Consider the following 144,179-nt stretch of genomic DNA (forward strand, 5'->3'; position numbering starts at 1 on the left):
AGACTGGGATGCCATTAAATTTCATGTACGTTTGAAGGCAGGCCGACCAATACGTTTGGCAATATATATACAGTATATAATTTCCCTTTAGTACTATTTGTCCCCTTCTTTACAACAGATCAATGCACTTTTTTGAAAGATTTCTGGTTTCCATGGGTGATCCCCTGTGTTGATTGCCACATTGTCTGCAAAATGTGCTGTTAACGTATTACTATTGACAGTCCACTGTGTAGGTCACAAAAACCTTCAGAAAAAAATCTGTGCATGCATTTTATTTTTATCACATTAAAGGTCATCAGCTAAACCTAAGGTTAATATACATGTTTTAGCACAACTTCAGGAAATGCTGGATACCATTAGCACCTTGTGGATTCGTTTTACTTAAAAAAAACATTTGAAATGTGTGTTAAAATTTCAATGACAAGCCTGTGTGACAGGATGATAAATGCGGGAGCATAATTAAGAAGGAAGGACAGAGAGCTGTCACCCTACAACAGAAATCACATTAACGTATCTATGTGATGTTAATGATTGGGTTTACATTGACTTTAAGTACCTGTGTATTTAGCTGCTCGCCACGACTTCAGCTTTAATGATTATAGGCAGAATAAAGGATGCTTTCATGAAACCAATTAAATATAAGATTTTAAGGGGTGCCACTCCATGTTATTTATGCAGTATTGTGTCTACAATGATTAGAAGGATAAGGATATAATTGCAGTCATTTATGAATGACAAATAGACGCCTTATGCTGCCATACTTATTTCTGCACATTCAATTAACATTCCTTTGTAATCCAGCGTGAATATACATATGGGTGATTTCCAGTAACTGAACACACAGCTGCTGCGGCGAGGAGATGACTTGATAAGACAGGTTGAGCCTCTGGCTGAGGTTTATTGAGCTCCTCTCTGTTCAGTCATTGATATCTACATCCAGGCTTGTGGTCTGGGTAACCATGGTAGGGTGCATGTGCATGTACCACTTGGTTCTCTGTTACTCTCCTGTAAAAAAAAAAAAAAAAAAAAGAGAGAGAATGAAAAGAGAGAGACAAAGAGAAGGAAAACACAGATTTTATTTCCAAAGGTTATCATCTGGACGGATGCAACTTGCAACATGCTGGAAGAATCAGAGAAAACCACAATGAGGCCTATTTATAAAGGTTGTAGTACTACTCTAATGATGTTTTAAAAGTAAAGTACAGTAGAAAGGGACTGGAATAATGAAAGACCGGGACAGGGAAATGGAACATTGCAATTGTCTGTACACAGCAGGATAGTATGGGGGGGGTGCAGAAAATACTGTAGATTTTCAGCGACCTTTTTTTTAGAAAATTGGTATTAAGTGGACTTCATGCTGCGTGTGGTTACTTCATCTTCAATGCTCTTAACTGATCATCATTTTACCAGGGGAGGGGGAACACTACACTTACTACCATTGTAAATGGGTGAACTACACTGACCACCAATGTAATTAAGGGTATTACGTTGTCAATGTAATGACTGATACCACACTGACTGGTAATGTGTTTGGGCACACTATGCTGACCACCAACAGTATGTAATAGGGGCACTACACTGACTACCGATGTATTAGGGGCACTACACTGAATGTCTATGTAATAGGGGCACTACACTGACCACCTATGTAACTGGGACACTATAACCGCCATCTTTATAATACTATACTACATTGAATGCCAGTGTAAGGGAGCACTACACTGAATGTCTATGTAATAGGGACACTATACTGACCACCTATGTAACTGGGACACTATAATCGCCATCTTTATAATACTATACTATATTGAATGCCAGTGTAAGGGGGCACTACACTGAATGTCTATGTAATAGGGGCTCTACACTGAATGTCTATGTAATAGGGGCTCTACACTGAATGTCTATGTAATAGGGGCACTACATTGAATGTCTGTGTAATAGGGGCACTACACTGAATGTCTATGTAATAGGGGCACTACACTGAATGTCTATGTAATAGGGGCACTACACTGAATGTCTATGTAATAGGGGCACTACACTGAATGTCTATGTAATAGGGGCACTACACTGAATGTCTATGTAATAGGAGCTCTACACTGAATGTCTATGTAATAGGGGCACTACACTGAATGTCTATGTAATTTGGGCTCTACACTGACTACCTACGGAACTGGGACACTATAATGGCCATCTTTATAATACTATACTATATCAAATGCCAGTGTAATGGGCACTACACTGAATGTCAATGTAATAGGGGCTCTACACTGACTATCAGTGTGATAGGGGCACTACACTGGCTGCCAATTTAAAGTGCACTACACTGACTACCAGTGTAAGGGGGCACTACAATGACCACAGGTGTAATGGGGCACTATACTGACCACCACAGTGAGGATGGGCACTACACTGACTACCAGTGTTACAGGGGCAGCTATAATGGGATTGTGAAGAGAGGCACTATCCTGACCAACAACATGACGGTGAACACTACACTGACTGCCAGTGTGATGGGGGCACTACATTGACCGCCAGTGTGATGGGGGCACTACACTGACTGCCAGCGTGATAGGGTGACTAAACTGCCAGTGTGACTAGGGGCACTACACTAGCAACCAGTGTGACAGAAAGCACTAAACTGATCACCAATATGATGGACACTACACTGCCAATGTAAAGATGTACTCCAGTTTTCACTGTCTGAATTGCTTTTCTGCACATTATTATTTTAACTTTATAATTATAAATTAAAATATTATTGTGTTGTATAGAGGAGGAGGGTGCTAAAGAAATGATCCACCCTGGAAACTTTAGATATGTCTCCTATTATTATTATACAGGATTTATATAGCACCAACAGTTTGCGCAGCGCCTCTAATCTCTGCGCAGAACAATGGAAGTAAAGGGATAAAGGAAAACATACAAGAATGAACCTAAAGCTCCACCTGTTGGCTGAATGAAATAGTACAAAACTACTATATTTTCTTTTTATGATCTTTCCAGTTAGCAAGGACCATTGTTCTTGCCATTTATTGCATTCAAGAGAAAATGTATGTGCAATGTGACTCTGTCCATGGTGCTGAAATAATGGTACGGCTTGTGAAGCCACACAGAATCTTTCCATTAAAAAACAACATTAGATAGAGATGCATCAATTGTGTCAATTGTCTTGGGAAGACACCCAGGAATCAAATAAGGCTGCAGCTGGAAAAGGAAATGTAAAGGGCCACAGGTTCACAGTTTTGTGCTTATACTGTAAAAAGGAGGGCAAAATACCCTGTGGTTTTCAATGTACCAGCATCAAAGCATCCTAGGGTGACACCAAGAACTGTGTTACATGTAAAGGCACCCATATTTCAGCATGTAGGTGTTGGGGCGCACCATTGAACATCTCCCTTCCTTTCCTGGACAGGCCAGAAGCAGTAAAATATGTGGAAATGCAAAGCAGCAAAGAATCCCTGAAGGAAAAAAGTTACAAAGGAAAATACCTGTATGAGAAACCTCCGATAGAAACTTCCATTCTGTCATTCTACATTGCATTCTAGGTGCAGGGCACTGGGATCCCTTACAGGTACTCCAGCTCTGCCGTTTACTCTTTGCTTTAAGAGGAACCCAGTAACAGCAATTGCACTCTGGCTGTGTGTATTTTGTTCAGCTGAACTTCAAAGCAGATATAAAGGACACACATCGGAGCCGTTCTTTATATGTAATACATTATTGCATGTGGGTTTTTTTAACTGGTAACTAAATCTAACTTAGCATTAGCCTCTTGCAGAACTTGTACAGCAGAGCTCAGAGTGGAAGAAGAAAAATCAGCACAAGAATCCAGGCAGTTGTGTTGATAAGTGGGGAAGCACAGTGGCTAAATGGTTAGCACTTCCGCCTGGCAGTACTAGGGTTCAGAGGCATAGCTAGGGGGGGCAGGGGGGTACATATGTACCCGGGCGCCAGGGTACAGGGGTGCCAAATGAGGCTTACAACCAGGGGCGTATTTGCCACGAGGCAAACAAGGCGTCCTTGTCCCCAACGGAAGGGACACTTAGTACAGGGGCTGGCAGCGGGCTGCTGTGTCTTACCTGGCTCCGTGTCCCAGTCCCACGACGATCCAGTCCAGGAGGCGCTGCTGGAGGATGGGTAGAGAGGTCCGCAGGTCCGGTGCCTTCTTTTCCCTGAACACGATGTGTGGGCGGGATGACATGCCACCCCTGTCATCCGGCCACACCCTTGGAATCACTGGACAGCCTATGGCACTTTGTACCTCCCTCTGCAAGCTCCGTCTCCTCACTGGTGATTGGGCGCCAGAACTGTAGCTCAGGAAAGGCACACAGGCAGCCAATCACCTGTGAGGAGGCGGAGCTTGGAGAGGAGGAGCCGAGCGGCAGCACGAAGATCAAGTGAGGGAGCGGCTGGAGCAAGTGAAGAAGACAGCTGACCGGTAAGTGTGCCGTGCAGATGGTGCTGCCGCAACCAGGTATACTGGCTGTGGATGGGAGAGGGAAGGAGCCTAGGCTGGAGCAGGGGTCAGCAAGGTAAGTGTCATTGGTGTCAGTGGGAGGAATGGTGCCCCATCATTGGTGTCACTGATGTGATTAAATGGGGAGTGGGGCTGGGGCGCCAATTTTATAGTTCATCCCTGGGCGCAAAATATCCTAGCTACGCCTCTGCTAGGGCTGTTGGTTCAAGTCCCAACCACAGCACCACCTGCCTGGAGTTTGCATGTTCTCTCTGTGCCTGCATGGGTTTCCTCCAGGTACTAGGGCTTCCTCCCACACTCCAGAGACATCCTGGGAGGTAAATTGGATCCAGTCTAAATTGGCCCTAGTAGGTATATGTATGAATGTGAGTTAGGGACCTTAGATTGTACGCCCCTTGAGGGTTAGGGACTGATGTGAATGTACAATATATATGTAAAGCACTGCATAAACCGATGGCACAATATAGGTACCTGTAATAAATAAGGAACATACAGATATGAAAGCAGAGTGACAGAGAGATAAACTCATCACTACACTGCTTCTCTTTCACTGTCCAATCAGAGTGGAGGTGGCTGGGCTCAGAGGAAGGTTGAATGATATTGACCATCACTCAGCCTGGAAGACTGAGGACATCTTGTGACAGAAAAGAAGTACTGCTGGGGACAGGTTAGCACTATAGCAAAAGTTCTATTTATCTCTTCAAAGGCTCTTGTTTTTCTTTTTTTTTTTTACAGCTTTAAGAGTCTTTTGTGGGTATTTATAATATTTGTTACAAGAGTTTATGATATTTGTTACAAATGTTACAATGTGTCATAAATGTAATTGTGTGAATGGCGGCTGCAGTTTGTAGTCACTTTCAGCAGCTGATTTAATCCTTACCTGTGTTATGTTGTAGTCCTTACCTGTGTTCCAGTTTAAGCTGGCACCATGACCACTGCCCCAGGTTTTCTCTTTCAGGGTGGCTCCTTTCTCCCACAGTGCTCTATGGAGTCACCCTTACATGCAGGGACAATAGTCATGTCTATCTGCACTGCGTGTATTATTATTATTATTATACAGTATTTATAAAGCGCCAATAGTTCACTCAGCGCTGTACATTAGAAAGGGGGACATAACATGTGACAGAACAATACCAATACAATGCAAAACATGAGGGGATTGAGGGCCCTGCTCTTTCGAGCTTACAATCTAGGAGGGAGGGGATGGTGGCACAGGAGGAGATAGCTGTGGGGGATGGAGTGGTAGGTAGAGTGGAGGAGGTTAGCAGGTTAGCAGGGGGTGGGGTAGGCTTCCCTGAAGAGATGGGTTTTCACGGTGCGCCTAAAGGAGAGGAGAGTAGGTGATAATCTGATGGGTTGGGGCAGGGAGTTCCAGAGGATGGGTGACACCCTGGAGAAGTCCTGGAGGCGGGCATGGGAGGAGGAGACCAGGGAACTAGAGAGAAGGAGGTCTTGTGAGGAGCGGAGTGTGCGTGATGGGCGGTACTTGGATATTAGGTCAGTGATGTAGTTCGGGGCAGTATGGTGGACAGCTTTGTACGTCAGCGTTAGGATTTTGAATTTGATCCGTTGCGCAATCGGAAGCCAGTGGAGGGATTGGCAGAGGGGGGTGGCAGAAATAGAGCGGTTGGAAAGGTGAATGAGTCTGGCAGCCGTATTCAGGATCGACTGAAGCGGGGATAGCCAGCGGCGAGGCAGGCCAGTGAGGAGGGAGTTGCAGTAGTCGAGTCGTGATATGATGAGGGAGTGGATGAGGTGCTTAGTGGTTTCTGGGGTTAGGAACGTGCGTATTTTGGCGATGTTGCGGAGGTAGAGTCTGCACGAGTTTGTTAACACAAAGCTCCATAGCCTAGGATGGCAAGGCACTCCCCTGCTCCTCCCTCCTCCTTCCTTCTCCAAACTAACAGACTGAGATTGCCCTGTCCTCTGCTAAAGACAGGAAGTTCAGGGAAGCAGCTCTGAAGGTGCAAACGCAGCAGCACTGAAAGCTGTAAACTGCAATTGCCGGGTGATAATTATACCACATAGCTTACTGGGGAATGTTAATTTTATTGTGCTCAATGCGTAAAACAAAAAAAAAACACTGACAGTTTAATAGTACTTTAACAGCTAGAATACATAATAAGTAAACTCTAATCCAGACGTTTCCTTGATAGAAAATGCAAGAAATACAGGATGTAAATAATATATTAAGGACAACCTTGCACACTTCTAAATATAATTGACACAGGGTTGAGGATAGGAAAGATCCAGTTTAGCTGTTCTTGCTGATGGCTGTAAGTGATACGGATGACCTTTCCTACTAAGAGACTATAAGTCCCAGCACTGTATCCTTGCTGAGTTGTGGCTGGAAGTGTCTGCATTTGTTCCCTGACAGCTGATCCTAGACATGATAGAAATATTGAAAGGTGGAATATTTCAATCTGTCCCGGCATGTCACTGTATACATCGGAGTGTCACTTTTGTGTGATATCCATGGATAATACAATGTTACTGCAGCCTATTAGACAGCTCTATGTAGACATACAACCAAGGTTGTTCTGTGCGTTGTGCAGCCCAGCATGGATAGTATTGCCTTTTTCAGCTGAAATCTTTATCTTCCTCTGTTCTCGCAGGGAGCTCAAACGATGTGTTTTCAGCCCAAAATAACTTGCATCAAAATGCCACTAAATTACCAGCAGCCTCAGAGGGAGATAATCAATTCAGGATAATCAGAGCCATGTAACCCCTTCCCTCCCTCCCCCCTTCCTTGTCACTAGCGTCCTTTCCCAGACCCCCCCTTCCCCCAGGCTTTTATACCATTCACATGGCGACTCCTGCATTTAACACTCAGCTAGCTGCACTTTTTCTGCTTTTTCTGAAAAGAGAGGTCTTTAACCTTTACTGATTTCACCAAGCACAGTGCAGAGATTCAGCCTGGAATTCTAGACTTACCTCAATGTTTTACAGCTCCAGGCATTTATTAAAGGCTCTGTATTCATTTATACATTATTAAATGCATTTTTAAAGTGTTACTAAACCCACAACAGTACAATCAGTCTGTATATGCAGTAAAGCATGCTTGTTATACTCACTGTGGAACCTAAGGGGTTAATCCTGTGTATTATGTAAAAAGGCTGTTTGATCCTGTCTTCTCTGATTCTCCCCTTCTTCCAGTGTCCCCCTCTCATCTCCTGATAAGACATATCATGTGGAGTCACTCTGCACAGGCTCAGTTTGGTGTGTTTTGCTAGAGAGGTTTTTTTTGGGGGGAGAGTGCAAGTGATCAGCACGGGGCCAATCAGCATCTTCCCCTTCTTTCAGTGTCTCCCTCTTATCTCCTGATCCTGTCTTCTCTGTCCCTCCTCTTGTTCAAATGTCAAATGATGTGAAGGGAAGGCTGAAGACACTGATAGATGGGGGTGCTGTGACGTAAAGAGGGGCTGTGATGTGTTTTAGTGCAAATATAATATGCAGACAGCAGCACCCAGCAGCAATCTCAGGGCTTTTTCATGTCTACACACGGTAGACCGTTCCAGGTAAATAGCATGCAGAGAATATGTAAATGCACATATAACCTCCCGAGAAGTTTTCTTTTTTTTAATTAATGGTCTGGTGACAGGTTCTCTTTAGTACAATCCTGCATTCTATTAAAGGTGAACTCCAGCCTAACAGCAAAATGCACCGATGATACATAGAAGCTGTTTTGCCTATCAAAGGTTTTGAATTTCTGTCCATTAATCCTGAGTTTTACACAGCCCTGCCAGACTGCACAGTCTGGTCTATTAGGGGGAAAGGACTGGATCTTTCTTTGCTGCAGTTTCCCTTTCACTTAGAGGATAGGACTGGAGAGCAAAAAGGAGAAGGAGCGCAGTGATGAGCTTATCAGTATGTCACTCTCCTGTCTCTTGCATTGTATTGATTGGTTCTTTGTGCTGCTTCTCCCTCCCCTCTGTGAGCTCTGCTGTACAGGGACTGTAAGAGACTGATACCAGGTCCCATTCAGGTACTGCTTGCATTTTATAAATACATTTAATGATATGTTAATGAATTCATACCTGCATTGATCTGTGTATTGTATATGTGCTTGGATTATACCTTAAAAACTATTGAAGCAGTGCTGAAGGATGGAAGTGGTTAATACATGAAGGAGTGAGATTCAGATCTGCAGCTTTTTAATTCTCTAGGTGCTGCTGGAGATTGATGGTGGCTGTCATTCTCAACCAACTGGCAGCAAGCAAGGAGCCTCATGTAATACTGGATGTCCTATTCCACGGAGTCATCTAACAAGGTTTACTGCAAGCAATCATTGGGGGAGGATGCTTGCTGAACTGGGGTGGTTATAGGCAGTTTTATATTAATGATGAGCTGAATGTATCTGGGTTCAGTTTGGCAAACATTACTGAAGTTCGGATGTCGAATCTGAACCCCAATCAAGCCAAATGTTAAGAAACAAGAGTGACCATTTTCTAGGCCAATATGTTATGGCTTGTCAAACAAATGGCATGGGGTGGGTAGGGGGCTGGGCACTGCATTAGACAACATGTACCAAAACAGGGAGCAGCAATTTAAACAATTCTTCAAGTGAAACATTAAAATTGAAAAAAACAGAACCCCAGATTCTGCTCCTTAAACCGAAAACCAAAAAATAACTTGTTGTAGCTTATCAGTCCTAAGATGTGGTGGCTGCATTAGTTTTCTTTTTTAAGGCTTTTTTCCCCCTCTGTTTTCACCTGGTGATCTGGCCAGTAACACACCTCCTGTATTTCAGTGCCTACACCCTGGATGAAGGAGCAACAGAGACACCCTCGGGCAGTAGCAGTGTTGCACTAGAAGATTTAGATAAATTGAAGCCAAGCTCCAGTTCACACTATTTAAGAGTTTTTGGATTAAAAAAAAATAAATAAAAGCTGACCATTGTAAGCATCCCCACCAGTGTTAAATGGTTTTACTCAACCCTCTAACTACTACAGCTACAGAAGCCTGCCCCGCACTCACCTAACAGCCGATCTCCTCCACTCTTCCTACCACTCCATCCCCCACAGCCATATCCTCCTGTACCACTCTCCCCTCCCTCCTAGATTGTAAGCTCCAAGGAGCAGGGCCCTCGAACCCCTTGTGTATTGTATTGTTACTGTATTGTCTCATGTACGCTCCCCCACTATAATGTACAGCACTGAGCAAACTTTTTGGCGCTATATAAATACTGTATGATAATAACTTGTTCTTTTGAAAAACAACAGACTTACTGGCAGGATCACCAGGTGAAAATTAAAGAAAGAAAGGCTAAAAGGAAAACTAATACAGTTATCACATCTAAGAATTGGTAAGCTGCAATATATTAAATGTTTGCTTTTGGGTTTAATACTGCTTCAAAAGAAATCAGTGATACCATGTTGTTATTTTTATTGTTTCACTTTAGCCACTTCCTGTCCGGCCCATGTACATAAACAGCCGGACGGGAGCAGTGCAGGAGCGAGTGGCTGTCTATAAACGGCCTCCACATTCACTGCCTGTGCGCACTCCTCCGGACACAGTGGAACACTGATCGCTGTACGGGACCTCTGTACGGGACCTCTGTGTGAGGTCCTGATCATGTGATCACTGATTGGCCAATCAGTGATCACATGAATAGAAGTAAGATGTCACTTCCTGACATCATTGCTTACTACTTGTGAAATCTGTGAATGATCACATGGTACAGAGCTATTCACAACAGCCTTGTACCATGTGACAAGCTGTGACCAATCACAGCTCTCACAGTATTTCTCAATGGCTGCAAAAATGCAGCCAGAGAGAAGAAAACATTATTGCTTCTACAGCCTTTATGGGTGTAAAAGCAATCAGTGTAAAAAAAAGAAAAAAAAATCTTCATCACCCCCCCACAAGTAGTACAGTGTCACTATGGTACTGTACTGCTAGGGTGACAGTATGTTTAAAAAAAAAAAACATAAATAATAATTTGAAAAAAAAATAAAACTGTTAAAACATTTTTTTAAAAATTTTAATTTTTGGTTAGAAACTAATTTGGGTTATTTTTTTTTTTTTAAATATAGATGAATACATTTTGGTCAAGATTTATGAAGAAAGATTATTTATTTGCAAAATTTATTAAAAAATTTTTTTTTCAAAATGTTTGGTCGTTTTCATTTATATAGCAAAAAAAATAAAAATCCTAGTGGTGAATAAATACCACCAACATAAAGTTTTATCGGTCTGAAAAAAATGCTAAACAATTCATACGGGTACAGTGTTGCAAGACCGCGCAATTGTCAAAGTGTGATAGCGCTGAAAGCTGAAAATTGTCCTGGGCAGGAAGGGGGTGAGGTGAAGGTATGCAGACTTGAAGTGGTTATATGTAGTATCTGTCTTTTGGTATGGACATGCCAGTGCTTAGCATGTGTTCAGAGTAGTTCTGCTAATATGCTATTATTTCCCAGCAGTGGCTAGTTAGTAGTGTGGCTGGCTACCAACTCTGCCGGCTCCGTGGTAGTTCAGATACATGCATAAGCCATCTGCAGGCGAAGTCTACAAAAAAGTTTTAATTCTACACACGCATTAATTTGTGTAAATAAATACTAATGAACTGCAAGCAGCTTCAGGGATTCATTCGTCTAATGAGCAGACAGAAAAATGAGCGATGCTTCTGTTGAAGAGAATATTAAACAGTTCAGAGACAGGCCCTGCAGTGAGTAGGCAGGTAACGTTTCTGAAGTCTATGGGACATATAACAAAGATGGAAGGATGCAGAGAAAGCAAAGACATAATACACATCAACACACTGGACATGAAAGCAGGAGAAGACAAACTCGCATTATGTAAAGTCTGAGGAAGAGATATAAAATATAAAGGTTATCAGAAGCCTCTTGCAAAGTTAGCAGCATTTAAAAATTACTTCTAAGGACACTTAGAAACTGGGTCGGAGTATTTTAAACATTTATGTAGAACAAGTGCTACATCTCTGAGTACATAGGCCATTCACGTTGGTACCCGCCCCTGAGGAGCGTTACAATCTACAATGCTCTGCCACAATCCTGTATGCACAAGATTGCTTGTTGGGACAAGAGAAGAAAACTTTAAAAGGGTTTACTCATTCTCGGTGTAAGAAGGACGAGTGGCAGCCGGGAGCCTGGACAAAGGCGTGGAGGAATGTCAGGTCCCCGTTGTGGCAAACTTGCTCATCAGAATTGGAGCGGAGTTCCCCCTCAACCCTTGTTTTCATGTTCTGTCTGTGTATTTGAGGTCTTCCTGGAATCCTCACATCCCCCCTGCATTCCTGTGAGGCAGACTTTATCTCCTGGCAAATGGTGTGGAACAACCTAAGACATGAGAAGTGGAGCCGGCCAGTCTGCAAAGGTGTCACTTTTATCACCCAAAACTATGTAAGCCCACTCATTATCAAACCGACCAAAATAAGTGCACAGTCCTGAGGTCAACTGTATGGTTCATATCACGGGATATGAAGCTAGTAATTTAGTGTAGAGTTTCCCAATGACCACTCCCAAGTCAGAGCCCCCCTCCCCTTTTGAGAGGGACCTTTTAAGAGAGTAAGTGAGTTAGACTCACACACAGGGATCTCCCAGCAACATCGTAACAAGGGGAGATCAAAGAACCTTTCTACTCTGCATCTTGAATTTGCTAAAACCAGGCAAGGCAAGTAACTTACCCTGTAATTTCCTCGCTATTCTAGGTTTGCTGTGTCTTTATATACATATATATATATATATATATTTTTGTGACATCTTTGTAACTATTTATTTTGCATCCAACGCTTTTAGCAATAAATCTTTCTTTCTGAAAGTGTTAAACTGTTTCTAAGTGCTTACTTGCAATTCACGAATCCCTGCCTTTGAAGAGACGCTACTGTGGTTATATTTCTGTATAGTAGGTCCGCGGGCCGTGCTATATAGATCAATATTTCGATCATTACAGTGTATATTTGGTAACGGGAGTTTCCCAGTCTCCGACAAAAGTGGTGGTGGCAGTAGAGGGTTAGTTGCGTAACTAACCCGACCCAGTAACAAGCGCATTCAGGCTGCAGGCACCGATTGTAGTCCATTAGCTGGGCAATCGCTGTGTAGGGTGCAGCTGGGTGGGGCCTTGTTACGCGCGTCACACCGCGGTTTTGGATCGGCCAGCCCTTCGGTCACGAGTTTGGTGAGAAGGTCTGGGGTCTGACGCCGTGGGCGTGACGTATTACTGTTAGTCGCGGCTGTGCGATTGTCGCCTGTTGGTGGTGGCGACCGCGGGTCGTGACGCCCGTAGCTGCTATCTGTCAGTCTTTGGGGGCATGGCTTCTCTTTCTGATCTTTCACATCCGTAGATTTTTGTAAGATCAGATTTTTTAAAAAAGGCTGCATGCATGGGATAAATGTTTAATTGTTTCTTAGCCTGAGGGTGTGTTTAGGTCAGGGGCGGACTTACAACTCATGGGGCCCCAGGCAATAGGGGATCATGGGGCCCCTGTGTCCTTGCCCAAATTCAAAAAAGCCTATGAAAAAGGTACCAGAGGCATCTCATGGGGCCCCCTACTGACCCCAGACCCTCGGGCAGTGCCCAAGTTTTCAAATGGTCAGTCCACCCCTGGTTTAGATGAAGGTCGGGCTTGCTGAGATACATCATAAAGATAATAATAATATTAATGGTTCCAGGGGAGTCCCCAGGGTTAGTGTCACCCCCTCTGACAATCCCCGCAGAATGGATCGGATCTGCGGATTGAGCATAATGGATCAGACTCCGATCCATTATGCTCAATCCGCAGATCCGATCCATCCTGCGGGGATCGTCGGCTTTCTTTACAACTTACCTTTTCGTGGAGCGGGTCCGGTGTCACCACATATAGGTTGCAAGCCGACGATCCCCGCAGGATGGTTTGGATCTGCGGATTGAGCATAATGGATCAGCGTGCTATAAGAGGTATGGTGACTATAGCTTTTGGAACCCTGAATGTTAAGGGTTAAGAAATCCCAGATGTTTTACCAAATGCACAAGCTCAAAACACAACAGCTTTTGCTGCAAGAAATCAAATTTAGAACTTCCTCTTCTCCTTTCTAACAAATATTAAAAAACCTGGAAAACTGGTATATATATATATATATATATATATATATATATATATATATATATATATATATATGAAAAATATTTTTAAAAATAAAATTTAAATTATACTGTATGTCTTTAAAAATACAAATCTACATTTTTGGAATGCATTTACAAATATATGTAAAAATATGTTACAATGACATTTTTGATATGTTAAAAAAATCTGAATATATTTAAAAAAATATATTTTAAAAAATAGATATTTTTTAAATATTTACTTCAGAAGTAATTTTAACATATTTTTACATATACCTGTAAATGCATTCCAAAAATTTAGATTTGTATTTTTAAAAGACATACAGTATATTTGCAATGTATATTTAAAAATATTTTTCATATATTTTGTAATAAAAAACACATTTCAACATACAGTGTGTGTGTATATATCTGTGTATACGTTTATTGAAATATATTGCATACAGCCAAAATTGTAGCATTTCAAATATATGTCAATATATTTGGGAAGAATATTTTTAAAATACAGTCAGGTCCATAAATATTGGGACATTGACACAATTCTAACATTTTTGGCTCTATACACCACCACAATGGATTTGAAATTAAATGAACAAGATGTGCTTTAACTGCAGACTGTCAGCTTTAATTTGAGGGTATTTACATCCAAATCAAGTGAATGGTGTAGGAATTACAACAGTTTGCATACTGTATATGCATCCCACTTGTTAAGGGACCAAAAGTAATGGGACAGAATAATAATCATAAATCAAACTTTCATTGTTTAATACTTGGTTGCAAATCCTTTGCAGTCAATTACAGCCTGAAGTGTGGAACGCATAGAAATCACCAGACGCTGGGTTTCATCCCTGGTGATGCTCTGCCAGGCCTCTACTGCAACTGTCTTCAGTTCCTGCTTGTTCTTGGGGCATTTTCCCTTCAGTTTTGTCTTCAGCAAGTGAAATGCATGCTCAATCGGATTCAGGTCAGGTGATTGACTTGGCCATTGCATAACATTCCACTTCTTTCCCTTAAAAAACTCTTTCGTTGCTTTTGCAGTCTGCTTTGGGTCATTGTCCATCTGCACTGTGAAGCGGCGTCCAATGAGTTCTGAAGCATTTGGCTGAATATGAGCAGATAATATTCCCGAAACACTTCAGAATTCATCCGGCTGCTTCTGTCAGCAGTCACATCATCAATAAATACAAGAGAACCAGTTCCATTGGCAGCCATACATGCCCACGCCATGACACTACCACCACCATGCTTCACTGATGAGGTGGTATGCTTAGGATCATGAGCAGTTCCTTTCCTTCTCCATACTCTTCTCTTCCCATCACTCTGGTACAAGTTGATGTTGGTCTCATCTGTCCATAGGATGTTGTTCCAGAACTGTGAAGGCTTTTTTAGATGTCGTTTGGCAAACTCTAATCTGGCCTTCCTGTTTGTGAGGCTCACCAATGGTTTCCATCTTGTGGTGAACCCTCTGTATTCACCCTGGTGAAGTCTTCTCTTGATTGTTGACTTTGACACACATACACCTACCTCCTGCAGAGTGTTCTTGATCTGGCCAACTGTTGTGAAGGGTGTTTTCTTCACCATGGAAAGAATTCTTCGGTAATCCACCATAGTTGTTTTCCGTGGTCTTCCGGGTCTTTTGGTGTTGCTGGGCTCACTGGTGCGTTCCTTCTTTTTAAGAATGTTCCAAACAGTTGTTTTGGCTACGCCTAATGTTTTTTCTATCTCTCTGATGGGTTTGTTTTGTTTTTTAAGCCTAATGATGGCTTGCTTCACTGATAGTGACAGCTCTTTGGATCTCATCTTGAGAGTTGACAGCAACAGATTCCAAATGCAAATAGCACACTTAAAATGAACTCTGGACCTTTTATCTGCTCATTGTAATTGGGATAATGAGGGAATAACACACACCTGGCCATGGAACAGCAGAGAAGCCAATTGTCCCATTACTTTTGGTCCCTTAACAAGTGGGAGGCACATATGCAAACTGTTGTAATTCCTACACCGTTCACCTGATTTGGATGGAAATACCCTCAAATTAAAGCTGACAGTCTGCAGTTAAAGCACATTTTGTTAATTTCATTTCAAATCCATTGTGGTGGTGTATAGAGCCAAAAATGTTAGAATTGTGTCAATGTCCCAATATTTATGGACCTGACTGTACATTCTTCTCCCACATGGGAATACAGAGAGCAAAATACACAGTATATATACACTATATATATATATATATATATAATTTATTTTTTTGTAATGTACAGCGCTGAGCGAACTTTTGGCGCTTTATAAATACTGTATAATAATATATATATATATATATATATATATTTTGTTTGTTTTTTTTATTTTGTTTTTTTAAAATATATTCAATATGGCCAAAATTGTAGCATTTCAAATATATGTCAATATAGTTGGGAAGAATATTTGTAAAATATATTTCAAATATATTTTTCTTCCATGTGGGTTATCAACAATATTTAGCAGACTTTGGGCTGCATTTTGTTATATTAGGTTGTCTTTGCATTTTTTTTTCTTTTTCTCTATTTTATGTACTGTCAAATTCCAATAAAAATATCTTTAAAAGAAAAGAAATATTCATTGTACTATACATTCCTTGTACCGGATTTGGATGTAGTGTTTCCCCTCTTGACTCACTGTATCCTGTACTACTTGATTTCTTGTCTTTTCTACTATAAAACTTTAATAAAGAGTATTATTTTTATATTTCTTTTTAAAAGAAGTTCCTAAAAAAAGCAACCATGACAGTAAAAATGGCTAAAATGTACGGGAGTAAAATTATATATACTGTGTGTAGTATAAGGATAAGTTATGTGAGTCTTAGTAAGTGCCAATACATTTAAGCCAAGTGAAGGTAGAAAAGCCATTAAAGCCAGTCTTGTATAAATAAATGATAGTAATATTGGTTGTACATGGAACAAGGAATTGAAGGATGATTTTGTTTGTTGTGTTTATTTGTCCACCCCCATCCTGCAGCACTGTGCTGACCCTCCCTATGAATAATGTACGGCTCCCATTACTGTTTCCCTAGCCCCCTTTTCCTTGTATATGGGGCTGGGAAGGGGACAATTTCATGGTGATGATAAATTCCATCTTGCAGTTGTTGGCTGCCGGACACCTTATTGCAGTGTTCTGTAATACATTATGGTTCCAAGGACACGTTTTAGTGTTTGACTAATGAGATACGCGATCTTAATATTTGTTCCCCTGAAAATACAAACAGCAGCTCTTCACACACTGAATTACAAGTAACAGAGTATTGCCCATTACCAGGTAACTATATCCTTTCTGGAATCTTCGATGTGTTGGTTTATGGTGTTTGCAGTATATGATTAATATCACAATTCAATATTCATAACGTGTTTTTACTTTACACAAACGCTTGGTATTGCCAGCATCAACAATAGCGGGGCCCCATATTGCCACTGCTGATCTGTGCACTGAATGACCCTTTTCACTGTCAACATTAATAAGGATCCGCTGCAACCCCTGAGCTGGATACCTCCCATCCCTATACATACTGTACAATCCAATGAGACTGCCAAGCAAACGTCCAAAAGTCTAAGGGAATTTAATAATAAAATTGATTCATAGCAGAATAAATCCAAAGTGTTTTGGGGGGCCAAATTCACTCCCCCTTCTTCAGTGCTACAAAGCAAGTAGAAATACTGAGGTCTAAAATCTAAAAGTAAAAAAAGGTCATGAATATAAATATAATATATAAATAATGGATATAGTCAAAGGGTATATACCCAATTGTATATACTATTCGATTCCAGGAAATAGCAGGCTAAAAGAGGTGTCGGTGACCTATCCAGTCTGGTTGTCATTGGGGAGACAGCTGAAGCAATATGTACATAAATGTACACTTAATTTAGCCATTACTTCATCGGTCCTACTATAGATACTCTCATAGATTAGATTAAGACCACTTTACAGAGGCATTTAAAGCACAGGAAAAAATGTACTCTGGTTTTATTTATACATTAGGCTCGGGTTTAATGAGGTTTCTTTGGCTTGTTGGGAGGAGATGAGTATTGTGGAATTATTATTTGTTTGTTTACAAGGAAAAGCCCAAAATTCCCCCTATCCTTTCCATGTGTGGTGCAGATATTCCAGTACAAGTTTATTTAAATCAGCAAAAATGTCACTGATACATAACAATAAATGGCACATTAAAGCCCATCTCACAGCAAGTCTATTTTTTGGTTAAAGGGTCCCCAACCACCTTTGCACCCCCCTGTTTTTTTTATTTTATACTTCTTTGTTAATTTTTTTCCTACTTGTACTGCCTGTAGAAATCCTTTGTTGAGGTCCAGGTAATGTCCATGGGTGTATTTACCACAAGGCAAATAAGGCGTTTGCCTAGGGCGGCATTTTTCAGGGGGGCAGCAGTGCCCCCTGGAAGACGAGACAGAAGAAGGGACACACGCGGCATGGGGACCGGGTAGGATCCAAGAGAGGCTGCGGGCTGGTGTATGCAGAGCCTGACTCTCAATCCAGGGGATGTCTGGAGCTGTGAAGGTGAGTGTCTTTCTCTATCTCGCTGGGAGGTAGGTGGGACTGGTGTATGGAGGGTGGTGGTAGTGGAATACTCTTGGGCGTCTGTGGGGGGGGAGGGGTGTTGGTTATTGTCAGGCTCTCTCTGTGGGGGGGGGGGTTTCCGATTTTTGTGTTGCATAGGGCAGCACAAAACCTAAATACACCACTGGTAATGTCATCTCTTGGCACCTCAATCCTTGGCTTGTAGTGGTTCAGGGAGGATCAGTCCCCAGGTAACCCTACGTGACATAGGAAAGCCATACACAACTACTGGAAGTAGTGACTGGACTGGTGATCCAGCGCACAGCTTGCCATCTTGGGTGACCGGTCCCAACAGGACATACTGCCATTAAAATAGTTAGCTGGCACTATTTCCTGATGAATTATAACTAAGGCCCACTTCACACTAGTGCAGGCTGTGTGGCCCGCGTTTGCTCAGGCATGGCTTTTTCAAAAATGCATCCACAGGGGAACCGCATGGTCTTTTTGACCAGTTTCCCTGAGGTTCCCGCACCCGCAATCGCACTGCTGGTTGAGAGGTGTGGGGGTGCCATTTAGAATGAATGGCAGCCACGCACGTCTTGCTAGAGAAGTGCAATTTGGCTGTGGGTGTGGGAACAGGTGCAATTCCTGCACCTGCAACCAGCCCACAGCTTGTGGACTAGTGTGAATCCAGGGTAAAAGGAGCCATTGACCCAACAATAAAGTTGCTTGCTTCATTTATTTCAGTACAGCAGAATTCTAAGCACTAGTTTATATATTCTACTATATTTTATCATGACAGTATCATCAGGGAAAGAATATCAGGGAATTAAGAATCAGGAATCAGGGAATCAGGAAATCAGATATTCAGCAATTAGGAATCAGGGATCAGGAAATCAGGGAAATGGGAATCAGGAAATCAGGGAAACAAGAATCAGGAATTCAGGGTATCAAGGATTAGGAAATCAGGGAATTAGGAAATATTTAAAAATAGAATATATTCAGCTAAAAAGAGTCTGACCTTTCTTCAACTTTTCTGTTCCACATACTTATTCCAAGTGAATGACTCAGAATACTGAAGCTGATGGGTCAGCAAAACAGCTGCTAAAACTGGTACGATTTCCTGATGAATTATAACTAAAAGGAGCCAGTGGCCCTACAATAAAGTTGCTTGCTTCATTTTTCCAATGCAGCAGTATTCTAAGCAGTAGTATCTGTGTCATACTATAATGTTTGTCACAATAGTATCATAAGGGAGAAGATATCAGGGAATCGGGAATTAAATATCAGGGATTAGGTATCAGGGAATAAGAAATAAGGGAAACAGGGTTGGGAATCACTGAATCAGGAAATAGGAGTCAGGAGTCAGAAAATAAGGGTATAGGAATCAGGGAATTGGGAGTCAGGAAATCGGGATAGGAATCAGGAAATCAGGGGATAGGAATCAGGAGTCGGAAAATCAGGGGATGGGAATAAGGGAATGGGGAGTCAGAAAATCAGGGGATAGGAATCAGGGAATCTGGAGTCAGGAAATCAGGGGATAGGAGTCAGGATTCAGGAAATTAGGGGATAGGTATCAGGAGTCAGGAAATCAGGGGATAGGAATCAGGAATTCAGGAAATTAGGGGAAAGGTATCAGGAGTCAGGAAATCAGGGGATAGGCATCAGGAATTCAGGGAATAGGAATCAGGAGTCAGGAAATCAGGGAATAGGAATCAGGAAATCAGGGGATAGGAATCAGGAGTCAAGAAATCAGGGGTTTAGTAATCAGGGAATCGGGAAAACAGGGAATCAGGGAAACATGGATAGGTCACTAACCCAGAAGACATGCAGATAAGAGATTTTTCTGTTCTGCATTCTTATTCCAGGCCAGTGACTCCAAATATTGAAGCTGATGGGTCACCAAAACAGCCAGGCCACCAATATTTGCAAAAGCAGGTCAGCAGTGGCAGCCCGCAAATTACAATAAAGTGGGGTTTACGTTAAATACCAGCCCTTGATGGATGGGGGGCATTGCTGATCACTGCTATGCCATTGTAAAGAATTTCACAAGTGACATGTCACACTGAGCCCTGGAACTCCCTCCCATGTCGGTGAGATATTCAGCCGACAAATCTCAGTATTAAACACCAGTCTCACACCATGTTCTGTCATATCCTCATACCAGAAAGCAGACAAAGTGTCACTAGAGCCGACACTATCTTTCATTATCCGACAGCGGCTGCTGCTCAGACACATAGATTCTCTTGTATTTTAATCAGACAACCTCCAGAATCTATGCTTGCCGCAGGGAGAATGCAGAATACGGGTGCAAAGCTTGTCTCTCCATACTGCTATAATGTACATACCAGGGGTGGACTGACAACTCATGGGGCCCCTGGGCAATAGGGGATCATGGGGCCCGTGTCCTTGCCCAAACTCAAAAAAGCCTATGAAAAAGGTACCCGGGGCATCTCATGGGGCCCCCTACTGACCCCGGGCCCATGGGCAGTGCCCGAGTTTCCAAATGCTTTATAGTGACCCTGCAGTTTTGTGCAGGTTAGCAGGAGGAACCACTGAGTGCTGCAGGGAACAAAATATTTCAATGCTTTTAAAAGTGTCCGTTTCCCAGAAAATTTGGAAGGAGAATTTCTCTTTAACAGAAAGATGGATCGGGCAGCTCTCTGACCATTATTTTTTTTCCTGACAGGATCACTTTAAAATGGTGTTTCTGTTTTCATGTTTTAAGATTTGGGAACTCACCTCGTCTTTGGTGGCTTCTACAATGGAGATCTTATAAGCCAGTGATCTAACATGTTAAATGTGTCCATAAAATATTTGGGAAATACCAGGTGTGAGGTATATTGAACAATAGAGGATCAAAGGCAGACTGATAAGGTCATCTCACTGCTCTCTCCTCCTGTCAACGTGTTCCCTGTCAACAAATATGCACTGCAGCAGAATCTGAATGGATCCTTGTTCTGCCCCTTTTCTTACTCTGTAAAGCAAGGGTCTCCAAACTATGGCCCTCCAGCTGTTCAAGTACTACAAGTCCCATCATGCCTCTGTCTCTGGGAGTCTTGCCTATGGCTGTCAGAGTCTTGCAAGGCCTCATGGGACTTGCAGTTTCTCAACACCTAGAGGGCCATAGTTTGGAGACCCCTGCTGTAAAGGATCACAGAAGGCTGATATCCAGACTAATTCAGGTCCTCACATTTAAAACGTATTTCATGAATTTACTGAATACATAACTGTATGAATTTGTTTTTTTTGTAAATCAGCCTGGAGTTCAGCTTTAAGCAAAATACCAAATGCATATACAAATTAACTGTGTAAGGCAGACATAATCCCCCCTATCACCATGCAGCAAGCTGAATGATATGATGGAATATTCATTTTACAATGGGAACTAATCACTGTCCTTGGCATTTTAGGACACAGTCAGTACCAGCATGAGTTGTCTGATTAAGGTTTGTGCTCCATCAAAAAAGCTGATCAGTAATCAAGCAATTTCTGATCAAGGTTGTAATTATTAATGCTAAAAATTACAAGGGACGGGAATAGGTATGTAAAAATCTGTCTTGAAATCTGAAAATGAAAATATTAAACCCCTCGCTTCTTAATGTAAAAGCATCTTTGTTAGATATTAAAAGTACTGGCGTGCCTCGGTTTATGCATTTAATGCGTTCTGCAGGACTTTTCGTATTGTGAAAAATTTGTAAACGGAAACGCGGTTTCCCATAGGAGTGCTTTGAAAACCAATTAATCAATTCCAGGGGTCAGAAAAAAGTTTAAAAAAGTCTTTTATCTGTTCAAAACTCTTTATAAAGTGCACTTTAAAGGCATAAATACTGTACAGGGACATGATTAAAAAATAATTTGTAAATGCATTGAAAACCAATTAATCCATTTCGGAGGTCAGAAAAAAGTAAAAAAAAGTCTTCTGTTCAAAACTCTTTATAAAAGTGCACTTTAATTTTTAATCATGTCCCTGTACAGTATTTATGCCTTTAAAGTGCACTTTATAAAGAGTTTTGAACAGATAAGACTTTTTTTTACTTTTTTCTGACCTCCGGGACGGATTAATTGGGTTTCAATGCATTTACTAATTAATTGTTAATCATGTCCCTGTACAGTATTTATGCCTTTAATTTGTAAATGCATTGAAAATCAATTAATCCATTCCGAAGGTCAGAAAAAAGTAAAAAAAAGTCTCATCTGTTCAAAACTCTTTATAAAGTGCACTTTAAAGGCATAAATACTGTACAGGGACAGTATTTTTTGTAAATCAGCCTGGAGTTCAGCTTTAAGCAAAATACCAAATGCATATACAAATTAACTGTGTAAGGCAGACATAATCCCCCCTATCACCATGCAGCAAGCTGAATGATATGATGGAATATTCATTTTACAATGGGAACTAATCACTGTCCTTGGCATTTTAGGACACAGTCAGTACCAGCATGAGTTGTCTGATTAAGGTTTGTGCTCCATCAAAAAAGCTGATCAGTAATCAAGCAATTTCTGATCAAGGTTGTAATTATTAATGCTAAAAATTACAAGGGACGGGAATAGGTATGTAAAAATCTGTCTTGAAATCTGTCTTGAATCTTGTCCCTTGTACAGGGACAAGATTAAAAATTAATTCGTAAATGCATTGAAAACCAATTAATTAGTTTGTATTGTGAAAAAAATTAATAAACCGAGGCATTATTTTCATTGGATTTTCATTCGTAAACCAAAAATTACGTTAACCGATGTACGCCTGTATATGGAATAATTTTGATGGGGAAGGTTTCTCTTGATGCATATAGAACTTCCTGGGGAGAAGCAGAGAATGGATGCAGAGATAATATTTGTTGGGCTGGTGGCCCCAAGTGGATACTCTTCAGAATTCAGATCTCGTTAAGAATAGGAATAATAGCCAGTCATATATGGTGAACATTAGAGATCTCTCTGTTCCCTGTTCAGACCCATGCTTCAGGCAGAGGGAAGTCTTCCACAACCAGCTTCCTTTGCAGCTCTGAATGACAAAAAGTATGAATCTGCAACAAATTTTGTTAAAATCCCTGCATTGTACATAGATCACCCAGAGGGGAATGTTTTTCCCCTCAACAAAAGTGGAGTTATTCTATAATATAACCTCACCGTATTCCTGTGCAAATCACATGCGATTTGTGTGCGGTGTGATCGGAGCCATATATTTTGTATGTCACTATCTGCACCGCACCCGCACCAAAAATGTGCAGGACCCTTTTTTGGGTCCGCACTAGAATCGGATCGCATGGGTATTCACTCCTATGTTATCTGATTCTGCACATCGCACCGCATTTTGCGGACCGCTTTTAACTTAACATACACACCCGCAGCAGGTTCGCATGAATGGGGTGTGATTGTGAAAACGCTGTGAATTCCACACCGCATCAGTGTGAACCAGGGCTAAAGGAAAAGCCTTGAAGCAAAAAAGCAGTTTGCCAAGGATGGGATACCAGGTACAGTGACCAATGCCCATAAGTCAACCACAAAATTAAAGTCAATAATAGGAACCAAAAAAAAAGAACAAGAGGCAATTGCCTAAAGAGCTAGCAATCAGAAGTAAAACATTGTTTCATAACTGACCCTAATCTCTCTGCAGTCTGTCATCTCTCCCTACAGCAGTTCCCAGTACACTACTATGGCTGCTCAGTTTATTTTATAGTAAGGGGGCTGGCTTATGTAAAAGACCCTTTCTGGCCCTTGCAACCCTTATGGCCAGGCTTCACAGGGTATGCATTGTATTACATAAAAGGTGAATTCACTGGGATCGAGAATTGCTATATCCCTAACAATCCGCTATCTCATCCCTACCTTTAAACCCCAGCATACTGAGAAAGACATCTTACACTGCTTGAAATTCATTGCAGGTGAACTTCTACAAAAAGATTATGGATGCCTTGTAGATGCATAAAGTTTTATCATAACCTCGGGCTTTTCTGAGCTCATATCCTGATATGATTCTCTACAATTTTCTCTGATAATTGTAATATGGGGGCCAGATATATAAAACAACTTGCGTTACACTCTGACGTTCTGTTCGTGACCTACAGTGAAAAGCAGGCTGGTGTATTCAGCTTTGGTACTCAGATATTTCATGGCAATAAGTAGCATTTGAAGGATTTGGAGGAACCAGAAAAATAAAAAAAGGAGGGAATGAAGGCTAACAGAATGCCATCGTTATCATGAACCCAGAGGAAGTGATAAAGTCCTGGCAGAAGAGCCTAGACCCTAGGGCCCTGGAGAGGTTGGAAATGCCAAATTGCGGAGCCCTTAATTTAGGGATCCAAAGAGGTACATGGATATGTTTAAAATGATGTGGAGACACCACTGGGGGTCTGCTTCTTTTTTTTAATGTCATCTTCAATAAAGGAAGTAGCTTAAGAGATGGAAGCCCACTACCATTTACAGAAGAGTTTAACGTGAGATTGCAATCTAATCCAATACTTGGGTGTCAGTAACAACATTTTGGGATGGTTCTAGAACTGGGAAAATGTTTTTTGTCAGGAAAACTCAAGTAGGAGCCTTTGTTCTGGGAATCTATTAAAACCCATGTAGTGCTATATGTCCAGATTTAGAAGAGTTCTACCAACCCTACGAAATGGCCCTTGGTCCTAAGGTGACCTCTTAAAGTAGTGCAGTTCTTGGCGAAGTTCAAAAATGTTTGACAGGGATCAGCCCCTGCTCATCACTGTGTGAGAGGAAATGTTCCCATTATTTCAACCCAAGCAGTATATATATATACACTATAATATATTAAAGCAGTAATATGCTACATATCTTGCAAATATGACTGGAACTTTATAAAGATGGAAAAGGACATCAAAACAGGACATCACGAGATTCCCGAACTTTCCACTTCTTAATAGGTGATTTAACAGTACTGATTGGCATATTCAAGGCTTTGGACATCTTTTTATGTCCTTTTCCATCTTTATAAAGTTCCATTACCTTGTTACGCAGGACTTTTAACAGTTCTTTTCTGGCTCAATATCTAACCTAGTCAGTGCTTCTACGTAAGAGCTAACTCATTGACTATTTATACACTGACACTAATTGCAATTTAAAAAGCCACATATGTGGGACATTAACCTCTAATTGGCATTTTACCTGTGTGTTTCACCTTGTGTGTCTGTACCAAGGCCAAACATTCCAGGGGAGGGAAACTTTTCAACATGGTCATTTGGGTGATTTCTGTTATCATTATGATTTAAAAAGGAGCCAATCAACTATTTGATAATAAATGGCTTCATATGATCATCATCCTTCTATGAATGTGCATTTTTTGGCATGATCAGTCATATTTTCAATATCAATGCCAAAATTTCACAATTTCTGCCAGGGTATGCAAACTTTTGAGCACAACTGTATATATATATATATATTTTTTTTTTAATTTAATTTTTTTCAACCTAAGCAGTATATACTGTATATCTATATACAGTGTTACTATATCTTGCAACATTTCAGAAATGTACAGTATATCTGCACCTGTTAAGCTACTGAAAAGTCCACTTTAATTCTTAATTTTGACAGGAGTGTACCTTTTATTAGCAATAGAATAGGAAAGCAAGGGCTTTGAATTCTTTATTACATTTTCAAGGTTACTGTCTCAAGGACTTACTACCTGTCCCATTTTAAGACCTAAATGAAATAACATGACAGATTTGAAGAATAGATTGTTTTTAAGTGTTGCAAAGAACTTTCTAAAAAGCGATAACAGCATGTCTATTGTCACCCCACAGATGATCTATTGCTTAAAAAGTAGAAATAAAAATAAGAGTTTTGTGTTTAATTCTCAGATAGCAGCAACGGCTGGGAGGAAATTCATTCGGGATCACTGGCTCATTACAGATCAATCGGGGAAATTTTCTTACAGAGATGAAAAATGCGTTAAAGAACCCCTGTCTCTATATTTATATATATAAATATAACAGTGATTTACATATTTGTGCTTTGTACATATTATTGTCATCTTTGGGTGTTGATTGTATTTATAAACTGCAATGTTATGTAAACGGGAAAAATTTACAGAATCCAACACTGCCGAGTGTGTCAGATCCTTGTCTTTCTGGTTGCCCTCAGGATATGTAAACAAACAGCGCTGAGGGATATGTTCAGGATCCCGGCTTCAGGGCCCACCCTCAGTACATGTAAACAAACAGCGCTGAGGGATATGTTCAGGATCCCGGCTTCAGGGCCCACCCTCAGGACATGTAAACAAACAGCGCTGAGGGATATGTTCAGGATCCCGGCTTCAGGGCCCACCCTCAGGACATGTAAACAAACAGCGGAGAGGGATATGTTCAGGATCCCGGCTTCAGGGCCCACGCACAGGACATGTAAACAAACAGCACTGAGGAATATGTTCAGGATCCCGGCTTCAGGGCCCACCCTTAGGACATGTAAACAAACAGCGCTGAGGGATATGTTCAGGATCCCGGCTTCAGGGCCCACCCTCAGGACATGTAAACAAACAGCGCAGAGGGATATGTTCAGGATCCCGGCTTCAGGGCCCACCCTCAGGACATGTAAACAAACAGCGCTGAGGGATATGTTCAGGATCCCGGCTTCAGGGCCCACCCTCAGTACATGTAAACAAACAGCGCTGAGGGATATGTTCAGGATCCCGGCTTCAGGGCCCACCCTCAAAATATGTAAACAACAGTGCTGAGGGATATGTTCAGGATCCCGGCTTCAGGGCCCACCCTCAGTACATGTAAACAAACAGCGCAGAGGGATATGTTCAGGATCCCGGCTTCAGGGCCCACCCTCAGGACATGTAAACAAACAGCGCTGAGGGATATGTTCAGGATCCCGGCTTCAGGGCCCACCCTCAGGACATGTAAACAAACAGCGCTGAGGGATATGTTCAGGATCCCGGCTTCAGGGCCCACCCTCAGTACATGTAAACAAACAGCGCTGAGGGATATGTTCAGGATCCCGGCTTCAGGGCCCACCCTCAAAATATGTAAACAACAGTGCTGAGGGATATGTTCAGGATCCCGGCTTCAGGGCCCACCCTCAGGATATGTAAACAAACAGCGCTGAGGGATCTGTTCAGGATCCCGGCTTCAGGGCCCACCCTCAGGATATGTAAACAAACAGCGCTGAGGGATGTGTTCAGGATCCCGGCTTCAGGCCCCACCCTCAGGATATGTAAACAAACAGCGCTGAGGGATCTGTTCAGGATCCCGGCTTCAGGGCCCACCCTCAGGATATGTAAACAAACAGTGCTGAGGGATCTGTTCAGGATCCCGGCTTCAGGGCCCACCCTCAGGACATGTAAACAAACAGCGCTGAGGGATGTGTTCAGGATCCCAGCTTCAGGGCCCACCCTCAGGATATGTAAACAAACAGCGCAGAGGGATATGTTCAGGATCCCAGCTTCAGGGCCCACCCTCAGGACATGTAAACAAACAGCGCAGAGGGATATGTTTTTACTAGTAATGACGACGATCAGCGACTTATAGTGGGACTGCGGCGGACATTCTGGCACTGGGGGGGAGCTGACTTGGTGTCACTGACATCCCCAGTGACACCAATACAGTGATCAGTGCTAATAAAAAGCACTGACACTGTACTAATGACACTGGGCAGGAAGGGGTTAACATGAGGGGCGATCAAAGGGTTAGTGTGCTGGAAATGTTTTACTAGGGGGCTGTGTAAGTGTGCTTCACTGTAAGCACACTGCTTACAGAGCAGTGTGCCTGAGCTGATAGGGAAGAGGACTGTTAGTAAACGAAACAGTGCTCCTCCGCATCGAAGATCCTTGGAAATCACCGGGCCCCAGAGAGTAATTAATGTCCAGGACCTGGTGATTGACAGCCGCGGCCGCAAATGGTGGCGTGGGTAGGGCGCGCGCCCCCTACCCATAAATGCAAAATCACATATTTCATTTTGCGCACCTGTGCTGCCCTGTAGCAGTATTTCTTAGGGATCCGTTCTTCCAAACACATCCTCAGGATATGTAAAAAACAGTGCTGAGGCATATGTTCAGGATCCAATCTCCTGAACATAACCTCAGGATACGTAAACCAACAACGCCAAGGGATTATGTATGTTCAGGATCCAGTCTCCTGAACACACCCTCAGGATACGTAAACCAACAACGCCAAGGGATTATGTATGTTCAGGATCCAGTCTCCTGAACACAACCTCAGGATACGTAAACCAACAACGCCAAGGGATTATGTATGTTCAGGATCCAGTCTCCTGAACACAACCTCAGGATACGTAAACCAACAACGCCAAGGGATTATGTATGTTCAGGATCCAGTCTCCTGAACACAACCTCAGGATACGTAAACCAACAACGCCAAGGGATTATGTATGTTCAGGTTCCAGTCTCCTGAACAAACCCTTACAGAAATAATGGATACTGTATGTTCTCCATGCCCTCCTGCAGTGTTCTGCAAGCAGTCTGTGGTGGGTGAGGTTGTTGGGCTCCTCCGACATTTCTGTTCTCTGCACAGTCTACGTACATGATCAGGGGACTAGAGATGGCTTGATCCAGTCCCACTGAACCAATACCTACCCCCCCCCCATCCTTAACCTAAGTAACCACACTGACAACAGTTAATGGCCCAAAAATGGCCTTTTATTAATAAATAACATTTAAATAACAGAAACAGTATAACATACATTTTTCAAGGTCCCAATAGGAATCAAGAAAACGAATACCTGCGTCCTGCTTAACCGCTTCCATACCGGGCACTTTTCCCCCCTTCCCTCCCAGGCCAATTTTCAGGTTTCAGCGGTCTCACACTTTGAATAACAATTGCGTGGTCATACAACATTGTACCCAAACTAAAATTTTATTATTTCCTTCACACAACTTGAGTTCTCTTTTGGTGGTATTTAATCAACACTGGGGTTTTTATTTTTTGCTTAATTAACAAAAAAAAGACAGAAAATTTTAAAGAAAAATTGTTCTTCATAAATTTAGGCCGAGATGTATTCTGCTACATGTCTTTGGTGAAAATAACCCAAATTAGGATGTATTTTTTAGTTTGTAGGAAAGTTATAGAGTTCACAAACTATGGAATAGATCTGAATATTGATCAATCCTGAAGTACTGACAGCCAATCTAATTTCTTGAGGTCCAAGAATGTCAGAATAGTACAGATATCTCCCAAATGACCCCTTTTTGCAAAGTAGACAGTCCGACGTACTTCATAAGAGGCATGGCGAGTTTTTTGAAGTTGTATATTTTTTGTCATAATTTTTCAGAAAATGAAAAATTTTAAAAAAGTATTTTCACTATTTCTTTTTTTACATACAGTCACCAGTGCAGTACAGCGTCATCATATAACTGGCATGGCAGTGATCAGGGACACTGACTGGTGACAGTATGAAAAAAATATATATAATTTTTTTAATTTTATTATTTTAAATTTTTTACTACATTTTTTTTTTCAAGTTTTTTTTTCATATTTCACTATGACCAAAGTAGTACAATGTTACCATAGTAACATTGTACTACTTTGGGGAAGTGATCAGTTTTTTTGTTTTTTTTTTATACACAATTTGCTTATAGCAAAGAATTACTTTGCTATAAGCAAGCATTTACCTGAATGACATCGATTCATTCAGAGTTTTTTTTTTTTGTGCTTAGCTGTGATTTGGCCACGGCTAATCACATGACACAGCTGGGCTGTGATTGGTCCAGCTTGTGCATGTGATCGCTGTGACCATTCACAGCTAGACACACCAGTATACAATGGATGGCATGAATGAAGCTATCCATTGTCATGTGACCTGCTGTGATTGGTCACAGCAGGTCACATGGTACCGGCAACGGGGCCGGTACTTAGATCTGTCATTGGCCGTGTCCTAGGTACACGGCCGGTGACAGATCGCGCCGCTGCGCTTCTTTGCAGGTGCGCAAACTGCACATGCCTGAAAGGACGCCATATGGCATCCACCCGGAACGGTGAGGGTTTTCCCGGCCGTCATTCAGCCATAGGCCGGGCAGGAACCGGTTAACTAGGCCTTCAGCCGCAACACCACCAACTCGGAGACACCACCGCAGATACCCCCACCAGAACAACTGGAAGCCGTACCTCAGACGGGTTCCTACAAAGTGCCTTTCTTGTGCCCACATTAACCAAAGAGGACCTTGCACCCCACCGCTCGTCCCCCAGCACCAAATGGCACAACCACCACCAAAACAAACCATAAAACAACGGGCGGGCAGTTTGCCTTGTGAAAACTCTTCAGACTGAAGACCCCCTACCACACCCTGTCAGACCACCCCTCGTAGCTCCCCCCACTCCCTCCTTAAAACCATTTAGACTCCCCCTTTCACTAATGGGACTCCTCTCCCAACCCCCTTTAACCCCTGTCATGCCGGCCCTTCGTTCAGGTCTTCTTTCTTTTTACTCCGGGCCTTCCTGGACAGTGATGATGTCACTTTTTCTTTAACAAGTTAATATCTGTGTTCGCCAAGGAATTTTTTGCACAAAGGTGATTTATATCCATTGTGTCTATTGAAGAACATGTCTACGTAAACATTTTTGTGCCCGGAGTTCAGCTTTAAATGTCTGAACATGTACCTAGCAGTTAGCTGATGAAAGCAAGTCCCATAAATGTGTTTGCTTTAGGCTGAATTATGGCTTGGTAACATTTGTCTTGGATGAGGTAAGTCCCTCCCACATCAGGGTGACAAGAGACAAAAAAAATGCTGCCACGGCAAAATGGGTGATAGAGAAGATGTTGGACAAGTATTGCGACTCTCTCCTGAGATAGATCAAATCCCACACTTGCTTTCATATATAAATCACTTTAAGTCATTAGCTTCACAGCAAATTGAATAATTAAATCCTACTTGTTATGTTCCCACGCTGTCCCACAGCTTGAATTTTTATGAGCGAGACTTTTAGCACATGGTTTTTTTTTTTTCTACAGGGAACTTAAGATATCAGTGTTACTAAATATAGAGCAAGGTACGGCAATTCCGCCATATCTGGAACCTAATCCCACATGAGGGGACTGCATATGATCCAGGAATATCTTAAGACTCAGCAATTTACTTCTATTGTTCCCTTTTTGTCTAAACATAGCTGGCAAGAAATTCCAGGTAACAGTAAATAGGACAAATATAAAAAGGGTGATGGGGGTTAGTTATATTTTTAAAATGGTATTAAACCCAAAATCAAATATATAATATATTGCAGCTTACTTTAGATGTGGTGGCTGCATTAGTTTTCTTTTTTTTCAGGCTTTTCCCCTCTGTTTTTACCTGGTGATCTGGCCAGCAACCCACCTCCTGTATCAGAACACCCCCACTCTGGATGAAGGAGCACAGGGGGCACTTCTGGACAGCAGCATTGTCAGTCTGGGGGGGGGGTTAGATGTACTAGTAGAGTTAAATACACTAACAAGTTGAAGTCAAACTCCAGCTCACACTTTATAATCAGTTACAGCACATAGTTTTTCCTTTGGAATCTGATTGTTTGATTGCTCCTGTGGACAGGTGTCTTTTATACAGGTAATAAAATGAGATTAGCAGCACTCCCTTTAAGAGACTGCTTCTAATCTCAGCTTGTTACCTGTATGAAAGACACCTGGTAGCCAGAAATCCTGCTGAATGATAGGGGATCAAATACTTATTTCCCTCATGAACATGCAGATCAGTCATCATTTGTTAGACATGCATTTCTGCTGAATTTTTTGTTGCTATTCTGTCTCTCAGTGTTGCAATACACCGAACATTCGATTTTTAGACTGATCATTTCTTTGTAAGTGGGCAAACATTCAAAATCAGCCGGGGATCGAATACTTATTTCCTCCACTGTATATAAATATATAAGCTGATCCTTGTACGCACCCCTATCAGTGTTGAATGGTTTGTTTATTTTCAAAAGAACAAGCTCTCTTGTAGATGTATCAGTTACAGGAATGAAACAGACTCAATGGCCAGATTACCAAATTAAAATCGAAGAAAGAAAAAACAAGAAAACTAATGAAGCCATCACATGTAAGAATTAGTAAACTGCAGTATAATAAATGTTTGCTTTGTTATTACTGTCCCCAACTCAGGATTTTTCTAAACTTTCTTTCTGGGTGATATCACCAAAAACAGGGAGTGAGTCATAATCTCACCAATCAGACCTCAGGCAGCGATAAAAGCCTAACAAAGGTTCTAACCCTACTTTACTCAATTGAAAACTAAAATAAAGATTGTTTTGGTCAAATCCTCATCAAGCCCACTTCCTTCCCACATGGAAGAAAAATATATTTTAAATATATTTTAAAAATATTCTTCCCAAATATATTGACATATATTTGAAATACTACAATTTTGGCCATATTCAATATATTTTAATAAATATATATACACAGTAATACCTCGGTTTAGGAATGCCTCCGTTACGAATGAAAATCCATTGAAAATAATGCCTTGGTTTACAAATTTTTTACCAATTTTTTTCATAATACAAAGTGTATGTCAGTGCTGATTTTTAAATGCAATTGCCGTCTTTTTTTTTTCTTCACTATAGCTCACAACATTAGCTGTCACTTTCCCCAGAGCTAAAGGATACTTTGTATCTTTTAAGAAACTGAAAGGAATCATTGTTTCTTTTACACTCAGCTGTCAGTGGGGAACCCCGAAGACAGCTGAAACTTTAACACATGGTTTTCACTACTAAAATACTGCACAAGTTAATAAAATAAATCATGCGGTATTTTAGTAGCGTTTACTGTTTTTCTGACCTTTGGAACAGATTCATTGGTTTTCAATGCATTACTATGGGAAACAGTGTTTTGATTTACTAATTTTTCGCTATATGAAATGTCCTGCAGAACGAATTAAATTCCTAAAACGAGGTATTAATATAAATATACACAGATACTGTATGTTGAAATGCGTTTTTAATACAAAAAATATTTTTAAAAATACCGTATGTCTTTAAAAATACAGTTAATCTACATTTTTGGAATGCATTTACAAATATATGTAAAAATAAATGACTATTTGATATGTTAAATAAAATCTGAAGAATATATGTTATATGAAAAATATTTTTACAAATATATTTTTCTATTTTGTAATATATAAAAAAACGCATTTCAACATGCAATAAATATATATATATATATATATATACACACACACACACACACACACACACACACACATATATATATATATATTTGTTTTGAAATATATTGAATACGGCCAAAATTGTAGTATTTCAAATATATGTCAATATATTTGGGAACAATATTTTTTAAATATATTCCAAATATATATTTCCTTCCATGTGGGTTGGTTATGAGGATCCAATAGTGTGGACGTGCTATGAGGTCAAAACAATTGGGGATATAGTACATCATAGGATCTTGTGGCCCTTTGATGAGTTGAACTCCTGCACTTCCAAATACTATTATTATTATTATACAGGATTTATATAGCGCCAACAGTTTGCTCAGCGCTGTACATTATAGTGGGAGACAATACAGCAACAATACATGAGGGAATTGAGGGCCCTGCTCCTTGGAGCTCATATTCTAATTTGTTTATGTTCCTACAACTTAGACATGCATATTAACAGTTTGGGGAGAGCCCCTGTCTCCTTTACTCCCTCGGATATAGAAACTATGTTGGGAGATGAAGATCTACTTAAACCCCTGTCTACTATATAGAAGTCCCTGTTCCCTCCCACTCATAGCTTACTTATCAAATGTGTGACCATATGGGGAGCAGTGGTCCCTGATCTATATATCAAAGACTGGGAGGATATTTGGGATGCCCCATGTTTTAGGCTCATTTCTGCTTGGGATCAGCTCATACATTATAAATTTGTTCACTGTATTTATCTGACCCCTGATAGGCTAGCTAAAATATTTGGTAACAATTCATCCTCCTGTTGGCGTTGCTCAGCCTCTGGGTCGGATTTTAAGCAGGTTTCCTGGGACTGCCCTGCCATCCAGTGATACTGGTCTGGAGTGCTTCAGTGTGCGCAGTCTGTCACTACTATACCCCTTGGACTTTGTGTGAAAAGAGACAACCTACGCTACACCCAACAGATAATAAAAAGGTGAAAAAATATAATAAAATGCAATGAATAAATGAGTAAATAAATACAGTGAACTTCCGCTACTCTCATCCTGAATACCAGAAAAATGAGTGCGCTGAACACTAAACAAATCTGACACAAAAACTAAACACAATAGACCAAAAATGGACCATAAATGAGCATGTGCATATGCAAGATGTACAAATAATACATGTAAAGTCTCCAACAGAGCTATGGTGTTCACAAGTGCTTGCCACACCAAACATATCAGCCTCTTACCAGACACATTGATCTCCAATCAAGAGATCAAACAAGTAGATGGTGTCCAGATTCCTCACTGACACCCGAGCTAGCAATATCAAAGGAGATGGATGGACGGCTGTGGGCTCACCCAAACAAATTCCTCACATCGAACCACTCTCCATACAATGTGGAGAAGGATTAAAACAGAAGAGATTTCATAGTGCAACCCGATAAAACTCAAAAATGTATTCAGTGAAATATTGCACTTACATGGATAAAGTGCATAAAGGTAGTATACAAGTTCAGCTCCCTATACCCCTTGGACTGTCTGTCAGTGGTGTATTTAAGTTTTGTGCTGCCCTAGGCAACACAAAAATTGGCGCCCCCCACAGAGAGAGCCTGACATTGACCAACAACACCCCTGACTTCCACCCGAAAGAGCCCTCCACTACCACTGCCCCCCATACACCAGCCATAATCCCCCATGGCGAGAGAGAGAAAGACACTCACCTTCACAGATCCAGACATCCACGGGAACGAGAGTCGGGCTGTGCATACACTATCATGAAACCCGCTACCTCTCTCAGAACCCACCAGGTCCCCATGCTGTGTGTGTTCCTTCATCCATCCCTTCTTCCAAGAGGCAGTGCTGCCCCCCCTGAAAAATTACGCCCTAGGCAAATGCCTTGTGGTAAATACACCCCCGCTGTCTGTATGGCATTGCCTCTTGGGTTTAGTGGATGACTTGGCCCCCACTAAGGCCATACGTACTTTCTTACCCTTTATTATGCATGTAAACCTATCATACTGCCTTGGAAGACACCTGAGGCCCCGACTGCTGCTGCTTGAAAAGCGCTTATAAATAAGGCCCCCACATTATATAAAGCCACTTCGGCTAATAGAGGGGTACCCCTTAAATTTGATAAGGTCTGGGGTGGCTAGGTTGCTTCCCCCCCATTCGGTGGAAGACTGAGGACTATCAAATTTTGGTTCCCACAGCAATTTCATTAGACTTTTCCTGCCTACTACTTAGCTGCCTCTCTGGCCTGTGAGTTCATGTTCTGGACTTTGTGCCCTTATTTGAGGAACTGGTGCGGTGGATGTTCTTTGTCACCTGAAGGATGTATGTTCTCCTGCGTGGGGGCGTCTTTTAGCTCCTGAATGTCTATGTATAGTGACATTCACTGTACAACACGGGCACAGTTTCCTCTCTTTTTTTGGATGACTGCCTGGTCGTACTCACAGATCGTTATTTCTTTTGTGTCATTTTTGTATGTTCTATGTAAAATACCAATAAAAATAATTTTACAAAAAATAAATAAAAAAAGATTGATTTGGTCTTTATTCTCTCTGTAGGGTCACTGAGGCCAAATACTCATCTTTCATCTTGAAATTTGCAATCCGCCTTGACCCGGTATAATTACTTGTTTCTGAAATGTTTGTCCTGGTGTACTTTTGTTTGTGGTGGTTAATAACACTGCAATTTTCATAAGTATTGATGAGTCAAATGATGAGTGAAATTATCTGACTGAATAGAAGGAAATGTAGATAGTCATCGACTTACATGAGGTTACATCCTTGGCTTTTTCCTCTAAGCTGAGCTGTCTCATTGCATGTATCCCTGAGACTCGATTCACGAAGCCGAACCACCAGGACAAAAATACTTCTCCAAAAAGTGACCGTTATTTTCAGTCCAATGTGGTTTTAAAATGAAAGTCACACAGCCCAAAATAGAGCTACTTATCCCTTTGTGAATTGAGCTTATGGTCAATTATGAACATTGATCTGGCAGTGTATGCGCAGCTGGTGAACTGTGGGAGGAATGTAGACATGTCTTACTATGGATTAATAAGAAGGTTATTGACACGCACGTGTCTGCACTCTTCTATACCGGAGATGCTGTGTGCATTCATTTAAGTAGAGGTACAGATGCCCCACTGTGATGGCATGGCCTTAAAGCGGTTAGGGCTTTAAATCAGGACAATTTACTAAAGGAAAGATGACACACTAGACCATGGGTGTCAAACTGGCAGCCCACCAGCTGTTGCTAAACTACAAGTCCCATGAGGCATTGCAAGGCTGACAGTTACAAGCATGACTCTCAAAGGCAGAGGCATGATGGGACTTGTAGTTTCACAACAGCTGGAGGACCGCCAGTTAGACACCCCTGCACTACACTTAAACAGTAGCACAGGGTACAGAATAACCTTTGCCACCTTTGATTGTCTTACATAGTTAGTCTGGCTGAAAAAAGACAAAAGTCCATTCAGTTTAACCATTAATAAAAAAAAAAGTTATAATCCTATACCCACAGTTGATCCAGAGGAAGGCAAAAAACCCAGCAAAGCATGACCCAATTGGCTCCTGCAGGGAAAAAAAATTCCTTCCTGATCCCCCGAGAGGCAATCAGATATTGCCTGGATCAACTTTACCTATAAATGTTAGTATCCAGTTATATTCTGTGCATCTAGGAAAGAATTCAGGACTTTTTAAAAGCAATCCACTGAGCTGGCCAGAATCAACTCTTGAGGGAGTCTACTCCACATTCTCACAGCTCTTACTATGAAGAAACCTTTCCATGTTTGAAGATTAAATTTCTTTTCCTCCAGACGTAAAGAGCGCCCCCTTGTCCTCCGTGATGACGTCAGGGTGAATAACTCCACACCGAGTTCACTGACATGACGGGGAATGATTTGTGCCGCACATATGTATACCCCCATACGGCTGTCCTTGCATCTCAGGGGGGCGATTGGGAGGCAGTAGAAACACAGAACAGACGCGTTTGTACACTTAAATGTAAGCAAAGCCTTAGGGTTGATAGAGGGCAAAAAAAACAAAACCTTCCTCTGGATCAACTGTGGGTACAGGAATATAACTTTTTTTTTTTATAGTTGAACTGGATGGACTTTTGTCTTTTTTCAGCCAGACTAACTATGTAACTATGTAAAAATAGTTGAACTGCATTTTTACTGCCCCCCAACCACGCATCTTAACAAGAAGATGCAGCTGCTCAGGATTGTATAGATACCATAGCCTGAGATTTTGCTTCACAGCCATGGCAAAAATTAAATGGAATGGGAGCACACTGCACTTTCATACAATGCACACCGCTGTATTTCAAGGGGACAGTGGGCTAAAACAGGCAGCAAGGAGGTGATATATGGCCTCCTCCCCACCTGTCAAAACCCTACTGAAAAGTGATCTGCCATAGATCACTTTCCAGAGGGGCAGCATGCATGTCTGAATGAGCCCCTTTCCTCCTGCAGACTCCCCCCCGCCCCTTTTCTGATCTCTTTAGTTCTCTACATCCCTCAGAGCCCAGCCCCCTTCCCTCTCTTGTCCACACTGACAGTCCTCCTCAAAACGACATCAATGATGTAGCGTCATTCTTTCCCCACAAACACGGATGCAGCGCCATTTTTCTTCTTAGCAACACCACTGACACCGGGATATTTTTACCTTCCGATGACACCACTTATGCAGGGACATTTTTTTCCCCACTGTTAGTTCCATATCTACTAATTTTAAACTCTTTAGTCCGCTGCAGTGTACCACAAACATTGGTGCTATTTCAGCACATGCCATAAACATTACATACATGCAGGTGTCGTGTGAGCCACATCCCCCCCTCCTCCTCCTCCGGGGGAGAGGGGACGCTCTTTGCCATCTTTGCCCTGGATGACCCTGTCCTTGCACTGGACGACTTTGTCCCGGCACGGGATGCTGCAAAATTTGAGTGCGTTGCCATTTTTAGCAATACCACTGACACCGAGATATGTTTAGCTTCCAGTGACACCACTTATGCAGGGCCATAGTTTCCCAACTGTTAGTTCCATATTTGTGCACCAATATTAAACTCTCCAGCAGGGGCGGACTGACAACTCATGGGGCCCCCGGGCAATAGGGGATCATGGGGCCCCTGTGTCCTTGTCAAAACTCAAAAAAGCCTATGAAAAAAAAAAAAAAAAAAAAAAAAAAAAAAAAAAGGTACCAGGGGCATTTCATGGGGCACAAAAATAGAACAGAAAAGGGCCACCTATAATGGCACAAATACCATGTGTCATACTCCTATATCCGACTCACTTATCATGTAAGTGTGGATCCATAAACCCAAGAAATGCATACTAAACAATATGGTAGTGTGACAAGAGCACACCTACCCAGAAAAAAGAGGTTACTAAGAAATCCACGCGGAGTAATATGGGTTCAAAAATTACAAACAGTACTTTATTTGATCACATAGATCATAAGGAGGTTAAACATGAGCACGGTGAACATATCAGACAAATAAAATCATTTTAAAAGCACTAGGCGTCTTCATTTCTGGGTCATTTTGGCATATAGAGTACCATATAAGGCAATATAAGGTAATGGTGTGGTTTGATCCTAGGTTTCCATAGATTTCCGACTTGTATTTGAATAAACCATGTATTCATCAGGCATGTTCTTAATATGAGCCAGAGTATGTAGAATAGCTTCCTGGTATGTGGAAACTGGAACAAAAAGATATATATATATGATGATGTAGGAGCTAAAATCGCACCTAAACCACACCAAGCCACCCTATACAGTAATCAGTAAACACTTTCATTACCTTCTCAGTAGTTAGACTGTCATACCAGCTTGATAAATGTAGAGACTTCCTGGGTAACCACCCCAAGTGAAACAAAGTCCACAGTACCAAGTGATTCTGGGGATATATATAGAAATTATTAAGTGGATCACGAGCATCAAGTAAAGAACCTGAAAACAACAAAATATGGGTATATTACCATCAGTGAAGATCAAGAAGACTCCCGTCGACTTGAAATAAGATCAGGTCCTTGATGCTTGTTCAAAGATGCATGTGTGGGTGGGAAGCCAGGTAGTCTCAATACATAAATTTCAAAAACTTATATTCTGTATATAGCAGGCAATGAATACCTGAATCTGTATACCCAGTGAAGGGTTTCCAAAAATTACTCAATCTGAGAAAGTGAAGCGGTTCCTATAGTTGATCTTCACTGATGGTAATATACCCATATTTTGTTGTTGTTTTCAGGGTCTTTACTTGATGCTCGTGATCCACTTAATAATTTCTATATATATCCCCAGAATCACTTGGTACTGTGGACTTTGTTTCACTTGGGGTGGTTACCCAGGAAGTCTCTACATTTATCAAGCTGGTATGACAGTCTAACTCAGTGGTTCTCAACCTGTGGGTTGTGACCCCTTTGGGGGTAGAAGGACCCTTTCACAGGGGTCACCTAAGACCATCGGAAAACACATATTTCCGATTTGTAAAGAGCAGCTACTGTGTAGAAAGTAGCTGCTGTGTAGAAAGCAGCTGCTGTGTTGAAAGCAGCTACTGTGTTGAAAGCAGCTGTATTGGAGGCAAAACGACACTCATGAATTATAATTACTGAGTAAATAATTTTATGGTTGGGGGTCACCACAACATGAAGAACTGTATTAAAGGCTCACGGCATTAGGATGGTTGAGAACCACTGGTCTAACTACTGAGAAGGTAATGAAAGTGTTTACTGATTACTGTATAGGGTGGCTTGGTGTGGTTTAGGTGCGATTTTAGCTCCTACATCATCATATATATATATATCTTTTTGTTCCAGTTTCCACATACCAGGAAGCTATTCTACATACTCTGGCTCATATTAAGAACATGCCTGATGAATACATGGTTTAATCAAATACAAGTCGGAAATCTATGGAAACCTAGGATCAAACCACACCATTACCTTATATTGCTTATATGGTACTCTATATGCCAAAATGACCCAGAAATGAAGACGCCTAGTGCTTTTAAAATGATTTTATTTGTCTGACATGTTCACCGTGCTCATGTTTAACCTCCTTATGATCTATGTGATCAAATAAAGTACTGTTTGTAATTTTTGAACCCATATTACTCCGCGTGGATTTCTTAGTAACCTCTTTTTTCTGGGTAGGGGTGCTCTTGTCACACTACCATATTGTTTAGTATGCATTTCATGGGGCCCCCTACTGACCTCAGGCAGTGCCCGAGTTTGCAAATGGTCAGTCCGCCCCTGCTCTCCAGTTCGCTGCAGTGTACCACAAACATTGGTGCTATTTCAGCACATGCCATAAACATTACATATATTCAGGTGGTTCTATGAGCCACATCTCCTCCTCCTCTGGACGGGCACTGGATGACCCTGTCTCACCACTGGACGACCCTGTCCCGCCACTGGACGACCCTTGTCCCGCCACTGGACGACCCTTGTCCCGCCACTGATTGCTGGAAAATGTGACCTAGACACTCATACATTAATGACCTCCAGAAATGAAAAGTTAATTGGCAGCATATAAAGGAATGGGTAAGCAGACAGCTGATCACAGTATGGCACATCACAAATGTTTGACAAACACAAGAGTAATATATGCGCCTGTGATAATTGTGTGGATTGCTGTAGTGCAGATGTTCTCCTCTGAGCCCAGTTTAGGGAATGTCTGCAGACTTATTTCTAGGATGCTGCTGGCACCTTGTGGTTATTTATGGGAACTGCAGTGCTGATTTTCTCATCTGAGCGGTGAATAGTAATTGAGCGCCCAAAGTGGCTCCCAACAGTATAATGCAGTCAACTACCGCAGTAAAACTACAGCAGGCACAACATTGTCATACAAATCAATTAGGCCTGGTTATAGCTGTGTTGTGGTTTAAAGCCCTATAGAAAATGCATGCCTGCATGCATCTTGGCCCTCCTATCCCTCTTGTATTGAACTGTATTGTCTCAATCAGGGGCAGACTGACCATTTGGAAACTCATGCACTGCCCGAGGTCCCGGGATCAGTAAGGGGCCCCATGGGATGCCCCTGGTACCTTTTTCATAGGCTTTGAGTTTGGGCAAGGACACAGGGGCCCCATGATCCCCTATTGCCCGGGGGCCCCATGAGTTGTCAGTCCGCCCCTGCTCCCGTTATATTGTAAAGCGCTGAGCAAACTGTTGGCGCTATATAAATCCTGTATAATAATCTTACAGCACCAACATAAGGTAACACAACAAAACACAATTTTTTTATAATTGTTCAAGTATGAATATGTAAACTAACACAGGGGAAAACAGCAGAATGATGATGCACATTACAATGTCCAACAAAACGCACAAAACTGCATGTACACAACACAACAGGCTGAATTCACAAAGCTAAAACACCAGGATAAGGATTCCTGTTTTCACAACAGTTACAGCTATTTTCAGCTAAGGCCCCTTTCACACTTTCAGACCATTTGTCCAGTTTTCATCCATCTGTTGATGAATGAAAATCAGACATCAATACATCTCTATGGAAAAACGCATGTAATCGGATCATCATTCGTCAACATCAGTTTTTTTAAATGGATCAAAGCCCTATTTTTGTTCCATTAGAATAATGAAACAGAATAGATGCAATGGACAAACGGACCATTTTTGTATTCATTTTTGCATTGGTATTGGATGTACAAAACTGATGAAAACCAATGGAAAAGTGATGGAAACTGATGAACAATTGATGGAAACCAAAGGAATAGTGATGTAAACATTATCATTCCTCAAAATGTGACTGAACTGATGAAAGGAATGGTCCGCATGTGTGAAAGGGGCCAGCGTCTAAGGCCCCTTTCACATGGGGCAGACCCGTCAGTAGATCCGCTTACTCAGCAGGGATCAGTGGAGAGATGACAGGTCTGTGTCCGCTCCACTGCTGCAGAGAGGACCCAAACACAGCCTGCTGTCCTCTATGGACGGTCAGATGGAAACGGACTGCCTGTCCCTTTCCATCTGACTGCCATCTTATACAATCCAATGGATGGAAGGGTAATGGACTCCCTTCCATCTTTTTTTGGCGGATCAGATTGGATGTCTGTGGGTGTCAACGGACACATGTCCATTTACACCCACCACTCCATAGATTAGTGTATTATAATTTTGTGAACTAAATCTAAAGTGTTAATAAATCTAAAGCAGTACATGGCCAGTTCCCATTTCACATTCCCCTAATGAGTCTTGGATAAGACGACATGTGTCAGGTAAAGGACTGCTTCTAACTTTTCATTGGTTTTATGAATTTGATCTGGATCACATGCTATTTGCTATTTATTTCTGCATTTGGCCATTTTTAGCTTTGTCACATGAACCTTAAGCCCTGGTTCACACTGATGCGGTGCAGAATTCACAGCGTTTTCAGTGCAAATTCCACACCGCATCAGAATTGCACCCCATTCATGTGAACCGATGCGGGTGTTTGTTAAGTTAACAACACCCCGACATTGGTCCGCAAAACGCAGTGCGATGTGCAGAATCGGATCACATACCGTAGGTGTGAATACCCATGCAATCCGATTCTAGTGTGGACCAAAAAAGGGACATGCGCGTTTTTGGTGCGGGTGCAGGTGCGGTGCGAATAGAGTCATACAAAATATATGGCTCTAATCACCCCGCATACAAATCGCATGTGATTTGTACAGGTATGCGGTGCGAATCACATGGGATTTACCTCACCGCTGTAGTGTGAACCTAGGCTGAGAGCTGGTTTCAGGTCTTGATAAAAAGGACAGGCCAGGGTGATGAGAGCAGTTCAGAGCCAGAAGACAAGGCACAGAAAGATCTAAACACTGGCTGAGAGGCACCAACATGTGTGTATAGAGACTTTAGGCCTCTTTCACATGAGCGGTGAAAGCCGAGCCCACCTGAACACTGCCGAGCCCACATTCCCCGCCTGAACACTGCCTCCCCCTGTCCAAGCACTGCCGAGCCTGCCTGAGCCCTGCCTTCTGCCTGAGCCCTGCCAAGCCCTGGTCCCTTGTCCCTTCTGCCTGGGGGCAGCGCTGCCCCCCTGCAAAGTGCCGCCCAAGGCAAACGCTTTGTTTGCCTTGCAGCAGATATGCCCCTGGATGTACCTTGCTTCACATGAAGGATTTATAGAAGTTATCTGGATCTGTTATTAGACTCAATTTTTTTAAGACTGATAATTATAATTTTAATGTTTTATGTGCCCTTCTGTAATGAATAAAGATTGTTTTTGAACATTTAAACTATATGTTTGCAGCAACTATGGTTAAATAACTTTTTAAGAAAGGTTGTGGTATTACCATATATAGGCATGATATATTGTTTTACTAGATGCATGCTTGTTCCATCTCAATGACTTCAGAGGAAGAGAAGATGAGAAGTCAAGATTATGGCAACAGGTCCTGCATGTTCAAAACCAGGTAATTAATGGTGAGTTGGCCCCGCCCTTTGCAGCTTTAACAGCTTCAACTCTTCTGGGAAGGCCGTCCACAAGGTTTAGGAGGGTGTCTATGGGAATGTTGGACCATTCTTCCAGAAGCACATTTGTGAGGTCAGGCACTGCAGTCTCTGCTCTAATGCATTCCAAAGTTGTTCTATCGGGTTGAGGTCAGAACTCTGTGCAGGTCAGTCAAGTTCCTCCACCCCAAACTGGCTCCTCCATGTCTTTATGGACCTTGTTTTGTGCACTGGTGCGCAGTCATGTTTGGAACACCACTACCTCCAATGCCATCCCCAAACTGTCCCGCAAAGTTGGGAGCATGAAATTGTCCAAAATGTCTTGGTATGCTGACGCCCTAAAAGTTCCCTTCACTGGAGCTAAGGGGCCAAACCCAACCCCTAAAAAACAACCCCACACCAGAATCCCCCTTCCACCAAACTTTACACTTGGCACAATGCAGTCAGGCAAGTACCGTTCTCCTGGCAACCGCCAAACCCAGACACATCCATCGGATTGCCAGACAGAGAAGTGTGATTGTTGACTCCAGAGAACATGTCTCCACTGCTCTAGAGTCCAGTGGTGGCGTGCTTTACACCACGGCATCCGGCGCTTTGCACTGCACTTGGTGATGCAAGGCTTGGATGCAGCTGCTCGGCAATGGAAACCCATTCCATGAAGCTCTCTATGCACTGTTGTTGTGCTAATCTGAAGGCCACATGAAGTTTGGAGGTCTTTAGCTATTGACTTTGCAGACAGTTGGTGACTTCTGTGCACTGTGCGCTTCAGCATGCACTGACCCCGCTCTGTCATGTGACGTGGCCTACCACTTGGTGGCTGAGTTGCTGTTGTTCCCAGTTGCTTCCACTTTGTTATAATCCCACTAACAGTTGAGCGTGGAATATTTAGTAGCCAGGAAATGTCACGGATGGACTTATTGCACAGGTGGCCACCCATCACGGGACCACGCTTGGAGTCACTGAGCTCCTGAGAGCGACCCATTCTGTCACAAATGTTTGTAGAAGCAGTCTGCATGCCTAGGTCCTTGATTGTATACACCTGTGTCCATGGAGGGGATTGGAGCACCTGAATCCAATGATTTGGAGGGCGGGCCCCATACTTTTGACAATATAGTGTACATTCCAGGTGCATCAAAACAAAAGCTGCTCAAAGAATTGCATTTTTTTTTCTTTATAAAGCAGTCATGGCCGAAGTAATTAAGCTGTTCCCCTGCCTTCAGCTTGCTCTCTGTGTGGAAACAGTGGTCTCTCTGCAGAGGTCCATTAAAACCCCTGCGGAGTCAAACCTAGATCTCTGCAATCCACAAAGGCTGTGTCTTATTTCTAATGAAAAAGCCTTTGCACACCTTTTGCATTTAGCCGATTTCAATTGGACTTTATAAACTCCCCTCACTTTGTGGAACTTTTCTGTATCATTTACACTCATGTAACAGTAACATAACAGTTTTCTTTAACACGAAGGAATGTAAAGTATTTCATATTATAATGGCGTCCTGTCATAGTAGCTCAGTTTTGATCATGAATATGTAGTGCTTAGTGTGTTTCTTATGGGCTGAGGTGGGTTGAATGAGTAAACCATATGCATATGTCTGAAGATTAGTTAACCACCATTTTAGCACTCTCTTGAAATGTGAAGAATGGCGTAAAATAGCAAAACACATAAATATTCATTGTAGCCACCAACATCATGAGGCTGTCTGTCTATATAGCACAAGCTGCAGATGAGCAAGTCAAGAGAACTGCTGCTTTGCTGCCCCCTAGTGACAAAGAACTATTCTAACATGAACAAAACTCACTGCAGAAACATCTGTTCCAGAAGCATCAAGACTGTTTTGTAATGGTAATCCACAAATCACAATGAGGGATTATGATTATGCATCCAAGTAAAAGGTTTAAAAAGACTAGATCCTCTGTGTCTGTAACTCTCGCTAACAAGATTTGATAAAAAAAATCCCATATTTAGAGCTGTCCTTGGACGCTCTTTTGCCTCTACCCCACACTGTGTGATACTAAGATGGGGGAAAAGGGAGATTTTATACAAACACTCTCCCTGGATTGAACATGATCATTTCTACATTTTAAAATGTATAGATCGGCAAAATAGAAACATTGCAGTACATCTCTGCAACACATGCACATTTCTTTAAGTTTTATCACTTTAAAACTGCTGTAGGTACAGAACAATACCTGATAATCCTGCCAGAACTCCAATGAGCTACTAACTTCCTGTAGTGAGCTGACAACACTGACTCAGCTGCACTGACATTCCGAACAGGGTTGTCAGCCCAGTACATTTCCCCTCCCCTCCTCCAATCTCCATAACATATGGGGGAGGCTTTTTGTAGTCCAGGTGGGGAGAACTTCAGCAGAACTGACAACACTGCTTGGGATTTCAGTGCAGTAGAAGCAGTGTTGTCTGCTCACTACAGAAGGATAGAAGCAATTTGGATTTCTGGCAATAACAAGTAATTTTCTGTACTTGCTGCACTTTTATTAAAGTGTTACTAAACCCCAGACCCTGCATTCACTATATCTGGTCTCCCCGGACCCTGCATTCACTACATCTGGTCTCCCCGGACCCTGCACTCACTATATCCGGTCTCCCCGGACCCTGCACTCACTATATCTGGTCTCCCCGGACCCTGCATTCACTATATCTGGTCTCCCCGGACCCTGCATTCACTACATCTGGTCTCCCCGGACCCTGCATTCACTACATCTGGTCTCCCCGGACCCTGAATTCACTACATCTGGTCTCCCCGGACCCTGAATTCACTACATCTGGTCTCCCCGGACCCTGAATTCACTACATCTGGTCTCCCCGGACCCTGAATTCACTACATCTGGTCTCCCCGGACCCTGAATTCACTACCTCTGGTCTCCCCGGACCCTGAATTCACTACATCTGGTCTCCCTGGACCCTGAATTCACTACATCTGGTCTCCCCCGGACCCTGCATCCACTCTCCCCGGACCCCGCATCCATTATATCCACTCTCCCCGGACCCCGCATCCATTATATCTGGTCTCTCTGGACCCCGCATTCATTATATCTGCTCTCCCCGGACCCTGCATCCATTATATCTGGTCTCTCCGGACCCCGCATCCATTATATCTGGTCTCTCCGGACCCTGCATCCATTATATCCGGTCTCTCTGGACCCCGCATCCATTATATCCGGTCTCTCTGGACCCCGCATCCATTATATCCGGTCTCTCTGGACCCCGCATCCATTATATCCGGTCTCCCCAGACCCTGCATTCACTATATCTGGTCTCCCACAGTACACACAACATGGAAATGCAATTATTTTAGTAAATATAAACTGCTAAATACCTTTTCTTATCAGCAGTTAGAGCAGTCTTGTGACTTCTATCAGTGTCCAGCAGAGCACTGATTAAAGCTTGTAGGAGGAGTTTTCTTTCTGCTCTAGGAGGATGTGAGACCCCTGACCTATGTCTGGACAGTGCTGATTGGTCCTGTGGTGATCACATGCAACTTCTCAAAAAAATGTGCAGATTGTCCCCAAGGCTGTTTCTCAGCAGATGGATTGGGGACTGTAGAAGGGGAGGAACAGAGAAGGCAGGATCAAACAGCCTTTTTACACAATACAGAGGATTAACCCCTTAGGTTCCACAGTGATTATAACAAGCATGCTTTACTGTATATACAGACTGATTGTACTGTTGTGGGTTTAGTAACACTTTAAGGTGAAACATGAAGAAATTATTTTTATTAATATCATACAGGATTTATATAGTGCCAACAGTTTACACCGCGCTTTGCATGAGGGCAGACAGTACAATTACTATACAAATGAATACAGGAGGATTCAGAGGGCCCTGCTTATTAGAGCTTACATGTGCATGTATTGATTATTAATTGTAGTATTATTATAGGTTATTTTTTTGAAGGGGTCCCATAGCAACCAGTCTAACAAAAGAGTAAGCGACTGTGTCTCTGGAATACAGATTTCTTACGGCTGCATTTGCATTGCGTTTGGGTATGCTTGATCCAGGCTAATGAAGAGATAACTGATCTCAGCTGTGAGCAGGTGCTAAGCATAGTTCTGCATTCAACTGAATCCTCCTGACTACAATCTGCATTGGTCTGGGGCAGTTAGTGCAAGGATACAGCAACTATATGCACCCCACCAGGGATGAAGAGGGGAAGGTATTTTGTAGTACAGCATAGAAGAACTGGTTTAACAAGTATATTTCTGGATTGCTACTCTTTTGTTTTTGCATATAAAAGCAGCTTTTTTAATAAGTAAGAAAAAATACCAGTATAAATGTAATCTGAATACACAACAAAAAACAAAATCAGACCTCTATATTGGAGACAATTTTGAGCAGGACGTATGTTATTCACAAAGTATATAAGTAGAAGCTGTACACTGCTTGAAGGCATGTCTTTCTCATGTAGCCCCACTCTAAGAGCGGATTCACACTAGGTGTGATGCGGTTTCAAGTGTTACTAAACCCACAACTCTACAATCAGTCTGTATATGCAGTAAAGCATGCTTGTTATACTCACTGTGGAACCTAAGGGGTTAATCCTCTGCATTGTATAAAAAGGCTGTTTGATCCTGTCTTCTCTGATCCTCCCCTTCTTCTAATGTCCCCCCTCTTATCTCCTGATAAAACAGGTCATGTAGAGTCACTCTGCACATGCTCAGTTTGGTGTGTATTGCTAGAGAGGGTTGTGTTTTTTTTTTTTTCTTAGGAGAGTGCATGTGATCAGCACAGGGCCAATCAGCATCCTCCCCTTCTTCCAGTCTCTCTTATCTCCTGATCAGATATATCATGTGGAGATAGTCTGCACATGCTTAGTTTGGTGTATATTGCTAGAAAGGTTTTTTTTTTCCTTTCTTGGGAGAGTGCATGTGATCAGCACAGGGCCAATCAGCACTATCCAGATAGAGGTCAAGAGTTCTGCATCCTCCTAGAGCAAAATAAAAACTCCTCTAACAAGCTTTAACCAGTGCTCTGCTGGACACTAATAGAAGTCACAAGACTGCTATATCAGAAAAGGTATTTAGCAGTTTATATTTACTAAAATGATTGCATTTCCATGTTGTGTGTACTGTGGGAGACCACACAGAGTGAGTGCGGGGTCCGGGGAGAGCAGATATAGTGAATGCGGGGTCCGGGGAGACCACATAGAGTGAGTGCGGGCTCCGGGGAGACCACAGAGTGAGTGCGGGCTCCGGGGAGACCACAGAGTGAGTGCGGGCTCCGGGGAGACCACAGAGTGAGTGCGGGCTCCGGGGAGACCACAGAGTGAGTGCGGGCTCCGGGGAGACCACAGAGTGAGTGCGGGCTCCGGGGAGACCAGATATAGTGAATGCAGGGTCCGGGGAGACCAGATATAGTGAGTGCAGGGTCCGGGGAGACCAGATATAGTGAGTGCGGGGTCCGGGGAGACCACATATAGTGAGTGCGGGGTCCGGGGAGACCACATATAGTGAGTGCGGGGTCCGGGGAGACCACATATAGTGAGTGCGGGGTCCGGGGAGACCACATATAGTGAGTGCGGGGTCCGGGGAGACCACATATAGTGAGTGCGGGGTCCGGGGAGACCACATATAGTGAGTGCGGGGTCCGGGGAGACCACATATAGTGAGTGCGGGGTCCGGGGAGACCACATATAGTGAGTGCGGGGTCCGGGGAGACCACATATAGTGAGTGCGGGGTCCGGGGAGACCACATATAGTGAGTGCGGGGTCCGGGGAGACCACATATAGTGAGTGCGGGGTCCGGGGAGACCACATATAGTGAGTGCGGGGTCCGGGGAGACCACATATAGTGAGTGCGGGGTCCGGGGAGATCAGATATAGTGAGTGCGGGGTCCGGGGAGACCAGATATAGTGAGTGCAGGGTCCGGGGAGACCAGATATAGTGAGTGCAGGGTCCTGGGTTTAGTAACAATTTCAATGCAAATTTAAAGTAGTTCTTCAGTGGTTCAGGGCCGGTTCAAGACAGGATCTGAAGAGAGAAAACTGCGCTGAAATTGTGTTTGCAAACTAATGACGTGTGTGGTTTAGAAGCGGTTCCCATAGAAGTCAATGAGCCTGAATTCTCACCTGGCCAGATCACACTGGTCAGAAAACATACAGAAACCTTTTAGAATTTGCACTGAATACACACTCCAGCTTCAACACATTTGTGTGAACCACCACAATAGAAAGCAATGTCATTTCACATGCCATGCAAAGATCCACATATATGTGAACTGGCTCTAATCTGTGGGAACAGCATTGGCACATGGATTGATTATAGCATAGACGTTGTTACAGATGTTTTTAAACAAGTGCTTTACCCCCTGGAGCACGGGTGTCCAACTGGCAGCTCTCCAGCTGTTGCCAAACTACAAGTCCCATCAGGCATTGCAAGACTGATAGTTACAAGCATGACTCCTAAGGACAGAGGCATGCTGGGACTTGTAGTTTTGCAACAGCTGGAGGGCAGCCAGTTTGACATCCCTGTCCTGGAGTTTATGAAAGAAAAGAGTTACATTTTTGATACAATAAAACAGTAAATGGATACTTCAGTATATTTACCTTGTATGGATGTTTGTCTATTATGTTTTCTATAGACTGCTAAACAATCGCTCCAGCCTGGAAAAATCAATTCACAGGTTACTTGTTTAGACACGCTTTGTTGATTAACAAGAACCTTATTAGCATACTCCAGGACACAGACAAGAAACTCCTTGCCATATGGACCCCATGGTTCCAATATGTGCACACCCACACCTTCTTCTCTACTAATGCAGGCCATAGATCAGTCGAAAACCGGCCGTTTAAAAAAAAAAAAAAAAAAAATTGGCCGATTTTCGTCCCATCTACAGCCAGCATTTAATTACTTCTGTCCCTGCAGAGAGCTCCGCTATTATATTTGACATGAAAAAGTATAGCGGTTGCAACGTTGTATCCATTTCGGATACAGATGTTTTTATTCAGATACAAATAGATACATTGTTGCAACCGCAATACTTTTTCATGTCAAATATAATAGCGGACTGGAATTCTTCTTCTTCTTGCAGGTCATGGCTCATGCGCAGATTTTTTATCAGTAAAAAGATCGGCCGATTTGCCCATCATTGCTGCAAAAAAAAAAAAAAAAAAAAAAAAAAATCGGCCGATCGGCAAAATCGGCCAATTTTTTTCCATCTTTACCGATAAAAAAAAATGTGCCAAAATCCAGAAAAACAGCCGACGAATTAACCTATTAGCGGTGCGAAAATCGGCCGATTTTTGACCCATCTATGACCTGCATTAGGCTAGGTTCACATCTCCGCGTTCCTGCGGGCCGCGTTTTGTGCGGGCACAAGAGCCTATTCATTTGAATGGGCTCTCGTGTCCTGGGACACACAGGGAAGAAGTCCCTGCACTTCTTCGGAAAATGCAGCCTCCACAGGAACCTTGGTTCCCAGTACGGTTGCGATTTCCAGTGCAGGCGGCATGCCACTACAATTAATGGTCCTCGCCCACAGGTCCACATTCCTCTGTGTGGGTGGTGCGGCTGTACAGATTTTTGTGTGGATCCGCAGCGGCAATACCCACACAGACGTGAATCTAGTGTCTAACCATCTTATAGAGCAAACATCCTCATTTTGGGGGATTCCAGTGACCCCCTCATCCCCCTTTTCCCAGTCCAAGCACGGTCAACTCCGTCTACATCATACTTTCAAAGCGTATTTTAAATTGACACTAAATGATATTCTCTAAAAATAATCCATATAAATCTACTACTTAATAGCCCTCTAATTTATTTTTAATACAATTGTTGCCTCCTTGTAACATCTTCTGTGAGCTCTTGAACCTATCTTTTTCCCCTCACTTCTGTTTTTTTTGGAACAAGCAGAGCATGTTAGCTGCGGTTATGTGTACAGCTCTAAGCACACATCCCATGGACCATAGGCCATCTCAAGAATGGGCAATTGAGGGTGGCTACGGTCCTGCATACTGTGGGACCATGGAGAATGAATGTAGCCACCGTCTAAAAGGATTTAAAATCCAGTGTTTATTGTTACCCAGTTCTGTGCCGCCCTATAACAGAAATACTGCACGGGTGCACAAAATCCTGTATATATACACACACGTGATTTTGCAGTTCCGGGTAGTTTCTTTTGCGGCCTCGGCTGTCAGTCAAGGGGTCCCGGATGGTGATTACTCACTAGCACCCGGATATTGCCGAGTATCTCCGACGGGGGAGAGACCTGTGTATAAACAATACAGATCTCTCCTCTATCAGCTCCTGCACACTGCTATACAGAGCAGTGTGCTTACAGTGTAAAGCACACACACAACCCACACAGTAAAACAGCACAAAACCCTTTGATCACCCCAGATGTAACCCCTTCCTGCCTAGTGCCATTAGTACAATGTCAGTGCTTTTTATTAACGCTGGTCATTGTATTGGTGTCACTGGGGATGTCAGTGACATCAATTCAGTTTCCCCCCATTGTCATAATGCCCGCCTCAGTCCCACTATAAGTCGCTGATCACCGCCATTACTAGTAAAAAAAAAAAAAAATTCCAGTATCTATACCACCACTTGTAGACACTATAACTTTCACATAAACCAATTAATGTACACATTTTGGGATTTTTTTTTTTTTAGCAAAGACATGGAGCAGAATACATTTTGGCCTAAATTTATGCCAAAATTAGATTTTTTAAATTTTTTTACTGGACGCGTTTAATAGCAAAAAGTCAAATATATTGTTTTTTTCTCAAAATTCTTGGTCTTTTTTGTTTATAGCGCAAAAAATAAAAATCGCAAAGGTGAAAAAATACCACCAAAAGAAAGCTCTATTTGTGGGAAAAAAAGGAAATAAATTTAATTTGTATGCAGCGTTGCATGACCGCGCAATTATCAGTTAAAGTAACACAGCGCCATATAGCAAAAATGGCCTGGTCAGGAAGGGGGGGGGGGGGGTAAATCCTCTGGAGGGCAAATGTCACTAAACCTAAAACAGTAAAATCAGTCTGTATATGCAGTAAAGCATGTTTTGTTACTGTAGAACCTAAGGGGTTAATCCACTGCATTGTGTAAAAATGCTGTTTGATCCTGTCTTCTCTGATCCTCCCTTTCTACCAGCGTTTCCCACTTATTTCCTGATATGGAGATTGTGTCACTCTGCACATGCTGAGTTTGGTGTGCATTGCTAGAGAGGTTTTTTTTTTTTTTTTCTTGGGAGAGTGCATGTGATCAGCACAGGGCCAATCAGCACTGCCCAGACAGAGGTCAGGGGTTCTGCATCCTCCTAGAGAAAATGAAAACTACTCCTACAAGCTTTAACCAGTGCTCTGCTGGACACTGATAGAAGTCACAAGACTGCTCCAACTGCTGATGAGAAAAGGTATTTAGCAGTTTATATTTACTAAAATAACTGCATTTCCATGTTCTGTGTACTGTAGGAGACCAGATAGAGTGAACGCAGGGTATGGGGAGATTAGATAGAGTGAACGCAGAGTCCGGGGTTTAGTAACACTTTAGGTAAGAGAGTCAAGCCAGAGGATGTAATCCAAGAAAGTTCTCTTTGACCGCCCTTTACATCAGTGTCCTCAGTCCCCCCTCTTAACAACAAACATTCACATCTCAGCTTCCATCACCCCCCCGTAGATCATGGCCCCAATTTACATAAGTGTCTTCATTCATAGCCCCCCTTTACATCACACCCTCCCCCCATTACCTCGGTCTCCTCAATCCTCCTTTCACATCACAGTTCCTCCTTCATATTGGTGTCCTCAAAAAAGTTGGGACAGGGCAACAAAAAGCTGGCAAAGTGGTACTAATAAGGAAGAGCTGGTAAAACATTTTGCAACTAATTAAGTTAATTGGCAACAGGTCAGTAACATGATTGTCTAAAAAGCATCTTAGAGAGTCAGAGAGAGCGTGTCAGCAGTAAAGATGGGCAGAGGTTCACCAATCTGTGAAGGGCTGCATCTAAAAACTGTCAGGATAAAAAAACAACTGCTGCAAAAGGGACTGCAGAGCTCAATCTCAGTCTTTCAAAGCCCATGTCCCCAAAAACTGTGCAAAGGGAATTCCATAAGCAAAACACTCACAGGTGAGCTGCAGTTGCCAAATCACTAGTGACCGATATGAATGCTCAGAAGAGGAGAGAGTGGTGCAACACTCATAAATAGTGAACTATCGATCAATGGAAGACTGTAATATGGTCCCATCAATTGAGCTTCACACTGTTCCCAACCACCAGATGAACACTGTTCCCACTTCCAACACCAGAACATCATAAACAATGCAAGTGATAAACGTGACAATGAACAACCCCAAACTAAATACATAATGGAGGGACCGCACAAGGACAAGTGGGGAGCAGGGCTCCGGCTGGGACACGGCTTGCAGGAAGAATACTGAAGCAATGAACTTCAGTCAAGGGTTGGATTATATACCTCCCAGCAGCCCACGTCAAGTGCAGCCTAACTACTCGGACAGCCAAGTTGCGGCACCAACGGGGAAGGCACCCACTGGTGATCACTGGAACTGCGCCCTTTGACTCTGGAACTAACAGTGCCACCAGCAGGTGACCCAGATAATGACACAAGTCTTGACACTACCAAGGCTGACTTGTGCCAACAGTGAAGCATGGTGGCGGCGCCTTGAAAGATAGAGTCACTGCCAGCGACTATGTACAAATTTTGGTCGACCATGTGCACCCCATGGTGCAGACATTGTTTCCCAAAGACAGTGCCAATTATCAAGATGATAATGCTTCCATTCACACAGCTGGTGTTGTCAAATTGCGGGAACTGCCGAACCTCAATATCATAGAGCTAAGGTTCGGGCTCTCTTTCTGCCTCTGGCATCTCTGCAAGAACTGGAACGATTTTCGCATGAAGAGTGGTGTCAGATCCCATTATCCACCATCCCAGACTTTGTCAATTCCCAGAGAATTCCGGCCATCTTGGATACACTGTATTAGGTAACGATCTAGTCAGGGGTGGACTGACAACTCATGGGGCCCCTGGGCAATAGGGGATCATGGGGCCCCTGTATCCTTGCCCAAACTCAAAAAAGCCTATGAAAAAGGTACCAGGGGCATCTCATGGGGCCCCCTACTGACCCCGGGCCCTCGGGCATTGCCCGAGTTTCCAAATGGTCAGTCCGCCCCTGCATATATATATACATACACACACACAGTATATACACATATATATCTCAATCACACTATATAAATATTTTTCTTTTTTTAACAATGACACTTACTGATATTCTTTTTTTTCACATTAAAATGATTTCCTTGTGATATTCCAGCATTTGCAGTGCAGGTCTTGGTCAGCCCCGCAGTCCTCTTTCAAAGCATTGCTAGCTATGACCGCTAGGTGGGGCTGCACCGTATAGAACCTGTTTTACTTCCGGACGTAGCGCGGCGCACTTCGGCTCTTTCCGGACGCTGCACACATCTTCGGCCACCTCCGGCCGGCGCTCGTCCTTTTCCGTCACCGCTCGGCTTTCCCCCCGCCCCCCTCCTTCCCGACAGCTCTTCGGCCCCGTCCGGCAAAACTCGGCTATCTCCGGCGGCCTCCCCGGTAACGGTCGCTGTGAGTTTAAATGAGCCGGAGCCGCCCGTGTGACGTCCTGAGAGCAGCCGACAGGCAGAGAGGTCCCCGGAGCGGACGAGGGAGGCCGGAGGATGACGGTGCTGCAGGAACCCGTCCAGGTAACCGGCCGGCCCGGCACAGCCGCATAATGCAGAGCCAGGCTTTGGGCCTAGTGATAGGGGGCAGGTGACAGGGGGCCGCTGTGCGGACACCAGGGGGAGCTACAGGGGGCCTTCAGGGACAGGGAGGCTGGGGACCAGACTGGAGGGGGAGTGACAGCAAAGGGGGCCCTCCATGGAGAGCCACTGAGAGGGGGGCCCTATGAGAGGAAGGGGTTGTATGGGGAGAAGAGGGCCCTATAAAATGAAGGGGGCCCTATGGCATGAAGTGTCTTCTGTGGGATGGGGGCCCCTATGGGAAGAAGGAGGGCCCTATGGAATACAGGGCTCCAATGGGAAGAGGGGACCTTCTGGAATGAGGGAGCCCTATTGGAAGAGGGAGCCCCCATGGAATGAAGGCGCTCCTGTGGGACCCCATGGGAAGAAGGGGTTGTATGGGAAGAAATGTGGGGCCATGTGGAATGAATGGCTCCTGTGAGAAGGAGGGCCCTATGGAATAAAGTGGTCCAATGAGAAGAGGAGGCCCTATGGTTATGGGGTCCTCTGGGGGCCCTGTTGGAAGAGGGAGCCCCCCCATGGAATGAAGGGGCTCATATGGGATGAAGGGGTTGTATGGTAAGGTGGGCCCTATGGAATAAAGTGGTCCAGTGGGTAGAGGGGGCCCTATGGTTATGTGGGTTCTGTTGGAAGAGGGAGCCCCCATGGAACGAAGGGGCTCCTGTGGGATGGGGGGGCTCTACGGGATGAAGGGGTTGTATGATAAGAATGTGGACCCTATGCAGTAAAGTGGTCCAGTGGGAAGAGGGGGCCCTATGGTTATGGGGTCCTATAGGAAGAACAGGGGTCCTGTTGGAAGAGGGAATGAAGCGGCCCGTAGTAGATGAGCTGTGCAATTGAGGGAGCCATTCAATCCCTCCTCTCCCGGGAGAAGTCATGGTGATTCATCTTACACTCCATTGTCCGGGGTGATCGGACATTACTGGGGAGTATTCCCCCCCTCCCAAATAGCCAGCTGTACACACCATGTTCTATGTGACGGTCACCCCTGAAGGAGGGGATGGATTTTACACCTTTCAATGGACGATCTGACCTACAGATCGCAGACCCAACCACCACCAACATGCATGCTGCAGGATACCTCAATACGATGGTGAGGGTCTCCTCCACACTCCTCCTATAAGTCGTCTTTCACATGATGTGTTCTCCTCTTCCCATGCTCCAGCATTCTAAGGTCCTCTGATATCATCAAGACCGATGTTAGGACCATAGCCCTGCAGTGGAAGGAATGACGCCGAGGGACAGTCCGCTGTCAGAGAACTGGGGGAGTGCCATCTGCTGTGGGAGCAGAGGATCAGGTAAGTTAAATTCTTTTACTCTCTCCTAGACCTAAATGAGGCATTAACCCTTGCATTGCAGGCACAGCCCTACTGCCAGGAGGAATTTTCAGATTTCCAGGAGTTGGGCTTTAAAGTAAAGCTTATTATTTAGTTTTCTTTTATTAAAGTAATAAACATGTCATACATACCTGCTTTGTGCAATGGCATTGCACAGAGTGGCCCCTAACCTCCTCCTCTGAGGTCCCCCATCAGTTTTGTGGGCTCATCCTGGTTTTGGTGCACCACCATAGTAAGCTGCAAGCTTGCTTCCAAGCCAGGTTGTGTGCATCCATTGGTTCACACAGCGTGGCTCAGCACGCCCTTTCAAACACAGGAATTGATTGACAGAAATAGTGCCAATGGCTCCAGTTGCTGCCTCTGTGACAGAGAAAGAGGGGAGGGTTGTTGCAGATGGGCACAGCGCCAGATCGAGATCAGGCTCAGGTAAGTATACATGGGGGAGGGCTGTTACAAATACAGGGACATTTTTTACCTTAAGTCTTAAGAACCACTTTAAAGTGTAAGTTCACTTTTTCATAAAAAATAAAAAGGTGAACTAACATCCTCCCCACCCCCCGGACTTCTACAAAGGCCACATGGGAACTGACAGCTCATCACCCACGAAGGTAGGTACATTGAAGACTGGGAGGGGGTTTGGGTGTACGGTGTTCACCTTTTTTACATTTTTTCTGAAAAAACGAACTTGCATTTTAAAGCCCAACTCTGGGAAATCTAAATATTCCTCCTGGTAATGGGGCTTTGCCTGCACTGCAAGAGTTTAGAACTAGGGGAGAGTAAAAGCACTTTTACTTGCCCGATTCTCTGCTCCCCATGCTCTGGCAGTGGACTGTTCCTCAACATCATCGCATCCAGTGTAGAGCTATGATCTGTGCGGCGGACTTGATGATGTCAAAGGACCTTAAAGCACCAGAGCATGGGGGTTGGGGGGGGTTTAAGGACTGGTCTAGCAGGGCAGAGGGTACGCCAGTCTTCATTTCCTTGCTGCCTAGACCTAAACAATTGGTTGACCCTTGCACTGAAAGCACAGTTTCATTGTTTTTTTTTTTTTTATGGTGGCATGGATTTAATAGATACATTGCATTAATGTAGCCAGTTTTATTAAGGGGCGTGTCTGTTTTAAGTCAAGACTGGCACTCTCTTGTTGTGTGGCTTTAAGCAGAGACTAGCAATGCATTGAGCAAGCTTTCCTGAAGGTTCTCCACTTTCAACAACCACATTCCTGTCTTTCAGGCCCCAGCCTAGGCCTATTCCCAATCCCTGGGACTTCTTCTCTGGGTGGCAGGCCTTAGAGGTAAAGGACTCCTGGACTTCTTCATCCTCCCCAGGTAGCAGACCTGGGAGGCCACAGCTGGATCCCTCACATTGGAATCTACTCCAGGCAAAGCCTGGAAGGAAGAAAAATTCTGAAAGGGCTCCCTGAATATTGATCTCCTTCCCCAGCCCACATCAGTGGAAATATACCTCCCCGTGTTTGGCCAGGATGAAATTAATATTCACGACCCATAAGATGGTTTCTTTTTGTTCTGTTCTTGAGGACACTCCTCAAAAGCAGTCCATACACAATGTCCTAGACTTATAGAGATTAACTGATGTTTAGCAATTCTGGAAGGATTTGGTGGAAGATGAACATGGTTGTGGTGTCTGTGACGGCTATGGCTCGGCTGACAGATCACTGGTTGGTCTAGTTGGATAATTTTTTGGTGAATCGCTTTTTCTTTTTATTTCCCTCAGAGGAGCTGTCTGGTTGCCCCTCCACTTGCTGTAAAGATGTATGAATGATTGAACAATGTGAATGTATAAGTTTTATGAACCTTTTTATGCTTTGTGGTGGATGTAGATGTGGGATGGTCATTGGCCAATCTGGAAGGGTTTGGTGGGAACTGGAGATGGTTGATACGTTTGTGACCATGTTCGGGGCATGACTGCCAGATTTCTAATTGGTCTTGTTGGATAATTCTGGACAATCTCTATTGTTTTTGTTATTTTTAAGTATAGAAGATTCATGCTTGGCTTGGGCAATGCAAAACTACGTGTTTGACCAAAACAAATCTTCAGGTGATGAGGTGGTCTTCATGTGTGTTCACAGCCCAGTGCTGTAGGTATCTGTTGGTATTGTAGATAAGTGATAGTCAATCATTATCTGTAATGTCTGCTAGGTTGGATGGCTGTAGCCAGTCTTTAGGACACAGAAAAGTACAGTAAACTTAGGATGTAATTGGACACATTTTGACCAGCTTGCTTGGAATTTTTTTTCTCTTACTGTAATTCTGTGCAGGGCCACAATGCTTTCCCTGAACTCACTTGTAAGTAGAACTGTAAACATAACTGCATGATTGTTTTCTGACAAATGATCACCTTCTGGGTAATTCATTGAATAAGAGATTGTATCACATCATGGGAAGAGTATGATCATTACATGTGGATAGAGATATCAGCTAGTTTGGAATCCATAGGTCTAACAATGTGTATGGATGAGGAGACCTTAATGGAGGAGTCAGAGTGGGATATATAGTGGCAATGGGGAAATGGAAGTATTGGATAGATGACCGTAGTAAAAAACAAACGGGTACCATTGGTTTTGTCACCAGAGAAGCAGGCAAATCTGGCAGTTTGACAAGTGTGGCAGGTTAGATGTAAGGTTTGGTGATGGATGAGAAGTGTTGGGATACGAATGGAGAGAAGCTAAAATTATGTTAGAGGGCTTAGGTTGGTGAGCCAAAGGGCTGGTATTGGAGGCAGAGGTGGGTAAGAGGGCTGGTGTTGGTGGTAGAGGTGGGATGGAGCGCTGGCGTTGATGGCAAAGGTGGACCATAGGGTTGGCATTGGCATTATATTAGAGGGCTTAGGTTGGTGTCAGAGGTGAGCCAAAGGGCTGGTGTTGGAGGCAGAGGTGGGTAAGAGGGCTGGCGTTGGTGGTAGAGGTGGGCTGGAGCGCTGGTGTTGATGGCAAAGGTGGACCATAGGGTTGGCATTGGCAGCAAAGGTAGAAACTTTTGCATTGGCAGATGGGTGGAACGTTGGGAAAGAAGGTTGAACAGGTGGATGAGGTTCTTCAATTGAAATATGTTGGTTAGTATAGTTACCAGCACAGGTTGAGATGGCTGGTTGAAAGGTGAAGAATTAATAAGGAGTTTTGGTGGATGACCGAGAAGGAAGAAATTATTTGATTGGGGAGGTTTGATAGTGGAAATGGGAGATCCATGGTTGTGTGGAGAGGAGACACAGAAGGGACAATTGGAGATGATGATGCAGATGTATAATGTATAGTGTGCTGTAAATGGCATGACTGATACCAGATGAAACTGTGGACTTTATGGAGCACCACTGAAACCAATTGGACAAAACATTAATGCAACCATTTTTGTTCATGATAAATGAATAGATTAATAATAAAATTACCTAAAAATAATTGGTTTGAATGGGGACAGGTGTTTGGGGGTGGGGTTGTCGGGTTTGCTCCAAGTGTAGAGGCAAAGGCTTTTACAAAGGCACTAATTAAAGGAAGGAGAATGAATAAGAAGGTTTTTTTGAACAAAGTAGACAAGGACAAGAGCAGCTGGGAAGATTGAAATTGGAACCTCTCTGAAGTATTCCAATGATTTTCCCTCCTGAACATCACTCATTGGAAATAACTGGACAATTTCACTTCTGTTTACATTTTCTTTCTGTATATAGGTGACCAATAACAATGCTTGCAAAGAGCCATTTTACCATGATGGCTAGGCAAAAGCAATATGTAAGCGTGCTGGACTTGAAGGAATCTTTTACAAGGAATGTGGAGATATCCATTTGTGTAATTAATGTGCATGAATGGTATACCACTTTTCCAGCCTAAGAACAAATAAGAGTCCTTGCATGGATAGGTTGAGAAGAAATGGAGAAATCCAAGTGTCAAGCATGGCGTTTGGTTCTTTCCACTTCACATTTTACTGAAACGGTCAGGTTACAATACCAGTACTTACAGTGGGACTATGGGCCAATTGAAATATGCAACTTCCATCCATGTTTCTGTACAGAGGAGCCTCCAAGAGAGGTTCCTATAGCTGGTCATACACAAGTAGAATTTTTGTTCTAAGAAAGTTTGATTTGTTTTCTAATCATTAGAGGGGTCCTATTGATGGTTTTCGATGACAGCGATGAGGAACTTCAAAGGAGCAGGAAATTAAGTTCTAAAGGTGAATGTGGTGTTGGGAAATTCCACTCAATCCAAAAGTGAATGCTAAAAGCAAACGAAGCATTGAAGTACTTTCTATTGACATTCATTGAGTCATTGAATGTACTAATTAGAATTTTAATGTGAGCAATCCCCCCTCCCCTCCTTTCTTCTGTATCAGGAAAAGAAAATAGTCTGCACCTACCCTCCCCAGGTTCCAACCCTGCCTATGACTTAGTCCTTAGTCCAGTACCAATGGTCCTTTTTAGGACAGAAGAACACTCTGTTTTTTGCCCATTTTCTGTGAGTTCAGCCAATCTTTTACAACCTACCCCATCTGGGGAGAATGTGATCATACAGGCTGTGCTCACCTTACACCAGGACTCTGCAGCATTCATTTCATCATGTATGTACTGTTTAGTCCTGAAGAAACCTCCTGTGACATCGCAGGGCAAGCTAGAAGGCTTAAAGAAGAAAAGGTATGTAAAGGGTTAAAAAACAATTGATCAGGAGTGGACTTTGGACCATGGCAGGTTAGAGGTTTAATGCCTGGGGTCTGCTTAAAATAGTTCTTAAAGGTTAGATAAGAGACGCTCCTACTGGTTGCAATAGAGACTGATATAGCGACATTCCTGTGTGAATACACGTTCTGCAAAGTTTCATTATTCATTTCAGAAAGGTTCTTCATTCGTGAAAAGCCACTTCCAACCCCCAAAGAGTACACCTTTCACATCACCCGGAAAGGGAAGGGGTTGCTCTAAACTAGGTGAAAAATAAAGGTCACTTTAGGTTGGGCTACTGCTCACAGGTCCTACTACCTGGGATGCTCCAGCAGAAAAAGCGGGCTATGCACACATCTGGTGTACAGGTTCATTGGCCGACATATAACATGGCTGCTCTTACTTCTGATACAAAGGTGAATGGTGGTACTAGATGGGTCCTTCTCTTCAGATGATGTACTGGTGCAGGAGCTAAACCTAACCTTGATGATTAACTTCTTCAATTAATCTGAAATGAGCCATTTTATAAAGTGGGGGTTGGTTATATCACTAAAATTTGGTGACATAGTGATTTTAGTCCTGGCTCACACTGAAAAGAACAAAACAGGGCGCACTCTCCTCGTGCTTTAATGTAATAATGTGAAATGTATTTTAAAAAAGCAAAAACATACTCAAGCCAAAAAGGTCATAAAAACTGAGACAAGAAGTTAAAGGATGCCAGTCGTGGACAGCATGGGGTTTATTTACTAAAGCTGGAGAGTCCAAAATCAGACTCCCTTCTGCATAGAAACCAATCAGCTTCCAGGTTTCATTGCCAAAGCTTCATTGAACAAGCTGAGGTTAGAAGCTGATTGGTTTATATGCAGAAGGGAGTCTGATTTTGGACTCTCCAGCTTTAGTAAATAAACCCCCATGCGTCCTCTGGTTTACCCGAGGACCCATGGATTTACCCGAAGACCCATGCTGTCCACGACTGGCATCCTTTAACTTCTTCTCTCAGTTTTTATGACCTTTTTGGCTTGTGAGTATGTTAATGTGAAATGTATTTAAAAAAGCAGAAACATACTCACAAGCCAAAAAGGTCATAAAAACTGAGACGAGAAATCAAAGAATGCCAGTCTTGGTCAGCACGGGTCCCCTGGTTTACCCGAGGACCCATGGATTTACCCGAGGACCCATGCTGTTTACGACTGGCATCCTTTGACTTCTTGTCTCAGTTTTTATGACCTTTTTGGCTTGTGAGTATGTTTTTGCTTTTTTAAATACATTTCACATTATTACGGTAATGCATGAGGAGAGTGCGCCCGGTTTTATTCTTTTCTGCTAGCGTCGAGATTCCCCGATCTACCAACGACGGCACCTCGGCAAGTGCAAGATTCCATTTTAGGTGCAGCAAGAGAGATTTCTGGTTATGCTTGGTTCACACTGATTGCAACTTTGAAACCGCGCTACTTCACTTGATTTCACATCACCCGGAAAGGGAAGGAGTTGCTCTAAACTGGGTGAAAAATAAAGGTCACTTTAGGTTGGGCTACTGCTCACAGGTCCTACTACCTGGTGATTTGACTATTGTAACTCCCTCCTCATTGGCCTATCTCATCGCAGTCTATCATGAATGCTGCTGCCAGAATCATCCACCTTACTAACCGTTCCATATCTGCTACCCCTCTCTGCCAATCCCTCCACTGGCTTCCCGTTGCCCAACGGATAAAATTCAAAACATTAACAATAACATATAAATCCATTTATAACTCTGCCCCAAATTACATCAACGATCTTGTCTCCAAATCTCACCCAAACCGTCCTCTCCACTCCTCGCAAGACCTCCTGCTCTCTAGCTCCCTTGTCTCCTCCTCCCATGCTCGTTTCCAGGACTTCTCCAGAGCTTCCCCCATCCTCTGGAACTCTCTACCCCAATTTATCAGACTATCGGCTACTCTGCTCACTTTTAGGCGATGTCTGAAAACCTATCTCTACAGGGAAGCCTATCCTGCCCTCAGCTAATATTGGAATCTTCTACTTTTCCAACCAGTCCATCCCCCACAGTTACTACCTTTTTGTACCACTAGCCCCTCCCTCCTAAATTGTAAGCTCCCAGGATCAGGGCCCTCCTATCCATCTTGTATTGAACTGTATTGTTGCTGTCTCCCGTTATATTGTAAAGCGCTGAGCAAACTGTTGGCGCTATATAAATCCTGTATAGTAATAATAATTTCAAATCCACAGATCAGTGCAATTTGTATCTCTGATTTCACTGTGGCTTTCAACTTCATTAACAGACGTCAACAAAATCGGAAAAACGTGCAGGAAGTCTGGAACAGATTTTTTTTTTTTTTTTTTTTTTATTCCACGATCAACATTTTTTTTAAATCCACACCGATTAGGACAGTGCCATAGAAATACATGAGATGCGACGTCAGGTGCGATTTGTAAATCGCATGTTGCACCCGAAGTGGCATCAGTGTGAACCAGGGCTCAGAGATCTGTCACACTGCAGTCCTCATCAGTACAAGAGATGTGGATAGTCAACAGCAGACAGCTGCAAGGGCCTTCAGTGGAGGGCCAGTAATGACAGCAGATGAATGTATTCAGGAAATAACAGCCTTCCCCGGTATTTACATTGCTGAACTCATTCCTGACACATCTATAAGTAAGCAATCATTTCTCCCTATCTTTTAACTTGATGTTAAATGTCTGCCATGTTTGTATATTTGGTCATGTTTAAAGCTGAACTTCCCTTCAGTTTTACACGGTGGTACCGACTCCTCTCCTGTTCTGCATTTGCTTGCTCTGATTACACTGCACACTGTGAGCTTCTCACATCGTACTTTAGAAGTCAGAGTGTGCCTCATTTCTTGGCTGGAGATTGCCCAGCATCATCTAGCCATTTCCTCCCCAGTCTGATTGTCCCTGGCCTGCCCCATTTACCAACTGGATTTCAGGTCTTATTGTCGTGGAAGCTCAGCATCACATGCCTGCCTAGGAATGCTCACTCCTCCAAACTGACAGTGACCCATCAAGGCATTTTGATATTTGCATAACTCTTCCCAAGAGTCAGCCCACTGCTTGTATCAGTGCTGAGGTCTGCATGAGAATGCATGTGATCAGCACTGTCCAGACAGAGGTCAGGGGTTCTGCATCCTCCTAAAGCAGAAAGAAATTTCCTACTACAAGCTTTAACCAGTGCTCTGCTGGACACTGATATAAGTCACAAGACTGCTCTAACTGCTGATGAGAAAAGGTATTTAACAGTTTATATTTACTAAAATAATTGCATTTCCATGTTGTGTGTACTGTGGGAGACCGGATATAGTGAATGCGGGGTCCGGGGAGACCAGATATAGTGAATGCGGGGTCCGGGGGAGAGCAGATATAGTGAATGCAGGGTCCGGGGAGACCAGATATAGTGAATGCGGGGTCCGGGGAGACCGGATATAGTGAATGCAGGGTCCGGGGAGACCGGATATAGTGAATGCGGGGTCCGGGGAGACCGGATATAGTGAATGCGGGGTCCGGGGAGACCGGATATAGTGAATGCGGGGTCCGGGGAGACCGGATATAGTGAATGCGGGGTCCGGGGAGACCAGATATAGTGAATGCGGGGTCTGGGGTTTAGTAACCCTTTAAGACCTCATACACATGGAAGCTTAAATGCCGAAACATCTTCTAGTGTATCTTCGGTACTGTCCCCCACCTGGAGAGCCACAAGTGCCGTGTCCAGCCATACTTGTGTAAACGCCGGTCTCTTCTGTGTCGGTAAATGTCAATGCAGATTCCTGCCAGTGTCCACCTGTGTAAATGGGTCCTTATTGGTTAGATTATGTCTTTGCATCTGACCATATTCTGATGTCTGTGGTTGGCATCAATTCTGAAGTCAGAAGTCCCTCGTACTATTTAAGAGATGATGATCATTTGCTAAGTGCACCACCTGCTTGGAGTTTGCATGTTCTCCCTGTGCCTGCATGGGTTTTCTTCCAGGTACTCCGGTTTCCTCAAACACTCCAAAGACATGCTGGGAGGTGAATTGGCTCCTGTCTAAATTGTCCCTAGTATGTATGAATGTGAGTCAGGGACCTTAGATTGTACGCCCCTTGAGGGTTAGGGACTGATGTGAATGTACAATGTATGTATAGCGCTGCGTAAATTGACGGTGCTATATAAGTACCTGAAATATAATATATTTCCAGTTTTTCTCGAATCCTTTCACTTTTGCTTCACAGCTTGGCTGGCATGTACGTGTGAGGGGAAAATAATGGCAAGTAGGGTGGAAAACAGGGAATTCATATACTGAATACTATCATTATGAGTGCTAACCATGTATAGTGGCCAAAGACTGTAATCTAAGACTTCGATCACTAACCCTTCCTTCACGTTGATACTTCTCATTGCAACTTACCCCCAAATAAATGTAAAACTCGGCTGTACTTCCAGAAATATGAATCATTTAAATTCAGGGTTTTAAAAGGATTGCAGCAATCACTGTAGTAGCACAGACTACTACAGTGATTGTCCCCTTCCACAGCAGTCCCTCAATTGTGAGATATGCAATGGTTCAAGCCGGACCAAGGGGACAATGCAGTAAAGGACATGGTAGTGACCACCTGGATTTTCTTGTGTTAACTGAACTGACTTTCAATTTCTTTTGTTTCCCCAGGCTGCTATATGGCAAGCGCTGAATCACTACGCTTACCGAGATGCCGTATTTTTGGCAGAAAGACTTTATGCAGAAGGTATGTGATTTAATCCTTGTAGACTTGCAGACATTGGTTCAAGTGGAAGAGTAAATGTGTGTCCATTCCTGATGGCTGAATGTTTGAAATTCTTTATTGGGCTCTTTTTAGGCTCCATGCACACTGGGGGGGGGGGGGGGGGTGTTTTAATAACGCTGCTAATGTTAGCTGTGTAGTCACGTTAAAAATGTGACTTTTTTTAGCTTTTTTGCATTATCTGTGTTTTTCCGCATTTGTGATTCTAGCGTTTATTTTTTTTTTTAACGATATAAGTCCAAAAACTATGGTTTACCACGTTTTTAAGCATTAGAGCGCTTTTTACAGCTAAAAAAGGAATCCATGTTGGCACTTCCTATACTTTTCCTGATGGATCCTTTTTATTGGTATGCTCCAACGCTTTTCCTTTTCTCTTTTACTAGGCGGTTGTTGGGTCATGGCTGCATCTCTGTTTTAATATCTGCGGGAAGATTGAGGGACTAAAAATGCTGAAAGTGTTACTTTATGAAAGAAAAGGGGAATTTAATGGTCAGGCTGCCACCAGTCATATGACTAATGCCATGACGTTTGATGTGTGGTCTGTGCTGATGATGGATGTGGAAATTGATTATGCTATAATTCAGGGCTTGAAAAAGCTGCTCGCCGGCTCGAGCAGCGAGCACAGATGGAGCATGGAGCGACTGAACCTGCGCTCCAAGCCTCATTGTAAAGCCGAGTTCCGGTTTACAACTTCCGGTTTCCGGCTTCTTCAGCTCCGCTGAGAGGAGACACCCTCTCCACTGCCGCGGGGGACTCGGAGGGACTAGGAGTAAGTACTGTATACAACATGTCCTATCACTATAATGGAGTACAGGGGAGCTGGGATATACATTACTGTGTACAGTTTTATATTTTGGACTCTTCTAAAGAAAAATTTAATTTCTTAAGCTTTAAGGGGGCGGGGTTTGGGGTGGGCCAGGGGTGGGGTTTGGGGCCGACCTTGGCAAGGTTGGGTGGGGCAACTGGTGGAGAGTAAGTTTTGTGACTGGCTAGTAGGTCTGGACTCGAAATTTTAACCCCTGCTATAATTGATGTTTCTTTTTGCAGTACATTCAGAAGAGGCACTGTTTCTACTAGCTACGTGTTACTACCGCTCAGGAAAAGCTTACAAGGCTTACCGGCTCCTGAAAACCCATAGCTGTGCCACCCCACAATGTAAATATCTTCTTGCTAAATGCTGCGTGGACCTTAGCAAGTAAGTAGGATTTTCTGTCCAGCTGAGTGCCTTGCTGGCCATACACAAAGCAATATTTTATCAGGTTTTCAAAGAATAATAAATGCAATTGATTCAGGATAACCACTACCAAACTTGCCTTGTAGGTGTTGCTATAAATAAACTGTTGGTGTAATAGCGGAGCTCCACCCAAAAGGGGAAGTTCCGCTTTAAGTCTTTGACCCCCACTCCCCATTAAGGATTGGCACCTTTGGGGAGTGGGTACCTGAATTTGACAGGTACCTGCTCCCACTTCCACTGCAACCGCCTAAGGTGATCGGAAGCAGAAGTTGTCCTCTTCCCTCCCTCCCCGTAGTCTTCTGGGACACGTGACAGGTCCCAGAAGACTATGGGGCCTTTCACAAAGCGCAGCGCTTCTTGCTCATGGGAAGTGGGCACCCGGCTGTGAAGCCGCAAGCTGTCACAGCCGGGTGCCCACACTGAAGATGCCGGGGAGAGAAGACGCCAGTGAAACCGCTGGACCAAGGGACAGGTAAGTGGCTCTCATGTATGTGTACAGGAGCCAACATTGCAGCACAGCTCACTCTGCATTCAGGGCACACTTGCTGTGCCCTGAAAGTAGAGCATACTACGCATGCACCAGTGATGTCATTGGCTGGAGCTGATGCGAATATCTACTTAATAGCGCAAGTTTAGAAGATATTACCGATACCTACAGGTAAGATTTAAAAGCTTACCTGTACGTACAAATGTAAACAGAGTTTACTACCGCTCTAAAGCAGAACTTCCTTGAAAAGTTAACTGAACTGAAATAGTATTTAAAAATTAGTTAAACGTAATAGATTATTCACACCATATCTGTTGAACTGCATTTTTTTTCTGTGACATCATCACACATGAATTAGTGTGAACAGGACACAACAGAAAACATTATTTGTGTCTTGTTCACGCCATAAATGTTTGGTGGTGTTCAGAATCACAGCACAGGGTAACTTGCATAAACAAGTCCTACATTTTTACAAAAATAATAATTGTCCCCGGCCTCTGATACTTCTGGGAGGGGCAGGTGACTTTAGTGCTCCTCCCAGGAAAGCTGATGGCTCGAAATTGGAATTATGAACCCCAGCTTTCCCAGGAAGCACTGGTGACATCATCCACACCTCCATGGAAGCATCAGAAGCTGGGATGAGGTAGGTAATTTTCTTCTTTTTGTTTTTTCTCTCTTGGGGACATCATATTATTTCTGTCCGTTTTCGGTTAGTATATAGTCTGTGTTTTTTTTTTTTTTAATTTATTTCAGGTACATATATAGCGCCGTCAATTTACGCAGCGCTTTACATACATATATTGTACATTCACATCAGTCCCTAACCCTCAAGGGGCGTACAGTCTAAAGTCCCTAACTTACATTTATACATATATACATCCTAGGGCCAATTTAGACAGGAGCCAATTAACCTACCAGCATGTCTTTGGAGTGTGGGAGGAAATTGGAGTACCCGGAGCAAACCCACGCAGGCACAGGGAGAACATGCAAACTCCAGGCAGGTTGTGCTGTGGTTGTGATTCGAACCAGCGACCCTAGTACTGCCAGGCCGAAGTGCTAACCATTTAGGCACTGTTTTGTGTTTTTTTTTTTTTTTTTTTTTTTTTTTTTTTTTTTTTCCTCCTCTGTACACCCTTATGTCCTTGCGGAATCACTGTCACTGATTGTGTGTTTTTAGTTTTTTGTTTTTTTCCATCTTTATACCTTCTCCCATTCACTATAGTGTCCCTTTTGGGTCCACTTGTCTTGTTAGCGTGTTAATCGTCTCCTCTCCACTTGTAGGCTGGCAGAGGGTGAACAGATCCTGTCAGGCGGTGTGCTGAATAAACAAAAGAGCCAGGAGGAGATAGTTACAGAGTTTGGAGACTCGGCCTGCTTTACACTGTCGCTGCTCGGCCATGTATATTGGTAAGCTAGGACCTTTTTATATTGTGGCTTTCTTCTTGCTCAGCCACGGCGCTTCCTTGTTCTGATAACTGTGTGGTATGTGAAATATTCCAATACCCATTTGTGAAATTCTGCAGTTGGCTCTTCCCTCTTGACCACTTAAACTTGAGGGATATTGTATGCTGTTATTGTAAATGATTAAAATTTGACTGTATAAAGGGATGAAACTGCAAGGTGAGTACAGTTATACAGTCACAAAACCCGGAGGTAAATCCTTTAAAGAGAGTCTGTCGCGTTGGCCATCCAGAGCAAAATGATAGTTTCTTTCTGATTAAAAAAAGTTTCTTTACACATCCCTGACTTGTATACACCTTCCTGGAACGGTGTTGCAGCTGCCTTACAATGCTCTATAAGCTTCATAGTAAATGGTTTGGAGCTTACTTTGGGTTGATGATGTCATCCCCTCTCCCAGTTGAGTGTTCTGACCTGACAATTGACCACTCAGGCCCGAACATGGCATCATGGAAAGAGGTCACATTGGTGGATTTTGCAACTTCAGGGTAAAAATCAACAGTCTCTTCAAAGTAACAGTCTTTAAGTATTAGAGGAGAGTGTTCTTCCTGATAATTACCCACGCCTTACATCTAGGTCTTCCTTACTACCACAAACAGGGAGATATCTGTCCGTCCTTGGATGATTTACACAAGAATGAAACTTGCACACATACTGTATACATGAATGCACTTTATGTTTTTACTGTTCTTCCTCTCCAGCAAAACAGACCGTTTGGCCAAAGCATCAGAATGTTACCAAAAGAGCCTTAGTTTAAATCCCTTTCTGTGGTCCCCTTTTGAATCATTATGTGAAATAGGTGAGTCTTACTTGCACATATCACATAAGTAGAAGGATTGTATTGTATGTGTATGTTGTATGTTGAAATATTGACATCCTAATCTGGTAAATACAAAAAAAAAAAATATTACAATTGAAATATTTTATCATGAGCACTTGCAGCAAGCATTGGGCAGGCTGCAAACGAAAGTAGCTGCCCTCTCCAGCTAAATATACAGCTGTGTATTGAAAGTCTTGGAGGGAAGAGGCACACAGCTCCTACGAGCCTCTAGCAGAGCTATATGACTAAAGCTGGGCATAGACTGATCAAAATTTTGCTGGTTCTCAAGGGACTGGCTGATTTTCAATCAGTGTGTGACCGTTTCCGCTCGACAGAAGTCAATCGTTTGCTCGAACTTCTGTTGAAGGGACAAGCTAGAAAATGTCTGTTGATCAGCAGCTGCTGATCATTGAATTCTGACAGTTCCGGATCCCGCTGTCAGAATACAGTCTCCTGATAGGAGCCATTCCTCCATCCACCATGAGACATTGGGAAAAACCAGAGAGAGGTTTCAGCATTCCACACTTTAACCAAAAAAAAATATGTAATATGTTGGCTTTAGATAAATTACCTGTGACTTTTATATTTTATTTTTTTGAAGGGTTCACTTTATCTCCACTTATTGTATGATGTAGGTGAAAAGCCAGACCCTGAGCAGACCTTCAAACTGACCTCCCTCCAGAACTTCAGTAGCTGCCTGAATAACTCTTGCACAGTAATGGTGAACAATCACAGTGTCGTATCTCACAGGCAACCTGACACAGTATTAATGGAGACTCCCCAAGACACTATAGTAAGTAGGCCAACGGTGTGTAGTTTATTTGCTGTTGGGAATACTGTAATTGCTGGCATTCTGTGATTATGAACACTAGGAATCACTGCTGTTTAAGAGGTTCTCCTGGTAAAATTAGTTCAATTAATTTCATCACATGGTTTGCACATGTACATATAGTGCCACCATCACCCAGCTCATGACTTTCAAAGTGTAACTCCAGGAAATCTTTCCCACATTTTGGCTAGAGTGGGGTTAGAATTTAAGTAAGGAGAAAATCTCCAGACATACAAACATATAGAAATTTTTTCTATTTCTTTTTGGCACTTTTGTCTCTGTTAGAGAAACTTACCCTTTTTGTCCCTGTTGGAGACAATATTATCAATGATAGGAACTGAGGGGATATCTCCCAAACAATGGGGCTTAACACTAAACATCCCAACAGACATTCTACTCGTTCCCTACTACCGTATTTTTCGCCGTATAAGACGCACCTGACCATAAGACGCACCTAGGTTTTAGAGGCAGAAAACAGGAAAAAAAAAATTCTGAACTAATGGACTGCAGACACAGCACAGGGATGACCAGAGACTGCGGACAGCACAGGGATGACCAGAGACTGCGGACAGCACAGGGATGACCAGAGACTGCGGACAGCACAGGGATGACCAGAGACTGCGGACAGCACAGGGATGACCAGAGACTGCGGACAGCACAGGGATGACCAGAGACTGCGGACAGCACAGGGATGACCAGAGACTGCGGACAGCACAGGGATGACCAGAGACTGCGGACAGCACAGGGATGACCAGAGACTGCGGACAGCACAGGGATGACCAGAGACTGCGGACAGCACAGGGATGACCAGAGACTGCGGACAGCACAGATGACTGCTGACCTGTGGGGAGCGGGTACCTGAATTTGACAGGTACCCGCTCTTACTTCCGCAGAGTTTTTGTTTGATCTTACCTGTTCCTCGATCCAGCCGCGCGCTGTCTTCCCGGCTTCTGTAATGGCGCTCGGCATGACAGCCGGGTGCCCAGTGCGCATGAGCGAGAAGCACTTGCGCTTTGTGATTGGTCCGGCGGCTTCTGGGATCTGTCATGTGTCCCAGGTACCGCCTTACCATTCACAAAAAGCACCGCTTCTTGCGCATGCGCACTTGGCACCCGGCTGTCATGCCCAGTGCCCACACTACAGAAGCCGGGAAGACAGCACGCCGCTGGATAGAGGAACAGGTAAGGTCCCGCTGCAGAGCTGAGCGGCCGGCCCGGTATTCTGACACGGCCGTGGTGGAAATACCGGACCGGCCGCTCCATATTCGCTCTATAAGACGCACTGACATTTCCCCCCCAGTTTTGGGGAAGAAAAAGTGCGTCTTATACGGCGAAAAATACGGTATTTCAGAAACAAAGTTTTACTTGGAGACCCACTTTAACTTGTTCCTAGGGGCTCTCTTCTGCCTGTTGAACTCTGTGGGGTTTGTTGAAGTCAAGCTCATGGCTAAGATCCCATCTATAAGCGTTATAACTATAGGCAAACTCTTTAAGTATTATTATTGTACAGGATTTATATAGCGCCAACAGTTTGAGCAGCACTTTACAAAATGAAGGTTGACATAACAGTTACAATACAATTTGGTACAAGAGGAATCAGAGGGCCCTGCTCATTAGAGCTTACAATCTAGGAGGGAAGGGTTGAGTGATACAAAAGGTAATAGCTGTGGGGGGATGAGCTGATGGAGGAAATAAAAAGGCAGTTTATTAGTTAGAAGCAGGATAGGCTTCTTTAAAGAGAGAGGTTTTCAAGGATTGCCTGCCTAAAGGTGGATAGATTAGGAGATAGCCGGACAGATTGGGGTAGGGAGTTCCATAGGATGGGAGAAACTTGAGAGAAGTCCTGGAGCTGAGCATGGGAGGAGGTGACACGGGAACTAGAGAGCACGAGGACCGAAGAGAACGGCTCACTTGATATTTTGAGACCTGTATGTGAAAAGAGCAGCAACAGTAAATAAAATTGCCAGCCTTTATTTTCTCAAAGCAAGTTCCTTAATAAAATGAATATATTGTGATGCTGTGACTCCACATACTTTTTCGCACAGAGTAGAAATGCTGTTTCATCTTCAGTGTTGGCACACCTTCTTGCCAATCAGAGCAGGACACGTTTGCATATGCATTGGAGCTGAGAGGCAATATCCAAGAGGGTTCCATGCATTGCTTCCTCCTAGTGCATAGCTTCCCCCTGGGTTTCGCCTTTGGCAGACTGATGACCTTGGTGACCACTGAGAGCCTCAGAGTGACCTTAAACACAATCTCCCTTATTTTTATATATTTTGGCAGGAATTAAATAGATTGAACCTGGAATCCTCCAATATAAAGTACTCCTTGAACACGGACTCCTCCATGTCCTACATAGACCCAGCAGTGATCTCTCCTGATGCTTTGCCTTTGGGAACCGGCCCCTCTATTTTGTCCAAACAGACTCAGAACAAACCAAAAAGTGGGCGCAGTTTATTGGGGGGTCCGGCAGCACTGAGCCCGCTCACACCCAGGTAAGATGATCTTAACTTTGCAATGGTTGGCCCGGAGCGGTAGTAGTTCTTGGCTTTCAGGAATGATTAATGGAGTCTGGTGGACAGTCGTTTACTGACTATTTAGATTTGTTGGCCACTTCTCGGAAGAGCTCTTTTGCCATAGTTCCCAATTCTGTTTGTCTGTTTTGAGTGTGCTCGCTCACCTGGACATTCCCACTGTTCAATATATAAATTAAAAATCCATCATTGAGGATAGGCTTTGAAGGTGTGCATATTTGGTAACCTAAGTACAGAGAGCTTGTGGCTAGAGTCCTAGAGAAATATTGAGTGTTTTCATATCTTCAGGATCACACAAAAACTGGAACATCCATTTTAGGTAGACTAGGTGAACTTGGTGAAGCGTAGAGGTGCAGACCCTGGGGAGAGGAGCAGAGGATCTGGTAGGTAAATCTTTCCCCTAGGCATAAACAAGCAATTTAACCCTTGCAGTGTGGACACAGCCCTATTGCAAAGGATAGTATATTTGCCCGGAGTTTCAGTGGTGTTGTCTTCCTACCCCAGCTTGATGACTAGGGAATGAAGGAGCAGCAGCAACCTGTTGAGGTCATCTTTGTGCTCTGCCCTACTGTATGAAGGTTCACAGCAGTGGAGGTTGATTGTCTGACTGCTGACACTCCTTTCAGTCTGGGTTCTTCTGTTCAGGGGATTAAAGAGGTAGCAAACACAACTTGGTCAGTTGTATCCAGGGGCGAACTGACCATTTGGAAACTCGGGCACTGCTCGAGGGCCCTGGATCAGTAGGGGACCCCATGAGATGCTCCTGGTACCTTTTTCGTAGGCTTTTTTGAGTTTGGGCATGGACACAGGGGCCCCATGATCCCCTAATGCCGGGGGCCCTATGAGTTGTCAGTCCGCCCCTAGTTGTATCTATAGGTACGCCTACAATAAAGCTTACTTGTAGGTACAATGAAGATCTCCTAAACGTACACCATTTAGAAGATATTCACAGCTTAAGCAGCAGTTGACGTCACCGCCGCATGCGCGGGTGTGACGTCATGGCAGCTCTGCCCTTTAAACAGCTGTAGCCCGCGAACTCGGAAGGAAGACCTGGTGAAGATGGAATTCCTGTCAGTGGTGACGGCGCCGCTGGAGAGATCTGTTTTTCGTAGGTAAGTCTTTCATAATGTGCTAGTAATAGCACATTATGTCATTATCTTGCAGGGAGAACTTTTTTTTTTTTTTTCTTTTTTTCCTTTAGGACTTAACTACCGCTTTAAGGAAAGCTTATTATAAATGCAAATTTGGGAACCTATGCTGGTTGTAGAGAAATATACATTCATTTTGTTGCCTGACTAGTTCTGTTCTGTTCATTTTATATTTTCTGTCAGTTTTGGGATTTTGCCACTAGAAACACCCAGCCCGGGAGATGGTTCGTATTTACAGACATACAACTCCTCCTGTGTCCTTGATGTGCCATCCTCTGGTACCCCTGCTAAAAAGGTTTGCAATTCCCTCGAACATTTTTCTGCAGCACATATCATGTGAATTGCGTGATTCAATACTCACTGTGACCCTTTGATGTTCTCTCTCTAGTCTGTGGCCAGAATCAGCCAAGCAGGAACAAAGTCAGTGTTCTCACAGAGTGGCAACAGCCGGGACATAACCCCAGTGCTGCTACAGACTCAGGGTTCTGGACCTCAGACCAGGTATATAGAAATTGCTGCTCTAACTCGGTTTTTGTTAAGGGGAAGCCTCCCTGTAAATCGCATAATCGCGGCCTGGCATTTCCCTCGTCCTAGAGCAAGGGTGTCAAACTGGCGGCCCTCCAGCTGTTGCCAAACTACAAGTCCCATGAGGCATCGCAAGACTGACAGTTACAAGCATGACTCCCAAAGGAAGAGGCATGATGGGACTTGTAGTTTCGCAACAGCTGGAGGGCCGCCAGTTTGACACCCCTGTCCTAGAGGCATGCTACATTTCTTCTTATCATGGAACAGAGAGAGGCCTAGCCTAGTAAAATCGTACAGGTAATAAGCAGTGTTTGTTAATGCAAAAACAGAAAGCCAGTTTATCAGGATAATTGTAACTAACTGAAACTGCAATATGTTCTTTGGTTATGGTTGTTGAAAGTTGGACATACTGGATAAAATAATTTGTTGCCTATTGATCTTGAGTTCCCCTTTGTTATCCATAAAAAATAGAAAAATTCGTACTGTAGCTGGGCTCTTAAATGTATCTACAGCCAAACAGAGTTAAAACACCCACCAGGATTTTGTTACCATCTGTGTTCTTGCTGGAGAGATTCCTCCTGTTTGTTTGTCCTGGTATCCGTTGTTTTTCAGAATTGAAAATGATGGGGAAATACTAAATTTTTACAGTTGCCACCAAACAGGAGGTGAAGGGAAATCTTCCAACGGGGATACCTGTTCCAGTGACAACTGTCTAAGAGAGGGATTTACCCTTCTTTTGAATAGGTTTCCTCACTTCCTGTAGTGTGTTCAGGACAGGAAGTAATGTGAAATGTCTACAATGGGAGCAACACGTGTTTTATCTGAAATATTCAAAAGAGAGCCTGTAAGTTTTGAAAGGAAAATATAATCCTATAGGTAGCGTTAGCTTTTGAGTTATTATTTTTCTCATTTGCCCATAATTCCCTTGTACAGAAAAAGGTGTGACCTGCAGTTTCCTCCGCAAGAGATCAGCTAATATATATTTTACCTGCTGGAGAAAACTGGTTTTGCAGCCAGAGAAGGAGAAACCAAGAAAGGCAGATTTTAAAGCCAAAACTGTTTTAGAAGCTCCGCTGGGTTTAATTTCTGTCCTCTCTGAAGAGAATTACTTTTTGACCCGGTGACCAATGTCGCCAAGACTAAAAGTGAAGGAAAATCCAAAGTTGTCACCAGACCTGGAAAAGAGGAGAAATCTTCCAATGAGGGTATTTTTAGTGACAGCATTTCTTTCTCTTGGAGAGATTTCCTCCCAATTCTTTTGTCTGCAAGACTAGAAGTGAAGGGAAATCTCCCCACTAGAAATATGAAAAAAAAGGCTTTAACCATACTCTTTGCTGTCATACCCTTTAAATTTTCAAAATATGACTGGAAAGTGATGTACAATGTAGTTTTAGTATATATTTGGAAGTTTTCCTTGTGTTTTTTTTAGCTTTTTTGTTTGTTTTTTTTTCTTCTCAGTACTACGCCTCAGGTACTGAGCCCGACAATAGCTGCCCCTCCTAATGCTTTACCTCGGCGTAGTTCCCGCCTCTTCACCAGCGACAGCTCTACCACCAAGGTAAGGCATGAGCTACACTGCTTGCTATTTTATTTTCTGGCCAAACTAAAATGATATGTAGGGTATTCAAGACATTAATTTTTAGATATGGGTGGACCCATCCAAATACATTTTATGATTCTTGTGTAATTAAAAAAAAAAATTCTGGGCTGTTTCCACAATATGATTCCTCCACCCTCTGGTGTCTGCTCAGCTCTAAATTGTCAGGTTTGTTGAATGACCCTTGCAGATCAGTGATTTGAAAGGTGAATTATTATGGCTCATTGAATAAACTGCATTCTTCTATGCTTTGCTACTCTTTCAGGAAAACAGTAAAAAGCTGAAAATGAAATTTCCTCCAAAAATCCCAAATCGGAAAACCAAAAGCAAAACTAACAAAGGTGGGGTCACACAAGCCAATCTAAATGAGAGTTTGGAAATAAGCAAGCTAGATGCATCTATTATCTCAGAGGGAAAGATCTCCATTGTGGGGCCTCAAATTCAGGCCCTGTCAATACAGAAAGCAGCAGCAGGTAATAAGTCTTCCTTTCCACAGTGTTTTGTTTTTTTTCATGGGGATGATACTTCTAAAACAGAAATCCAAAGAGTAGATGAACAATGGACACATGCATTCAGATGGAACAGAGGGGTTCTGGGGTTAAGATGTTGGTGTTTGGACAGGATGATCAGCATATAGTGAGGAGTGTAGGATTTGTTGAATAGAATAGTCCTGTAAATTGAGGGACCTGATGTATCGAGAAAGGAATGGGAGAAGAGCATTTACAGGGATATATCTAGAATGGAAGAGAGGTCTGTGAAGTAGAGATGGACTTGCTGTATAAAGAATGGAAGAGAACCTTGTGAAGTACCAAGAGACCTAGGGTATCTAGAATGGAAGAGCGACCTGTCAAGTAGAGGGGCCTGGAGTATATAGAATGGAAGAGATTCCTGTGAATTAGAGAGATTAACCTGGAGTATATGTAGAATGAAAGGGGCCTGTGCATAGAAATAGACCTGGAGTACCTCTGGAATAGAAGCGTGGCCGATGAAGTAGAGGAACTGGTAAACCCTGAATGTCAGAGATGCTTGTGAAGTATTGAGTCACTTGGGGTATATCTAAAATGCAAGAGAAGTCTGTCATATAGAGCAGTTCCCGAGGTATATCTAGAATAAAAGAGTGGCCTATGAAGTAGAGAGGGACGTGGGGTGTTTAGAGAGGGCCCAGGGGTATATCTAAAATGGAAATGAGGCCTGTAATGTAGAGGGGGACCTGAAATATATCTAGAATAGAAGAAAGGCCTGTTAAGAGTAGCTTGGTTCTTGGGTATATCTAGAATGGGAAGAGTGGTTCATGAAGTAGAAAGGGACCTGGGGTGTATTGAAAATGGAAGAGTGGCCTCTAATGTAGAGAAGGACCTGAAGTGTATATATACAGTGGAAGAGAAAAGCAGCCTGTGAAGTAGGGAGGTACCTGGGGTATATTTAGTATGGCAGAAAGGCCCATGAAGTAGAGAGGGATCTGGGGTATCCATAATGGAGGAAGAAGTCTGTGAAGTAGGTGGGGAGGGAGCTGGGGTATATCTAACAGGGAGAGAAGAGAAGCCTCTAAAATGTTAGAGCCTATGGAAGGAAAAGGAATGGTGGGGTGGTTATGGAGGCTGCAACCAAGGTTCATATTCAAGTGGTAACCCTGAAGTTCTTGACTCATTTTAGGCGCTTGACTGCTGATGTTGTAATCCACCAAATTGAATCAGCACTAGAAAGCTGAAATTACACCTGGAGCTTAGCTGCTGAAATGATTTTGTTATTCCAGCAGGTAAGTGTACCATACACCACAACTTGACCTAGGGATTAGGTGTTGTGAAACTTAGTTATGTGGTACACTTGGTTCATGTAAGACACGTGAATAATTCTGCTGAAATCAGAGTAACATATTTTAGGTAATGCTAAATGTTTATGTTCATTCCTTTTTCTTTCCAGAAGGTTTAATGAGCCTATTGAGGGACATGGGGAAGGGTTATTTGGCCTTGTGTTCCTATAATTGTAAAGAGGCCATCAATATCTTGAGCCACCTCCCCTCTCATCACTACAACACTGGTTGGGTTCTGTGTCAGATCGGCAGAGCATATTTTGAGATGGCAGAGTATTTACAGGTAAATATCGAGGCCTCTTTGTAATACGTATTAGGAATTTCACATATCGTGATCTACACATTGCTAGCAACATTGAATGTGAGAAATATATTGAAATTATGTGGAAATTATTCTAATAGTTAATTGTACACACATAGTGTATATAGTATATTTTTTCCAGATTGTCCAGTACACTATAGATAAATTACAAATGCTGTTTTGATAAACTGCTTTATTGAAGGATAAGTACACTTTTTTATTGCTCTTATCTTTGGCCATAACACCCCCCCCCCCCCCCAGCACTTTTAGTATAGGTTATACTTACTACAATCATTCCCCTCGAAAAATGTCCCCATATGTCTGCCTCAGACTGTTTGATTTAATGAATCATCTTGTGTTCTAAATTAGTCTCCTCTCTTTTGCAGGCAGAACGCGTGTTCTCAGAGGTGCGCAGGATTGAAAGCTATCGAGTAGAAGGCATGGAGATCTACTCAACCACACTCTGGCATCTGCAGAAGGATGTCGCCCTGTCAGTTCTCTCAAAGGACCTCACTGACATGGACAAGAACTCCCCAGAGGTACAGACTTTGTAAAGGGGTGAGGGGCTGCAGTCAATCATCAGCAGGCAGGTTTCTCATCCCTTGGGATGTTGCTATCTGCTCTCTGATGGACTTTAATGGTATATTACACAGACAAATAAAGGAGCAAATATGAGAAGTTCATGGTTCGGTTTTTCTCATCTGCCTGCAAAGTTGCCTATTAAGACTATATGACAGGTGTCTAGTATCTTTGGCCAGTTATTCTGTAAACCTAACTGGGTCAGGTGCTGATGGGAATATGTTACTGTATACAGAGGCGTGCCATAAGAGGGGGAGAGGATTACAGAGTAATTTAGAGTTTGTGTAATTTCAGGCTTGGTGTGCTGCTGGGAACTGCTTCAGTCTGCAGAGAGAACATGACATTGCCATTAAGTTTTTCCAGCGGGCTATTCAGGTAGATCCTGGTTATGCATATGCCTTCACTCTCCTCGGCCATGAATTCGTACTAACAGAGGAGCTAGATAAAGCCCTTGCTTGTTTCCGGAACGCTATCCGTGTCAACCCTAGACACTACAATGCATGGTGAGTGACACCTTTTGGAATAAGTATATGCTTTATCTTTTGGACTGTTCATTTCTCTTTTGTGTGTGTGTGTGTGTGTGTATATGTGTGTGTATGTATGTGTATGTATATATATATATATATATATATATGTGTGTATGTGTATGTATGTGTGTATATATATATATATATATATATATATATATATATATATATATGTATGTATATATAAATTTATTTTTTAAATTAATGTTACTGAAAAATTTGAGAACAGTGATGTGGGTTGTGTTTTTGTTTTTTTTTTGTATTTGTTGTTTTTTTTGTTTTTTTAACATCACTGCCTTACTGAGGGGTTAAAGCGGAATTTCACTCTCTCAGTCAACAGTAACTATTTGTAATCCTTATGCTGTGATCATTAGTAAATAGGAAAGTATAATATATTTACTTGTTGTTGGGGGGTTGTTTGGTTTTTTGTTTTTTTTTCCAGTTACTTCTTGGTTTCCATGCCTAGGAAAATTATATCATCATATTATGATCTATTATCATAACATCCCAGGAGTCTTCAGGTGGGCAGGAGGGGGTTTCTCAGCTAAGGCAGATGGATTGCAGGTTCCAGGAAGTAAACTCATCTGCTCTTAAGATGGCTGCGGCCAGAAATGCTAGAGGGAGGTTTTTCAAAGTGATTTCTACGCAAAATGGAGAGATGATTGGTTGGGTGTGTTTTGCTTTGAATAATAAAAATTAATTAAATAGTGTTTTTGATTTGTGCTGCTTAGATGCAGTGTAGTTCCCTTTTTAAGTTGCTGTACAATCATACATTTGTCCATCTTGAGATTATAATTGTTATCCTTGTTGTTTTGCTGTTGAAGGTATGGTCTTGGAATGATATATTATAAGCAGGAGAAGTTCAGCCTGGCGGAAATGCATTTCCAGAAAGCACTAGATATCAACCCTCAAAGTTCAGTATTGCTTTGTCACATAGGAGTGGTGAGTATGTATGTGTATATCTCCAAATCTCATAAGGTACAAAGGTGCTAAATACATTCAAGTGTATACCAACCAACAAGTAAAGCTAACATCTAGATACATACTAAAAATAGTCAAAGTCCTTTAGTGTGAATAAAGTGCAAATGCCTGTAATACAAGCCATGCATGTGTCATTTTTTTTTTTTGTTTTGTTTTTTTGTGCTACGTCCACACGTACCTCATTTGTGTAAAATATAAAGTGCCGCATCCTTCATAAAGTGCAGCAACAAATATGTCTGAAGGGATCTTCTATCATTTTTTTATTTTGTCTCTATCTTGTACTATATCTCTAAGATATACATACAGTAGCTGAGAGGGTTAGGTCGTAGGGAAGAGGAGTTGAAATCCTATTCTGATGTTTTAAGCAGAGCAGACTCTCGAGCTTGGCAATCTAAGTGGTAATATTCAACCCATTTTTAACCACTTTTGAGCTGATGGGTTATTGCTAGAAACTAAGCATTCTGCCACCTATGAATTTATTGCCACCAGAATTTGCTCAGAACTGGGCAATACATTTTATAGCTTCAATGAAAGTTTTTGAAGATTCATATTGAAATGGGATGGAAACTGGGGGCCTGCAGCAATCCAAAAGTTCTGTCAGGTCAGTTTTATTCACACCTCACTGTGGTCCAATCAAAACCACCATTTCTTCAATTGCTTTGTGATTTGGACAAAATGGAGTTCAGCCCTATGTCATGTGGTCTGTCACATCCCCAGATTCTTTCTATTGGATTGTAGAATTTTCTGTTTCCTTTCTTCTGTCAATTCACCAACCGTTATTTTAATCTATGTGTGAAAGAACAGTTGTACTGTACATTTAGCAGCTTGCTGTATGATTTATAGCACAACACATCTACTGTTTTTTGGAGTCCATTGAACACTTTCACACACAATAGGCAAAAAAAAGATGTATTTAAAAATATATTTAGGACGTGTGCAGACTTTGCTCCCTAGCATGCCAAACCTGAGCGGTGCTGAACTAAAAAGCTCAATTCCTGTGTAAACAGTGTTGTCTGTCAGTCAAAGGTACTGGAGGGGTGGAAACAGACACCATTTCCCAGGGAATTAGAGCTTTATTACTGGTTATATTTAGGGAATCCAGCTAGTGCTTTATTTGAAAACATTCTGTTCCTCCAGAAGACTAGATTTGTTTTTTTTCTTTTTTTTTTTATGCATATTTTTATATAACCACTAAAATGATTACAAGAAAATTGCTTAACTGTTTTGTATTTGTTAATAGGTTCAGCATGCACTTAAAAAATCAGATAAGGCTTTGGATACTCTTAACAAAGCCATTTCTATTGACCCCAAAAACCCGCTATGCAAGTTCCACCGAGCCTCCATCCTGTTTGCCAATGAAAAATATAAGGTACAGAATTCTGATCTTTTTATGGTTAGCAATGCGTCTGGTGCTTTTTATATTGTTGCAAATGTTTTTACTTTTTTATCTTTTTTTTTATTCTAGTCTGCATTGCAGGAGTTGGAGGAGTTGAAACAGATTGTCCCTAAAGAATCCCTAGTGTATTTTTTGATAGGAAAGGTAAGTGAAGTGTGTGTGTGTGTGTGTTGTTCACATGCAAAAATGGTATTCTGGACATCCCCAAAGCTGTGGCATTTATACTATGTATCAGTAAGTTTATGTAAAGTGCAATAATCTATAACAAAATGTATTTATTTTCTGAACTGGCTTCAACAAAGTATGATTTGGTTTTTGTTCTTTTCACTTTGCACAAGGTACCTGCACTCTGTAAGTTAAAGTGGAACTTGGTCCAAAATATGGCTAGAACTCTGTTTAACGTTCCTGTATTTGATTATTACAGTGTGGACTATTTTTAATGTTTATCTGTTTTAGAGAGTGGGGGCACCAGAGATTGAAGATGCTGGTTGTGCTATATGCACATTGTGTTCACTGATCTTTTGGGTTCCCATTTTCTAATCCAGTAGTAGTCCTATTAATGTACAGTTCAGGAGCTAGTCCTTTTTGGTTTAGGAAATGTGGCCTTTGCACTTCCATTGCCAACAATACTCATTGTTTGAACACAGCCATCTTTTTTTCAGTGCATCATCTACCTGGGATATGTTTGAATCTTTCCGAGAACATTAACACTTTAACATACAGTATGTTGGTTGCAATGTCTAACATATTAAAGTCTAGTGTTACCTTGTACATACCCTCCTTAGTCCCCAAGTTGTGCTGTACTAATATACAGGAGCAAGCATAACCTAAAGCTGCAGCTTTCATCTGATTTTCTGACTTTTCTAGTGGCACAAAATTCTGATTTAAAAAAAAAAAAAGACTCTGGAAATTTGGAGAAGGCTGAGAGTGACAGGAGGTCTTTTTTGTTTGTTTTTTTGTTTTTTGTGCTACGTCCCACATGCACCTCATTTGTGTAGAATATAAAGTGCCGCATCCTTCATAAAGTGCAACAACAATTACGTCTGAAGGGATCTTCTATCATTTTATTTTGGATCTATGAATCTACTGGAAATTTTTTTTTTTTTTGCGCCAATTATCTTAATTACTGTAAGAGGGTGACTGTTTTGTTCTCTATGGTTCCACTGTATGTAGGGGTGAGGCTACCCTCTTTTGCTCACTCCTGAGATAGACTCTGAGTTCGTAGTGTACACAGAGCTGTGCACGTGATCATAAGACAATTGCACTGCTCGTTCCAAAAAAAAGTGTGAACAGGAAAATGAGAGATTTTGGAGCTCATGGCAGACTTCAAAATAAGGCAGAAAAACACGGAAATAGTTTGAGATATTCAGGCCATTACGTAGTGGATTTATATGAATAATTTTGGAGAATAAGGATATTGGTTAGTGTCATTTTAAGTCCTTTTACTGTGTTGATGGTGTGCCTGTCGGTATGCTCAAAAAGCACTGGTGTCACTGGTTCTCTGTGGAGGACTTAATTGGCTAAGACACAACGTAAAGGTAAGCTTCTTTGACACACCGGCATCTTCAGTTAACATCCTTAATCTCTTATCCATATTTCTATCAGGTGTACAAGAAACTGGGTCAGACACATCTGGCCCTGATGAACTTTTCCTGGGCCATGGACCTTGATCCCAAAGGAGCCAACAACCAGATTAAAGAGGCCATAGACAAGCGCTACCTGCCAGACGATGAGGAAGCTGTGACTCAAGAAGAACAAATCAGTGAGGGCTACCCTTATGAAACCGGTGAGAAACCTCTATGGTAGTCTCCAAAAACTATCAATCTGCCAGAGATAGGCTGTGTGTGTGTGTAAACAGTACACTGATTGTCTCAGTACGTGTGGAGAGAGTGGGAGCTCTTCTTGAGATCGTGTTCAGGTAAGTATAATGGGGGCTGGGGGGGAGAAGCTTACTGAAGGCTTTTTACCTTAATGAACTACTTTAATTACAATTGCTAGTTATATAGTAGGGAAAATGGCCCCAAATAATTATTACATCGACGAGTATCTAAACTGACGATCTCCCAAAATATGAATCACTGCAACCTGGATTCGTGATTTGCATGTTTTACCCTTCTTTTGTGCAGTTCAGCACTTAGACATTGGGGTTCACAATTGTCTTTGAATATCAGGTACCTAATTTCCTGCGAATGGTTGATCAATTATACCAGCTCTTATACGCTGCAGTATAAATGTGAAATGTCACAAGCTAAAGGATAAATATGACATAGAACAGTCTATTATTTGCAGCAGTTATCAGTGGCCTGCAGAGGGAGCCAGGCTGAAAGCTAATTAGCTTTTTTGTTTTTTATCTTGATGGCCAGGCTATTTGAGGAAAGGCATGTAGGGCTCTGATATCCTTTCTGTAAGAGCGTGCTGACAGTGTTCTCACATCTGACGCGGTCAGCTTGAACAGAATGATTAACACACGTTTCTGTTTTGTTTTTGTCAAGTGGGGACGGATGAATCGCAAGAAAGCAGCATGACAGATGCAGATGACACACAGTTGCACGCGGCTGAGAGTAGTGACGAATTTTAACTCTGTCCTTGCTCCCCACCGGACATGTGGCGCTGGGGTGTCTGACTGTTATTTTACTCCACACTCCCAGCCTCTCACCCTTGCCTTCTCAGATGCCTGTCGCAGGCCGGCACTTTGTATCATCATTCTCCATCATCATCATTGCCTCTGACATCATTATCAGCCATTCCTCTCCCCTCTTCCTTCTGATTTTAAAGTCCTGCAGAAAATTAAAGACTGTGCAATATGTGGGTCGCACTCGGTTGGCTTCCTTTTTTTTTTTTTTTTTTTTTTTTAATTCTTGGCCTTTTGAGGTGCCTGGGGTTGCCAAGGGGTGTGCAGTGCAAGAGTTGAACCCTGAGTGTGGCCTGGTCAGGCTGAAGAAGAAGCTGAACCAAGTCGGGATGCAAGACTTTTTACTTGATCAAGCTCCCATTATCTGTGGATGGATACATAATTGCCACATCTTCAGATCCATTGGACCCACCCTCCGTTTTTAGATGAGAATTTTTTTTTTTTTTTTTTTTTTTGCCTGGATAATATTTATTCAGCCAATGGTTCTAAAATATAAGCAAATGGTAGGCAGTCTGAGCTTATAACCAAGAGTCTCTTATTAACTTCAACCCCCATACAGTGAACCCCAGAGTCCTTCTTACATGGAACCTTAAAGGGGATCTGTCATAAAACAATGTACTAGTTCCAAAGACATGAATTTGAACTTGTGAGAGTCCTGAAGTTTCCCTTCTTTGTGACAGATCCCCTTTAACGTTAGTTGCTTTGATTATATATGTCCTATTCATTTTATATGCCCCTTCCCCTGAGACCAGACCTCCAGTTCTGTATGCTTTGTGCAAGGTCCATTCTTATTTATAGTCAAATTCCACCTGTCCGCTGCATACTTGCAGGTATTTGTATTCTGCATCAGGGACTGTTCTTATTGGCCATGAACACCAATCCGCTTGTCATTTTGCAGTCTTGGTTGAGGAGAAGAAGATGTGAATCTGGTTGGTGTGGGAAAATAAGAACCATTCCTAATTTTTGGATACATTGGGTATTTTGTGAGTTACATTAATTCGGTCCACTATGAATCAGAAATGTATGAATATATGGTTTGCTTTACTAATGTATCAAGGCTTTTGTGCATATAGGCCAAGCAATTTAATTTACCCTGAAAGGATGAATACATTTCCTGAAGGAAGGTACATGCAGTAGACGAGGTGTTCTACTCCCAAACTTGTATCTCCTTCCTTTCCTCCATTCCAGTGTTGCATCTTCCACCAGTATCTTTGGCATTTAACACTCCCGAGAGTGTTGCATGACTTTGTTCTCCACAGCACCCTGTGTTCCTGTCCATTATGTCATTGCGGTCTTCTGTAGTGACCTAGGTATTAGAGGATGGAACCACAGGGCAAAGTGCAAGACACAGGCATCTGACAATCTCTCGAATTTGTTGAATGCTGAACAGACTAGAAGATGCTGCATTCCTGGAACAAGGGAAGATAGACACATACTGTTGGAGAGGTGAGTATAATTGCATCTTCTACTGTAGATACCTTCCTTTTTGTAATAAAACATTTTTTTTTCCCAGACAGGATTGCTTTAAGTCACTGTAACAGTACATCTTAGGCCACAATTTTTAGCTGCATAAAATTATTTACTTTTTTGTATGTGTAGATGACAGGTTGACTCCAAATGTGAAAATATTTTAATCTTTTATAAGTAAGGTGCCTGCATACTCTTACAAAGCCCCTTCTGTACACCTCTCTGAAATTGGTTTTACTGTGTTGTGGCAGGCATGGTTTCCCTGTCTTTGGAACAAAGTACCAGCTACTTACTACCTCCTTAGCCAGTAAACACTTCAGTGGCGTGTAAGGGTGTCCTCATATGACAGGTCACGTTGGGTGAGTGGGTTTTAGCCCTTAAGTCACTAACATTTAGGTTTTAGTAAGAAAGTGACATTTTTTTCAGAGGTGCACAGATCAAACCATAGCAGACAGTTTTTGGTGTCTACGCTGCAATGCATCATTTTACATTTAAAAGTTTAAAATAACAAAATTGTCTCCTAAGTAAAACTGTCTTTTTTGCAGCTGTGGACAGCCTCCATCTATGTTTACCATAGGAAGACACAGAGGTGCATTTCTCACAAGTGTGAGGAGTATTCAGGATGCTGAGTGTTGCACTACTTCAGTTTGTTTGACATAGGACAGTGGGATCCCATCATCACAGGTGGTGTCCAGGGAAAGCGTGCCCTTTTGGTAAAGTCATATGAAGTGCTAAAAAGTGCCATCTCACATCAGCCCAGATTTGGTCCATTACAGGATGGACCTGAATCTCTTGCCAGAGTGATACCCTGGAAGCTGTTACTGAGCTGAAAATGCTTGCGCCCTGGCTTTTAGTTTTTCAGCCACTCACCCAGGTAGGCCTGTTGGTAGTTCTGAGATCAGTGCATACGTTCTTGTTTTGGGCCCGTGGCTCAGAATGTTTGAAGCCAAAGGATTAGGATGACAACCAGGTAGTTAGCATTTTCACAGAAATCCGCGTTGGCAGCCTCCTTTTTCTGTCATAATACGTTCCCTTAGTTATGACAGACTGTTTAGACAGATGTGATGTAATTACAGCATTCCCACAATGTACCACTGTAGAGCAGAACTGTTTGTAATCCATCAGTGGGCCCCTATCTATCATTCTGTTTCAGTTTTCTGTTCTTAGAATGTTGAGAGCAATTCTATGAAATATTTTAATATTTTAGTTATATTATTCCTTTTCTAGCAGGAGCCCTGGTAAGGGCAGAGGGCTTATCATATTACAGCTCTATTTATTACTTGGAATATATGATCATGTTCATGTAAATATTCACTTGGACATCATCTGGGCAAACACACGCAATCTTTTGCTGGAAATGAAAGTTTGAACGTAGTTGCCATACAGTGATACAAACTGTTCTTATTTCACACTTCCATAAAGAACACCTTATCTTTGCTGCTCATACAGATGTCATATTGAAACTTTCTATTTACTGCCAACATGAAAGAGAAGGTGGTTGGTATAGGCTGCAGTTTTATTTTTGCCCCTATTGCTGTTATGGTTCCATTTTGGCGTTTCCATCACTCTTTCCTTGTGATAGTGGGCACCAGGGATACAGACAGCAATACAAAAACTGACAGGTGGTCCCTAACCCTTGCTTAAAGTAGAACTAACCCTTCCTATCCTTTTCAGCCAAGGGAGCTGCCATCTTATCCTCTGTTTGATCTGCAACTGCCGTGGTGCTGCACATGTGTTCAGCTATGACACCAACCATTTGATGTTTTGACAGTTTGGTTGAGGGCACAAGCAAATATGACCGCATTCCTGGCATGCAAGGACTGAAACATTTTTTTTTGAACTGTTAAATCTATTGGCTTTAAATAATGTTTTGGCTTTAATCATAGTAACTAATCATCTGGTGGGCTAGAAGCGCTGATGTATGTAAGGGTTAAGATCCTTAATTTATCATTACTAAAGATCTATAAGGCCTCCACCTTAACACTGGTGGTTGTCCTAATTAACATTGCTGTATGAAAAGTCCCTGAGAATCCTACAGAAGGAACTAGCAGATCCAATGCATTGCACCAAAGTTAAGGCAGCACATCTAAGGATGTTAAAACGTTTTGCATATCTGGCTAAGCCACTGTGGTATTGCAGTGAGAAAAGGATGTCTTACATCATTGGCCATGTAGGAACTAACAGATGGTAGGCTTGCCAGGTCATGCATGCAGCCTGGGTGGTTGAGACAGGTCCCCCTTAAAGTGAGCCTCTAGTAAGGAGCCCAGCTGACCTTGAAGTGGAAAAATTGATCAGAGAGGCTTAATGAGTGGTGAATGGGTGGAAGATTGACCTGGTAGAGTTCTCACTGTGGACCTGAACCTCCTTAAAGTTGCTTAGGAAAATTCCTTCTTTCCATATGTTAGATCAGGTTTACCATGCTGTCTACACTCCAGCCTTACTTTCAGAACCATATAAATTGTTTCACCCCCTTCTAATAAATCAAGCCAAGTTCCTTCCCGGATATGTTTTGTACACCTTGTCTAGGACAATGTAGTACTGCATAGACCTAAACATTCAGTTACTTATAGTTTTTCTGGAAAGGGAATGTTACAAAGCAAAATACCTTTGTTAAAGCCTGAATTGGTAGCTGCCAAGGTTTAAATTTTGGATTGCAAACTAGTGTTGGGATTTTTTTTTTTTTTTAGCACTTGAAATAATGCAGAGTAAGCTTGCCTTCATTGCAGCTGAGCTTGTATTTGAATGGCAGTCAGAGAATGGAAGTGTCCTTGTAAGGACTTTCCCACAGCTATGTTTTGTGATCTAGTCTCTCAAAGGTAAACCTGGGGGACCATTTAAATGTGTGTACATTTGAAACAAGTTTCACTTTGTTAATATGGGCCTGAATACCCTGGCTTTGGGATTAAGCTCTGTCTAACTCCCACCCTCCTGGCTAGTGAGTGTACCCTCTAAGGATGCTAAGGTAGTTGCAGTACCCCCAGCGTGGGTTTAGAATCCAAACCCTTAGTATCTGAGGGGAGCACAAAGGAGCATTCTCTGATGAAATGTCTTGTTTTAGGCAGAACATTTAGATGAAGCCTGTTTTAGAAGAAACAGAGACTGCCATACATGGATTGAAATGTGGCCAGTGGAATTTTAATCCATGTATGGTCCGGGACGTTTTATAGAAAATCGACTTCTATACAACTGCCTTGTTGGATTTTCCCACTCGATCAGCTCCGCTGGCTATAACCCACCGTAAGTGTGTGGATGGGGGAATTGAGTCAGTTTTACAGATCCATCTATGGGCTGCCTTACTGACCTCCTCTGTTCTCAATATTTTGAGTCACTGATCAGGAACAAGTATGCAGAGGACTAAAGAGCAGAAACATACTGTAATATAAATCAAAAGATGCAGTGCTGGACAAGAAGTACTATAAGTGTATAAATAAATGAATAAATAATTGTAAAACAAGCAGTTCATATAATAATATCAAGGTGACTTCAGGTGCTCTCATCTATTCCTATCCTCCAGGTAACAAGGTGCTGTGCGATATAGTGCAGAAGAAATGCACACTCACCAGAACGCACAGTTTAATGAGCGTTTATATATATATTTTTTCCTTGAGATCATCGGCTGGTCAAGGCAGGGTCTGGAATCCAATGGTCTCCCTCCAGTGCTACTGGGTGTTATTGCTAGGACATCAGGATGATCCCTCGGATGTTAGCCTGTGGACTACTCCTCAAGTGGTAAGAACGCTCCTTCACCAGCAGTGAGATGGATGGCTGTGAATTGATACTCCCCAGGGGAGTCAAAGCAGAGACATCTCCATAGTGTAGTAAGTACGTATTTTATTGAGATAAAACGAGGATAGAGATCGGTATTATACAGGAGAAATCATGGACTAACCGTCCAATGTTAAAGATGGCCGCCGGAGCTCCACGATGCTCCGGCGGCGTGACGTCACGGCGTTCCTGGCTCCTCCTACGCGTTTCGTGCACACGCACGTCGTCTGGGGGGATTTGCACTTGAGGAGTAGTCCACAGGCTAACATCCGAGGGATCATCCTGATGTCCTAGCAATAACACCCAGTAGCACTGGAGGGAGACCATTGGATTCCAGACCCTGCCTTAACCAGCCGATGATCTCAAGGAAAAAATATATATATAAACGCTCATTAAACTGTGCATTCGGGTGAGTGTGCATTTCTTCTGCACTATATCGCACAGCACCTTGTTACCTGGAGGATAGGAATAGATGAGAGCACCTGAAGTCACCTTGATATTATTATATGAACTGCTTGTTTTACAATTATTTATACACTTATAGTACTTCTTGTCCAGCGCTGCATCTTTTGATTTATATTATTGTTTTATTAGGTTTATGGTTACCTGGTGCACAGCTGCTACATTGCATTTGTAGGTGCGCTCGTATACATGATCTCTATTACTTGTTTTAGAAACATACTGTGTCTGGGTCAGTAGTTCAGTAAGTATTCAAGTCAAAGTCAGCACCTGTCAGCCACCAAACATTTTTAGACATAGACAAGCTGAGCCATTTCTTTCTTTTTCATTGAAGGGGACAGAATCTGGAAGCTGTTTGGTTACACAGATGGATTTGGGCTTGAACATAGGAAAAAAAAAAAAAAAAAATGGGGGCCAGCATGAGCCTTCCTGTTCCACTATTTTTCGGTGGCTCAGACAAACCATCATACAACTGTTCTTAAGGATTAGCTTTTATCCTTTTCTGCCAAGGCTCACTCTACTCCATCTGTCAATGTTGCAAGGCAGTCACCTGGTCATCTGTGCCCCAAGGTGCTGGATACTGCCTAGTTGTCATTCTGATCTAGCCAAACAACTTGCTTTCCAGTGAGATCTGCTATGGCCGCTTATCTCTCTCACAGCAGGTGTAGGCCTCTGAGGTCTGATCTCTATCCTCTCTTAAGTTACATTTCCAATCATGTTTAGGTATTAGCTAACCCTTGTGACCTTTTAAATCAGAAGGACAAACTGCCTTCATTTCTGGTATGATGCTTAATTGATTACATGCCCGCGGTAGCAGCTGGGCCAGCTCCACTGTGTTGAACATGTACGAAGTTGGTGCTGGTCTTTCTGCTGGGGGTGAGACTCACTATTCTTGTGTGGTTGTGTTTTATTTTTTTATTTTTATTTTGGGAAATGTACAGTGTTCCATTATGTGGGTCGGGAAGTTCCTGTTTAATATATTTTGTGAAAACATTTAAGGATGTGAAAAATCCAAATAAAAACGTCTTTTAAAAATGTCCCTTGGGAACTTCCTGGCTTCACACATATAGCAGACTGCAGTTCATGCTGGTAAGTGCATTGACCGATGATATGAAACTGCTTGGAGGAAAGGACACGATGGATTTGCTGAAGACTTCTCTCCTACAGAAAGATCTATCACTAATAAACCACTATGCTGGCTGGATTGAGGCACTGTTAATGCAGAATCCCCCCACATCACGTTTGTTTTTACTTGGTCCCTCTCTGCTAAAATCTCCAATGAATTTTGGAGGCCAATGCCAAAAGATGGCTTCCAAATTGACAGATCTGAACTGTGAATTGATATGTTTGTTTTAACAAATATGCCACCCTAAAGTCATTTCAGACTTCTTAAAAACGGTAGTGGCCTGGCTGTTTCTGATGCAAATTATGGCTAAAAGTTTGAACATCTGGCCATCTTGTTGGATATCCTATTTCAAAACCATTGGCATTATTAATATGAGGTTGTCATCTCCTATTTGCAACTGTAAGATTCCTCTGCTGCGAAAGCTTTCCATAAGCAGTTGGAAGGAGGCTATGAAAATTTGTGCCCCATCAACCAAAAGAGTGTGGTCAGTTCCTGATGTTGAATAAAACCTTGGCTCACAAGCTGTGTTCCAGTTCATCCCAGAAGTGTTCAGTAGGGTTTAGACCAGTGCTTAGAGCAGACCACTCCAGTTCCTCAATACTAAACTACTCAAACCTTGTCTTTTCACAGCTGGCTTTGTCCACAGTGGCATGGCCATTCAGGAATCCTTCTCTGAGTAGAAGTCATTATGACAGCAAAGGGGGGTTCACCTTTATACACTGCTCAAAAAACTAAAGGAACACTTTTTAATCAGAGTCTAGCATCAAGTCAGTGAAACTCCTGGGATATTGATCTGGTCAGTTAAGTAGCAGAGGGGTTTGTTGATCAGTTTCAGATGCTTTGGTGTTAATAAAATTTAACAACAGGTGCACTAGATGGGCAACAATGCGGGCAATCCAAAACAGGAATGGTTTTACAGGTGGAGGCCACTGACATTTTTTTTCCTACTTGTCTTTTCTGGCTGTTTTTCACTAGTTTTGCATTTGGCTAGGGTCAGTGTCACTATGGTTAGCATGAGGCGATACCTGGACCCTACAGAGGTTGCACAGGCAGTCCAACTCCTCCAGGATGGCACATCAATACATGCCATTGCCAGAAGGTTTACTGGCTCCCAGCACAATCTCAAGAGCATAGAGGAGATTCCAGGAGACAGGCAGTTACTCTAGGAGAGCTGAACAGGGCTGTAGAAGGTCCTTAACCCATCAGCAGGACGGGTATCTGCTCCTTTGTGTGAGGAGGAACAGGATGAGCACTGCCAGAGCCCTACAAAATTACCACCAGCAGGCCACTGGTGTGAATGTCTCTGAGCAAACAATCAGAAACAGACTTCATGAGGGTGGTCTGAGGGCCTGACATCCTCTAGTGGGCCCTGTGCTCACTGCCCGGCACCATAGAGCTTGATTGATATTTGCCATTGAACACCAGAATTGGCAGGTCCACCACTGGCGCCCTGTGCTTTTCACAGATGAGAGCAGGTTGACCCTGAGAATATGTGAAAGGGTCTGGAGAAGCCATGGAAATCATTCTGCTGCCTGTAGCATCGTTCAGCATGACCGTTTTGGTGGTGGGTCAGTGATGGTCTGGGGAGGCATAGCCATGGAGGGACGCACAGATCTCTACAGGCTAGACAATGGCACCCTGACTGCCATTAGGTATCGAGATGAAATCCTTGGACCCATTGTCAGACCCTATGCTGGTGCAGTAGGTCCTGGGTTCCTCCTGGAGCATGACCATGACCGGCCTCACGTGGTGAGAGTATGCTGGCAGTTCCTGGAGGATGAAGGAATTGATACCATTGAATGGCCCCCACGCTCACCTGACCTAAATCCAACAGAATACCTCTGAGATATCATGTTTCTGTCCATCTGACGCTGCCAGGTTGAACCTCAGACTGTCCAGGAGCTCAGTGATGCCCTGGTCCAGATCTGGGAGGAATTACCCCAGGACACCATCCGTCGTCGCATTAGGAGCATTCCCCGATGTTGTCAGGCATGCATAGGAGCACGTGGGGGCCATACATACTACTGAAGACCATTTTGAGTTGCTGCAACGAAATTTCAGAAAAACAGACTAGCCTGCTGCAGCATTTTTTCCTTTTGATTTTTGGAGTGTCTTTGAATTCAGTCTTCTGTAGGTCGATCATTTTCATTTCCATAAAACGATGGGGCATCCTCCCATTCTTAACACATTACCCAGTCCATATCAGTAGAGCTATCCAGCAGGAGATTTTTTTCACCGTTGAGATCTGATGTGTTTTCAAAGTGTTCCTTTTAATTTTTTTTTTTTGAGCAGTGTATTAATGGCCATAATTTTGGAATGGGATGTCCAACATGCTCATACTTCGTAACTAAAGAAAAACATCTTGTGATTGTACAATTAGATTGTAACAATTGTGCTGTATATGTCATCCTGATCTTATAACAACACTTTAAAACCTTTTTACCTTGGGTTACTTTAATTTCATCACAGCAACCTGGAAAGAGTTTAATTATATTGAAAACAAAAAACATTTGTCACAAAATGCCTGCATTGTTCTGATACTGTTTGCATAGGGACAGTCCTGCGCTCCTGCTTCTGCTGCTCACACTAATTATATTGTTTCTCTCCTACAACTGATATTTTTCTTGGTTGCTACTATATGTGTTCTTGCCTGAGCAAAGAAAACAAAATATAAAGCTACAGTTAGAAACACTGCTGTCACAATAGAGACAAGCTTGTAGCCTGGATTGTTGCAGCCCAGCACAGTCCACTATCAATGGGTCCTAAATCCCGGACCCTGCGTTCACTATATCTGGTCTCCCCGGACCCTGCGTCCACTATATCTGGTCTCCCCGGACCCTGCGTCCACTATATCTGGTCTCCCCGGACCCTGCGTCCACTATATCTGGTCTCCCCGGACCCTGCGTCCACTATATCTGGTCTCCCAGGACCCTGCGTCCACTATATCTGGTCTCCCAGGACCCTGCGTTCACTATATCTGGTCTCCCAGGATCCTGCGTTCACTAGATCAGGTCTCCCCGGACCCTGCGTCCACTATATCTGGTCTCCCCGGACCCTGCGTCCACTATATCTGGTCTCCCCGGACCCCGCGTTCACTATATCTGGTCTCCCCGGACCCCGCGTTCACTATATCTGGTCTCCCCGGACCCCGCGTTCACTATATCTGGTCTCCCCGGACCCCGCGTTCACTATATCTGGTCTCCCGGACCCCGCGTTCACTATATCCGGTCTCCCCGGACCCTGCGTTCACTATATCCGGTCTCCCCGGACCCTGCGTTCACTATATCCGGTCTCCCCGCACCCTGTATTCACTATATCCGCTCTCCCCAGACCCTGCAGTCACTATATCCGGTCTCCCCGGACCCTGCGTTCACTATATCCGGTCTCCCCGCACCCTGCGTTCACTATATCCGCTCTCCCCGGACCCTGCGTTCACTATATCCGGTCTCCCCGGACCCCGCACTCACTAAATCTCGTCTCCCTGGACCCTGCACTCACTATATCTGGTCTCCCCGGACCCCGCATTCATTATATCTGGTCTCCTCGGACCCCGCATTCACTATATCTGGTCTCTCCGGACCCCGCACTCACTAAATCTTGTCTCCCCGGACCCTGCATTCACTATATCTGGTCTCAGACCCCGCATTCACTATATCCGGTCTCCCTGGACCCTGCATTCAGTATATCCGGTCTCCCAGAACCCCGCATTCACTATATCTGGTTTCCCCGGACCCTGCATTCACTATATCTGGTCTCACTCAGTGCGCCCAACATGGAATTACAATTAATTTAGTAAATATAAAGTGCTAAATACCTTTTCTCATCAGCAATTAGAGCAGTCTTGTGACTTCTATCAGTGTCCAGCAGAGCACTGGTTAAAGCTTGTAGGGGGGGAGTTTTCATTTTGCTTTAGGAGGATGCAGATTCCTTGACCTCTGGATAGTGCTGATTGGCCCTGTGCTGATCACATGCATGCTCCTAATAAAAAAACAAAACAAAAAACCTCTCTAGCAATACACACTAAACTGAGCATGTGCAGAATGACTCCACGATATGTTTTATCAGGAGATAAGAGTGGGGCACTGGAAGAAGAGGAGGATCAGAGAAGTCAGGATCAAACAGCGTTTTTACACAATGCAGAGGATTAACCCCTTAGGTTCCACAGTGAGTATAACAAGCATGCTTTACTGCAAATACAGACTGATTGTACTGTTGTGGGTTTAGTAACACTTTAAAGTGGAAATAAATCTAGGAATAAATATGTATAATGTTGCAGCATGCTAGTTCTTAGATATGGTGGTGGCTTTCCCTACACCTCCGGCCCCTGGATCTGGAGGAAAAAAGATTTAATTTCCCAATAAAGAAAGGTTTCTTCACAGTAAGAGCTGTGAAAATGTGGAATAGACTCCCTCAAGAGTTGGTTCTGGCCAGCTCAGTGGATTGCTTTAAAAAAGTCCTGGATTCTTTCCAGGATACACAGAATATAACTGGATACTAATATTTATAGGGAAAGTTGATCCAGGGAATATCTGATTGCCTATCCGGAGATCAGGAAGGAATTTTTTCCCTGCAGGAGCAAATTGGATCGTGCTTTGCTGGGTTTTTTTGCCTTCCTCTGGATCAACTGTGGGTGTAGGAATATAACATTTATTTATTTTATTTTTTATGGTTGAACTGGATGGACTTTTGTCTATTTTCAGCCAGACTAACTATGTAACTATGCCCCGCTTCCCTTAGAGTCGGTGACGGTATAACAGGACATAGGGTGCCTATGGTAGGTCCTGACCAGATAACAGTCCGGGTAAAGCTGAGATACTCTGGATGCAGGACTGGAACTCTTGCAGAATGCTGTCACGCAGATGGAGCACAGGAATTTGCATGTGTGGGAGTCAGAACTGTAGTCAACGGGCCAAAGTCGGCAACAACCAGGCAGGGGGGGTTCAGATCCAGAAGTCAGCCTGAGGTCCGTATCAAATGGGCAGAGGAAGTACAAAATCAGCAGGCAGAGAACAGAGTTGGATCACAAGTTAGACAGAGTCAGGAGCCTAGCCAGATCAAAGCACAGAAGAAACGGGTCTGGTCACTGAAGAGGACAAACCACTCAGCAACTCTCCTGATTTCTGTATTGCCTTAGGCTGGCCATTAGAGATGAGCGAATCGAACTTGGCGAAGTGGAATTCGTTTCGAACATTAGGAAAATTTAGATTCGCGACGAATCCGAAAATTAGCAGACTTCGGATGCGCGAATCGAAATTTTTCCTAAAATGGCGGCGACATGTGCGGCGACGGAGCGGGGATCTCTGGGAAGGCGCGCAGACAAGGCGCGCTGACCCATTATGCAGTCATTCATGACATGTGATCACATTAGCCAATCAGCAGCCAGCCAGCACTGTGTAATGGTCGAGCTATAAATTGCGACCATTTTAGAATTCTGCATTAGCCTCCAGTCATTCAAGAGAGGCAGAGCTGTCTGTATTCAGGGAGAGAGTTAGGGCCACAGAATCGTTACTTAGGGACACAGAACCGTTACTTAGGGACACAGAACCGTTACTTAGGGCCACAGAACCGTTACTTAGGGCCACAGAAACGCTACTTAGGGACACAGAACCGTTACTTAGGGCCACAGAATCGTTACTTAGGGCCACAGAAACGCTACTTAGGGCCACAGAACCGTTACTTAGGGACACAGAACCGTTACTAAGGGCCACAGAACCGTTACTTAGGGCCACAGAACCGTTACTTAGGGACACAGAATTATTACTTAGGGACACAGAACCGTTACTTAGGGCCACAGAACCGTTACTTAGGGCCACAGAACCGTTACTTAGGGACACAGAATTGTTACTTAGGGCCACAGAACCGTTACTTAGGGAAACAGAATTGTTACTTAGGGACACAGAATTGTTACTTAGGGACACAGAATTGTTACTGAGGGACAGACACAGAATTGTTACTGAGGGACACAGAATTGTTACTGAGGGACACAGAACCGTTACTTAGGGCCACAGAATCGTTACTTAGGGACACAGAACCGTTACTCAGGGACACAGAATTGTTACTCAGGGACACAGAATTGTTACTCAGGGACAGACACAGAATTGTTACTGAGGGACACCGAATTGTTACTCAGGGACAGACACAGAATTGTTACTCAGGGACAGACACAGAATTGTTACTGAGGGACACAGAAACGCTACTTAGTGACACAGAACCGTTACTTAGGGCCACAGAACCGTTACTTAGGGCCACAGAAACGTTACTTAGGGACACAGAAACGTTACTTAGGGACACAGAACCGTTACTAAGGGCCACAGAACCGTTACTTAGGGCCACAGAACCGTTACTTAGGGACACAGAACCGTTACTTAGGGACACAGAACCGTTACTTAGGGACACAGAATTGTTACTTAGGGCCACAGAACCGTTACTTAGGGCCACAGAACCGTTACTTAGGGACACAGAATTGTTACTTAGGGACACAGAATTGTTACTGAGGGACAGACACAGAATTGTTACTGAGGGACACAGAATTGTTACTGAGGGACACAGAATTGTTACTGAGGGACACAGAATTATTACTGAGGGACACAGAATTGTTACTGAGGGACACAGAATTGTTACTCAGGGACAGACACAGAATTGTTACTGAGGGACACAGAATTGTTACTGAGGGACACAGAATTGTTACTCAGGGACAGACACAGAATTGTTACTGAGGGACACAGAATTGTTACTGAGGGACACAGAATTGTTACTCAGGGACGGACACAGAATTGTTACTGAGGGACACAGAATTGTTACTGAGGGACAGACACAGAATTGTTACTGAGGGACAGACACAGAATTGTTACTGAGGGACACAGAATTGTTACTCAGGGACACAGAATTGTTACTCAGGGACAGACACAGAATTGTTACTGAGGGACACAGAATTGTTACTGAGGGACACAGAATTGTTACTGAGGGACACAGAATTGTTACTCAGGGACACAGAATTGTTACTCAGGGACACGGAATTGTTACAAGGGACAGACACAGAATTGTTACTGAGGGACACAGAATTGTTACTGAGGGACACAGAATTGTTACTGAGGGACAGACACAGAATTGTTACTGAGGGACAGACACAGAATTGTTACTGAGGGACACAGAATTGTTACTGAGGGACACAGAATTGTTACTCAGGGACACAGAATTGTTACTTAGGGACAGACACAGAATTGTTACTGAGGGACACAGAATTGTTACTGAGGGACACAGAATTGTTACTGAGGGACAGACACAGAATTGTTACTCAGGGACAGACACAGAATTGTTACTGAGGGACACAGAATTGTTACTGAGGGACACAGAATTGTTACTGAGGGACACAGAATTGTTACTCAGGGACAGACACAGAATTGTTACTGAGGGACACAGAATTGTTACTCAGGGACAGACACAGAATTGTTACTGAAGGACAGACACAGAATTGTTACTGAGGGACACAGAATTGTTACTCAGGGACACAGAATTGTTACTTAGGGACAGACACAGAATTGTTACTGAGGGACACAGAATTGTTACTGAGGGACACAGAATTGTTACTGAGGGACACAGAATTGTTACTGAGGGACAGACACAGAATTGTTACTCAGGGACAGACACAGAATTGTTACTGAGGGACACAGAATTGTTACTGAGGGACAGACACAGAATTGTTACTGAGGGACAGACACAGAATTGTTACTGAGGGACACAGAATTGTTACTCAGGGACACAGAATCGTTTAATTAAAGAGTATGTCAGACAACACGCAGAGGAGTGGCAGAGGAGGCAATGTTTTAGGAGCGAGCAGACGTGGCAGCAGAGGAAGGGGTCGAGGCAGCACTAGTCGCAGCCAGAGGCCAGTGCTCCCGGTGTCATCCAGCGGTTGTGTCTCCACCGACAACCCTGCCGTCATCGATTGGTTGGCTCGGTCGTCTTCCTCTTCCCAGGTCACCTCTGACACCTACAGCCAACGGTCGGTGGGTACGTCAGACACAACCGTTAGTTGGCATGGCCCGGGAGCAAGCCCACTGAAATCACGTGTCCTCTACCTGCCCCTGTCCTTTGGTGTTCCCTCACCAAGCGAAGTATCGCATGCTGTGGGCTCAGCCCCACTGTACAGTGAGGAAGAGCTAACAGAGGGCGGTCAGGAACGGGGGGAGACATCCGCCTCTTCAGCAGCCAGGCGAAGAAGTACCGGCGAGGAGAGTGGCTCGGTAGCCGGTCTAGAGTCAGGTCTGTCTCCTGACCCACACGCAGCCGAGGGGGCTAGTAGTGAGGCGGAGACCCTAATTGATGATGATGAGGCTGATCGCACTTGGCAGCCTCGTCGTCATCAGGCTATTGCTTCCGCATCATCAGGAGAAGAGGGTGGCAGCTTGGCAGCGAGCAAAACAGTCGGTGGGTTGCCCAGGAGGCAGCAGGGTCGCAGCAGTGTCAGTGGAGGCAAACGGCCACGGAGTCGAGCACCAGCTCCACTGCAGCCTACCACCACGGCCAGTAGTGGTGCCGGTGTGCACGGAGGAAGTAGCAGTCAGCCAGTGAGGAGTAGCGGGGGCAAAGTTTCCTACTCGGCGGTGTGGCAATTTTTCGTCAAGCCGCCCGAGGAAGTAAACGTAGCCGTATGTCGACTATGTGGCCAGAAAGTCAAGCGTGGCCAGGGGGCCCATGTTGGGACTACAGCGTTGCGTCAGCATATGCAGCGTCGCCATTTGGTGGCCTGGGAAAACCGTGATAAAGATACGGCGGTTCTGCCTGCCCCAGCCCCCGCTCCATCACCCGCTCCGTTACTTGCTCCGTCACGCGACGTCAATCGCCCTCTATCAGCCAGTCAAGGCTCCAACACCTCTGCTGAGGGGAGTTGTCGCTCGTTGGCATCTTCCGCTCGTTCAGATGCTCCTTCTCCTGCTACTCCTCTTCACGGATTCCGTCAGCAGTCTTTCTTGGAATCCGTTTCCAAGAGACAACAGTTTGCGAGCACGCACCCGACGGTACAAAAGCTGAACGTCGTCCTGTCCAAGTTGCTGGTGCTGCAGTCCCTCCCTTTCCAAATGGTGGACTCAGCACCTTTCCGAGAAATGATGGCTTGTGCCGCGCCGCGGTGGAGAGTGCCAAGCCGGCATTTCTTCGCCAAAAAGGCAGTGCCAGCCCTGCATTCACATGTAGAAGAGATGGTGGGCCAGTCTTTGAGCATGTCGGTCTCTGCCAAAGTGCACGGCAGCGCCGACGTGTGGAGCTGTAACTACGGTCATTTACGGCCCACTGGGTGAACGTGGTGCCGGCACAGCCGCACCAGCAACTTGGACAGGTCACGCCGCTTTTGCCTCCACGTTTGCACGTCTTTGGTCCACAAAAGATGTCCGCCTCTACCACCTCTTCTTCCTTCGTGTCCTCAGCCGCCACCCCCGTGCCAAGTCCCATTACCCGACCGGCATATCACATGTGCAGGGCACAACGGTGTCACGCTGTGCTGCACCTGGTATGCGTTGGCGAACGTAGTTACACAGGGGAGGAACTTCTGAGTGTAATGAACAGAAAAATCGACAGATGGCTGTCTCCGCGCAAACTGAAAATCGGAACCATGTTGACCGACAACGGAAAGAACATGGTGTCTGCTCTGCGTCAAGGAAGGTTGTGCCATGCGCCATGCATGGCTCACGTGTTCAATCTGGTTGTCAAGCGGTTCCTAAAATCCACCATCCCACTGCAAGACATCCTTAAAATGTCACGTAAACTTTGCATGCATTTCAGCCATTCCTACACCGCAAAGCACACCCTCCTTGAGCTGCAGCGGCAGAACGGAATTCCACAGCATCGCCTGATCTGCGACATTGCAACAAGGTGAAATTCAACCCTACACATGTTAGACCGCCTTTACGAACAGCGAAAGGCCATCACCGATTTCCTGATGTTACAAGCGGATAAAGGTACTCCCCTGTGTAACTTCGATGTCAGCCATTGGCAGCTCATGCGTGACACCTGCCGCTTGCTGAGGCCCTTTGAGGAGGCCACGCTATTCGTGAGTCGGTAGGACTATGGGATGAACGACGTCATTCCTCTGTTGCACGTCCTGGAACAAATGCTGTTAACAATGGCTGGTCAGGGTGCAGTAGACGTGGCGCACAGATCTCAACGCCACATGACCCCTGTGGGGGCAGGACAGGAAGAAGAGGAGGAGGTAGAGGAGGACATTTGTGCTCAGGAATTATTGAGTGAAATGGGTGGTTTTTCCACTCAGCAGACAGGAGTGGAGGAGCAGGAGCATCTGGTAGAGGAGGAGGAGGAGGAGACAGAGGACCCAGACGCACCGTGGCAGTATGCTGTGGAGATGGAGGCAGGGAGTCCCTCGCATTCCTTGGCACAAATGGCCCATAGCATGCTCGGTTGCTTGCGTAGCGACAGCCGAATAATAACCATCAGACAGAGGGATGACTTTTGGCTGTCCACCTTGTTGGACCCTCGCTACCGTTCAAAAATGGTGGCCTTTTTCACACCTGCTGAGAGGGAGGCCAAAATAACGTACTATAAAAACCACCTATGTAGTCAGTTGGTCTCTGCCTTTCTGCGCCAACGTCCATCCTCAGACACTGTGGGCCCTGTGCGCTCGCGTTCCGCTGCCATGGCAGCAGGGGAGGGGTGGGGTGGTAGGAGCAGTGGTAGCTCCACCAGCAGCGGCTGCCTCAGTCTGCAGTCGATGATGAGTAGCTTTCTTCACCAGCGCAGTGAGGAAACTACTAACCAGCCGCAGCAGCAGCAGCAGCAGCATCAGGTGGACCTGGAGCAGGACCTCAAACAACAGGCTTGGGCCTACTTGGACAGCACCCTGCCAACCGACGTAGACAATCCCCTTGACTACTGGGCAACGAAACTTGACCTTTGGCCCCAACTAGCTGAATTTGCCCTTGAAAGGCTGTCATGCCCGGCCAGTAGCGTGGCATCGGAGCGCGTGTTTAGTGCGGCAGGAGGTATTGTAACTCCGCGGAGGACACGACTGTCCACCCAAAGTGTGGAGAGACTCACGTTTGTGAAAATTAATCACGCGTGGATTAGTCTGGATTTCAAACCACCAGTTCCTGACACAACTGACTAAATCCGCCATGAATCATGCCCCAAACATGTTAACTCTGCCATGTGACACTTTCAGGTCTCCTCACACTGCTGGTGTGTTCCATTTTGTCATAGGGTGCTGGCAGATTACGGGCCTCCCATTGCTGCTGCCAGGCCCGTAATCTGACATGGGCCCCTGTACCGCCTCCTCATGCTGCTGCCAGGTCCAGAGTCTCTCATGGGTCCCTGTACGGCCTCCCATTGCTGCTGTCTCCATCGCCACACTGTGCCATGTGCCACTTTCAGGTCTCCTCACACTGCTGGTGTGTTCCATTTTGTCATAGGGTGCTGGCAGATTACGGGCCTCCCATTGCTGCTGCCAGGCCCGTAATCTGCCATGGGCCGCCGTACCGCCTCCTCATGCTGCTGCCAGGTCCAGAGTCTCTCATGGGTCCCTGTACGGCCTCCCATTGCTGCTGCCTCCATCGCCACACTCTGCCATGTGCCACTTTCAGGTCTCCTCACACTGCTGGTGTGTTCCATTTTGTCATAGGGTGCTGGCAGATTACGGGCCTCCCATTGCTGCTGCCAGGCCCGTAATCTGCCATGGGCCCCCGTACCGCCTCCTCATGCTGCTGCCAGGCCCGTAATCTGTCATGGGTCCCTGTACGGCCTCCCATTGCTGCTGTCTCCATCGCCACACTCTGCCATGTGCCACTTTCAGGTCTCCTCACACTGCTGGTGTGTTCCATTTTGTCATAGGGTGCTGGCAGATTACAGGCCTCCCATTGCTGCTGCCAGGCCCGTAATCTGCCATGGGCCCCCATACCGCCTCCTCATGCTGCTGCCAGGTCCAGAGTCTCTCATGGGTCCCTGTACGGCCTCCCATTGCTGCTGTCTCCATCGCCACACTCTGCCATGTACCACTTTCAGGTCTCCTCACACTGCTGGTGTGTTCCATTTTGTCATAGGGTGCTGGCAGATTACGGGCCTCCCATTGCTGCTGCCAGGCCCGTAATCTGCCATGGGCCCCCTTACCGCCTCCTCATGCTGCTGCCAGGTCCAGAGTCTCTCATGGGTCCCTGTACGGCCTCCCATTGCTGCTGTCTCCATCGCCACACTGTGCCATGTGCCACTTTCAGGTCTCCTCACACTGCTGGTGGGTTCCATTTTGTCATAGGGTGCTGTATGGCCTCCCATTGCTGCTGCCTCCACCGCCACACTGTGGCTCCACACTCTGGTTTTGGCCCCGTGACTGCCCAAATGAGTGAAGTGTGCGGTGATTCTAAGATCGACGGCACTCATCTGCATGTCATACTGACTGACAGTATTATTTCTCTTCCCCAGCAGACTCCAAGGGCATTTAAATTAAAGGTACAGTGTTCTGCACTAATATAGAAACACCTTTTTATAAGTTAAATTCGCAGCGAATATATTCGCATCGAATCGAATTTATTCCTCGAATCAGCCGAATCGAATTTTTGAATACTTCGCTCATCTCTACTGGCCATACACTATACAAATTTCTGCCCAATTTCCTTTAGATTTACCTTCAACTATGCAGTGCAAGGGCCCGCCTAATTGGATACAATTGAAAGTGTTATTTCGGTTTGGCCTTATATTAAATGGGTTTTGGTAAATCTAAAGAAAAATTCTCAAGAAATTTGTATAATGTATGGACAGCCTTAGATCGGCACTGGCATTTTGGTGCACAGTGGCCTAACGAGCAGGTTAATTCATGCTAATGCATATTAACAAAAACGTAACGACGCTCGCGCAGCCCTGATTCCGTGCACTGGTGCATTAGCTATTCTGTGGCCACGTACATGATTTTCCTGACATGCGCTAGGTGCGCATGGCCACGTACATGATCTTCCTGACATGCGCTATGTGCGCATGGCCACGTACATGATCTTCCTATGTGCGCATGGCCACAAATGATCTTCCTGACATGCGCTATGTGCGCATGGCCACGTAAATGATCTTCCTGACATGCGCTGGGTGCGCATGGCCACGTACATGATCTTCCTGACATGCGCTAGGTGCACATGGCCACGTACATGATCTTCCTGACATGCGCTATGTGCACATGGCCACGTACATGATCTTACTGACATGCGCTAGGTGCGCATGGCCACATACATGATCTTCCTGAAATGCGCTAGGTGCGCATGGCCATGTACATGATCTTCCTGACATGCGCTAGGTGCACATGGCCATGTACAAGATCTTCCTGACATGCACTATGTGTACTTGGCCACATACATGATCTTCCTGACATGCACTATGTGTACATGGCCACATACATGAGCTTTCTGACAAGCACAACAAACATATTTTCAGGCAAGGCCATTCACATGATCTTCCTGACAGGTGGCTGCATTCGTATTTGTTTTTTTTTTGCTTTTTGCTTTTTTTCTCAGGCTGCAACATGCAAGAACAAGCCCGCTAGGTTGATGACATGGGGATTTTTTTTTTTTTTTTAATGCAGAGATTAATCGCTGCTACAGATCACTAATGTAAGACATCAACCATGGTTTGTAGCAAGTGTTTTAAATGCTAGATTTGCTGGTGATTTGCAGCTGCATTGGGTTGTGCTTTACTACAAATGCCTCTGCTTCCGAGATTCGTAGAGCTAATCATAGCGATTACTGGAACATTTATTACAAAGACATTATAAACAATTGTCACTAGTGATTTTGCTGCCAACCCGAAGTGCTGATGAATCTCAATCACTGAGGGACAAATTGCTTTAAAAAACTGTCAGTTAGTGATCCCATATGAAACCAGTGATGGGGGGGGGGGGCAGAGTGGGGGGGGGGTATTTGCTTCATGAAAATCAACCAGGCTCAATGCAAGGGCACATATGTTCCCTTGTAACAATGCATCACAGCTCCCCTCCACACACAGTACACCAGCCTGGACATATTTTAGCATGCAAGTTGGTGTGAGTGAGCCCTCAAACAATGTCCCAGTTTGTAAATGTAAGTGGCAGCATGGAAGTTAAATGGTTATACACCAAGAGCACTGCATGGAGTTTGTATGTTCTCCCTGTAATTTTTATCTGGCTTTCTCTCTTAATTCCCCTATCTGCCCACAAAACACACAATTAGATTTATTTATATTTTTAATATTAATTACTAATAGGCTTACAGTTTACTACAATAAAAAAGCATTCATGACCCCTTTTCAAATCACAGTGCACCACAATACATGTATATACAGTACATTGTGATACAATGTGGTGCATTGGGCTGTACTGTACAATGTGTTGCGGTGCCATTCACAATGTGCATTTGTGTATACTTTTTAGCATGCATTTTTCTATGGTTGAACTGGATGGACGTTTGTCTTTTTTCAGCCAGACTAACGTCACAAGCCACAAATTCAAATGGACCCTAAATGTAAAAGCAGCTAGTGTGGACACACTTTTAGGCTATCCAAACCCTAGTAAAAAAAAAAAAAAAAAAAAAAAAAGCTATCATCACCTTATACAATTTTTTTCTGGCAACTGTTGGACTATATCTCCACTACAGCTGGTCTTACCAAATGGACCAAGACTTTTCCCAACTTCAGTTTGACACACTTTTAAAATCATTATGTTTTTTCCTTGAGGAATAATTAAAGCTACAATGTACTGCGAGATGATGCTTCAGTTTTTCCATCATTCTTATATATCTCCACATTGCTCATATCTTATGGGCCTAAGCTCCTCTTCCTGCTGCCTGAAATGCGGACAATTAGATGCAGACTAGTTCCATGCCTTTTGGGCATGCCCCAAGATTAACCGATTCTGGAAAACAGTTTTGCATTATGCTACCACACACTTACCCCCAGTTCACATCTATGCGGCTGTGTTTTGCACGGGCAAGAGAGCCCATTCATTTGAATGGACTCCCGTGCCCGTGACACGCAGGGAAAGAAGTCCCTGCATTTCTTTGGAAAACGCAGCCCACACGGGAACCTCGGTTCTCAGTACTGTTGCGTTTTCTAGTGCGGGCGGCGTGCCACTAGAACTAATATCACCCGCCCGCGGGTCCGCATTTCTCTGTGCGGGTGGGATTTTCATTGCACAGATGTGAACCTAGGGTGAGTAAACGACTTACCTGTAACCCCTGAATAGGCACTCTTTGGCCTAATCAACATACCAGGTGTTAAAATCTCAAGAGGATGTAAACAACTCCTAATTGTCATATCCCTTGTAGCACAAAATTTTTTTTTACATAAGTGGATCTACCCAGGACCCCCCACCGTTTCTTTGTTTATAGACAAACTCTTATGTTTTTAGCATGGAATGGGTGGAGGCCCCCTTGCATAAGGCGTCACGGGTCCAAAAATTCTTTGATATCTGGGAATCTTTCATTCAAACCTTTCCTACAAATACCCAAAAAATCAATAGTACAATGTTTTCAATATACACAATGGTTTCAAGCCAGACTGTTAACCAATGACCCTCCAATTGATATCCCACCCTCCAATTAAAGTTAAAATATATTTTACTCTTTAACAGCTAAAGTGTCTCCTCATTCCATCATCTGCTAGTTGTTAGACCAACCGCCATCCATCTTTTCTGTTTCTTAATGTCCATCCTTTGACCCAGAACTGATGCCTGGTTCTCATACTATAATAATAGGCGATCTCTGAAAACCTATCTCTTCAGGGAAGCCTATCCTGCCCTCAGCTAATAATGGAATCTTCTGCTCTTCCAACCAGTCCATCCCCCACAGTTACTACCTTTTGTACCACCAGCCCCTCCCTCCTAGATTGTAAGCTCCCAGGATCAGGGCCCTCCTATCGCTCTTGTATTGAACTGTATTGTTGCTGTATTGGCTCCCTTTATATTGTAAAGCGCTGAGCAAACTGTTGGCACTATGTAAATCCTGTATAATAATAATAACAAACTATATGCTTTCAATTTTGTATTGTCCTACTGGTCAAATGTTGTGGCTAGTTGTTAACTGCATTCTCACGTCAAAAAAAGAGAAAAAAAAAACAGCAACTAGTGTAAAGTTTTCGAATTTGGGTTGTCACAAGTCTCTTGTAATCCCAGTACAGTAGAACTCAAGCCGGGTAGGTGCAGGACTAGAGATTTTAACAATTTCCTGAGATTTTTAAGCCATGGGGAAAAAAAGTTTTCGTCCCTGTTTTTTCCTTGAAAATATGGACATTTTTGGAAATGTATTTTTTTCTTAAATTCAGTGCGGCGTAGTTTTACAAAATAAGTCATTTGGTTACACTAGGAAGGTGAAATGCAGTGTATATACAAGTATTATGCTTGACCTAAAAGAACAGATGTCCAACAACATAGCTAGGAAGGAGACGGACGTTTCATAATGGCTGCTTGTTTTGGCTTTGAGTACTTTTTTTTTAGACAAGGGGCGGCAAAAGAAATGCAGTGAGAGAGGGAACGTGCCTGCCTCCTGTCCCTCTACATTCCTCTTGCCTCCACTTGTCTTGGGTAAGTCTCGGGTAAGTGCTTGAAGCCAAGAAAAGTGGCCTTCTCCTTTCTAGGTATGTTGTCAGTCGGCCATGGGGAAGTGGGGAGGGGGCGCCCAGTCTGACCTCAAAGCTAAGCTAATGCAGGCCATAGATGGGTCGAAAATCATCCGATTTAAAAAAAAAAAGAAAAGAAAAAAAAAAAGAAAAATCAGTTGTTTGATCGGCCGACGTTACCAACGTTAAAAAAATCGGCCGATTTTCAACCCGTCTATGGCCTGCATTAACCCCATAACTTCTGTCCCTTGCAAAGACGGGAGCACACCATACAATGTGACAGCAATACAAATACATTATTTGGATACAGATGTTTTTATTTGGATACAAATGGATACAAGACTTTAATAGCGGACTTCTTTGTTGCAACCGCAAGACTTTAATAGCAGACTTCATTGTTGCAACCGCAAGACTTTTTCATATAAAATATAATAGCGTTCTTCTTTTTTCTTCATCTTTCTTCTTCTTCCCGGGAAAATCAGGCAATCGTCAAAATCGGCCGCAAATTTTACAACATGACCAATAAAAAAAAATGTGCAAAAACCCCGAAAAACAGCTGACCAATTAACCCACTAACGGTGCGAAAATCGGCCGATTATCGACCCGTTTATGGCCGGCATTAGGAAGCACCTAGCAACATAGGACAAAGTACTGCTTGTACTTCATCCCATGAATGACAGAACAGTAGAAAAAAATAATGGTGGTTCTTCAAGGGCTTCAAGAAACCTTACTGAAAGCTTTGTAAATGCAGTATCTACTGCTCAGCAGAGTAGAATTTACAAGTTGGCGTCCAATTTATTTTTTGAGTTTTCATGGAGGTGTAATAGTATTGTATATTAGAAGATCATGGAAACTGAATTAAAAATGCTAACTCACTCTGACTTATCAAGACTTTTCCAGTGTGCATTGTCACACCTCAATGCCTTCTCAAGACACACAAAGCTGGATAACTGGGCGGGTGGTTTGAATCATCCATGTATATAGTAAACCGGAAAACAAATTGTATACACTCTATTTTAGTATTTACCTTTATTTTATCTTCATTGTTACTATTAGATGTGTGTCTTTCTGTTTCTTTTTTCTTACACACAGTGAAAACGCCCATGCCCCCTTGTGGTTGACAGAGGTTGTTACATGCTCATATAATAGAGATGCAGTGCAGTTTTGTTCATGGGACAATGACATGGTGACAGACCGCAGCAAAGTTGGAGCTGAAAGTGGATCCATTCCATCAGTACCTTTACAGTCTGCATTAACGAATTCCTGATATGCTGCAATATGCACCGGTGTCATGTTTTTATTATCTGTATATTTTATGATTAAAACGCGTCAGTCTAATGGCTTTGCCCAGAACTAGTGATCAGACTGCAGCACTCTAGCTTTGTAGTCATAGGGTGAGAAGTTGCAGAAGGGGCTGATATGTGTAAAATATTTGTGAACAAAGTCAGGAACTATAGAGGCACCATATTTTACATGAATGTGTCAGCTTATATGAGCCAGCATCTCCTATAAAGATAATGCTTGAACATAGATGGCACTGCCCTTCAGGAGAAAAAAAAATAATCGGTGAACGCATTGTTATGAAGAGTACACTGATCTCTGGCAGAGGTAAAATTAGATTGGAATTATTTTAAGACAAGAAAGGTGAGGCTGGCCACAGGGGCGGACTGACCATTTGGAAACTCGGGCACTGCCCGAGGGCCTGGGGTCAGTAGGGGGCTCCATGAGATGCCCCTGGTACCTTTTTCATAGGTTTTTTTTAGTTTGGGCAATGACACAGGGGCCCCATGATCCCTTATTGCCCGGGGGCCCCATGAGTTGTCAGTCCACCCCTGGCTGTCCATACAGCAGTGGCAAATGAAAAAGATAAAATTATATTGGGGTCACCACCAAGGAGGGCTTGATCACACAAATAAGGCTGATTATGTAAGTTCCCATCAAAGGGGCACCAAGCCTGTCTATTCCCCTCCCTCATGCCATGTGGTTCAAAATTAGATTGTAAGCTCCTATGAGCAGGGCCCTCTTAATCCTTTTGTATTTTACTGTATTGTAACTGTACTGTTTCCCTTTATATTGTAAAGCACTGTGCAAACTGTTTGCTCTATAAAAATCCTGTATAATAAAAATAATATGTGTTAAGCTGGCCATACATGGATAAAAATTCAGCTGGTTCAGCAGGGATAGGCTGAATTTTGATTCATGTGTGGCAACTGTGATTGAACAGAAGTCAATCTACCAATTGACTTCTGTTCAGCCATCCTGTCGGATAAAAGCTGCTTGATCAGCACCATAGGCAATAGACTGCAGAACTGATCTGTGTTTTCTGATGGCGGAGGAGTCGCCCTGTTGTCAGTATACAATAGTGTGGAGGATTCCCCCATCCATTGTGAATGTGTGGATTGGGGAATCAGGTCAGTTTTTTCCGGTCAACTTACTGGTTGAGCGAAAAAAAACAACCAATGTAAGGCATCTTATGCAATTAACATGAAAATATACATCTGATGCTAAATGCACTTTAAAGGATTCAAATTTAGATTATTCCTTAAAGCGGAGCTCCACCCAAGAGGGGAAGTTCCGCTTTAAGCCTTTGTCCCCCGCTCCCCATTAAGGATTGGCACCTTTGGGGAGCGGGTATCCGAATTTGACAGGTACCCACTCCCCTTTCCTCTGAGTTCGCCTAGGCAATTGGAAGCGGAAGTTGTCCTCTCCCCTCCCTTCCCGTAGTCTTCTGGGACACATGACAGGTCCCAAAAGACTACGTGCCCATTCACAAATCAGAGTGCATCTCATGCATGTGCAGTGGGCACCTGGCTGTGAAGCCGCAAGCTGTCCCAGCCGGGTGCCCACAATGAAGATGCAGGCGAGCAGGGGCGGATTGGCAACTCATGGGGCCCCCGGGCAATAGGGGATCATGGGGCCCCTGTGTCCTTGCCCAAACTCAAAAAAGCCTATAAAAAAGGTACCAGGGGAATCTCATGGGGCCCCCTACTGACCCCAGGCCCTCGGGCAGTGCCCGAGTTTCCAAATGGTCAATCCGCCCCTGCTGGGGAGAGAAGACGGCCGGTGAAACCAGACTTGGTGAGGACAACGCTGGACCGAGGGACAGGTTAGTGTCTGTATTTTAAAAGTCAGCAGCTACAGTTTTTGTAGCTGCTGACTTTTATTTATTTATTTTTTCTCATCTGGAACTCCGCTTTAAGCTGAATACACTCTGCATTTTCTTTTATTCAACCAGTGAGCTGAATTAAAAACCTCACAGATTCCTTCATCCACACAAGCAATGTGAATGCAGGAATCCCCCCATTGCACTATTGTATTCTGACAGCAGGGACTCCCCTCTCTGTCACAATACACTGATTACTGACGGATGGCTGCTGCAGCTGATCGAATGTTGTTTTTTCCAGAAGGACCGCTTGACGAATGCATGTCTAACGATTGGCCGCTATTGAACAGAGAGGGTTAAACACAGATTGGAATTACAGTTTAAATCAGAAATAAACCCAAAACCAAAAATGTAATATATTTCAGTTTACCAATCAGTAGATGTGGTGGCTGCACCAGTTTTATTTTCTTTGGCTTTGTTTTTTTGGCCGTTTCCAAATATATACTGGCAACTTACAGTACAGTGCTTTAAAATGTATGGAGCTTGTCACGTGAGCTTCTTTCCACTATCTCGCTATGTCTTTGTCAATGGGCTTTTATTTACGCCCAATACACGACTATGGGAATGGAATACCTGCTTGAAGCAGGTCAAGAAAAGTGTAAACCAGGGGAGGACTGACAACTCATGGGGCCCCCGGGCAATAGGGGATCATGGGGCCCCTGTGTCCTCACCCACACTCAAAACCACACCCAAAAAAGCCTATGAAAGGTACCAGGGGCATCTCTTGGGGCTCCCTACTGACCCCGGGCCCTCTGGCAGTGCCCTAGTTCCCAAATGGTCAGTCCGCCCCTGGTGTAAACTACAGGTCAAATGTACCTGTCAATCAATCTGAATGATCTCAAAAGTATCTCAGTTTGATGTCAAATTGATGCCATCAACACAAGCTCAGTGCCCATTGGCTCTTAAACTACAACCCAAGTGCCTAATGGGATCAAAGCTCCATATATTGATCTGTATATGTACATTTAGGTACCATTTGAAGAATTGTAGTTATCTGCAACTCATGTAGCCCTGGTCCACAGTGCTGACACAGGAGTAGCAGCTGCATGGACATGGCTGTCCATTTGCACTGTCTCTGCTGCAGTTCCTGCTCGAGTTGACAGAAGGATAGGCACAGCTGACTGTTACTACAGATCTTTGTATAGCCTGTTTGCGCCTGCCCACAATACAGAAAAAGAGGATAAGGACTTCTTGAACTGCTGTGAATGCTGGGAGGAATTGAGTATTGTGGGAGAGATAGTTCTAAACAGACTAAGCCTGCTTTGTGGACTGGGCAAGGAAATTTTCCAAATTCACTGGAGCTCCATGGCCAAAAAAAAGACAGTGTGTGCATCTGGCTGCTGGTAAAATGCTTACCACCACATCTGGGATGGAGAAAGGCACCGTAGAGGACACTCCCTAGTACCTGAGTTTGTCACTGCTGCTGACTGAGCTTGCTGCCCAGTTGTTGGCTGACTTTGTTGGAATGGAGAAAGATCAGTAGTCACCACAGGAGTTTATGAGAGGCCGCTGGCCAACCTTACTACACCATAAAAGAAACAGCATTGCCCATATTGGTGTGCTTCACCCATGTGCAGGCGCCTTCACCGGAGTTCAGAAGAACCTTACCCTGAGTGCTCCGACACTGAATTTCAGTCCTAACATGTTGGCCAGTGGGGAAAAGGGTTCAATATAGACTACCGGACTATTATTTTGACTTTATCCCCCTGTTTAGGCAGGATTACCCCTAGTATAGGTGTAGCACTACCCCCTTGCTGGTGAATTTGGGTCCCCCTATAGTCCTGCACAGCTAGTCAGTTAGCATTTTCCACACCGCTTTCATCCACAGACAGAAATCAGGCCTTGAGCATTGGTTTTGTTGTTTTATTGAGGGGACTCAACTTGGATAAGGTTTAGGGATGTATAGGATGCCCAAGGGAACTGAATTCTGAGGACAACTTCCTGAACTATTCACAACATCTCCTCTCTGACTCACTGTCTCTGTTGGATTTCTAGCCAGCAGGTCCAGTTGTACTACCCCAGACCCTAGATGAACTCCTCTTCACCCAGCAATCTGAGGATTTTCTTCCTGAGCAGGGGATCTGGCTCCTGTTCCCTTAAATAAGGTACACAAGCACTAGCAGAGGGCTAATCTGTTTTTCCACCAGAGAGCTCCTTCGCCTATCCACCCAGGGGCTGCAGGTGTACTCACTCAGATCCTCTCCTGTACAGCTTGTGGAATGGCTGCTGCTACCAGGCAAATCAGCTGGGCTGCTCCTTCTTTGCCACGCAGGTAGTCTTCTCTCAGGGGACCGGTGAGTCCTGAGGTTTCCTCCTTTCCAGCTCCAGGAGCCATCCCAGCTGGCTTATTGGCAGCCTTCTTCCTTCAGCCTCATATCTTCCTGACTCACATTCCTCTCCCACCAAACACTCTCCTGCTGAGCAGACTTCAACACCTCTTAAGAGAGTCCAGCTCCTTGCCAAGCCTCCTATTGTGGATTGGCTGAGCTTCCCCAAAGGTGCAGCCGACCACTCCTCAGATCCATCCAATGCCTCCAAGGCCCTCCTCCGAAAGCCTACGAGCAGGAGAAGAATCCAGAGAGGCTGGCCTGCTGTCAAGGTCCTACCTTTTCCCTGAGGTTTTGTTACTCCATGTGCTGGTGTCCATCTTGGATTCTGCTGTGCATGGTGGGAATCCTTTTATGCCTTCAGGTCTCTGAGGTCCATCCCCCAGGGGGGTGTGGCTGATGACATATAAGCCTGTGGCCCGCAAATACTCTCTGCACTTGACTTGTGTCTTTGTCTTCCTACAGCTCTGTGTATACGCTCGTGACTCTTCTGGTATCTGACTCGGCTTGTGATTAAGACCATTCTCTGTGGTTTCCTTCGATCTGACCTTCCGTTGCTGAACCCGGCCCGTGACCTGTGATTCTCTGTCTACTGTTCTGTACCGTTTTGTCCCATTGTTGTCGACCCGGCTTGCCTGACTATGCTATTGTCATTCTCACCAGCTACACGCCATTGGCGGCGGCCATTACCGCAGCCGGGGTGTCTCGGGGGCCGTGACCTGGTTCCTGGTTGCGTCAAGTCCATCCCCACCATCAGGGGCCCTGGTGAAGGGCAGCCTGGGACTTAGACTCCGCGCCCTGAGGGACTTCGGTCTGTTGGTGGTGGTTGTCATCAGCCAGTGCGTTACCCTGCCACTAGGCCTACCTGTCCGTTCCACAGCCCTGCCCTGACACCTGCAGAGTCTCTCAGCCCTGAAACGAATTTGACCCCTCTGGCTATTGCACCTGACCTGCTATTCAGCTCCTGTCTAACCATTAGGGATCTAGCCCCACCTAGTGTAACTATATAGGGATATTCTTTGTTCCTCTTATTTGTCACCAATAATATATCTTATTTGCTATTCCATACTGTATTTGTTGAGTAATTACTGCTGTTTCTACTTCTTTAACTGTTGGAGTACTGTATATATTTGCATTAAATCTCCTCCCTTCAGCCCAGGTTTGTCAGAATGTGTGTTGCCAGTTGCGGAGTCATGGGCTCAGGAGACAGAGGACCCTTCAGGGGTAAATGCTATTCATATATATCAAAATATTGAAGTGTGTTGTGTTAACACACGTTTTGCGTTCATTACTGCAATGCTTGTATGTGTGAAAGAAGCCTTGCTCTACTGCAAAGTAAAATAGATTTGGGGTAGGATGACGACCTTTTCCCCACGTTAAACGTATCTCCAAAGTATAATCAGTAGTGATTATGAGGACTTTATGAATAAGCACTGATGATGTGAAGTGCATCAAAGCTACTCAGCAATGACCTGGCATCTCCATTTGCCTAATTTGTCATAATGAAGTTTACTCATATAGAATTCTGTGTGCTTTGATTATTCTTGGTGATTGGTAGGAATACGGGAAACTGCTGAATGGATAGAAATTAGCGAAGACTCTCAGACTGTGTGGCAAGTTGGACAGCATTGAAACTATTGCATCTCCTTTAAGTGTAACGGCACCTTTGGTCCCAACCTTCCCCCCCCCCCCCCCGAGTCTTTTACTAACCTGTTCATGAACCAGCAAGATATTGCTAGTACAGATTACAAGAGCAAGGAGGAAAAAGAGGAGAGAACAAGTATGGTGGTGGAGCCCTAAAGTGTGTCCTGATTATGTGCAAGAACCCCCCCCTGGTGCTGCTGGCAGGTAGAGATGAGCTTAGGCGTCCTTCAAACTCATCCAGGGGCGGACTGATCAGTCGAGCACTCGGGCACTGCCTGAGGGCCTGGGGTCAGTAGGGGGCCCCATGAAATGCCCCTGGTACCTTTTTTATAGGCTTTTTTTTAGTGTGGGCAAGGACACAGGGGCCCCATGATCCCCTATTGCCCGGGGGCCCCATGAGTTTTCAGTCCGCCCCTGAACTCATCTCTAACCCAAACTCTGATTTTCATCTTTTTTGCACTCCAGTAAGCTGCGGGCCAGGCTGGTCTACAAAAACGTTTGAGTTTGGGTTAGAGATGAGATCAGAGGATTCTCTACTATATTTTGATTTTATATGATGAGTATATCTAGTATACGATATCTTCAGAGATGGAGATGGTTTCAAAGAGATCATCTGGAGAGGAGCTCTCACTGCTAAGATCTTTGAAATATATAGGGAATCAGAAGATATATTAACCTGTCGTCAGGCTGCCTATTGTTAGCTAGATAGCTGGCTGCCCTAGTTGGGAGAGAAGGGTTAAAGCAAGTTCCTGCACTTTTCTGAGTTCTACCACTCTCCCTGTGCTGTAAATAAAAGGGGGGAGGGCTCTTCCTAGACAGAATCTGCTGCATGGGAAGATGATGCCGACAGACCTTCAATATGTAATCTCCAGCTGCTTATAGGGAGATGTTTCTGCCAGGAGACTCTCTCTGAGAAACTTACTGCTGAACACCACAATTACCACCATGTAGGGGGACAGCTGGAACCTGCAGTCCACCCTGAAGATACCAGCATCATGGACTTTGCCATGTATGGACTCTTCCTGTGCAGGTATGCTGGGGCAGCCAGAGCCTTAGTTAAGGTTTTATAGAGGGAAAGACTATCTGTTGTACTGAAGTTTCTGAAGTAAAGCATTGAAACTTAGCCATGCCTGCTCTGAAGTTATCTAAAGGGCTGTATGAAAGTAATCTACACCACACATAGTCTACACCAGGGGTATTGAATTAAAATGTACCAAGGTCCGGGCAGTAAAATTTCCATGCATCAGAGGTCCGAATCTCATGTAGGCACCTGTGGTGCATTTTCGTGTGTGCCAAACCACTTGTTGCTGTGTTGCGATTTTGAAAAAAAAAAAAGGGTTGGGGACTTTGAGTTTCTTGCGGGTAGTGCACCCCATTAAAATGAATGGGCTGACCTACCCCCAATGTGCGCGGCACAAGTACAGATCTGATCCTGTTCTCACATCAGTGTCCTCAATCCCCACTGCACATCACAGTCCCCTCCTCATTCACAGCAAGATCCCCACTTGATGAGTGTCCTCAGCTCCCCCATTACATCACCCCCTCCCAACAGTGCTCTCCCCTTCACTGCAGACTACTCTTCCACTTTTTACATTATCTCCCCACATTACTGTCCTCAGCCTCCCAATGTTACTGTCCCCAGCCCCCCCCCACATTACTGTCCTCAGCCTCCCAACGTTACTGTCCTCAGCCCCCCACGTTACTGTCCTCAGCCCCCCCCCCCCCCCCGTTACTGTGCTCAGCCATCACATTACTGTCCTCAGCCCCCCACCCCACGTTACTGTCCACTGCCCCCCCTCCCACATTACTGTCTTCAGTCTCCCCACGTTACTGTTCTAAGCCCCCCCTCCACTTTAATGTCCTCAGCCTCCACACACCACATTCCTTAGTCCCCCACAATCATGGATTAGGGACATTCTGAAGGAGTTAGTCAGGCACTGGGGACATTCTGCAGGAGTTGGTCAGGGACTGGATACAATCTAAAAGAGGTGGTCAGGGACCGGGGACATTCTGCAAGAGGTGGTCAAGGACCAGGGACATTCTACAGGAGGTGGCCAAGGACTGGGGACATTCTACAAGAGGTGGCCAGGGACTGGGGACATTCTAAAGGAGTTGGTCAGGGACTGGGGACATCCTACGGGAGTCGGTCAGGGACTGAGGATATTCTACAGGAGGTGGTCAGGGACCTGGGATATTCTACAGGAGTCAGTTAGGGACTGGGGACATTCTAGAGGAGTCAGTCAAGGACTGGGGACATTCCAGAGGAGGCTGTCATGGGCAGGGGACATTCTACAGGTGGTGGTCATGGACTGGGGATATTCTACAGGTGGTGGTCATGGACTGGGGATATTCTACAGGTGGTGGTCATGGACTGGGGATATTCTACAGGTGGTGGTTATGGACTGGGGATATTCTACAGGTGGTGGCCAGGGACTGGGGACATTCCAGAGGAGGTAGTCAGGGGCTGTGGGGATTCTACAGGAGCTGGTCGGGGACTGCACATATGCTACAAGAAATGGTTGGGAACTGTGGACATTCCATAGGAGGTGGTCAGGGACTGTGGACGTTCCATAGGAGGTGGTCAGGGACTGTGGACGTTCCATAGGAGCTGGTCAGGGACTGTGGACGTTCCATAGGAGCTGGTCAGGGACTGTGGACATTCCATAGGAGAGGGTTAGGGACTTATGATATGTTACAAGAAATGGTGGAAAAGGGGCATGAAAACTCCAAATGTAGCATTTTCCTATCACTTGCAGTCCCTGTGACAGTGGCCACAGGGACAGGTAGAGAGAATCTCTCCAATCGGAGGTGCCAATAAAAACATGACAGGGTTCTAACCCTTCCTTTCTCTATCCAAAACAAAAAAAAATGCTTTGGCTTTATGTGCAGCATATCCAGCCAAGAGAAATAAGTTGTAATATCCTAGCCCTTACCAGTCCCTTGGTGTGGTGTCTGCATTAGTTTCCTTTTTTTCAGTCTTTTTCCCCCTTTTCACCTGATGATCCTGCCAGTAACTCCCTTCCTGTCCTAGGGTGACAACGCTCAATTACTATAATGTATCTGTGAAGGATCACCATGACCACCCTAAGCCGGCTCTCCTAATTTAGACTAGAACCCCGCCCCCCTTTCTTCATTATATAACGCGGGAGGTGTTCTGTAGTTCACAGAGATAGCTGGGAGCATTGCTAGCTGATAAATGCGGGAAGAGATTTGTGTATTTTTTTCACGTATCAAACAGATATAAGAAAACACTTTTGATGGTATATTTAAAGGTGTATATCTTAAAGTGTGCGTCGCCTTTGCTAAAAACAAAACCTGCTTGTACAGATAAGGGGTGTCTGTAGATGCTTTGACCAATGTTGAATAATGCTCTTGCTATAGGTGTAGGTCATGGACCTCCTGAAGCCTGACTGGGACGTTGCTAAGGATGTTGCTAAGAGAGGCCCATCTGCTACTGTTAACCTCCACCATCATAGGAGTGAGCGCTTTCTCTGATTCAGACCCCCTCACATCACTTTCATGCAGTAGCTCTGAGCTCAGCATTTGAAAGCTCACTCCTGTGATGGTAGAGGTGATCACTACCAGCTGGGTGTCTCTTAGCAACGTCCTTAGCAACATCTTAGGAGTTTTCCAGTCGGGCTTCCTGAGGTATGTAAATGGCCTACACCTATAGCAAGATCATTTTCCAGTTGCACAGTTTGTTTTTATCTACAGGTGCCCCTTACCTGCACTGGGTACCTGTCAGAAATAAGTCCTCGCTCCCATCTATAATAAGGCGAGAGGGAGATGAGCAGAAATTCCCCTTCTGCTTTCATTTTGGATAGACTGGGGAAGGGTTAGACCCTCAGTCAGGCTGTTATTGCTGTCTGTGCCCCCATTGGGGAGATTCGCCCACTATTTATACCGAGAAAGGAAATCCAGCATTCTAGAAGACGGGGTAAGAGGAAATCTTCTATTGGGGACACCTGCCTGACAGGGGACTTTCCCTCTGACTTCCTGTCAGGTCTTAGGGACAGGAAGCGAAGTGAAATTTCCACAAAAACAACAGCTGACGGGGGGTTTAACCCTTCCCTTTCAGGTATACTTTAAGTAATGGGGTATGGCACTTGAGGGTTTAACGTGGCGCTCTCTGTTCCGCCAGTCTGATTGGCCGAGGGAACCGTTCAAGTCCAGACTGTGAGGGCCACTCAGGACAACACAATGTAAACACAGGCCTGACTTGGTGTGCTTGGCCTGTCCTGCTGTGTGTACCCCACCCCCTCCCCTCCTCATAGGACAACACAGCAGTGCAAGTCATGGTTGCTCCTCACATTGGTGACCCCTGAACCCAGAGTACACTGCACCCTGGGCAAGGGGGGTCACCCAAATGTCTGTGAGGTGGCACAGGTAGAGAGGGGAAAGGGAGGGGGGAGAAGTCTATTTATTATCATCAGACAAGTTGCACTGACATGGTGTCTGAGTGGGGCACAGTCAGCGGGGCTCCCCTCATACCATGACATGACTAACACCCTTCCCCCTTTTTGCAACCAGGGGACACCGTAACTGGCGCTAGGCCACGCCCGCGGCGCCTTGATTGACGCCTTCTCGGCCAATCAGCGGGCGGGCTGCGCCGCGTGAGCCAATCGGGCGGCTCCCGGGGAGGGTGATGGGTGAGGCTGTCGCCAGCAGCCCTGGTTGAGCTGTGCAGGTAGGTGCAGGCTGAGGGGTGCTGAGGTTGGGTGGAGGAGGGGGGCTCATGCACCAGGTGGCAGCGGCCGGGGACACTGGGGAGGGGGACACCCTGGAGCATGCAGGGGGAAGGGGGGGACAGGGCACGGCTGGTCCCAGGCCATGGCCAGGGCTGGAGGTGGAGAATGGCTGCACTCCATTCCTCCCTCTCCCCCAGACACAGACAGGCCACATACTGGAACTTTGGATCATCAGCTGGGCTGGGGGACACTCTGGAGGGGAGGAAGGGGTTAACTTCCCAGTGCAGTGACACCTAATGGAGGCTGTTCCTGATGGGACGGGTAGGTGGTCGCGAAGGGGCCAGGGGGCGGGCTCATACAAATCCTACTTCTGGATGGAACTAATGAAGAAAGAAATATATACGTATAGAAAAAAAATTAAATGAATAGATTTAGCGATTGCTCCATCTTGTAAATCAAAATGGAGGCTCCTTCCAGGGGAGGGATTAATTTTTTCGGAAGAAGCGAAAAGAGCGTCAGATTGCAATGACGGGTTTTCTATAAATCCGGAGACTAAACTTTATTTAAAAAAAGGTAAGTACACCATCTTTGAATTCAAAATGGAGGGCGGGGACGCTAAAATTTATAAAAGGGGGGGGAGATTGGGCGCCGTTGCCTATAGCAACTGAGCAACTTAAAAAAGGCGGGGTGTTTAGTTTTTGAAGTATATTATTTATTTGTGACAGGCGTTGATAGAGCGCTACGGCTACCAGAGCTCAATAATAATCTCACCAAAATGATTTAAAAAGTTTCTATTTATGGCTTGCAAAAATGAATAGAAATATAAAATGATAGATTTGGTGGTTTCTGTATCTTGTAAATCTAAATGGAGGTTCGTTCTAAGGGAGGGTTTCATTTTAGGAGGAGGCGAAAAGAGCCACAGATTCCGATGATGGGTTGTCTACAAATCTGGAGACTAAACTTTATTTAAAAAAAAAAAAAAGGTAAGTATGCCATCTTGGAACTCAAAAATGAGGACGAGGGTTGGGGCTAAATTTATAAAGACGTAAAAAATAGTGGCGGGGGGATGCCAGTTCAAGTTTTGGTTTGGCAGATGGTTAAAAAAAAAAAAAAAATGGAGGCTCTTGCCTGTAGCAACTAAAAAAGTACAAAAGGGGGGGTATTTTTTAAAGTATTTATTTATGATAGGTGTCTATATGTCGCATGCAATTCAGGCGGCGCTTTTTATGGCAGTAAGCTCTCAATAATATATTCATATTCTAACCGATGATTTTAAATTAAAAAAAAAAAAAAAAAAACCAAAAAGGTTTCTGTTTATGACTTGCAAAAATAAATAAGTTATTAAAAAAAAAATAAAAAAATAATATATATATATATATATTTTTTTTTTTATTATTATTTTTTTTTTACTCTCTGCAACCCATAAACAACTGCCTTTTTTTTAAAATTTTTTTTTTTTTTATAAAATTTAAAATGTATTTTATTTTACTTATTTATTTTGTCATATATTTAGAGATTGCTCCATCTCGTAAATCAAAATGGAGGCTCGTTCCAGGAGAGGGTTTAATTTTTAGTAAGAGGCGGCTGATTCTGATAACATGTCTTCTACAAATTTGGAGACTAAAATTTATTTAAAAAAAAAAAAAAACGCAAGTACACCATCTTGTAATTCAAAATGGAGGGCGGGGGTTGGGGGTCTGGACAAAATTTATAAAGGGGTATAAAAATGGTTGCGTTCAGCCACTGTTTGGGTATTCAGACAGCCGTGGTTGCAGTGGCTGCCTGGATACAACATTCCTCTGTCCATGCTGTTTAGTGTGGATTGAGGAATATATTGGTTGCTCAGCCCACGGGAATGAGTGACTGAATCTAGATCAGAGGCGTGTTTAGATCCTAGTATGAACCCATGTGAGCGCGCCCGCCAGGAAGCCATCACCTGTACTGCACCAATCCCCTGCAGCCAGGGAATTTCCTGCAGCTCTCAGGAGCAGGGAATGCCCTTGCCGCAGCTGATTGGCCAACTACAGATGGCGACTTCCTGGCAGGCGCAATCACGTGGGTTCAGACTAGGATCCGAACACAGCAGACCTCACCTCTGAACTCATCCCCAGCCGAACGCCTGCTCTTTTTATACTCCAGTGAGCTGCGGGCAGGGTCTTTCACATAAAGAGGCTGCAGTACAAAAAAAGTGAATTTAGATTTCAGCTGGAGATCAGGTTAGTGGATGCCTGAGCTCACCTCTTAAAAAAAAAACACAAAAAAAAAAAAAACCTTCTCTGCACCGCAACCTCCTGGGATACATCACAGGTCCCAGGAATCTGCAGGACCATTTACAGAGTGCAGCGTAGCTTGGGCATTCGCAATGGCAAGCCAGCTGTAACCATGCTGGAAGACCGGTGAAGAACAACTAGCCCAGATGTGGGCAGTGCTGGATCCCTGGACAGGTAAGTGTCCTTACATTAAAAGTCAGCAGCTGCAGTATTTGCAGCTGCAGACTGTTTATTTTTTTTTTTTTTTTAGACTGAAGAACTACTTCAATCAGCATGACAGCCAGGCATTGGCATGTTTATTGGCACTTGTAGCCACCATATACTGTATAGGAGGCAGAGGAAGTGTTAGGGGATGTTTCAGTGTTAAAGGACAGTTTTAGTTTTTTTTTAGAAAAAAAGAAGTAGCCCAGGTGTTTCAAATTCTAAATAAACTCACCTCCTCTCTGGTGCTTGCCCCCAAAATACTCACCAGCTCTAAGGTGCAGCCTTTTCTGGGTTGAATGATGCACTTCAGGGTGTCATGGACCCGCCCCCTGGACACCACAGAAAAGTCATGCTGAGAATGGGGCTGATGTCATCGTGCCAGCACAGCACTTTGCAGTGAGAGTTGTTCATGTCATGTGACAGTTCTGAAAACGGGTAAGTATGTAAATAAAAATGTAGGGGGGGGCCTCTAGGAGGTCTTTGAGTATACTTTAGAACACGGGTGTCAAGCTGGCGGCCCTGCAGCTATTGCCAAAGTACAAGTCACATGAGGCTTTTCAAGATTGACAGTTACAAGCATGACTCCCAAAGGCAGAGGCATGATGGGACTTGTAGTTTTGCAGCAGCTGAAGGGCTGCCAGTTTGACACCCCTGCTTTACAACATAGAGCTAGTTAGAGTTTGCTGCAGGATTCCACTTCTCATTGCCGAAAATTGTAAGCACCTTTCTGTTGCAGCCAGGATGTGATGGCCACTGGTTTTAGATGGCACGATGCAGCTTCTTTGAAGGCACAGCTGAAATCCCTGCGTCTTTGTGGACGCACGCACGCCGGTGTTAAACGTGCTGCACGCAGATCCATATTTTGTACAGATCTGAGCACAGCAGTATGGTATACTATGGGCCGATGCACACTGTTCCATCTTGGTTTGGTTTGCAGCTTCTAGAAAAATGATAGTCGTGCGTATGGGCCGTATTGTACACTGTACGCTTGTTAATGTGCACATGCGTGTAATGACCTCAGCCTACAGTAGTTCAGAATTGGCTGAGGTCATGAATTTGGGGGAGATGTAAACATCAATAGTGTATAATCAACAGACGCAGCACCACAGGCTACATGTGGACGTTTGTTAGAATCCATGTACACAGTATGGAAGTAAACGTTGGCACAAACGCGTACATCGCGCAGACAACTTTTTACTCAGGATATCGCTGCCAACCCCCAGATCTTAGACCAAGATGGTATGCTAAGTCACAGGAAGCTAATCCTTTTTTTTCCTCACAAGTCTATGTGTAGAGAATAACAACTTGCTGCTCTTCCTTTCAGTATGATCAGCCTGGATAAAGAGTCCTGGAGTCAGAAGTGTGAGAAACACAATATGGAGCTGCCGACAATAGAGTAAGTAAAACTTTGTAATTGCAAAATGTATGTAACCCAGCGCTCAGGTGTATGACTAAAACGTAGGTCATGTTCCCCAGATGCTGGAAGCCTTTATTGTGTGAGGAAGATTTATTTTGAGGATATTTTACACTATGGAGACTTTATAATTGTATTGGTTATTATTAACCGCCTCCCAACCACGCTATAACCGAAAGCCGAAAGATGGCTACAGCACTGTCGTCTAGTTCTGGGAGGACGTCCCCCAAATCCCCCCCCCCTGCGACGCGCACCCGGCGCTGTCAGTGACTGCTGTGTCCTACGAACTCAGCTGATCACGTGATAAGGTAAATGGCCAATCACAGCGGCCTTTTACCATGTGATCAGCTGTGTCCAATGACACAGCAGATCACAATGTAACTACTTTTGCTGTTTATCGGCTGCACTTTCCTCACGCTGTCATAGGGGTCAGGAGAGATTTGCACTACTAATCAGTGCCCTGATTATCAGTATCGCCCAGCAGTGCCGGCTATCAGTGCCCATCATTGCTGCATATCAGTGCATCCTCATCAATGCCCACCAGTGATGCCTCATCAGTGCCACCTCATCAGTGCTGCCTATCAGTGCAACTCATCAATGCACATCATTGAAGGAGAAAAATTACCTGTTTGCAAAATTGTACAATTGAAACAAAGAAAACGTCTTTTTATTTATAGTGCAAATAATAAAATCCCCAGTGGCGATTAAATACCACCTAAAGAAAGCTCTATTTGTGTGAAAAAAAGCTAAAAATGTAATGTGGGTACAATGTTGCATGACCGCACAATTGTCATTCAAAGTGTGACGGCGCTGAAAGCTGAATATTGGCCTGGGCAGGAAGGGGGGGGGGAAAGTGCCCGGTAGGCTAGTTGTTAAAGGTGTTTAAATATCTTATAAAGCGCCTGTATTTTTTCTGCTCTACTTGTTAATTAATATATCCTTTTTTTAACAGCTGGATACAATCACTTGACACTCCTATAGTACACCTGCAGCTATTATAGCTTGCTATGTTATTATTAAAGGACTGTCAGTCACCAGCTCTCTGCTCTGCCCCTCCAGCACTCACTGGAGCACCGGGCTGCAGAAGAGGCAGGAACGGCTGCTGAGCCAGCCTCTGATCCAACATCTGGGTGGATCCTGACAATATTGTTGTCCACAGACAGCGGGCTTTTGGCTGATTCTGGGTCACAGGAGAGCACAAGAAAGTGTATAACTGTGACCCACAAGAGAAGTATGACTGTGAAAGCTTTGGTCATACTTCTCTTTAAAGCACAAAAAAAAATATTTACAAACATTTGTTCGGTTCAGTATTTGGATAAAACACATAGGTGGACCATTAAAAAGGAACCGTATATGTGATGCAGTATTTGCAGTAGGAACATATTACTCAGGGGCAGAACTCCAGACCCTTGTGTCATTGCCTGTTGCACAAGCAACCTGGGTAAGGTAGTGACAGGTCCTTATACGTGCTGTCAAGGAACTAGAGACCTGACCCAAATTAAAGAGGCTCCAGTCTCTCCCCAAAAAATTAAGTCACCAGCTACAAACACCTGTCCAGGGATCCAGCGATGTTCTCATCTGAACCGATTCTTCAAATGGCTTCAGATGCAGGCGCCGGCATCTTAGGTAAGGGAAATTGAAAGTACAGCCTGTCCCCTACTGCGCATACGTGAGCTGCACTAGCTTTTTGCATGCTCCCGCAGTCTTCTGGGATCTGTGTGTGTCGGTGAAGGGGGAGGTAGCCAAACTTCCTCTCCACGGCAATCTGACCCAGAAGTGGGAGCGGGTACCTGTCAAAACCAGGTACCCAATTCCCCCACAAAAAAAGTGCCAAATGTGACAGTGCAAGGGGGAGGATGCAAACAAGCGTAATGTTCTCTTTTGGGAAAACTTCCACTTTAACCAACAACCACGAAATGTAATTTTTGGATAAACAGAATGTTAAGTATGAAAGCAATGAATGGTCCCTGAGACCGGAGACATGGTATAGAAGAGTATAAGGAAGGAATCGAGAGAAAGGGAAAAGGAAGAGAAAGGGAAAAAGGAGCAACCTCTCCTTTTACCCAGGGTCCCGGTCAGCCTCTTCCGCCATCCATTCCTGCTCCTAAAAGGGACCCAGGTCTTAATTTCAGTGTTCGGAAATGTTCATAAGTCATCTATTCAATTGCACAGAAAATGACACGAGAGTTTATTCACATATTTCTGAAGTTTTGCATATTTCAGTTAAAACAGTAACACTTCTGCTACCCAGAAAAAATTGTGGTTTGGAATAAAACAGCTGTCTACAAACAGAGGGACTTTCGCTTTACAAATCATACATACATGCCATGATTTTTATTTTCCTGGTTCAGTTTTATGCAGGCCATACATGGTTCGAATTCCAAACGATTTTGTGTCTGAAAATCAAAAACGTCGTTCACTCAGTAATCCAATGGTGCCATCAATGATTTCGAAAATCGGCCGACCAAGTCATAAAGTTCGCCCCATATAACAGGCAAAACTTCTGTTTCTTACAGGCTCATGCGCATATTCTTTTCGGAAAAATGATCGCACGATTTGACAATCATTGAGTTGAAAATCGGTCGTTTTTCACGAATTTTCCAACATGCCTGATCACCGAAAAGGGGAGGAACCACGAAAATCTAACAGAGCGAAAATCGGCCGAGTATTCATAGGTCCAATTTTCGGACAAAAAAAATCGGTCGACTTTCAACCCATGTATGGCCGGCCTTAGTCCACAGGCTGAACAAGAGAATGATCAATCGAAGAGGGAATCATCAGTGTTGCCTATTGTATTGAATAGCCCAAACACCCAAACAGTGCTTGCATCTCATAGAGTCACTGTTCAGCCAATAATCCACCGTCTGACTCCCATTTTTTTAAGCTATACCATATCCTGGATTGTTCTATGCAATGCAGTGGTTTTATAAAACCGTCCATTCAATTTATATTCCAACAATCATGCTCAATAGAACAGATGGTAATATGATGCAGATTATTCAATAAGATGGCCAGCTATAGACGATTTGCATAGTTGCAAAAGGAATATAGAACACTATATATTTATGTAGAGCCTCTGTATTTTGGGTGGTAAGAGATGACAAGTAATGGAAATGTATTTGTAGAGTTTGTTTTTTAGGTGTATAAAATGACTACTCTATTTGTTTCTTGCAGCACAATAAAATGGGGTTTTCTGATTTATCCACAGCTGGAGTTTGGCCAGGATGAATTCCTGCCTCTTTCTACAGCTAATTTGTTTTACGGCTGCCATGACTGCCCTGGATTGGGCGCATCATCTTATTGCTTCGGGGTCTTCTGGATCCAGGTACCCATGTTGGAAGAGGGTGGTTTGTATTTTATCCCTTGGAATGGGCGGTTCTATGATTTTGTGTTGTTGAAATCTACTTGACTTTACTGTTTGCTAAAAATGTTTTATTAGATAAACTAGGAATGGGATGTTTTATCTGAAAAGTATAGTGTTTAGTTTGTTCCTAAACTCAGCTGCTGATGTCATAAAATCAAATTTAACCCTAAAAGCCGAGCGCACAAAAGTCTGGGCCTTGACGCCGAGCGGCCGCATATTTGCGTACCATTTGAAAATACATATACGTGCTGAGAGCGCGTGCCCTGTGAGCTCCCAGCACATATGTCCGTGACTCATGGAAAGGTCCCGATCCTCCTTGTGATCGGGACCTTTTCTGATCATGTGACAGCGAATAACGGCGGTTACATGATGCTAGAGTTTTCCCCTCACTTTCTATCCTGTTGACAATCTTTTACCAGACAGGCAGTGAGGGGAACGCTCTAGCAGCATCACAGACAGAAATAAAAATGCTTTTCTTACATAAAGTAGGGCAGGGCTAGAACCCCTGTCAGATTTTTATTGATGTCAGTGTTCCTGTTGCAGATTTTCCCTCACTTCCTGTCTGGTAAAGTGTTGTCAGCAGGATAGCAGTGTAAATTTCTCTTAACGAAACCCCAGATAGCAGAAACCAGGCAGACAGTTTAATCTTTCCCGCAATCTAAAACTAAAAAAGTCTTTAGCTTGGCATGCACTTACAGTAAATTGCCACAAGCCCAGGCAGTTGCAGCTCTGGGTTTCCCTGTTAGTGATGCAGCTTTTCTGATTGACCGCTTCCCGAATGCCCTGTAGCAGAAATACTGCTACAGGGCGGCAGGGCTGTGCAAAATCTCGTATATACGTATTTAGCATTTCCGGGTAGAGGGAGCTCGCGCACCACCCTACCCGCGCTGCCAGGTCTCTGTTCTGCACAGCAGAGAAATACACAGCAGTATGTTTCCCTAGTAAAGCACACACAGTAAAACAGCATAGTTAACCCTTTGATCGCCCCAGATGTTAACCCCTTCCTGCCCAGTGCCATTAGTACAGTGTCAGTGCTTTTTATTAGCACTGATCACTGTATTAGTATCACTGGGGATGTCAGTGGCAGTTAATCAGTCCCCCCCCTCAGTGTCAGAATGCCCACTGCAGTCCCACTATAAGTTGAAAAAAAAATCCAGCATATATGCCGCCATTTTTAGACGTTATAAGTTTCATGTAAACCAATTCATTTACATGTATTGGGATTTTTTTTTTTAGCAAAGACATGCCGCAGAATACATTTTGGCCTAAATTTATGAAGAAATTTGATTTTTTTTTTTTAAATTTTACTGGATATGTTTTATAGCAAATAAGTCAAAACTATTGTTATTTTTTTTTCAAAACTGATATTTATAGCACAAAAAAATAAAAACCGCAGAGGTGATCAAATACCACCAAAAGAAAGCTCTATTTGTAGGAAAAAAAGGACATACATTTAATTTATGTACAGTGTTGCATGACCACGCAATTGTCAGTTAATATAACGCAGCGGCTTATCGCAGAAAAAGGCCTGATCTGGAGGGGGGTAAATCCTCTGGAGGGCAAGTGGTTCAGGACCAATAATAGGTCACACAGTGTTGAACTGTGAGCTCTTTATTCTCATCAAAGTGTAACTGTTGATTGTGGACAGACCTCTGATCTTTATACAACTCTTAGGCCCCTTTCACACAAGCGTTCTGTATGTCCGTTTTTCATCCGTCTGTTGAAAAACGGACACCCATGTATTTCTATGGACTAGCTGATGTAAATAGATGATCATCCGTTAAAGTCCACATCCGTTAACATCCGTTTTTTTTTTTTTTTTTTTTTTTTTTGAACGTAAGAAAACCCTATTTTTCTTCAGTTTTAAAAAAAAAAGAAACGGATGAAAAATGGATGCAAACTGATGAAAAAAAACAGAACACCCATGTGAAAGGGACCTTATTCCATTAGAGTTCAGATAGAGATCCATGCTTTTTATTTTTTTATATTTTAGTAACACTTTCTGTCTTTTTTTTTTTTTTTAAATCTGATTGGGTGCTATTGGTAATTTTGGCCAGATCCTTTAATGTGAAAACTTGAACACTGATGTTCACTTTTATTGAATATACTGCACATGTTTTAGCAAGGCGCCCTGAATTATTTATCTTACATCTGAATGCAAATTAGTCTGCTAAAAAAAAATTAGTACATTAAATCCTTTTTTATTTTTTGAGCCCTAATGAAGGGGAATTTCCTGGCCTTGAAATGCATTGGCTGTTTTATACATTCCAACCATAAACTGATACAATATTGGACTCCTGGACATTCGTTTGGCACTCTTATTAGACTGACTACACATAGACTCTTAATCTGGGTGACCCCTTTTCCCAAGGGGTCCCTTGTTTTGTGTCCAGTTGCCAAATCAAGCCATTGGGCCTAAGTGATGACTTAATTTACCTATCAAAAAATCGTTTCCAGTTCCTGGTCTCAACCTTTTCTTGGCAGTCAATAAGTTGGGGAGTAATGTTATGGAAGTCAATATACCTATCAGGAATATTAAGCAGATTGTGCTGTGCTCCAGTATTTGGACACATGACATAGAAACCCAGTGGCAGTTCACGGAAGACTGATATCGGCGGAGTCTTCAACCAGAGTGACATTGGTGCCCACAATACACAGCTAGTATGGATGTGGGATCTGAATTGCTGTTATATCTGCTTAGTACAGTGTGTAGGTGAGGTTTCGCTGACTAAAGGCTCATACACACAATAAGAAAATAATACGAAAATTTCCATACGAGGAATGATCAGTCCGTTATCTGTTTATTAGTATAGTGCTTTTGACAGCCAATTCCGACTGTTTGGATGAAAAAAAAACAAAGGTGCAAGCTAGAAAATGTTTATCATATATGAACACAACGTCCGATTTTCCTTCAGTGTGTACAGTAATCGTACAATCAATAGAAGTCACAAGACTGCTCTAACTGCTGATGAGAAAAGGTATTTAGCAGATTATATTTACTAAAATAATTGCATTTTTCACGTTCTGTGTACTGTGGGAGACCGGATATAGTGAAGGCAGGGTCCTAGGTTTAGTAACACTTTAAGGGCCCATTCACATGTGCGTTGCGGCAATGCATGCTTAACACTTTGCCGCAACGCATGCCAACACACCTGATCTACGCGTGGTGCAGTTCATTGTGAATGGCACCCCAATGCACTCTACTATAGAGTACAACGCACCACAGTAGGCATATTGTGCTTTGTGGTGTACTGCATTTTCAAAAAGGGACATGCGTTTTTGTTGTGGTACTTTGGCAGCCAATTTATAATGAATAGGCTGTTGTAATACAACCTACATTAAAGCGGAACTTCACCCCTTTTTTTTTTTTTATGGTTCTAAAGGCTGAAGGTTTTTTACCTTCATTTTGTACATGAATGTGATAAACCTTCAATGTGAAACTACCCAGCCAATACCTGAGCTCGATCTCGATCCAGCGGTGTACATGGAAACGGCGGCTCTCCTGGGTCTCTCCCTCCTCATTGGCTGAGACACAGCAGTGGGAGCCATTGGCTCTTGCTGCTGTCAGTCACAGCCAGTGAGGACGGGGCGGCGCTGAGCCACGCTCTGTGTGTCTTCTGTAGAGAGAGAGGCGGCTAGGGAGCGAGCACGCATGAGTGCCCCCAGAGAAGTCGCTTTCGCTAGGGTACTCGGCAGGGGGGAGGGGCCAGGAATGCTGACGAAGGACCCCAGAAGAGGAGGATCAGGGCTGCTCTGTGCAAAACCATTACACAGAGCAGGTAAGTATAACATGTTTGTTATTAAAAAAAATAAAAATCTGAACATTTATTATCATTTTAATGTTCCTTTCTTCTAGCTCATCCTCCTCCCTGTAACACAATTGCAAAAAAAAAAAAATATATATTTTTTTTTATGGTAAATTTGTTTTTCCCTGAAGTTCAGGTCTGTAATTCTGGTATAGGTGAGGATGTACGTAGGCCCTGCGTATGTTCAGAAATGCCGCAGGTCACTCAGGGATCCATGGCAGTGCTTCTGTGCAGGCACACGGTCCTGTGAACTGCTTCCTGGGATTTCTAGGTCATTCATCCCAGACGGCAACTCGGGGGATCTCGCGCATGCGCATAAACAGCGCCAGGTCTCTGCCACTTAAGTGGCAAGGCCTGTTCCCATTCCCTGTGCCCATGTGCAGACACACTGCGGGGATATGATAGGTCCCAAAGACCTGGAAAGGGTCTCTGCAGCATGTGCCAGATCAAGATGGCGGTGCCGGAGAGGAACAGTGTTGGGAGAACTTTCCCTACAAGCAAGGCAACGCTGGACTCATGGACTAGTATGTTTTTTTTTGGGGGGGGGGGGGGGGGTTTTGTTCTACTTTTTTTTACTTTTCTACAAAGACAGGTTTGGATTTAAAATGTTTATTTATGATAGTAAGGGTGGAGTTTTCTTTTATTTATTTATTTCAGGTACTTGTATAGCACCGTCAATTTACGCAGCACTTTACATACATATATTGTACATTCACATCAGTCCCTAACCCTCAAGGGGCGTACAGTCTAGGGTCCCTAACTGACATTCATACATACACATACTAGGGCCAATTAACCTACCAGCATGTCTTTGGAGTCTTTAATGCGTGTAAAAATGGACCATAATGCACCACAGCTTGTCCCTTTAGTATAAATGGGCCCAGATTTTAATTGGCAGCTGCACTTTGCAGAACACTTTTGGGGGTGATTCATTCAAGCATTGGTGACACTTTTCAGATGGTATAACCGTGTTAGAAAGTCCTGCACCAAATTCATGAAAACCATTTTCTTTTTTTTCCGCCGCGTGCGGAAAGCGGAGGTAAAGAAAAGCGATTCCATGTTGGAGCAAGTTGTGTTGCAGACAAAAGTTCTGTCTACGGCAGTTCCGCAGCAAGTGAAATACACCTTCCTGACATTTACATGAATCTGTGGTAGGTTGCGCCATTTGTTGCACGGAGACAGATTTCTGTCTTGATTCATTCCAGGGTCATTGCCTTCATACATGCGCCCGTGCGTAGCACAGGTTGATCCGGCACTGATGTGCTCGGCCGTAGAAGTGGCTAGACGTTGAGAAAGGTTACTAAGGAGACGGCAGTTAGCCCTGTGCGGCTGGTCAGGAGGATCTGCGCCTTGTATGCATGTTGCATAATAGGTCTGATGTTCCATGAAATCCGGCATATGACACGTTGTGTTCGCTCTTTCGCCCCCTACTGGCCACGAGCCGCCACCGCAGCCCCAGTGTCTCTATACCAAGCAGCAGCTGGAAGTACCATTCAGCAGCACACAGGGTGGAACGTCTGTCACACAGTCAGCTGGCTTTTTGTTTTTTTTTTTCTCCTTGCACCCTTTGTTCTCCTTCGGGCTGTTGAGTGTGGGTTTGGTGGATATTGCACATTACAGGGATTCCTCAGCATTGCAGAGTGGCGTGCTGCGGGTGCCAGTTGCTGGGCTACATAGCTGTGCTCCCCTGCAGGCTGGCATGGTCTGATCCCTGGGCTGTGGGGGAGGGAGGGGAGGGGGGGGGGGGAGTGTTGCAGAAGCTCACATTAGTGCAGCTTGTGTGTGGTTAGTGCAAAGCTGGAATATGAGGCAGTAGCAGCAGCGATGAACTGTGAGCTCCCTGTGCTGAGGTCTGCAGCTTTTCCCTTCTCTGCACTCTTCCCTCTGGCTGCCTGTGAGTACAATGCTTTGTCCTTCCCAGCCCTTCCTTCCATGCTCCTCTATGGGCATGCCTGCCTTCACCTCTATTGTTTTGGAATTTCCCTCCATGTCAGCTTGCCATGCAAAGGATCCTCCCCACCCACCCCCCACCTATGGTTTTGCTGCAAAGTGCAAGCTCTGCAGTCTAAAATCCCTTTGCCCTCCCCGCCACCTTTTTTTTCTCCTAACTGCCCGAGATTATGACTTTTACAGATGAAATATTAATTGATGTCACTTTATCTGTGGAGCAGTGTGGGATTTGTAGTCTTTTGTGGTTTACAGTAGTGCAGCATGACATGGCTTGGCTCGGCCCTGTCACTTAGCCATGCCTTATACGGATCAACCCCATTGTGTGTGTTTTATTTTGTTTATAGATTGGTTTGGACTGTTCACCCCCAAAACTGGTGGGCTGAATCGCTCACTGGTATGGGGGCTCCACACCTGGTGCTGTTTACTCTGTTCAGTCTCACTCCTCCTGCTGCAGTAGGAGAGAGTCTCTCGCCTCTTCATCCTCCAAACTCTGGAGTGTAAAAGAAGGGGATGAGCAGCCCGGTGTAGAAATCTCCCACAGGGGGACAGTGGAGCGATTCAGCTCTGTGGCATGGAAAACTGAATTCTCCTTTTTCTTGGTGGACTGATCCTTTAAGTCAGGCATGCATGGCTTTGTACGCTGCAGTACATGCAGTTTACGGAGAGCAGCAAGCCAGGGAAAAGTCTTATGTAACCCAATTGTAGAACAAGTGAATGCACAATTGAAGACTTTCTTCGGCTTGTCACATCAGGCCCGGCCATGCCGTGTTGCTGGGAGCACAATTGAACACAACAAGGGGAGATTAGCAGGGCAAGGCTCAGGACCGTGCCTGTTGTACTGTGACCTCGTGGCCGCCTGCTTTGGGTGGCAGGCTGACAGTGTGCATGCTTTGTGTCTTCCCTCTGCAGAGGAGCCGCACACCTAGGGGGCCTTCGAATTCTTATTACCAGGACAGGCTGGGCTCATTAGCATGGAGATCAAAGCCCGTTCTGCTTGTTGTTCTAGTGGCAGGCTCTGTGATATTCTATTATTATAATGATCGCTGACGCTCTACAAACTGACCCCAGGATTCTGCTCAGGCATTTTATTTATGGATTTGTCTCCCTGGCTTTGAAAGATCTGTACGTGGGTCCTATGGGGGCTACAAGGTGACTTTTTTGGGGGATGCAATCACAACTTGAAAGAGAGCGGTAATAAAAGCAGATGGGATAAGTTCATAGAGATGATGATTATTTGGGAGTTCTATAAACCGTTTGCTCAGCACTTTACAAAATAAAAGACTGCAGAGTTACAATACAACTCAATATAAAACAAGAGGGTATGGAGCAGGGGCAGACTGACAACTCATGGGGCCCCCCGGGCAATAGGGGATCATGGGGCCCCTGTGTCCTTGCCCAAACTCAAAAAAGCCTATGAAAAAGGTACCAGGGGCATCTCATGGGGCCCCCTACTGACCCCGAGTTTCCAAATGGTCAGTCCGCCCCTGGTATGGAGGGCTCTGCTTGTCGATAAAATGTTTAGAATGTATTATTTTATTGCACCTTCAAGTTATGCAGTGCTTTACATTTTGTACGTTCACGGCAGGCCTTTCTCTCAAGGAGCTTACAATCTACTGTCCCATCTTGCATACATACAGGCACATGCTCGGGTCGAGTTAAACAGAAGCCAATTAACCTGCAGTGCGGGTGGAAGCCCACACATGTACTGGGAGAACATACAAGCTAAATGGTTAGAACTTCCGCCTGCCAGTACCAGGTCCGTTGGTTTGAATCCCAACCACGGCACCACCTGCCTGGAGTTTGCATGTTCTCCCTGTGCCTGCTAGGTTTTCAGTTTGCTCCCACACTCCAAAGACATGCTGGTAGGTTAACTGGCTCCTGTTTGTGTACACGGTAGGGACTTTAGATTGTAGACGGTCAGGGACTGATGTGAATGTACAATATATATGTAAAGCACTGCATAAATTGACGGCGCTATATAAGTACCTGAAATAAATAAACAAACCAAGGACCCTTGTACTGCAAACCAAGGACCTCAGTGCTAACTACTAAACAGGCCATACATGGGTCAAATTTCGAATGATTTTGCGATAAAAAACTTTGTTCTGTAATCCAATGGTTCCACCAATGATTTAAAAAATCGGTCGTTTTTCACGAATTTTCCAGCATGCCCGATAAACGAAATGGTGAGGAACCATGAAAATCAGCCAATGCCCCACTAACAGAGCGAAAATCGAAAAAATGTATTCTTGGGTCTGATTTTCCGAACGAAAATCGTTCAAAATTGACCCATGTATGGCCAGCCTAATCCCCTGTGCAGGTGTCTACATGTTGCGATCCTAACTCAAAAGAGAGGTAGTATTAAAGTGCATGTAACCCCAAAAACTATTTTTTTATTTTTTTTTATGTTGCTGCATGTGAACCTTGTAAACTTTAAAACTGTGTAGTTTTAGTATTTATATTTGAAGAAAAATGTAGACTGCCAGCCCTGGCACGTCCTTTTCCAGGGTGACAACGCTCACCCACTGTCTTACAAAGCGGTGATGATGTTGTCAGCCCGCTGTGTGTCAGCTGATGTTTGGCTCATGAAGAGTCTCGCCGTTATCTTACTAGTGGAAATAAGAGAGTTTTTGTAATGTTTACAATCTGTTTTCCATCCGCTGTAAATATGGAATTGATTGTAAGCTCCATGAGCAAGGCCTTGCTGTTCCTTCTGCAATGGACTGTGTTGTAATTGTACTGCCCCCCTTCCCCCCCTTTTATATTGTAAAGCACAAACTGTTGGCATTGTACTGCCCCTCCCCCTTTATATTGTAAAGCACAAACTGTTGGTGCTATAGAAATCCTGCATGATAAAAGGTTTATTGAAAAGCTATAGACACCAGTCAGAGGCACTGAATGCATGGCTGCTGTCTGTACTGTGGGACCAGAGTGCCCATGCACTGATCCTGGTGCATCGCACTGTTTACTTTTACAGAACTTTATTGAAATGTCATGAGTGATATGTCAATACAGTTCTATTCACTGCTGCAGCATTATGATTGGGTGGCTCACTCCGTAATCTGCTGAGCTAAAGTAAAGTCATTTTGTCTTGTCTATGTATTGGGGCTGCACCGGAAAGAGCGGCCAGTGTGTCTCAAGTGTGGACTGGCCTGTGGACGTGTGTACATTAACCTCAGGTTTTTCCACAGCATTTTGCAGAAACGCAGTACAGTCCATTTAACATGATTTTCTGTGGGACAGGTTCACATCTCTTCACTGCGTTTTTTGGAAAGGGACACAGATTTTTTTTTTTTTTTTAAAAACACAAAAAGTTGCGTTTTTGGTTCTATAGACTTCAATGAAAACACTGCAGAAAAGCATGTAGTGCATTTTGATGCGTTTTGAGTTTTAAATCTGCCTAGCAACAAGAAAAATTAAAAAAAAAAAAAAAAGAAAACCCTCCTCGCCCCCCCCCCCCCCCTGCAAAAACAAAACACAATGCTGAAACGGGTCAAACGCAACCCGCATAGGTGTGAACCTAGCCTAAGTGTGGGGCAGCTGTCAGCTTTGGCTGCAGAGAGGGACTGGTGTGGTGTGTTTTGGCACATCACACTTTCTTTCTTCTTTTTTTTTTTTTTTTCTTTCATGTTTTGCATTGTATTGGTATTGTTCTGTCACATGTTCTGTCCTCCTTTGTAATGTACAGCACTGAGCAAACCATTGGCGCTTTATAAATACTGTATAATAATATATGACGCTCACAAAGTGAAACTTCATTTGTATCACTGCACAGAAGCACGGTATCTTGCAGCACTGTGCAGGGACACATGGTGCCAGCATGTCTGCATTTTTTCACAGCTCACTGCTCCATACCCTCTGGGCTGTGTTGCAGTGTGAACGGGGCCCATAGAAAACGATTGTTTTCTGTGTGCCGTAGTGGTGACTGGTGTTCTTCCGCTGTGGAAAAACACCAGTCACCAAACTATGCGAGTACAGGTCCTTTGCTGTTGGGGGAGGGGCGGGGGTGTTAAAAATGCACAGTTGATCTGCGTTTTTTAGCACCTCCATGCAACCCCTGCTTTCACACTGATCCATTTTTCTTCCCTGTTTGCGTTTAAAACAGCGAAAGAAAAATGCATGGCCTTTAAATTCTATGGAACTCTTCACACTGGTCCTGCTCACTGCGTTTTTGGTGCAGTAACAAAACCACGCCAAAAACACATCTCCACATTGAAATCATTGAAAAAGTGGAAAAACCTGTGGTTGCATTCTTGATGCGCTTTGGATTCTCCATTGAACTCTGTTGTAGCAAAAAAACGCTGCTTTTTTTTTTGCTTTCAAAAAAAGTCCCTGACCCACTCCAAAAACGCAGCAGCTCAAAAAAGCATGGATGTGAACGTGTTCCATAGGACACCATGTTAGATGGACTGTAGTGCGTTTCTACAAAAAACACATTGGTGTGAACAGAGCCTCACAGATCGGGTGAAAAACACAGCAAAAATGTGGCAAAAATGCACATGCATTTTTACTGCGTTTTTTGCAACGGAGTAGGATGAAAGTAGCCTGATATGCAAAGGCCATGAACTGAGGTGAACACATGTTGTAATGCTTTGCTTCTTGCCCACAGCAACAATTAGTCCCTGGTCACACCGCTGCCATTTCTGTGCGATTTCTGAAGACTCGATTGCTACTTGTGAAGATTTTCAACGATTTCTGGCAATGTGCAGTGCGATTTCCATTATATTCTATGTATGGGAAATCGCAACAAAACATGCTGAAAAAGTCACGTGAGAACTACTTTAAAAATCACGCTGCAGCAAATTGCACGTTAACCCCTTCATGCCGGATCGTCCCGGCGTGAAGAGGAGTTCCTGTGGCGGGAGGTGGGCGGGGCTTAGTGTCATGTAGCCGATGTGACGTCACGGCCGGTCACAGGATCGGGAAATGTCTCGATCAAAAGAGCGGACCGGGACCTTTCCGTGAGTATCGCACGTGTGCTGGGAGCACGCAGGGCGCGCTCTCTCAGCACATATGTTTGTTACATGAACGCAAATGTGTGGCCGCTCAGCGTCTAGGCCCAGACGCTGGGAGGCTGCACATTTGCGTGCGGCCGGCGTGAAGGGGTTAAGACACATTCATGGGGTGTGATTTCAATTTGCACCTGAAATCACACCAGTATGATGCTTCAAGCGTTCTTGCAACCATGTGCAACACATGCAGTGTCTTAGCAATTACTGGGTATTGGCAAGGAAGGTGTCACATTGTTTCCTTGCTGCCTGTGAGATGCCTCTGAAAAGTGATCTGAACATGGCTGGCTTTTCAGAGGGGTGGTGATTTAGACACCAGTATGAACTTAGCCTGAAAAGAGTGATAGACATAGATCTATAGAAATGTACACTATATTGCCAAAAGTATTGGCTGGCCTGCCTTTCCACGCACATGAACCTTAATGGCATCCCAGTCTTAGTCCGTAGGGCTCAATATTGAGTTGGCCCCGCCCTTTGCAGCTATAACAGCTTCATCTCTTCTGGGAAGGCCGTCCACAAGGTTTAGGAGGGTGTCTATGGGAAGGTTGGACCATTCTTCCAGAAGCACATTTGTGAGGTCAGGCACTGATGTCGGGGGAGGAGGCCTGGCCTGCAGTCTCTACTCTAATTCATCACAAAGGTGTTCTATGGGGTTGAGGTCAGGACTCTGTCCAGCCAGTCAAGTTCCTCCACCCAAACTGGCTCCTCCATGTCTTTATGGACCTTGCTTTGTGCACTGGTGCGCAGTCATGTTGGAACAGGAAGGGGCCATCCCCAAACTCTTCCCACAAAGTTGGGAGCATGAAATTGTCCAAAATGTCTTGGTATGCTGACGCCTTAAGAGTTCCCTTCACTGGAACTAGGGGGCCAAGCCCAACCCCTGAAAAACAACCCCACACCATAATCCCCCCTCCACCAAACATTACACTTGGCACAATGCAGTCAGGCAAGTCCCGATCTCCTGGCAACCGCCAAACCCAGACATGTCCATCGGATTGCCAGACAGGGAAGCATGATTGTTCACTACAGAGAACACATCTCCACTGCTCTAGAGTCCAGTGGCGGCGTGCTTTACACCACGGCATCTGACGCTTTGCATAGCACTTGGTGGTGTAAGGCTTGGATGCAGCTGCTCGGCCATGGAAACCCATTCCATGAAGCTCTCTACACACTGTTGTTGTGCTAATCTGAAGGCCACATGAAGTTTGGAGGTCTTTAGCTATTGACTCTGCAGACAGTTGGTGACTTCTGTGCACTTCAGCATGCGCTGACCCCGCTCTGTCATGTGACGTGGCCTACCACTTGGTGGCTGAGTTGCTGTTGTTCCCAGTTGCTTCCACTTTGTTATAATCCCACTAACAGCTGACCGTGGAATATTTAGTAGCCAGGAAATGTCACGGATGGACTTATTGCACAGGTGACAACCTATCACGGGACCACGCTTGGAGTCACTGAGCTCCTGAGAGCGACCCATTCTTTCACAAATGTTTGTAGAAGCAGTCTGCATGCCTAGGGGCTTGATTGTATACACCTGTGGACATGGAGGTGATTGGAACACCTGTGTCACATGATTTGGAGGGCGGGGACAATACTTTTGGCAATATAGTGTATTATAGGTACAATAGGTAGATATAGAATCAGATGAACAGAAATGGAGGGAGCTACTATATATAGATCTAGAATACGATGGATATGTAATCTATGGGTGGCTCTAGAGGTGAAGGATTCCTCCCTGTGGGATCAGGTATGATGATGATGAATGTGATCCAGGTGTGTGCGGTTCCTCGCCCTGTGATTGGTCAGCTGGGGGAATGGATACATTTGTAGCGATGATTGGCCGCCTGTCATCACCACGTGTGTCTTGTGCTGCATCGGCCATTCTTGGAGGATTTCACAGAAGTGAAGTGTAATGTCCTCTCCCTGTGACGCTCTGTGATTGGTGGATTTCCTCTACTCCGGTCCATCACGCTGAACACATGTAGTCAGTCCTCCTCGGTGTCCGGTGGGTTCTCCTCTCCGGGCGATCGGCGGCGGTCATTGTGCTCTTGTGTGTCGGGACTACACCTCCCAGCATGCTCGGCTCTCACCCTCCGTGACGTCACCCCGCCCCCCCGGGTTGTTTGTGTTGTGCGCGGGAGGAGGCTGGTGGTGCAGTCACGACGGGTGTGCGGGCGCCCTCTGCTGGTCACCAAGCGGCATTGACTGTCAGTTCATTTATCGTGTCAACATGGTCTGCAGCGTTGTACAGAACAAAGAGTGCCTGAGATACGGGGGGGGAGAACCTGTGTGAGCATGACTCTGATCACCCAATCAGCGAACCCCCTCATCTATGTGCACAGCTTGGCTGAAAGGTGACTTCCACTTTTGCGGCCACCTACTTTGTTTTCTATGTTCCCATTCATATAGTATGACTTAAGTCTAGGTTCACACCTAAGCGTTTTGCAGAAACGCACAGCAATCCATCTAACACGATTTCCTATGGGACAGGTTCCCACAGCGTTTTTTTGGAAAGGGTCAGGGACTTTTTTTAAATGCAAAATGTTGCGTTTTTGGTTCTATAGACTTCAATGGAGATGCTGCAGAAAGGCATGTGATGCATTCTGCGCTTTAATCTGCCCAGCAACAAGTTAAAAAAAAAAAAAACCACGTGCAAAAACGCACTGCAGAAATGGATCAAACGCAGACTGCATAGGTGTGAACTGAGCCTAAAGTAGTATTGAACCCTCAGAGGATTCCCCCCCCCCCCTTCCTGACCAGGCCATTTTTTGCGATATGGCGCTGCGTTACTTTGACAGTTGCGCAGTCATGCACCCAAATGACATTTACAGCCTTTTTTTCCCACAAATAGAGCTTTCTTTCAGTGATATCTTATCGCCTGTGAGGTTTTTTTTTTTTTTTGTGCTAATGAAAAAAAAAAAAGACCAGCAATTTTGAGGGGAAAAAAAACTTCTTTTTTTTTTACTTTTTTCTATTAAACATGTCCAATAAAAAAAATTAAAAAATCAAATTTCGTCATAAATTTAGGCCAAAATATATTCTGCTCCATGTCTTTGCTAAAGTAAATCCCAATACGTGTAAATTAATTGGTATACATGAAAGTTATAGCATTTACAAATGGCGGTGTATATACTGGGATATTTTATAATTTTATTTTTTTATAACTAGTAATGGCGGCGATCAGTGACTTATAGTGGGACTGCAGCGGGCGATCTGAAATGGGGGAACTGACTTGGTGTCACTGACATTCTCAGTGACACCAATATAGTGATCAGAGCTAATAAAAAGCACTGACACTGTACTAATGGCACTGGGCAGGAAGGGGTTAACATGTGGGAGGATCAAAGGGTCAACTGTGTGCCATTTTACATACTGGGCTGTGTTTGTGTTTCACTGTAAGCACAATGCTTTGCATGGCTGTGCAAAGCAGTGAGCAGGAGCTGACAGGAGAGAATGGTTTTGTTTACCCACCCCCCCCTCCTGTCGGAGATTCTCGGCAATCACCGGGCACCAGCGAGTAATCACCCTCCGGGACCTGCTGATTGACAGCTGAGGCTGCGAATGGCAGTGCGGGTAGGGCACATGCGTGCACCCCTTACCCGGAAATGCAAAATCGCATATATATCCCTGATTTCTGCGCACCCAGCAACCACTTTATAACACAGCGGCTGGTGTGCGGTCCGGCGGGGAATCAACGCTCTGTATTGCACCGTTCCAAATTAACTTTATTGAAAAGTCACACAGACATTTCATTAAGTTTAATTGGCTGCTGTGTGGTGCTTCGCACTGCACTGAAAGAAAAGTTGTGCATGCGCTATTCTCTTTCAATGCACTGTTCCCACCCACCAGGCGGTATACATACTGAGATATATATATATTTTTTTTTTAACTAGTAATGGCGGCGATCGGTGACTTATAGCGGGACTGCGGCGGGCATTCTGAAAAAGTTGTGCATGCTCTCTTCTCTTTCAGTGCACTGTTCCCGCCCACCAGGCATCAGGCACACAGGAGACCAGGCATTTTGCTTTGTCATGCGGTAGGACTGTGCTGGAATAACTGCCCCACCGCATCTGGTGTGAATGGACCCTAATACACTGAGCACTATAAAATAAACATTACCCAGTAAACTATTTGGTAAAGTTATTACCCCAGAACTTGCAGTTTACAACTTTCAATGCTGTTGGCTCCTGCTCTCTCTGTGCTGCTTCCCTGAACTTCCAGTCTTTATAGCAAAGAGTTAACAGTAGACAGTCCTGTGTTTTTGGAGGCCATACACCTGCTTCCATACATCTGTCAAATTAGGAACTGTGGCTGTGTTCATAAGGCTGCTGTAACCCCATAGTGTAACATAGGCTGCCTGCACACCGCAGTAACCACATATAAAAAAACAAAACACTGATTTATACTGTACAGGTCACACTGAACTTTATTAACTCGGTATAGTTTTATTTTTTAGCTTTACCAGGAATTTTGTACATTATGTGTATGTCTACTAATAATGATTTTAGTGAAAATATCATTTTGATATTTTTAAGGGGAGCCCGGCCATGCAGGCTGGACGGGACCCTGTGATCTCTAACAGCAGCCCTGGTAGGCAGACACAACTCTAATCCCTGCGTACAAGTGTGACTCCATAGGATGCTGCGTGAGAAAGGAGCCACCTTGAAACAGGAAACCTGGAGCAGTGATCATGGCATCAGCCTAAACTGGAACATAGGCAAGGATTAAAATGAAGCTGCATATTCAGTGGGGTGATTAAATCAGCTGCTGAAAGTGCCTGAAGGACAAGTTGACTTTTGTATAAATAAATAACTTTTTATAGAGGTAAAAAATTTACATTTTATTGTTTTTTTTTTTTTTTTTATTAGTAGTCTGTGGTGCATTGTAGCGTGGGTCAGCCGGTACAATGTCAGGATCCTGCAGATTGTCAGTATACCTGTCTGCCTGGACCTCAGGCAGACTGTTACTAAAGAGCAGGAAGAATCGATGAACTACTAGCTCCTTCACATCTCATTGAAAACTTAAACTACAAGCCATTTGCCACAGCAGAACATGGGACTTGTAGGTCATTTATTCACAGAACTCTGTGAATGAATGATGCAGCCATGTGGATGGAGAGGATCCCCCGCTGTCACAATGGGAGATCAGCAGGGGGAGGGGGCTGCTGCTTTAGTAGCCTGTTACATTTTACATCCTGAATACAGGTATAATCTGTCACTAAAGGTGAACTTTGCTTTACAAAAAATAGGGGTTTAACCACTTGCCTGCCAGAGGATTTACACCCCTTCCTGACCAGGCCATTTTTTTTGAGTGACGGCGCTGCGTTACTTTAACTGACTCAGTGGTATTTGCTCGCCTGTGTTTTTTTTTTTCTATTTTTTGTGCTATTAAAAAAAAAAAAAAAAAAGGCCGACAATTGAGGAAAAAAACAATATTTTTGACTTTTTCCTATTAAACATGTCTAGTGTAAAAAAAAAAACAAAAAAACTAATTTCATCATAAACTTGGGCCAAAATGTATTCTGCTACATGTGTTTGCTAAAAATAATAATTTCAATACATGTACTTTAATTGGTTTACATGAAAGTTATACAAATGTCGGTATAGATACTGGGATTTTTTTTTTTTTACTAGTAATGGTGGCGATCAGTGACTTATAGCGTGACTGCTGCGGGCATTCTGACACTGGGGGGGAACTGACTTGGTGTCACTGACATCCCCAGTGACACTAATGCAGTGATCGGTGCTGACACTGTACTAATGGCACTGGGCAGGAAGGGGTTAACATGTGGGCCGATCAAAGGGTTAACTGTGTGCTGTTTTACTGTGTGGGCTGTGTTTGTGCTTCACTGTAAGCACACTGCTTTGCATGTTTTGTAGCCCAGTCCAGCCTTGTGTAGGTCTACAATCTTGTCCCTGACATCCTTGGACAGCTCTTTGGTCTTTGCCATAGTGGAGAGTTTGGAATCTGATTGTTTGATTGCTCCTGTGGACAGG

At 44.0% G+C, this 144,179-nt stretch overlaps 2 protein-coding genes and 1 long non-coding RNA gene across 5 annotated transcripts in view; 2 read left to right on the forward strand and 1 right to left on the reverse strand.

The window, feature by feature from the left end:
* Positions 1-257: 257 nt before the first annotated feature.
* LOC149464616 (uncharacterized) lies at positions 258-55,071 on the reverse strand. The gene is made up of 2 exons (XR_016312368.1): positions 54,838-55,071; positions 258-1,005 (listed from the first exon to the last, which is right to left on the reverse strand). It is a non-coding gene; the product is annotated as an uncharacterized LOC149464616 (long non-coding RNA).
* Positions 55,072-55,076: 5 nt separating this feature from the next.
* On the forward strand, positions 55,077-85,147 carry CDC27 (cell division cycle 27). 2 transcript variants are annotated; one of them, XM_089674644.1, is made up of 19 exons: positions 55,108-55,291; positions 65,996-66,071; positions 67,155-67,302; positions 69,110-69,235; positions 69,988-70,085; positions 70,742-70,899; positions 73,218-73,429; positions 74,800-74,911; positions 75,005-75,117; positions 76,600-76,699; positions 77,004-77,211; positions 78,659-78,831; positions 79,236-79,388; positions 79,723-79,931; positions 80,780-80,897; positions 82,177-82,305; positions 82,402-82,476; positions 83,938-84,118; positions 84,825-85,147. In XM_089674644.1, exons 1-19 carry the CDS (start codon positions 55,265-55,267, stop codon positions 84,908-84,910), a joined length of 2,502 nt encoding a protein of 833 aa, XP_089530770.1. In that variant the 5' UTR covers positions 55,108-55,264; the 3' UTR covers positions 84,911-85,147. The 2 variants fall into 2 exon arrangements, with proteins under 2 accessions (XP_089530771.1, XP_089530770.1); XM_089674645.1 differs by lacking the exon at positions 65,996-66,071 and having other exon boundaries at positions 55,077-55,291.
* A 34,994-nt stretch (positions 85,148-120,141) lies between these two features.
* Positions 120,142-144,179, forward strand: part of KANSL1 (KAT8 regulatory NSL complex subunit 1) — a 156,170-nt gene continuing 132,132 nt past the window's right edge. Inside the window, exons 1-3 of one of the 2 annotated variants that reach the window (XM_089674648.1) lie at positions 120,142-120,168; positions 123,968-124,039; positions 127,266-127,382. The gene's annotated coding sequence lies outside the window, so the exon portion shown is untranslated. Of the gene's footprint in view, positions 120,169-123,967; positions 124,040-127,265; positions 127,383-132,974; positions 133,122-144,179 lie in introns of those variants that run through there. The other variant, XM_089674647.1, reaches the window with a different exon arrangement.

This window comes from Staurois parvus, unplaced genomic scaffold, assembly GCF_062004578.1.
Source record: "Staurois parvus isolate SC_StPar_1 unplaced genomic scaffold, SC_StPar_1.0 ptg000151l, whole genome shotgun sequence".
NCBI classification, from domain to species: domain Eukaryota; kingdom Metazoa; phylum Chordata; class Amphibia; order Anura; family Ranidae; genus Staurois; species Staurois parvus.

Bases quoted from the DNA above. Each gene is read 5' to 3' on its own strand.
- CDC27 (XM_089674645.1), top strand. From the start codon at position 55,183: ATGAGCCGGAGCCGCCCGTGTGACGTCCTGAGAGCAGCCGACAGGCAG. The intron at 70,900-73,217 runs GTAAGTAGGCCA...ATATTTTGGCAG, and splicing joins AGACTCCCCAAGACACTATA to GAATTAAATAGATTGAACCT. The intron at 79,932-80,779 runs GTGAGTGACACC...TTGCTGTTGAAG, and splicing joins CCTAGACACTACAATGCATG to GTATGGTCTTGGAATGATAT.